The sequence below is a fragment of the Schistocerca cancellata genome, chromosome 3 (assembly GCF_023864275.1).
Source record: "Schistocerca cancellata isolate TAMUIC-IGC-003103 chromosome 3, iqSchCanc2.1, whole genome shotgun sequence".
Lineage (NCBI taxonomy): Eukaryota > Metazoa > Arthropoda > Insecta > Orthoptera > Acrididae > Schistocerca > Schistocerca cancellata.
Genome location: NC_064628.1, coordinates 408,468,687 through 408,612,865, shown reverse-complemented (window position 1 = coordinate 408,612,865; position 144,179 = coordinate 408,468,687). Strand labels below are relative to the sequence as shown.

Sequence of the window (144,179 nt, the reverse complement as noted above, 5' to 3'; positions counted from 1 at the left end):
CCTTCATAGATCGTTCTCCTGGATTTACACTAGGTTTGTACTTAGATAGGTAGATGGGTTTTATTTTGTGTTGTTTTAACGTGTTCTGCCATTGCACTGATTTGTATTGTAGGCCATTATCCGAAATTATTCGTTCCACTCGACCTACTTGTCTGAGAAAATCTTGTCTAAATGCTTTACTTATAGTAAGACCTGTTGCCTGTTTTAATGGTGTCAAGGTAACATATTTAGAAGCAAGTTCCAAAACAACAAATATGAAAATATATCCATCTTTTGTGCGTGGGAGGGGGTCCCATCAAATCTGTTGCAGCTATTTGTTTTAATACTTTAGGGATTATTGGAAACATAGGTGGTTTGGTTTGGAAAGTGACATGTTTAGCCCTCATACATTTTTTGCATTTGACTAATACTGTTCTAATTCGTCTTTCCGTATTAGGAAAATGGCTTGTTTGTTTTATTTTTAAAAAGCATTTCTTTGGTCATTACTTAAATGTGTATACCATATGTACTTATTAATTAGTTCATCTGGGATATAAATTAACCATTCATTCGTTGCAACATTTCGTCTAAAAAATAAAACATTGTAGCCCGCATCTCGTGGTCGTGTGGTAGAATTCTCGCTTCCCACGCCCGGGTTCCCGGGTTCGATTCCCGGCGGGGTCAGAGATTTTCTCTACCTCGTGATGGCTGGGTGTTGTGTGCTGTCCTTAGGTTAGTTAGGTTTAAGTAGTTCTAAGTTCTAGGGGACTGATGACCATAGATGTTAAGTCCCATAGTGCTCAGAGCCATTTGAACCATTTTTTAAAACATTGTTTTTTACGAGATAGTGCTGTCGAATGTCTGGATAATCCTTACTTCTCCACTTGTGTTTGATTCCTAGTATTTTGGGATCCTTGTCCTGTTCTTTGCCTATGTTTTTCAATGTTGTCGTTATGTAGTTTTCGAAAGGCACTTGTTTCATATATTACATTGTAAACTGGTCTTCTGCTGCTTCCAAACCTATGTTATTGGATGCACCCTATGGACATCGTGATAAAGCATCTGCTAATACATTCGCTGGTCCTGGTATGTGTGTAATAGTGAAGTCAAATTCTTGTAATATTAACATCCATCTGGCTAACCTCCTATTAGTTAGTTTGGCGGATAACAGAAATTCTAATGCTTTGTGGTCAGTGTATACTTTTGTTTTTCTTCCAAATAGGAAGTATCGAAAACTTTGGAAGCCCCATACAATGGCCAATGCTTCTAGCCCCGTGACTGAATAGTTTTTCTCGCTTTTTGTGAGTACCCGACTGGCAAATGCAATTGTTCTATATGATCTTAGCCCTGTCTGTTCGTATTCTTGGAATAAAACAACTCCTAAACCTGTTCTCGCGCTATCAGTGGCCATACAAAAATTTTGTGTTAGATCAGGATGTGCTAAAATCGGTGATGTTGTTAGTGCGTTTTTCACTTTTAAGAATTCTTCATTGGCTTGTTGATCCCATACCCATGGCGTGTTTTTTTTCAGTCAATGCACATAGGCGTCGTGTTGCGAGAGAGTCGATCCAAATAAATTTTTTATAGAATCCGGTGAGACCTAGAAATCCTCTGAGAGTTTTCTTATTATATGGAGTACAGAATTCTTTGATTGCCGTTAGTTTTTCTGGGTCGAGCATTACCCCTTTCTCAGAAATTATGTGTCCTAGAAATTTTTATCTCTCGCCTTCCAAATTTGGATTTTATTATATTTACTGTGACCCTATGCTCTTTCATGATCTGTAAGAACTGATTTAATGTGTCGTTGCGATGTTCCCAAGAGCGTTCTGCTATAATCACATAATCAACATAACAAGTAATTTTTTGTAAAATTTCAGGACTGAGTATAGTATTAAATCCCCTAATAAACGCTGCTGATGATATGTTTAAACCAAATGGCAATCGTTTAAATTGGTAACATCTACCAAATACGATAAATGATGTAAGTTTTCTACATTCTGGGGCCAATTCTGTTTGCCAGAAACTACTCCGTAAATCAATTGATGAAAATATCTTAGTACTGTGGAAGTTTTGTATCAATTCCTCTAATTTTTCTGGGCGATCTGTCTCAGTGATTATGATTGTGTTGATCTGTCTGGAATCAAGCACTAACCTGATGCTCCCATATCGTTTTGAGTGGGCTGTTATATGTGGAGGTAGCTGGTTCAATAATATCATCATCTAACATTTTAGATATCTCATGGAATATTTTATTCCTGTAGCTTAATGGGATTGTATAGGGTGGCACTCTAAATGATTTGTGCTGTTTTACTTCAAACTTGTACTGAAAGTGTTTAATACTGCCAGTCTTAGGTAAAAATACCTCTGCTTTATCTCGTAAAATACCCTCTAATTCTCTTTTACTGTGTTCCGAAATACCTTGAACTTCTTGCAATTTTTCGTCGATTTCTTTATGGACTTCTAACATGAGTTGAGGCGATTCCCCCTTTTGTGCATACCATTCTAATTCTTCATCCTCTTTATCTCGCGTCATTCTTAATTGTTTGTTTATAACTGGTATTTCTTCTAATATCAGCTTTTGCTCAAAGAGAAGTGTGACATTCGCGAATGTTACGCTACCTTTCCCCATATCTATTATCGCTCGTCTCTCGTTTAAAAAATCTGCACCTATAATCAAATCTACATTTAGTTTAAGTATAATCACGAAGTTGGCTTCGATCTTTTGACCTTGACACGAAAGAGTTAACTTTGTTTGTCTCGTAACTTCCGCAGCATTGTTTCTAATAGGACCTCTTACTTTAATCTTACGTGTTTTCAGAAGTGGCAATTCCTCATTGGCATTACACTGCATGAATAAATTTTCTGAGATCGCAGTCAGTTCACTTCCGCTATCAGTTACAATATTGACTGGGATAAGCTTTACCATGGCCTTCACAACTGGTTGAATTTGAAAGGGTTGGTTCTGTTCTTCTTCTTCTTGCATCAACGAATCCTCCACTGAATCATACATGAGTCTTTTCAGGAATTTCCCTTGTGAATTCGAACTTTCTGTAGGATAAGCTTCGAGTGCTACTTCTCTCTCTTTTATTTCCTCTTCTCTATTTCTTCCTTGATTTACACTTTCTTCAACATCCTCTACTTTTTCCTCATCCTCGTCTATCTTCTCCTTCTTCATCGCTACTTCCACATAATCGCATCTAAATGCTCTAATTATCGCTTCATAACTTCCTTCATTATATATGTTAGGTTGTGTGCCCACTAGTAACTTATTTTCAACTTCTGTCGACTGTGCATTAACCTCATTGAATTCGCTTTCCCTGGTTTCCATCTCAAATAGCTCTGCAATACTCATTACTTCGTCCTTTCCTCCTACATTCGTTGTGCATGCCTCTGGTAATTCATCTTCCTCGTCAGTATTCTCCCAATTAATTTCTTCCCAACACGATATTGTTATTTTCCTGTCTTCGTTTTCATCTGGTCCCTGCGGATTTGTTTCTTCCTTCTTCTCTTCTCGTGATAAGGTATTTACTTCTCTGTTCAAGGTGCTGCAATTGTACTGGGTCGGTGCGTCATTCCCTTTGGCATGGTCGCTTAGCTGTCAATTCGAACGTTTTTCGGGGTTTGGTGGTCTTACCTCCACCTCTTCTATCTGTATTCTCTTTTCTTGCTCCACTTGTTGATATTGGTTCCTTTGTTGATAATTTGTCGGTCTATTGGCGCTCCAATATCCGTTCCGGTTGTCGTTATTCCCTCTGTAATAGTTGTTGCTGTTCCTGGGTGAATTATAGTTATTGCCATATTCTCTTCTAAATCCATAACCGGTTCTTTGTTGAAATCTATTGTCGTTTCTTGGTGCGAAGTTATCACGTGGTTCGTAATTATTGTTTCTTCGTACTGTCTTGTGGATTCCACTGCTTTTTGCTTTCGTTTTCACGTGCGCTTCGTCTTTTTCTTGCGTCATCTTCCGAAAATATGAACTCTAGTTCCCTTAGAATACCTTTAAACGCTTCGACTTCATTGCCTCCGCGACCTACTAATGATTGCTGGTATTTCAATGGTAACTTCATTGCGCATAATTTAATCAACTCTCCGTCACTGTATGGTACATCTAAGCATTGATTTTTTTTGCCATTAATTCGAAAAATTTCACGGGACTCTTCTCTCCTGAATTTTCAAATTATGGGTTCTGTAATAATTCGTACTTCACTCTGTTCTATGCTTCGCTGGACCAATATCGTGAGACAAACGTCTCTCTGAAATCTTCGTACGATCGGCATGTCGCTGCAACATTTTGCATGGTTTCTGCGACTGTTCCTGACATTTGTGCACATATAAAGTCTAATTTGTGTGCTAGCGTCCAGTGTTCTGGTAATCCTACTCGGAATCGATCAATAAAAGTTCGTGGATGTAATGAGTTTTCTTCTCGAAAGCGCTGAAATTTTCTGACTGTGAGGAAATGATCGTTGTCGTACTTCATCATAGTTCCATATGAAATTCGCGATTCTTCGCCACTTTTGTTTCTGATCATTTCTCCCGTCGTTCTTTCCGGTTGTGGTAGATCCATTGGATATTGTCCACTGTAACTTTCGCGTACCCTTGCGTAGTATCGTTGGAGTGGTACGCAATAATTTTCTTCCATCGGTTGTGAACGTGTAGCTGAATGCATTGCACTGTACTCTTCGCGACCTGGCTTTCCATTGTCAGGTATTGGTTCGGTATCTTGTCTGGCTAACCTTGCCGCTTCATTGCACGATCAAAACTGTCTTGAAACATACATTTGTGGTTCTGCATGTGTTTGTGGTGCCGTTTGTTCATCAAGAATTTCGAAACGTGTTTGTTGCTGTGCAGGCTGTCTGATCTCACGTATGTTACTTTCCGCCTGTGATTGGAATCTAAAACGCATGATATCTTCGTTAATCGCTTGTTTTTCCGGTGCTGTTACAGATACGGATGTGGTTGCAGATTTAGTGCTTGTTCGATCCTGTTCACTACGATCTTCAATGGTTTGCAACAACTCTGTTCGCAGTTTCCGAAATTGATGCTTCGTTTGCGCTTCTATTTTGACTATGCGGTTATCATATCTTTTCAGCGCTGGAGCACACTGTTTTCAACAATTTCACGCGCTGTACCTGCTGCTTGTCTAGTAATTACGTTTATCTGTTTCTCTAGTTTCTTGACTTCTCCCTGGGTGTTGTTACGTAATGTTTTGATCTCGTCCTCTGTGTCATTACGCAATGTTTGTACATCCGCTTGTACCTTGTCAATGTCTGTTCTCAATTGATTGTGACCTGTTACTAAGTTTCCTATCACTTCTCGAGATTCTTTAGCCTCGTCTTCAATATGACTTACGTATAACTGAATTTTTTTGTTTTGTTCTTTAATCTCACGCATTTGTCTCGCGGTTTCTACAATCTGTTTCGTCGTTTCTGCATTCTGAATTTTAATTTGGTTCACAATTTCTGTATTTTGTCTTGTCATGGTTTCCGTCATTAATTGTAATAATTCTGCCAGATTGGTGGGTCCTGTTGCATTTTCTACCGACGTCCTACGCTCTGTGTTTTCGCCCAAGAGTTGGTTCGCAATCGATTGCATTGAACTGTGCGGTGACACGTTTCTGCTCGAATTCCTTGTACTCTGTGGTGAGGGAGCTCTGATTACTTCTACTATGGGTTCTACGTATTCAAGACGCAAGTTAGAATCCTCATCGTCTGCTTCTCTACTTTCCTGCTCCTCTGTCAAATGCTGACTTATGTTTTCTATGCCTTGACGTACATTATCCTCGTTATGGTGCGTTATCTGTCCTATTTCTCGAGATACTGCATCCATTTTCAACAGGATATTTTTCTGACCTAGTTAGGCATGTTGTCGACCTTCAATCATGGTATTTTAACATCCTGGAAGGCTCGCCATTCTCTAACATTCTGCGTGGTGTCTGTTGTTCTATATCGTGTCTCCCAACCACTTTCACACAATGACGCTCTGAGCGTGGTTTTTAGGGAATTGACTAGTTTGAACCTGGGATCTGTTGCTGGTAAGGAGACGCCAGACCACACATGACATGTGGAGTTCAGAAGAGTTCAGTGAGACTAGCGATGATATAACAAAATACTTAATGATTTCCGCGTCAGGTCCACTGTACTCCCTGTAAAAGAATCTTAATACTAACTAAATTCAGTGGAAGGGGTTCAAGGCTTTCCTACTTTTAGTTAGCTGGTGAAATAAGGTCGAAAAAGCAGTTAAGTTTACCATTGGAAATTTTATTCTACTCACAAAACTTTGTTTATAAATTCCAATATTGATAAAAGGAAATGTATTAATACAGGATGATAAAAACCAACTGCGTTCAACAAAAATGTGAACGAATATTTCCTGAATGGGTTTCCAAGTTCTACAATGGATCGAAGGATGACCTATGCCATATCACATCTGTAATCTAGGCTTAAATTAAGTTTCACAACAGAGAAAACTATCAAAATGGTCTACAGTGCCCCTCAATTATCTTTAATTACTTATCTAACTTGTCGTAAATTACAGTGGCTGACGTGGCTTCTCAATAATCAAGTGGCAAATGTGAATACCATGAGATGTAATTGACGATCGACACTAGTATTACATAAAAAGGGGATGTAACAGATGAGACTTCTGCAGTTCTGAGTGAAGCCTTATGCGCTCAAAAATGCGTCATCGCGTGCGTTCGTTACCTTGTTGGTGTTCGTTAGGGGCGGCGGCCAGCGCAGCTCCATACAGCTCGCCGTCTCGGAAGCAACTCTCTCCTAACTTCTCCTTACTACAATTTACCGAAGTTGGTTTAAAAAAAAACTATCTGGCCGTGTTTTCATCTGACCAATCAGGGTCTCAATGTTAACCTTAAGCTCCGCCTGCAAAAATTCTGTCTATCCAATGAGAAACGTTGTACTTTTCGTGGTGGGGCAATGTTTTTAAAGTTTGCAACGTAACAGAGACGCGAAAAAGTCTCACGCTAAAATTTGCAGCTGGTGTGGCCCTTTTAGTGTTATCGTAAGATCTATACTGTTCTTCTGGAGGGCTCTATCTTGTAATATTGGCTGGGGTGGTCCTGGTGGTTAGTTGGCGACTTGGGTGTCTGTCCCTTATCGTAGGGCCTTCTGTCTTAACACGGTTCTGCTCTCGGCTTCTGTTCTCGTTTCTCCCCTCGGAACTGCGTGTGTCTCACGGTGGGAAGGTATGATATGCATTTAGGCATTCTTGTGTTAGTGTGTGGTATTCCATTTGCTCACTCGTTACTCGTATTACTTTGGTTAATTTAATGTCACGATTTATTCGGAGCTATGTGACACACTACTGGATTTGCGTATCATGTCAGGGTTTTCATGGAAGGTGTTGGATTTGCCTGACACCTTATACTGTTCGTAGTAGGTTATCTGCGCTCCTACCTTTTTATTCATTAGTAAGTAAACCTACTGCTGCTTTACCCCTATTTGATTTTGTATTCATAACCCTTTATTCACCCGACCAGAAGTCCTGTTCCTCCTGCTACCGAACTTCACTGCTTACCACTGTATCCAACTTTAATCTAGCCCTCTTTAAATTTTCGAACCTACATATCCGATTAAGGGATCTGACATTTCGCAGAATAGCTTTCTTTGCATGGCCTCGGGATAAATTATGGCTGTAGTTTCCCCTTGCTTTCAGCCATTTACAGTAGCAGCACAACAAGGCCGATTTGGTTAATGTTACAAGCCAGATCAGTCAGTCACCCAGACTCTTGTCCCTGCAACTACTGAAAAGGCTGCTGCCCCTCTTCAGGAACCACATGTTTGTCTAGCCTCCCAACAGATACCACTCTGTTGAGGTTGCACCTATGGTATGGCCAGCTGTATCGTTGAGGCATGCAAGCCTCCCCACTAACAGAAAGGTCCATGGTTCATGGGGGGACTATGTATACAGGGTTATTACAAATGATTGAAGCGATTTCACAGCTCTACAATAACTTTATTATTTGAGATATTTTCACAATGCTTTGCACACACATACAAAAACTCAAAAAGTTTTATTAGGCATTCACAAATGTTCGATATGTGCCCCTTTAGTGATACGGCAGACATCAAGCCGATAATCAAGTTAATCCCACACTCGGCGCAGCATGTCCCCATCAATGAGTTCGAAAGCATTGTTGATGCGAGCTCGCAGTTCTGGCACGTTTCTTGGTAGAGGAGGTTTAAACACTGAATCTTTCACATCTCTATGCGTGAAACTTTCCCGCACGCGTTCAACCGTTTCTTCGCTCACTGCAGGCCGACCCGTTGATTTCCCCTTACAGAGGCATCCAGAAGCTTTAAATTGCGCATACCATCGCCGAATGGAGTTAGCAGTTGGTGGATCTTTGTTGAACCTCGTCCTGAAGTGTCGTTGCACTGTTATGACTGACTGATGTGAGTGCATTTCAAGCACGACATACGCTTTCTCGGCTCCTGTCGCCATTTTGTCTCACTGCGCTCTCGAGCGCTCTGGCGGCAGAAACCTGAAGTGCGGCTTCAGTCGAACAAAACTTTATGAGTTTTTCTACGTATCTGTGGTGTGTCGTGACCATATGTCAATTACTGGAGCTACAGTGAATTTATGAAATCGCTTCAATCATTTGTAATAGCCCTGTATATACGTTGTTGAGGAACATATTGCATAGCTTTCGTTTTACTGTGTATACAAACCATGTAAAAAAATGGATGCACCATGTTCATCAACAAAAAACCGTACTTGTAATATATCTGCACACCATGTACACTGACAAAAGAAACTGAATGTCAGAAATACATACATTCACCTTGCACCTCATGTAAATGGAATATTTTTTTGAAGTTACATCTTGTTCTGTCAGACCAACTCTGATTAGTTTTTACAAATCTCCAGAAATGTTGATGTATAACACAATGTAACTGCTACTATTGGGACTGTGGAATTTAATTATAGTAAAAGAATAAATGTGCTTTACTTTTTAGCATAGACTTAGGTACCTGAAAATTTTATATATTTCCACCAGTGAATTTAGTTGTTGTTGTCTAATGGCAGAGGTATCACTCCATGGAATAGTGCAACCAAACTGAACTTCAAAGAAGAAAATTTTATCTCAAGAATCAAATTTTATCTGTGAGAACTGAGTAAATAAAAAAAAATCATTACCATACATCAGTCTTTGTACTGATGACCACAACAACAAGAACCATACATCTTTGTAGTTATATACAAAACGCCCATCCCAGTTATATACATAAAGGGTGTGAAAGACACAAATGACACTACTCTTAACCATGAAGATGATGTTAACATGGAAGATAACAAGGTATATACACAGAAGCACGAAAGAAACGGGTATGGGCAGGCGTAGACAAATACAGAGATATGTAAACAGGTGAATACAGTGCTGTAGTCGGCAATGCCTGTGTAATACAACAAGTTGCACAATTGTTAGATTGGTTACTGCTGCTACAATGGTAAGTTATCAAGATTCAAGAGAGTCTGAATGTAGTGTTATAGTCAGTGATCGAGCGATGACACAGCCGCTCTGAGGTAGCAATGAAGTGGGGATTTTCCCTTGCTACCATTTCACGAGCATACCGTGAATATCAGGAATCCGGTAAAACATCGAATCTCCGACATCGCTGCGGCTGAGAAAGATCCTGCAAGAATGGGACCAATGATGAGGGAAGAGAATCCTTCAGCATGACAGAAGTGCAACCGTTTAGCCAGTACCTGCAGATTTCGATGCTGGGCCATCAACAAGTGTCAGTGTGCGAACCGTTCAACGAAACACCATCGATATGGGTTTTCAGAGCTGAAGGCCCACTCATGTACCCTTGATGACAGCATGACACAAAGCTTTATGTCTGACCTGGGTCTGTCAACTGTGACATTGGACTGTTGATGACTGGAAACATGTTGCCTGAAAAGTCTCATTTCAAATTGTGTCAAGCAGATGGACGTATACGGGTATGGAGACAACCTCATAAGCCCATGGGCCCTACATGTCAGCAGGGTACTGTTCAAGATAATTTGGGGCATGTGCAGTGGGAGTGATATGGGACAACTGATACATGTAGATGCGACTCTGACAGTGACATGCACATAAGAATCCTGCCTCAACACTTGTATTCATTCATGTCCATTGTGCATTCTGCTGGACTTGGGCAATTCCAACAGGACAATGCGACACCCTACATGTCCAGAATTGCTACATACCGGCTCCAGGAACACTGTTGTGAGTTTATACACTTCTGCTGTAACCAGACATCCCAGACATGAACATTATTGGGCATATGTGGGATGGCTTGCAACGTGCTGTTAAAAAGAGATCTCCACGCCCTTGTACTTCTATGGATTTATGGACAACCCAGTAGAATTCATGGTGTCAGTTCCCTCCAATACTACTTCTGAAATAAGTCGAATCCATGCTGCATCATGTTGTGGCACTTCTGAGTAGATCTGTTTTGTATGTTTTGCTACACTAACACAATTTTAAATTAAATTCTGTATTTTATAAGTAAAACAACTGATTTAAAAAAATCAGTATCTTTAATCAACTAAACCGGGTTATTAACATTAACTAAACATATATTTTTTACAATAAAACAACTAATTATAATAACCAACTGATTTCTAACTTCATTATTTCATTTACAACATGATTGTAACACAATAACATATATTAGTTAACAAAGGTAAGTTTAAAAAAAAATACACTGTGAATGTTAGTAAATTAATTAAAATGTATTACTTAACAGAGTACATTATTCAAAAAATCACTTTGTGAATATAAGTAAAATAATGAAAATGTATTAGTTAACGGAAGTAAATTAATTTAAAAAACATATTGTAAACATAAGTACATTAATTAAAATGTATAGTTTAACAAAGTATATTATTTTTAAAAAAACGCATTGTGAAATAAGTAAATTAATGAAATTGTATTAGTTAACAAAAGTAAATTATTTTTAAAAAATCATCTTGTGAACATAAGTACATTAATTAAAATGTATTAGTTAACAAAGTACATTATTTTAAAAAATCGCCTTTGAAATGAGTTAATTAATTAAATTGTATTAGTAAACATAAGTAAATTATTTTAAATAAATCACACTGTGAACATAAGTAAATAAATTAAATGTAATAGTTAACTGAGGACATTATTTTAAAACACCACATTGTAAATGCAAGTAAATAAATAAAATGTATTAATTAATAAAATTAAATTACATTGAAAACTTTTCATTGTTGATGTAAGTAAATTATTTAAAATGTAGTAGTTAACAACGTACATTATTTTAAAAAATCACATTGTGAATAAAGTGAATTAATTAAAATGTATAAGTTAAGTAAGTACATTATTTTAAAAATTTTACAGCGTGAATGTAAGTAAAGAATTAAAATGTATTACTTTACAAAATTAAAGTATATATTAAAATTTTCAGTTTTTATTTTTTCTATCTGTCTTAAAATGGTTCAGAAATGTATATAAGCATGAAGTTAACACTTTTATAAATTTGTAAATTTAACATTCATTTATACAGAAGCAAATGTTAATAATTAAAAATTTTCAGTAAGTAATCTATGTTGTACATCATATGTAAGATTTTTTTTCCTACATAATTACATAAGCAAGTGTATCATTTGCAATTTTATCATTAAAAGTAGTACAAAGTTTCATAGTTGTTTTTTGTGTGGCTATAACATTCTTTCTACATGTCATATTGATTACATATATTAGATAATTAGTTATAAAACTAAATGGATTAATATCAGTATCTGATTTTTCTAAAGAAATTCTTTTAAAGTGTAGAAATTCATCATATGGTTTTAGAAAAATTTTGGGTGGATTAATATTGCACATTTCTTGAGGAAAAACCTCATTTTTAGAACTTTTTAAATATATTTTCTGTAGTTTAATGTGATCAAGTAACGATGAATCAACTAACCGATTATTTTTACGATTTCTCTGAAACACAACAAAACCAAAATATGGCATATCAAATTCTGTAGAGTTACGGTAAATTGTTGTATCTAGTTCAAATATGCTTTTACCAAATAATCCAGCAACTCCTTCTGTTTCAAGTTCATAAAAAGAAATAGGTATTTCCGGATTTTTTTGAATATTTTCATGTTGTTCAAGTTCATAATTTGTACAACTAGTACATGTATTTCGATTGATTCTATAACTATTTTGCCTTCTTTAGGAAGTGTATCTTTTATTTCAACACCAGCATCATTTTTATGAAACCAACATAGAATTGTAACTCCAGAAGATGAACTGCATGTAAAAACTACAGTTAAGTTGCCTTCAAACATATTTTCTGTATAACCCTTCAGAAGTCCACCAAGTAATGAGAGTGGAAAAAGTATTTCATTTCTTTTACTATTTATTTTCAATTTGTTAAGAATATATCCTTCTAAACTAATTTTGTCAGTAACAGATGAAATTAGATTTAGTAAAAATGTTGACGAAATAAAAGTATCTTCAATTCCAGATAATATATTATTTCCTTTTTTATTGTTATAAAGACAATCAATTTAATTACATAACTATGAATTAACTTTTTGTTTAATTTTCCATCATAAGTTGGAATATCGGTACCATCATTTCCAATAATACTAAAATTCATGTATAATTGTGTATGATTTGTATGAATCCAACCATCACCAATATTTATTTCAATTTCTGTATCTTTGTTAGGAACATTTAAATTATTGTTAGTTTATTCATTAACAGGAAATGATCAATACTGATAACTTTCCATTTTATTCATGATTGTTGTAGCAATAACTTATTTATTAACCCATTACTGGCCAGAGCTCTATCATTTTTTTGCAAACTTTTGTACATAAATACTTTAAATTGAGTGATTAATTGAATAAAAAGTTGTTTTGAAAATTTATTAGAACAAAAACTACAGACTGTCCCAATTTTGGGGCATCGGTCAAATGCGCTATCCAAATTCACGACCTTATTGTCCATTCATAATGTTGTAAGAAACAGCACAAACAATAAATAAAGGATGTTTTAATATTATTTAATATCTATGCAGTATGAAATGAAGCAAAACACTTGTCTTGTCCACCAACATTGCATGTATCACACATTTTTGTTGTTTCTTTCTTGCAGTAAGCACATCTCTTATGTGTTTTACTTGGCGCAATGAAATGATTTCCTGGATCTAGTGGTACATCTGCGATCACCCGTCCTCCCATCAATTTGCTTCCTTGTGGTCCTCTGCGTTTTAGTACTGATCCTGTTTTCTTTGATAGGTAAAACATCACTATTCTCTCCCGGACATCCAAAAGTGAGAGCTTCTCATTAGAGTTAAAATTTTGTATGCACGCCATGTGTTTACTACACAGATATCTATCATCTGTGTGAATAATGGCCACCACCATTTCTTTGACATTATCCTCATCCTATAAAGTGATATCTGCTTGTCCAGTAGATCTATGCCACCCATATGGGCATTGATTCCTGAATGAGATGTGGCATTGTGACAGATATTTCCGTTTTCTTTGCCTATGAGTATCTTTTAGTAGAACTCAGAGGAGTGTTAGTACTGTAATTTGTCACTACACATACTGCTTTGTTGTCACTCCATTTCACAACCAGAACTTCGTTCTCTTTGTCAAACATGTAGTCATAGAAACCTCATTCCTTTTCTTTTGCCATTCTTTTCGAGTCAACCAAACGACATGTTTTAGTTCGGATCTCTCTTACTGTAGCTTTCATTTTACTCTTTCCGAGTGTGATGAGTGTGTCAACACTGGTGAAAAAGTTGTAAAAGAAGAGCTTATAATTCGGATACTCTGATTCTGGAATCATGCTGGTTAGTTCATTTATTACCCTTGCATCTAAAGGGTTGTTGTCAGTCTTCCCACAGTATGGCGAAAAATTATAAGGAAAGCCATTGGAACTTGTAAGACACCAAATTTTATATCCAAATTTGATAGACTTTCCCCTCACAAACAATTTAGCTAAATGTTTGTCATATTAACAGACCATCATTTCATCACTTGAGCGTTCTGAATGAAATACGCCAAATTTACCAAATTCCTGTTTCAGCATTTCAAAGTACAACCTCAGTTTGTACATCTTCTCGTTTCTGTCTTTTTTGGAGTTGTCATTGAGATGAATGAATCTCTTTATTTCCTGAAACCTATTTCTTGACATGGAGTTGAGGACTAAAGGAACACCGACATCAGGAGCCTGATCCCAGTACATATTCTCATGGGGAAGCTTATGATAACCATTCAGAAGTAGTGTACCAATAAATGATTTTACTTCTTCTTTTGTTAGCAGAAAATTTAATTTATTATGTTGGCAAGCATATATTTCGCTTTGTTCAATAATAGTATTCATTAGTTTCTCAGAAAAAAATCCTCAAACACCTGGGGTACTGCCTTATTTGCTAGACATTCTGCAACATAATGTTCGTTGCTCTTCCCTGGTTCACCAGTGTTTGTGTACGTTGGTTGACATTTATATCACTTACATTTATATTTTTTTGTAGATAACATACCACTTTCTACTCCATCTCCTAACGCTTTCCTTCTTTTGCCTTCTGGAGGTACAATTTTAGCATTAGCTTCATCTGGGCTGGTTATGAGCTCTAAAGTACCGGCTACATCTTGAACAACAGACTCATTGGCCAGTACATTTTCGTCAATGTCTTCTTCATCTGTTATTACATCTGCGTCATGTGGAATAATCGCAAATTCTACATCATCATTTTCATTGTCACTCTCTTGATGGGTCTCTAGTTCTGCTTAGGATTTCTTCAAGTGTAAGTCCATGCGGCATATTTTTATCCTGTTGGAATATGAAAAAAGCACATATAAAGAACGTAAAATGCAATTCTTCTCTGTATAATATGTGTATACATGGTAACACGCCATTGTCCCATTATTGGAACGCATAAAAATATCGATATTGCAAAAATCTGAAGTATACTTAATCTTACACGGACATCCATACATTCATAACAAACACGCCCAGACAACTAAACCACAGCTCATTGTCGTCCAGAAACTACCAGCAGACCTACAGTGCTGCCAAGTGCGAGAACAAAAAATCTGCAAGTTTATAATTTTCCTGACATGAAGCACTTAGAAAAAAGTTATTTATTTAACATTTACAGGCAATATAGCAGTTAGTTGAACCTACAGGTGCAACAATAAAGGCTAAATGCTCCATTGCTTATGTAGAAATAAGTAAATTATACATGTGCCAAAAAAGGGAACATGGCCGGTAATGGGTTAAGGAAAAAATTTATTAAGATATTTCTAAAATAATTGTTACAGTAGCACCATTAAAGTCAATTAAATTATCATTTTCATCAGTTATAGTAACTTCTAAATCTTGAATTGTATTACAAATAGAAACATTTACAGCATAATTTGATACATAAATTATTGGTCAACCAAACTCTGCATTATGTTTAAATGAAGCAATAATATTAGTTTCTTTATGAAAATGATCGTTATTTTTTACATATAATCCTTCAGCGAGATTCAAATTTATATTGATTAATTCAAAAGGAATTATTTAAGGAACATCTATTCCTACAGCTCTATCACTAGCTTCAACAACTTGACTACTAAAACCAAGTAAACTTACAATATTATCTGCTATATCCAAATACAATTTTACATCACTTTCAACAGTTATTCTGTTTAAAATTTCATTTACTTTAATGTGTATGTGTAGATTTAGAAAAAAGACATATAGCTGATGAAGTACTTCAGTTAGGTGGAAAAGAAAGGATGTATGGAAATGATGCTTCATTATGATGAAAAAATGCAGCAACAGCAGTTAGAGGAATAATGTATGGAAAACGAATAAAGGTATAAAAATTAATGTTGATATTGATGAAAATGGTTGGGGATTATAGAAATCTTTATAAATTTTTTTAACTATATGAAAATCTTTATAAATTTTTAAACTATACAAAAATCTATATAAAAGTTTATGTATATACATTTTTAAACCAAAATAAAGAACATTATAAATTTTTAACTGTTTAAAAAACTTTATACATTTTTAAACTATATAAAAATCATTTAAATTTTTTAATCTACATAAAAAGTCTTCATAAATTTTTAACTATAAAAATCGTTATAAAATTTTTAACTATATAAATATCTTTATAAAATTTACAAACTATAAAAGAAATCTTCATACATTTTTAAACTAAAAAAAACTTTTTAAATTTTTGATTATTTAAAAAATCTTTATTAAATTTTTAACTATATCAATGAATATGTTTACAATTGATTAAATTTTTCTACGTAGTGGTAGCTAAGCAAATTCAATTGAATTAAAGTTAAATAATTAACATTGAAATGTAATTGAACCATTTTTAACTGACCCACAAAATGTAAGAAAGATAAAAAAATTGGAGAAATTTTCTATTTACATTAGGTACTCCTGTTGCAAAATTTTTCTTTGAATATTTCGCAAAAAGAGAGATTGTATAGAATTAACACAACAGGAAGGTGGATATCTTCCATTATTATTCGCTGCATTACCATTTTTAGCAACAATTGGTTCATTAGCTGGAGGATCTGCAGCAATTGCAAATGCAGTATTAAATAAAAACAAAAATGATGAATTAGAAGAAGAAGAATGACATAACCCAGCAATGGAGAAAAAGTTGATAATGGAATGAAGAAAACAAAAGAAAATTTCATAAAGTAATTGACAAATATCCTAATGCATTAAGTAGTTTTTTTATGTAGAAGAACTTACTAAATAATCAAAAACTAAACATTTTTGTGGTTTATACATTATTGATGTAATACCAAATATACCATTTAAAATTGAAGATGGTATAGTAAATTTAGATACATCTGATAATCCTGTTACTCATGGGATCTGTTCCCGTAAAAATAATTTTAAAAATTATTTTAAAAACTGGTTTTTGATTCATTTGGTGGTAATATAAGAAAACAATTAGTTAACTATTTAGGAAAAAATGAACTATACTACAATACAGAAAGGATACAAAATTTTGATGAAGTAGTATGTGGTCATTTATGTCTATTTGTTTTAAAATTTCTATATGTGAATTATAATTTTGATGATATTTTAGATTTAATAAACGGACATTTATGGAAATAAGATACATCTAACTAAACAAACTGAAGAAGTATATAATACACATACATTCAATTCAGAAAAAAATTAAAATATTATTAAACAACTTCAATCATCAATAGATGTAAAGATAACTGATGCAATTAAACAATTTCAAAAAGAATTAATACTATTTTTAAAGTAACTAAGGATTATATTGCTTTTAAATATATGAAACTTGATAATGTAATTGATCCAATGGATGAAAAAGATGTAGTTACTAAACAATACTTGTTTACCAAAGAAGAAGTAGAAGAAGCTTTTTCAGAATTAGAGCAAAGAAATAAAGAACTGGCATTACTAATGCTATGTTGGAAATTATAATAAAGTGATAAGTGAAATGCAAAGAAATTTCCTTAATGCATTTGTTATAACTGATTCACTAGAAAGTAAACTGAAACCATTAGAAGCACAGATTAAGAAAGGCACACACAACAAAGAAGGTGACGATATAGAACAAATAGAAGAAATAAGGTTATTATATTAATTTGAACTTTATTAAAATATATATATATATATATATATATATATATATATATATATATATATATATATATATATATATATATATATATATGGTTATACATTTGTAGCCTAGTTCTTAACTGTTTGTTTAAATCTATATATGGTACATCTACATCTACATCTACATCATTACTCTGCAATTCACATTTAAGTGTTTCGCAGAGGTTTCATCGAACCACAATCATACTATCTCTTTACCATTCCACTCCCAAACAGTGCATGGGAAAAACAAAAACCTAAACCCTTCTGTTCGAGCTCTGATTTCTCTTATTTTATTTTGATCATCATTCCTACCTATGTAGGTTGGGCTCAAAAAAATATGTTCGCATTTGGTAGAGAAAATTGGTGACTGAAATTTCATAAATAGATCTCACCGCGACGAAAAACGTCTTTGCTTTAATGACTTCCACCCAACTCGAGTATCATATCTTCCACACTCTCTCCCCTATTACAAAACGATCTGCCCTTTTTTGCACCCTTTTGATGTCCTCCATCAATATTACCTGGTAAGGGTCCCACACCGTGCAGCAATGTTCTAACAGAGGATGAACGAGTGTAGTGTAAGCTGTCTCTTTAGTGAACTTGTTGCATTTTCTAAGTGTCCTGCCAATGAAACGCAACTTGTGGCTCACCTTCCCGACAATATTCTCTATTTGGTCTTTCCAACTGAAGTTGTTCGTAATTTTAACACCCAGATACTTAGTTGAATTGACAGCCTTGAGAAATGTACTATTTATCGACTAATCGAATTCCAACGGATTTCTTTTGGAACTTATGTAGATCACCTCACAGTTTTTGTTATTTAGCGTCAACTGCCACCTGCCACACCATACAGCAATGTTTTCTAAATCACTTTGCAACTGATACTTCTTCAACCAATTAATTTGTTTAAATTTTAAAGCTTTATCTATTTTTGTAAGTTGCAATACAAGAGATTCTAAATCTACTCCAAATATATAACCATTTTCACAATTGTTTGGAATTTCACTTATTTTTGTATGATTAAAATTATTTGGTTCATCCCATTGAAATCCACCATATGATAAATATTGGTTCATATCGTAACCATATAAGATTTTTTGCATCTAGATATGTTTTAGAATTTGATATTTCTCTATTAATAAAATCTTTTAAATTTTTATAATTTGCTGTTACATATCTTTTACAACATTGTGGTATACCTCCTCTTATTCCGTTTCAACCATTACAACCATATCATAAGCATATAATAATTCAAGTTGTTGTTCAGTAATTTTTAACATTGCATCAAAAGCTAAACCTGGTTGTTGTAAAATACGAAGAAGGATCTAGATTTTATGACTATAAATGTTATTCTAAAACTTCCTAATACATCACTTAACTATAGTACATTCGTTTTAATATACAAATCATGATATTCACCAAGATTTTTGATATTGAATTTCGCCAAGCTAATTTTTCATGTTTATCATCTTTATCAGTTATGTTACAATCATTTAATTTATAGCAAAATTTTTCTTTTGTTGGTAATTTCTCAAGAATTTATGTAATCATATGGATATAAACAACTTTTGTATTCGTCATCATCATTTAAGACTGATTATGCCTTTCAGTGTTCAGTCTGGAGCATAGTCCCCCTTATAAAATTCCTCCGTGACCCCCTATTCAGTGCTAACATTGGTACCTCTCCTGATGTTAAGCCTGTTACTTCAAAATCATTCTTAACCGAATCCAGGTACCTTCTCCTTGGTCTACCCTGACTCCTCCTACCCTCTACTACTGAACCCATGACTCTCTTGGGTAACCTTGCTTCTCCCATGGGTATAACATGACCCCACCATCTTATCCTGTTCGCCCTGACTGCTACATCTATAGAGTTCATTACCAGTTTTTCTTTGATTTCCTCATTGTGGACACCCTCCTGCCATTGTTTCCATCTACTAGTACCTGCAATCATCCTAGCTACTTTCATATCCGTAACCTCAACCTTATTGATAAGGCAACCTGAATCCACCCAGCTTTCGCTCCCATACAACAAAGTTGGTCGAAAGATTGAATGGCGCACAGATAACTTAGTCTTGATACTGACTTCCTTCTTGCAGAAGAGAGTAGATCATAGCTGAACGCTCACTGCATCAACTTTGCTACACCTCGCTTCCAGTTCTTTCACTATGTTGCCATCCTGTGAGAATATGCATCCTAAGTACTTGAAACCGTCCACCAGTTCTAACTTTGTTCCTCCTATTTGGCACTCAATACGTTTATATCTGTTTCCCACTGACATTACTTTCGTTTTGGAGATGCTAATCTTCATACCATAGTCCTTACATTTCTGATCTAGCTCTGAAATATTACTTTGCAAACTTTCAATCGAATCTGCCATCACAACTAAGTCATCCGCATATACAAGACTGCTTATTTTGTGGTCACATATCTTAATCTCACCCAGCCAATCTACTGTTTTTAACATATCATCCATAAATAATATGAACAACAGTGGAGACAGGTTGCAGCCTTGTCTTACTCCTGAAACTACTCTCAACCATGAACTCAATTTACCGTTAACTCTAACTGCTGCCTGACTATCTATGTAAAGACCTTGCAAAAGTTTTCCTCCTATTCCATAATCTCATAGAACAGAGAATAACTTCCTCCTAGGACTGGCCATATGCTTTTTCTAGATCTATAAAGCATAGATACATTTCCCTGTTCCACTCGTAACACTTCTCCATTATTTGCCGTAAGCTAAAGATCTGGACCTGACAACCTCTAAGTGGCCTAAACCCACACTGATTTTCATCCAATTTGTCCTCAACTAATACTCGCACTTTCCTTTCAACAATACCTGAGAAGATTTTACCCACAACGCTGATTAAAGAGATACCTCTGTAGTTGTTACAATCTATTCTGTTTCCATGTTTAAAGATTGGTGTGATTACTGCTTTTGTCCGGTCTGATGGAACCTGTCTCGACTCCCACGTTATTTCAGTTATCCTGTGTAGCCATTTAAGTTCTGACATTCCATTGTATCTGATGAGTTCCGACCTAATTTCATCCACCCCAGCCACTTTATTGCACTGCAATCTATTCACCATTTTCTCCACTTCCTCAAATGTGATCCTATTTTCATCATCATTCCTATCCCGTTGTACATCGAAATCTGAAACATTACTGATCGTATTGTCACCTACATTGAGCAACTCTCCATCTGCCCAAGGCATCAATTGGATTCACCAGCAGTTTTCCTGACCTGTCCAAAATACTTGTCATTTCCATCTTACCCCCGTTTGAAGACTGCTAATTACACTCCACAATGGTTCACCAGCAGCTTGACCCAAAGTCTCCAACCTGTTTCCTAAGTCTTCTCAAGATTTCTTCTTCGATGCTGCAACTATCTGTTTGGCTTTGTTTCTTTCTTCAACGTAACTTTCTCTGCCTACCTGAGTTCTAGTATGTAGTCATTTTTGATATGCCAATTTTTTCCTTTTACAGGCTGCCTTGACTGTGTCATCCCATCAAGCTGTTTGCTTCATCCTACCTTTACACACTACTGTTCCAAGACATTCTTTAGCCACTTCTAGTACTGTGTCCCTGTACCTTGTCCATTCCTTTTCCATTGACTGTAATTGACTACATTCAACTAACTGGTACCTTTCTGAGATCACTGTTACATACTTGCGCCTGATTTCCTTATTCTGACGTTTCTCCACTCTTATCCTCCTACATATCGACGAGACCTCTTGCACTTTCGGCCTCACAATATCAATTTCACTGCAGATTAAATAGTGATCAGTGTCATCAAAGCATCCCCTGAACACACGTGTGTCCCTCACAGTCTTCCTCAATTCCTGATCAGTTATTTAAGAGTCAATGACAGATCTGGTCCCCTTGCCTTCCCAAGTATACCGGTGAATGTTCTTATGTTTATAAAAGGAGTTTGTGATTACCAAGCCCATACTACCACAGAAATCCATAAGTTGTTTCCAGTTTCTGTGGGCCTCCATATCCTCTTAGATTCTAAGATGATCTACCTAAGATGATTTACCCATAACATTTTCATACCCTTTTGTTCGATTTCCAATCCTGGCATTAAAATCACCCATTAGCAGAACACTGTCCTTGTCCTTCACTCTAGAAACTACATCACTGAGTGTGTCATATAAACTATCCATCTTATCTTGACCTGTCCCTTCATAATCTGAATATACTGACACAATCGTAATTTTCTTGTTAGACACTGTCAAATCTATTCACATCATTCGTTCGTTTACATACCTTATTGCAACTACACTGAGTTCCATTTCTTTCCTGATGTAAAGCCCTACACCCCATTGTGATATTCCTGCTTTGACTACTGACAGGTAGACGTTGTATTCTCCCACTTACTCTACTTTCTCATCCCTTACCCAAATGTCACTAACAGCTAACATGTCCAACCCCATCTTACTTGCAGCCTCTGCCAGCTGTACCTTCTTCCCAGAGTAGCCCCCACTGATGTTAATAGCTCCCCATCTCATTACCATTCATTTGCCAAGTCATATCTTAGGAGGCCCAGGTTTGTCAATTAAAGGTGTGACTCTGTCACCTCCAAAGGTCTGAGGCATTTTGCTCTAATTGTTGCCAGAATCATATTTAAAGTACCAGGGAAGCAGGTTGTTAGCCTTACTTGCCCCAGGTCTCATTGAGTTTTACTCCTAATGGTTGAGGGACCAACAGGTGGATTTGGTAGTCATCGCCATCTGAGCACAAAGGTGACCACGACTCAGAATATGTCCGACATGTCCAACCTTATTCCAAAGTAACTGGTATCCCGACTGTCAGGGCCACTCATATGTTGCCCATGGTTCATGAACTAGGACGTGACAACAGGAGCCTGCACAATGAACCACTCCTTCTCTATTTACTAAATTAAATAATGCTGGTGAAAAATAATTTTTAATACTTCTCAATTCATTTTTGTTTAAATTTATTAAAGTTTATCAAGTGAAGAAGGCATAAATGTAAATGTATCAACAAATCTCATTTTTTAATTTTTAGTACGTTTACCAAAACTAATACATTTATTTTCATTACATGGTATAAATTCTATTTCTTATTTATCATAACAAAGTTCTTTTACAAAAAGAAATTAATCATAACCAGATCAATTATGTAAATAAATAGGTACAAATCAGGTTGTTGTAGTTTTAAATTACAATTATTGCACCATGGTGCAATATATTTTCCAGTTACATGATCATGATGATGAACTTTCTCATTACTTTCAGTGTAATGATATTTACACCATTTGCAAACTTTCGAATTATTATGTATATTGTTTTCTTCAAATGTAAGTGGTTGCATTTCTTCAATTTCAGAATAAAATTTTCCATTTTTAACTTCTTATTTTGTACTTACAACTAATTTTTATGTCAAATTGATTCTCTATAAATAACATGATGTTTATAATTTCCATACGTATATTTTATGTAGTAACAAAATCCACTTGTTTCGTGTTTTTGATATTTGATTGCATATGGTGTCTCTGGATTTGGTTCACAACTGTCCATATTTAAAAGCAAACATACAAAATCAGCATGAATTACAAATGGACCTTTTTGTGTATATTGATAATTTTTGAAATATACACGTTTTCCTTCACTTGGCATTTCACCTTTTAATCGTTTTTTAGTTAAACATTTTGTTGTATGATTGTTTAATGTGTCTTTACTATTGAAATGTAGTAAATTTGAATCACAAATAAATTTTCTTCACTATGTTTGGTCATTTGACTTGATACAAGCCCAGATAAATTTTTTTTGTTACAATAGTGTGAATTATCATTTTCCTCGAAAAAAGTAGATTTATGTGTTTACCTTTTTTACATTTTGTAATATTTAATGGATACACATTCTTCACCATCACATGAATAACCATTAATAGATACATTAATTATATTTTCTATTTTAGGAATATCATCAACTAATACAGGAAACTTAATATTTTCAATTTTATAATCAAGAGTAGGGCTAACATTCTTATATTTTGTTATTCTTTCAGCATCTTTATCTACAGGAAACAAAGCTTTTTTGGTAGGTCATAGAAAATTTTTTCATCATTATTTTTTATATTAATACAAGCTTTCTTGTTTCTTATTTCTTTACGTATATCACTGTAAGATGATGCTTTTAGTGGAACATAATTATTAACTGCTAGTAATAAACCAATAATTTTATTTAATGACCACCCCGATTCTTGTGCCTGAAAGTTAGATATTTTTAGAAAATATCTTTTTACCTTGCTCAAATTTCTTACTACAGTCTTTTTCTGTCGTAATAGTATAGTTTTGTTTTTGTTGTCCAAATTCTTGAACTTTTTCATTTACTTCATTTGTTTGTAAGTTACATTCACAATATAAATTAAAATTGATCTTTAAACCATGCTGTACTTACAAATAGTTTATACAATACAAAAAATTTAGTTTTTACTGTAGTTAAAAATGATTAGGCTCAAGTATATCTAAACTATTTTCAAAATTTATAGTCTCTAATCTGTTTTCAAAGATTTTTCAACAAAGTAATCTTTTAACTGTATTTGTATCTCTTGGTTTCTCAAATAAATCTTTATAAAATATATAATACTTCTTTAATGGTTCTAGTTTTTGGTTTTACAAATATATCTGTAGAAAATGGACATATTCTTTTTAATGTTTTATCTTCTTTAGTTAGGAAAACATCGTCAACATTGTAATATGTTCACTGTTTCCAAAAATTATAATTTACTTCAGATGTATAATTTCTTACATTCGTATGATTTTCACTTCAGATGTATAATTAAAACAATATTTGTATGATTTTTACTTACATGAAGTGTATAATTTCTAACAATATATGCATGATTTTCACTTACATCAGATGTATAATTTCTAACATTATTTGTATGATTTTCACTTACTTCTGTTGGTAATTTCTGACAATATTTGTATATTTTCACATACTTCAAGTGTATAATTTCTAACAATAATTGAACGATTTCTAATAATAAATTTAAGTAAATCAGCTTTTTGTTAATTTGAATAACATTATAAATCATTTATTCTACAATTCTCATGAAGACTTGCAACAGTTAATTGTTGTAGTTAATTAGCAATGTATGTTTTCAGTTTGCTCTTTTATTTATTACAAAAAAATTCATTAGATTTGTAAAAAATATTTTTTAAGAAAATGATTTTTTTAGTAGACTGATAAGGACTTTTATTTAATAGATACTTAATCAAAAAGAGAATTCAATTATTATTTAGTTTAACAATCAATTTATAAACATTGGTCAAACATAGTTAAAAATAAAAAGAATTAGTTTACTATTTAGTTTATCAACAATTAGTTAAACAATCAATTACTTTTTAAAAATTTGTTTTTGTGATTTATTTAATTAATCTAAAAGGAATATTATTTATTAAATAATAAATCAATTAGTTAAAGTTTTCTTATTCTTAATATATTCTAAAGTACAATTCTTACATTTATTATTGTGTTTATCTTTATGTGAAGTGTTTACGTAAAAACAATTTAAATGTTTAATTTCTTAACAACTTTTTGCATATCTTTGTAGATGTAGATGTTTCTTCACTTACAACATTTTCGTTATAGATTGTAGATGTTTCTTGAGTTTCAACTTCTTTGCTACTCATTGTTAATAATATGTTTGTATGTTTTTCACTTGGATTTCCTTGTATATGTTCCTTGAAATAATATTTAGCAACACTTTTCCATATACACAAGGAGTTTCTATGTATATTGTAATTTTTTACAAGACATTTATTTATAAATGGTGTACATATAGTTCTATAATCATCTTTTTTATGTTTCTGTAAAGTAAAATTATCAATTGATTTCTCCATAATACAATATTCACAAAATATAGATTTCTCAGAAGACTCTTATTGAATTTGCTCCATTTATATATGAAAAATTTGTTAAATTTGTGAAATTTTTATAATTTTTATAATTTTACAATTTATATATATAAATAATCACCATAATACGATGCTTCATCTTGATCATCAAAGATAGCACAAATATCAATTATTTTAACTGTTTCTGGTACATTATGTTTTATTTTATAATAATGCTACAAATTGGACAATATTCTTTTCCTTTAACAACTCGTCAATACATTTTTTATGAAATATTTGAGTGCAAATTGTTTTAACAAATTGATTATTATTTTCATTACTGAAACAAACAGGACAATCAAAATCTTTTTCAGATTGCTCAGTTAGTTCATATGTTTCTTTTAGTTTAATTTGCATTTCATTTAGGGTTTCAATTTATAAGAAATAATTTTTATTAGATTTTTAAAAAATAGAACAAAGAATAATTTTCAGTGAATCATTTAGCTATAAATTCAAAATTACAATTTTTTAAAAAAATGTGGTGAATAAAAACTACTAATTTATGTTTGTAAAACTAATATAAAATTTTTCTTCATGAATGGAAACTACTTTCATCAAGAAGTTCAACAATGTAAGTATTTCTAAAGAAATTAAAAAAGTAAGTGAGCTAGATATAAATGTTTTATATAATATTACAAACTGTGAAAATTTAAGTACTAGATATGGAGAACAACTTTCTCTGGAACTCAATAACGGTTTTAAAGTTATTTTACCAAATAGATTTGCTAAATTAATTGATGATTTTGATTTTGAAATATTTAAAAAAGGACAAATGAAAAATCTTAGAAATAGAAATACTGAATTTCATGATATAGAGTTCAGAATGTAAAATGTTTAAATAATTTACTTTTATTGTAATTAATTTATCTTATTTATTTACTTGTATTCACAATGTAAAATTTTTAAAATAAATTAATTTTTTAAGTGATACATTTTATTTATTTACTTACTTACTTCACATTGTGATTCTTAAAATAATGTACTTTGTTAACTAATACATTTTAATTGATTTACTTACGTTGAAAATGTGATTTTTTAAAATAATTACTTTGTTAAGTGATATATTTTAATTAATTTACTTATGATAACAGTGTAAGTTTTTAAAAAACAACCTACTTTTGTTAACTAATACATGTTACTGTGTTACATTCACATTATAAATGAAATAATGAAGTTAAATATCAGTTGTTTATTGTATTTAATTTTGTTATTGTAAAATATAGGTATTAAATTAACATTATGAAATCGATTTATTTAATTCGATATGCTGATTTTTTAAAAAATTATTTGTTTGACACATAAAACAGAATTTCGTTTAAAATTGCGTTAGTGCGCTAAAACTGGTAAAAACAATCTACTTCTCTGCGTGCTTGTGGGGGCCCTACACTATATTAAGCAAGTGTACAAGTCCTATTGGCTCTTCTTTGTAGAATGATTCTGTGGGAGCACAACTAAGGTGCAGATTGCATTGTCTTATGGAGGCAGAAGGTATGTGACTGTGTCCACTTTGAATGACATATAGTGATCATGTCTAAAATCATATTACCAGTACTTTAAAGGAACCACAGACATAGTGTCTGGGCAAAATTGTACACTATAGAATTGGGAACAGGGTCAAGAGGAATCATACAGAGATTGTGAGGTAAAAAATCATTTATTTTTCATCCAACATAAAAGTAATTTTACATTTCCATGAGTAGACACTACTCTTTCTTCGTGCATGTTCTTCTTCTTCTTCTTCTGCTTCTCCTTCTCCTTCAATCAAAGAAGAATTCAAGGTCTTGAGTAGCAGCAAACTTTAAGATTCGATGCATTCACGTAATCGTCTCCTCGCCTTTGTTGTAAATGATGGTATCTGTGTCTTTGAATAATCCAAGTGAAGTCACCATACCTTTATAGAGTAATTGGGGATCTTCCTAGTAAATTCTGATTTAGAAACGTGTTAACCACTTTGTACTCCCCTGTGTTTTAGCATACTTCACATCTGTGAAAGAACTCAGTCATGCAATGTTTGTTAAGAATATCTATATTATTCTGGCATCTTCTGTGTATGCTGTGAATTCAACATCTTCAAATATGAACTGTCTATAGTCATCATCATAGAAACCCTTAGTATCTGCAATAATGTTCACACCTTGAGATACCATTGGGAAATAATTTGGGTATGGTGCAGCACCTGTTCAGTTATATAGTTCGTTGCACAACACTAGTGAGGGAGCATATAGAACTAGAGCATATGCTGCAGTGTGTTCTGAGAACCTTACCAGGGATTTAAAAAAATCATACATTTGTAGATTTAACTATCTCGATCTGTTTCGAGCAGTCTATTACGATGTTTGGCACCAGATTTTTTAATTTCTATGAGCTGAGTAGATATTCTTCCTGTTCATAATATCAAGCATAGAGTGTTGCATACATGTCATATGTATAGACTGTGTACATTTTCATTCCACTGCATGTGTAAAATATCATACAGATAGAATTTAGAGTTCACATTCTAGTGTTAGTTAACCTGTAGTCAAATTTGGTGGAATCATGTGCTACATCCCCTCTTCTTTTGGTCTGAGACACAATATGAAGAACCAGGGAGTCTGCAGTTGAGACAAGGCTTTAATAAGTCGCGTTTATCTTTGCAGTGGGTAGCAGTGGGTGTTCAAAAACCTCCTGTAAACAGAAATATAGCGGTAGAAATACATCGGCGTTCAGAACTTTTAAAAGCTTCAAACACTGCTCATCCGATAGAGTGATGTGTGATATTATCTATATTATTTTATTGATGATGATTTCGTTCTCCTCTTGAGCTTCTTGAATGTTGTTGTGGGCCAGGATAATCTACAGTTGTTACCTGTTGTACTCTGTACTAAGATAAGTTCTGGTTTAGCATTCATGACAATTTGCCACATGTCCTCAAAGTATCCCATAAGCAGTTTTAAAAGTATACATGCAGTAAATCTCTTCCACTCTTCCACTGTTCTACCCACTGGCTGGTCTACGAACCATTCATCATTTTCTAAATCGTTCAAATCTCAGAGAGAAGCAGGGACATACATTTTAAGAGTTGGTGTTATGCCTACATTGCATGTAAGGTCAGACTCGACCCAATTAAGCTCATATCATATCTAATGAAACAAGAACACATAATGTGGGTTGCCACTGTAGCAGTACCATCCCTATTTGTAAATGACCCATCAAGGTATATGAAAATCGTGCGTGGGATGGTGTAGGATACCAATTATAATCTCATCGTTCTTGTTAAATGTGGTTGATACATAAAATTCGTGTGAGAAGCTTTCCTGGTGTACAGTACACTCATCAAATTCCATCATGTAAGTTATATCGAAAGGTTTAAGACCTACTGATTTAAGAAACTCATAGTCTGCACACATCGTCACCTTGCTGTTCTGTTGTGAAGTGCAACAGTGTGCATTGTAAATTGATTTTATATCTTACAACCATCGTTGACAACACGAGGACGCTGAGGGCTGTTGCGATCCCTGACTGGTTAAAGCTCGTCACTGACGCTTCCAGTCTGGCAAGATAAAGGTAGTCACTTCTGCTTTCAAGAGGTCCTGGCTGGTTAAAGATCGCCGCTCTCTCTCCCCCACCCGTCCCCCTTACGGGTCTCTGCAAATTTGAAATCACTGCTGGTTCAACTTTAGATGTAGCTGTACAGTGATTTTCTTTCCACGAAAGTCAACAAATAGATTTTCCTGGCCCGTAACAAGCAGCACCAGATAGTCCATGTTCGAACGGTTACTGGTCAGTAAATAGCGTTCGTAGGGGTCTCAACGATCTTATACGCTCTTCCTGCTGATGGGAAGCATCCATAAATTGCATAAATCGATCTGTTATTAAGATAAGAGTTTGTTGTAATGTTACACTCGAGCCCGATTATACTCACAGGAAATACATCCAGTGACTGGTCGGATCTCAAAATTAATTAGGATCTTTCTTCAAGACTGGTCCTTTTGTGGAGTTGAAAGGCCGTCATATTTAATCTTTCTGGTTGAAGCCAGTCATTGCACTCGTTTTGCTTATTTCAGATTTAAGTGTATTGATGTTTGCACATAGCACAATCTCTTTTCCAGACCATTTTAAAACTTCTTCTAAATCGTCAGGTTCCGTTTCCTCAATTTATACACTCCTGGAAATTGAAATAAGAACACCGTGAATTCATTGTCCCAGGAAGGGGAAACTTTATTGACACATTCCTGGGGTCAGATACATCACATGATCACACTGACAGAACCACAGGCACATAGACACAGGCAACAGAGCAACACAATGTCGGCACTAGTACAGTGCTTTCGCAGCAATGCAGGCTGCTATTCTCCCATGGAGACGATCGTAGAGATGCTGGATGTAGTCCTGTGGAACGGCTTGCCATACCATTTCCACCTGGCGCCTCAGTTGGACCAGCGTTCGTGCTGGACGTGAGACCGCATGAAACGACGCTTCATCCGGTCCCAAACATGCTCAATGGGGGACCGATCCGGAGATCTTGCTGGCCAGGGTAGTTGACTTACACCTTCTAGAGCACGTTGGGTGGCACGGGATACATGCAGACGTGCATTGTCCTGTTGGAACAGCAAGTTCCCTTGCCGGTCTAGGAATGGTAGAACGATGGGTTCGATGACGGTTTGGATGTACCGTGCACTATTCAGTGTCCCCTCGACGATCACCAGTGGTGTACGGCCAGTGTAGGAGATCGCTCCCCACACCATGATGCCGGGTGTTGGCCCTGTGTGCCTCGGTCGTATGCAGTCCTGATTGTGGCGCTCACCTGCACGGCGCCAAACACGCATACGACCATCATTGGCACCAAGGCAGAAGCGACTCTCATCGCTGAAGACGACACGTCTCCATTCGTCCCTCCATTCACGCCTGTCGCGACACCACTGGAGGCGGGCTGCACGATGTTGGGGCGTGAGCGGAAGACGGCCTAACGGTGTGCGGGACCGTAGCCCAGCTTCATGGAGACGGTTGCGAATGGTCCTCGCCGATATCCCAGGAGCAACAGTGTTCCTAATTTGCTGGGAAGTGGCGGTGCGGTCCCCTACGGCACTGCGTAGGATCCTACGGTCTTGGCGTGCATCCGTGCGTCGCTGCGGTCCGGTCCCAGGTCGACGGGCACGTGCACCTTCCGCCGACCACTGGCGACAACATCGATGTACTGTGGAGACCTCACGCCCCACGTGTTGAGCAATTCGGCGGTACGTCCACCCGGCCTCCCGCATGCCCACTATACGCCCTCGCTCAAAGTCCGTCAACTGCACATACGGTTCACGTCCACGCTGTCGCGGCATGCTACCAGTGTTAAAGACTGCGATGGAGCTCCGTATGCCACGGCAAACTGGCTGACACTGACGGCGGCGGTGCACAAATGCTGCGCAGCTAGCGCCATTTGACAGCCAACACCGCGGTTCCTGGTGTGTCCGCTGTGCCGTGCGTGTGATCATTGCTTGTACAGCCCTCTCGCAGTGTCCGGAGCAAGTATGGTGGGTCTGACACACCGGTGTCAATGTGTTCTTTTTTCCATTTCCACTAGTGTACATCCTTCTTCATAAACACTAGGCGGAATATGATGCACAAGTGCCAACATAAGTAAGTATTCAAGTATTGGTAGCGATGAAAATTGTAGAAAGCATGTCTTCTGACGTTGAAGCATCGTTGTAACTCTTCTGGTGGCTGCTGGTCTCCAAATGAGTCGAAATAGTAACCGTTATTTGTATTTTTCTTAACATGTGTCACCCAGTGGGTTCCTGCAACATCTAAATTCACAATTTCACATTCTCCTGATCTCCACATAGTCTTTGGTAACGTATCCTTCATTAACACACCACAGAATGCTGATTTTTTTCCTAACTAGGTCCACAGGAAGTATAACCCAGAATGTGCAATGCCACTGGAATTTTGTCGATAATACCATCACCTATATTGTGTCACCTATCATGCATGTTATGCTACTGTGCTGGTTTTACTCTGTGCACCTCACTGTATAGCAATCTGTCAGCCTCAGTCCAGCTCTTTTGTGCTGCAGGAAAATCAAGCCATTTAACTAGTGCTCTATCCTCCCGACGTTCTATGGCACGCTGCATGAGAAATACATGTTCTTCAGAGCTGTTCTGCATTTCCTCTGTGTGAAAGCATCCTGAAATTTCAGTGCCGCTGCTATTATTTAAGATGTAAGTTCTGAGATTGGTTTTCTGCACTTTGGAACTGTGAACATCTCACTCGACCAGTATGGGACGCATGACTACTCAAATGCTGTCTTGTGTTTCAAGATACATATCAAATCACCCTCATTAAATTTCTGTTTAGGTGAATCCAGCATTTCTTTGTGACAGTGTAGTGTATCCATGACTCCATTATCATGAACATCGACTGGGGTCATTTGTATTGTATTGTTTCAATTATACTGTGCATTTATTTCCGGAAAGATGTCCATCCATTTCTATCAGCTGTGAAGATTAAAATGAATCCACATCTGACATTTCATTGTTCTGTTTAGACGACCCATTATACTCACCTTCAGGTAGTTGAATGCTGAGTAGTGATATATTTCATGCCACTGCACCACAGTCTTGAAATACATATTGTAAAACTTTCCACTATGTTCGGTTTGGAGCTTGTCTAGACATCTATTCGTCCCTTTCTGAAACAAATGCTCAAACACCATCAGTGACATATCTCCCCATTTTGGTTTTACCAGGTAATGCACAGAAAATTTACAGTATGTAGCAATAACGATTATTTACATATCAATATTCCTGCAAACCTACAAGATCAGACTGTCACAAGTCGTCAAAGCCTTTAATCATAATGTGCCTACCAGGGTATGTTTCGTGTGTTCGTTTGTGCGTTTGTCATAGTACTATCTCCATACTTATTGAATTATACCTCTTTCTCCAAGCTTGGAGAGTACTGAAACAACTTCATTCGAATGAGCAGTATTACCAGCAGCATCTGAAGCCACGAGCAGTTGCAGTTCATCTATTAGGTGATGGGGATCGTTGTAGTATATACACTGTGGGGGATTAGGGCCAACTCTTTTATGCTAATGTCAATACCATAATCAATGCTGTATCGAGATTCTTCATTGGTTTTATAATGTTTCTATATTTCGTGCTCCACTTTTTTCCCACTTTCCTATGTGCAATAGTCAAGTTCTGTATTTTGCCATACATCACCATACATTTGGGCAAATAATTTAAAGTTTTTGTGGGATTTAGGAAAATGTGGTTCATTAGACCACTTGTTTTTTGAAATTTTCTATTGGCTACCGGATTTGTTTTTCCTTTTAAACTTATAGGCTGCATGACCAATAAGTACGGTGTTTCTCCACTGGCACTGAATTTTTAGTCTATCCTATTATCGTTGTGACAGTTAATGAAATCAGGAACGCCATCGTCGTGTAATTTCGCTGAGAGTTAATTGAAAGGTCAGTAACAGGTTTGAAGGTTTCTCGCAGTGTGTGCTCTCGATCCAAACGTCCTAATCTTATTAGTCGTAACTTCTCTCAAACCAGCTTCTGTGCAACAATAACGTGCTTTGTCGACATCTTATTGAACTCTAAGCAGACTCTTTTGCAGGGTGCACCTTATTTACATTCCATACAATTCAATCAATCTTTACAATTAAGTCATATACTTTCTTTTCAATTCAATCAACATTTGCACCTAAGTCATCTGTGTCTTTCTCAGTACAATCTGGGTTTATGTCTCTAGTTCCTTAACCCTAGGATGTAAGTCGTTGATTAGAGTCAGAAGGGTTAGGGCATACATTTATAGATCCTTAACTTTATGTTTGAGAGGCTGAAATTTTCCAACTATGTATACACACTGTCTGACTATGCACACTGATTCTGAGTTCCTGACATACATGTGAACTTGTGCATAGTGTCATTAAACCTAATCTACTCATAACTCTTTTCATATCTGTATACAAAGTAATACTTGGAAGTTCCAGCTACGAGTATAACTACCATCACTTCAGTTTTCTTGGTTAATAGATAACGAAAATCTCATACTGTGTGTGATTCTAGCAATCTGCGTACGTCTTTATAAAAACATTCATTGATGTATCAATTCCCATATGCATCTGGAAAATATGGTTTGAACTCAAACTGTTCTGTTTGAAAGCTATAGTGAGATTTGCATTATCCCTCACGAGTTGTTTTGCGATGCTGGAGTAATTTTGACGCAAATAAGATACAACAACATGTAGATGACAACCAAAACAGAAATATCACAGACTTTTATCCTGCTTTTCCACAGCAACATCACCAAATATGAATATGGTGCTTGGCTTTACTTTTTCTTGTGGAGGAATTTGACTGTTTTAGCTGAAAGTTTTGTTTACTACACCATCTAAACCCAGCAGTGTCTTTGCAGTAACTGGTACTTAGACCAAAACACCATTTATGAAAATACATGCTCAAAGTGAACTCCATCTTGGTGTGTTAGCAGTGGTATGAGAACATTAGTCTTCTCACAGTTGGATGGACATACAGTTATTGCTCGTGTATTGTCAGGTAGGGGTATCCCATTCCTTTATTTTTCTCTGGTATACTTCTGCACCATCACAGGGCCTGTCACTTACAATAACCTCTGGTGTTTCACCTGCCCCCATGATATTGACTGTATCAAGTTCTGGAGTGGAATGGGATTTCATAATGAGCACTTGTAGTATTAATAATAATAATAATAGTATCGTTAGGTACTATAGTGCAATCATATTACCAAAGAGCTACAATGGCTACACCTTACATTACATAATGATAAGGTAGTTAAATAAGAAAAGCAAAAAAGAGTTGTAATATTTTTTTTCATATTCACACAGAAGCAATGGCACTGATATCAGTAAGAATTCACTAGTTCAGTCTTCACAGCAGTACAGCAAATAAATCTTTCTTGTATGCACAGAATTCAGCATGTATTTCTCACGAACTGATTGGTGCTCCTTCAGCTTCTTTTTTGACACTGTATTGATGCAGTGTTCTAAATCGTCTGCGTGTACTCTATACAAAGAGGGACCATTCTCAGTATTTTTATATGGAAGCCCATGTTTCAGGCTTTCCAACACAAGGGATAGCACCATCCATAGAGCAAACAAGTTTGGAACAGTGGAGCATTGTATATAAATGGTTGAACCTTCACATCTCACCATGAGTGTCATGCTGTCATACAGCTATGTTATAGATATCATCAGGGGACAGCACAGTAAATTTCTGAGGGTGGACGAGATGGAGACTACTCTGAGATCATCTTTTGATCGATGTAGGTTTCTGAATGACGCAGTTCATCCCATTACAACTCTGTAAATCACACTTTAACACTTATCGATTCAATTTAAATCTCTAATACAACATGACAGTCACTGTAAACTGATGCCTTTATACTAATATTGAAACGTTTTGAAGCGCTAGCAGTTAAATTATAAGTTGAAGTGAAAAGCAGTGGAGCACTGGCAGGAATTGGTAGCTTCCTATCCAGCACATCAGCACTCTGCCCTTGCATTAACACCAGAATATTCTGGAATGGTGTTAGAGAGCAGTACTGCCCTGACCCATGTGGTGTAGGGCCCCCAGCACATTTCTTCATAGAGCTGCAGACTGGATGGGTGTCTTCGTTACACAATTCAAAGAGCATAACTGAAAGTAGCAGCTTGTTGTCCTGCTCCAACATGCTAACCAGATGTGCTACAAGATACAACAGTGCTGCCCACTGGATGGCGGTCACTGCAGGTCCTGACGAGTCAGCAGTAGCTACTGCTTGCTTGGACATGCTTAAGGGTTGGACACACTAGAGGGTGCTGCCATCATGCACAGTCAGAGGTCACTGATCAAAGAGGAAGAAACAACAAGCATCCACAGGCAAAGATATGGAGTTGAATAAAGACATGGAACAAAACCGAGTGTTTATATTTTTATGCCTCTGCGAGATAGTGGCAGGTGAGGATCTTGGCTACTGTTGACATTTCATAGTTCTTCTACAGACTTACTACAACTGAGACCAAATATGCTTTATAACTCCCAACAGCATGGTCACATGACCAGATATAGTGTTCCCACACTCCTATTGGTTTCTGCCAGTTTTCATGTGGGGGAAAGGCCATGCATTCCTATTGGTTACTGAGGGAAGTAATAGGGGAACAAAACCCATATGAAACGTACTCTAGTGGGAATATTGTGAACGAGTATATTCAAGGCCCATACACCAAGGTGAAAACCTCTGGTTCATTCTGTCTGGGATAGTGTAATAGGATCAAGTTGTCTCCTGCTCTGTGAGTTAACCAGTCATTTCAAAAAATATGAACAGCTCCAGATCAGTTGGTAGTCTCTGTGAGGTGTGAAGCCCTTCCCACTGTATCACAGCTATTTGTATTGACTTCACACTCATTGAATATCACCTTCTTCCATTCCTCATGCAGTAGGCTTTGGACAGAGTCCTTAGCTGTATACTTACATGTAATACACTTATTAAACTTCTTCCTGTGCAACACCTACATCTCATCAATTGAACACATTTTGACACTATCTTCTCAGGAGGAAATTACATGCTGAGGAACTGCAGCAATGTAGTTCTGAACTGAGCTAAAATATCTGGCAAAACGCGCACTACACCACAACATCTCTAATTTTTTTCATCATCATCACCTGAGCTCTCCATATTCAGATGCTTCCTGTCTGACAGCTCATCACAGGTGAGGATTTAGGTGTGGGATCCAACTGGAATGCTAAAACCACCTGGCATTGATGTATGGAACTAAGGCTTCAGTAGGGGTCTGACCTCTGCAGCACACAGATACAGTTCCCAGACAAATGATACACGTTTGAGTGACCCAAAATGACGACTAATATATGGCACTTCATTTTTCCTCAGTGTTTACAGTTATTACATCATGAAAAATGTGAGTAGGGGATGCAGACTTGAGCTGTACCTGTTGGGGGAGGCGTGTCTTCCACAAACTGAGAAAATAAAGAATATACCACAAAATATGATCGACAATGTAATATTACTCCATGCCATGACATACTACCTCTCCTACACAGACTGAGTCTTTTTCCCACCAATTTCCAGTTGGGGGAGGGGAGTGAAAGTTGATGATGTAAGGAGAGGGCCAGGGCTTTTCCAGAGGGAGAGGGAGTAATTAATTGATCAGTATAATTAATTAGTCTAATAATTTGATATCAAAAGTATGCTTGTATCAAGGAGAAGGAGGGGGACAGTTGGGGATTTCCCAGAGAGGTGGGAAAGGAGAGTGAAGGGTGGTGGTTCCTCACAAGGATTATCCCCAGGCAGTCTTAAATCAACCCATAGGAGGTGATGAATGACAGTGTATAACAATAGATTAAAGGGAGAGGAGTAATTTGCCCCTGACTGTATACTTGCATGTGAATGTATGCAACCTGCACAAACAAAGTCGTCCAAAAATCTCTTTGCTGCACTATTGCCTTAGAGACAATTACAAAATTGTTTAACTTAATTAATCATCTTGCAGCAACTCAACTGTAGGTATGCCAACGCTGGACACCATCACTGAGCAGCCATACTTCTTCCAGAAGTACTTCCTCGCTATGGGGTACAGAAGCCATGGCCTGATGTGTTCATCTCAGCTGACAGAAGGTAAGAGGATTGAAAAATTAGCAAAGACGCCGAAAACCAACTTTGGATGCTGGCAGCAAGAAGGAATGTCATCTCGACTGATGAGCTGTACCCTCTACACCTCAGTAAAAACTCATATGATATTAATATATTGAAAACTCCTTGGCCACATGGTATTGCTGTGAGTGAGAAGTTAACACAGAATGAAAGTGGGTCCTATTATCACTGCCATTGTCTCTCAGAAATCAATGATAAAGGAACCAACGATCCAGTTGTGCATTTCTTTTTCACAAATTTTAAACCAACACACCATTGCTCCCAATTTGAGTCTGACTTGTCTGTCCTATTTTCAGCCTAACCATTCTGTTGACTATACATTTAGTTGATTGTTCACAGTTCACATTAGTCAACTGCTTCAGGCTCAATGTGGAGAAAAATGACATAAACTTTGAGAAGTATAGCAAGAAATTAAAGCACTGTTTGTCATACAAGCAGAGATTCAAACTTCATTACTACTTAGTGCTAATGTCGAAATTTGTGTACTTAAAACATGTAGTACTGCTTTCTACGAACACGACACTTACTGTGACAAATATTCAGGACTTCAGTTGTACTGAGATACTGACTATATGGAATCGTTTAGCAGACAGCTGTACCTTATTGCTGACTGCAGTTTCAGGGACCATTTCATGTAAATTGTTTTGAATCACACATTTTATTAATAGATTTCGAGAAACTACATGTGCTAAGTATAATTTAAATTACAGACCTAATTTTACAGAGCTGGTAGCGTTTCTCAGTCTGTCGAATCATGTTTCTGATTTATGCATTATGAAACTATGCCAACGAGTGGTAGAAACTGAAAGTAATAAAGTGATGAAAATAAATCCATTACATATTGCAGTGATTGTGACAAATACGAAAACGTCTAAAACGTTTAGTAAAACTATTGCAGTGAAACATCATTGCGACATAAAATTTCAGTATATAGATGTCTTCAGTTTTCTGGCATTCTCTCTAGAAAAATGTTTCTCATTTCAAAAGCTGCTGAGTTGAAAGTAAAATTAACGTATTTCCCCAACAGCAAGCAGTTCAATATGTTTAATAAAAAAGTGGTGTTTCCATATGAGTGTATGATTGGTGAATCCATTTTGTTGGATGAGTTGTTGTGTTGCATTAAGGTGTTCAAAACAATGAAACAACAGTGAACGAATTTCAGTACCAAAAAGCATGCAACCTGTGGCGTTTTTTTTAATTGAATGACTTTAAAAAATCACTCTGCCTTATTTTCGAAACTGTCTTGTTATTAGCCGATATCTTAGAATGTATCTCCGCACTCTGTCTCGAAACATACAGGCTGGATCCTGTCCTTTATATGACATCACCCAGTTAACCATGGGAGATTTTGTTGAAAGTTACTGCTGTAAGACTGCAGCTTATTGCAGACATAGAACAATTACAATTTGTTGAGTGTGGTTGAAGATGTGGTAGAGTTCACTGTTCTCATGGATATGCTGCTGCAGACAATAGCTTCATGGCGGATTACAAGGAAAATAACGACAAATCCCTCTATTTTATATATTTCCATGTTAATGGTCTCCATAGCAGGTCAAGGATGTGATATCTTCCGGTCTCTGATATTTCACGGCTGTCTGTGGATAGTTTTAATGCATTGAGCATGCCAAGTGATTCAGACATAAGTTACATTATCTAACTGAATCTTGAGAATGCAAAAAATGTCCATGAACTTCACTCTACCGTTCTGCCCACATAAAACGGTACCACCTCCAAGCATCAACAAGCATGTGTTCCAAACTGACTGATTTCCATATTAGACGATAAGAAAACTCTGTGATTTACCACCTTCATCTGAGTAAAAGAGGAAGAACAAATTAGATGAGCATCTTGTAGAAAGACTAAGGGGAGCCACAATACACAAGTAAAATACCTGTGGTTGCAGAAGACAGAAAGGCTCATTTTCTAGGTTGCAGTCAGGTTATAGACACATGGGCTGAAAAAAGTTAAAACAGAAGAAGATTATAACATTAATTTATTTCTCTAGAACATTAGGGGCTGGAAACATGGAAGATGGCCTTCTTGTAGCCTACAAGATGTGAAAAAGTTTGAAGTGACAGATGCCCTTGTCTCTCTGAGCACATTACAATCACAACAACAGAGAAATTAAATATAATGGATTATAAAGTAGTATCATTTGCATGTAAAATGACCATTGAAAAAGGAGTCGCAACATATGTAAAAGGTGGGCAGAAAATCAAGAATATTAATAGAATCAGTTTCTTGTAGATCAGAAAGTAGAAGTATGTGTTTGTGAGTTATTGGTGCAGAATACTTCTCTTGCAGTTGTAGCTGTCTGCAGACTCCCTCTACCAAACTTTCATCGATTAATGACAAATCTAGATGCATGACTGAGCTATCTGTCAGACATAAATGAACAGTTAGTAGCTTTTCGATATTTGAATGTAGATTTTTTTTAAATAGATGCATAGTGAAAATTAACTGTAATCATCATTTGTGTGTTTCAGTCTGAGTTCAGTGGTTAATTTTCCAACTTATATGGGGCAAGGTAGTAGGACCTTGATTCATAACATTTTTATAGGCAGTGCTCACACTGAAACAATTAATATGTACCCAGTAGGTAATGGACTACCTGATCATTTGTGCAAGTAATGGAAATAAACAATACACCCTACACTCATGAGGTAGGTTCATACAGAGCAGTGCGGTTTATTAATCAGTACAGGATACTGTGTTTAAAAAATAAATTAAAATAAGTGGTGAGGGATGATATATATGTACAGAAAGAGATGCTAATGTCAATTTAAACTCATTTATTAGTAAATACGTATCAATATAACTCACGAATGTAAGAGGAAGTGAGAAATTTATATAAAGGTCTAAGAAAGTAAAGGGGAAAATTTATATTAAGATCAGAATAAGTCAAGAGCTGACGTTACTTGAATACTTAAAAAGGGGGATATATTGTAAGGGACGTCAGAAGTATGCATATCCTGACAGAAATTAATAATGCAGATAATAATGATAATGTTGCGACCGATAATTCACAAGCTGCAAGTACTTTTCACAATCACTTTCTGTGTGGAGCAGTAAAAGTAGGATTAAATGGTTTAGATGAAGCAGCAAGGGAAAATACTAAAAGGTCATTCCACAAAACTGTAAGTAACTAGAAACAGCACCAGGAGCCTTTACAGAAATTAAAAGAATTATAAAAATTGTAAAATAAGGCTCACATTGTGTTGATGGAAATTCAAACGGAATTTTATTTATTTTTTTTATTTGTGGTAAGGTCTTATGGAACCAAACTGCTTAGTCCTCGGTCCCTAAGTTTACATACTACTTAATCTAACTTAAACTAACTTACGCTCAGGACGACACACACGCCCATGCGCGAGGGAGGACTTGAAATTCCGACGGGGGAGCCACGTGGACTGTGACAAGGCGCTTGATACCACGTGGCTACCTCGCAAGGCTCAAACAAAATTCAGGTATGTTTTTCTAGCTTAGCAAGTAATGTCCTTAGTAACATACATAATGCGCCACTGGTACAGGGAATTTTTCCAGACAGGTTAAAATATGCAATTGTTATGGCTTTTCCTGAAAAAGGTGACAAGAAATACTTAAATAATTCTCGTCCAGTATCTCTATTAATACCTTTCTCTTACATATTGGAAAAAGTGCATAGTCGAAATTAGTCTCACATATTAGTAGAAAAGATTACTTAGCTTATCACAGTTTGGATCCAGAAGAGTTAATCAACTGAGCATGTTGTTTGCACATCCAGTCACCAAATATTAAAAGCCTTAAATAATAAATTATCACCATTTGGTTTTTATGATTTTTCTAAGGAATTTGATTGTGTAGGTTATGTCACACTCTAATAAAAACGTAGATTTTGTGTAATTTATTTCTTTACACACAACTGGTTTGAATCTTGCTTGACAAACAGAATGCAAAACGTTGTATAAGGGACACCAGTGGGGGTTCAGCTTTTGGTCCACTCCTGTCCCTTATGTATGTCAATGACCTACCACTTAACATTCAACAAGCAAAAGTGGTTCCATTTGGAGATGATACTAGTGTTGTAAAACATACCATTAGAGAGAAAGCTACAGAACAGATTGATAGTGATGTTTGACAGAGTGGTTATCTTTAAACTGACTACCCTAAATTTTGAGAAGGTACACTACATTCAGTTCTGTTCAAGAAACAGGGTCATACCAGCAGTTTATGTACCACATGAGCAAGCATCAGTACATAGGGTATAATGCTCCCAGTTTTTAGGTGTACAAATTGATGAATACTGGAAATGGAAGAAGCATATTACAGGGCTTGTCAAAAAATTAATTTCAGATTACTTTGTTCTCTGTATTTTTATTAGTCTTGGAAACAAGCGAATGAATCTCCTAACATACCCTGCATATTTCTAATCAGTCATGTCTTGTGGAATAATTTTCTGGAGTAACTCATCAGTTAGAAAGTAAGTACTGATTGCACAAATGCGAGCAGTAAGAATGATATGGGGTGTTCGATGGTCATCATGTAGATACATCTTCAAGAAGATGAGTTTCTTAATTGTGCCACCACAATATGTATATTCATTAATAAAATTCGTCGTCAATAATAATCGAAATTTCAGAAGAATAGTGATATTCATATCTGCAACATTAGTGGAAGAAATGGCCTAATACCCATTACTATAGCCATCAGTCATTCATAAAGCAGTTCAACATGCAGCAACCAAAATTTTTGATCATTTGTCCAATATAATAAAATGTTTGACATGTAGTAAACCAAGTTTCAATGCTAATCGTTTCTCCTGGACAACTCCTTCCACTCCATTGCATTTAAAAATTGGTAAGAAGGAAAAAAGACTAGTTTTTAGATTTTAAGTATAGTGGCATGAGTAGGACTACAAAAATGTCTTCTTTAGTATTAACAATATAGTCTAAGAAATTACAGCTTGCACTGTAGGAAATACTACAACCAGCCACAAGTTTTTAAAATGATTTTATTGTACCATAACTAGTTTCTGATCTGAGCCCATCATCAGACGGTAGCGTTGACTGCTTTGCAAGTTTAACATATCTAAACAAATGTATACACCATCTTGCATTTAATTCATTTCACTATTCAGCATGAACTGTAAAAGAAAATCAGATCTCTGTGTTGCAATATGCAAAGGAGGACTTTTCTCGAGGGTAAAAATGTAAACATTACAAAGAGGTCAACGCTACCATCTGACTTTGGGCTCAGGCCCGAAACTAGTAACTGTACAACAAAATTATTTCAGAAAAACTTATGGCTTGTTGCAGCATTTAGTGTAGAGTAATTTACGAAAACAGCCGCGATGTTCTCTAACCAAAATATAAGTTACACATTATTTTCTACTATTGATAATTCTTTGTTTATTTCATCTTCACCACTAACCGTCGAGAAAAGTTATTGGGATCTCCTTTGCGGTCACGAGTTTCCTTTTTTTGCTCACCATGGACACCATACCGCAGTCGAGGGAGATATGCATGGCGTAAAGCTAGGGTTAAGTGGAACTGTGGACGTCCTGGTGAAAGGCCACAGTAAGTAGCAATTCTCGAGAGCCACAACTCTTCAAAATCTGGAATTATTGGATATGAAAACAGAGCTAATTTTGGAACAGCTGGAGAGAGGTTCAGGTCTCGTCAGTATGTAGCTGAAATGGTAAACCCTATTGTCATATACTTCATGACAGGGGTATCAAAGGGTGAACACTTCCAGGAGAATCAAGAGCCCCACATTGTAGTTCATACAACCAAAAAGGCTCGAGGTGTGCAGGGAGCCTTGATTAATCTGCTCAGCATCTTATTTTCCACTCACAGAACATGTGTTTGATGCAATGGAAAGACGTGTACTTTCATACGTTCCTCCAGCTATCAGTTTTCATGAAGTGACGCAACATTTGCTGGAATAAAATGTGCGGAGGCTAGTTGCTTCCTCAACACAAGAAGTAAAAGAATGCCCTGGCTGCCGGCCACACTGAATGTTGACGTTGACGATCTATGTGAATTCCAAATGGAATGAAAGATTAATCATATGATACCTGTTAGGAGACCAACATTTCCATATACACTCCTGGAAATGGAAAAAAGAACACATTGACACCGGTGTGTCAGACCCACCATACTTGCTCCGGACACTGCGAGAGGGCTGTACAAGCAATGATCACACGCACGGCACAGCGAACACACCAGGAACCGCGGTGTTGGCTGTCGAATGGCGCTAGCTGCGCAGCATTTGTGCACCGCCGCCGTCAGTGTCAGCCAGTTTGCCGTGGCATACGGAGCTCCATCGCAGTCTTTAACACTGGTAGCATGCCGCGACAGCGTGGACGTGAACCGTATGTGCAGTTGACGGACTTTGAGCGAGGGCGTATAGTGGGCATGCGGGAGGCCGGGTGGACGTACCGCCGAATTGCTCAACACGTGGGGCGTGAGGTCTCCACAGTACATCGATGTTGTCGCCAGTGGTCGGCGGAAGGTGCACGTGCCCGTCGACCTGGGACCGGACCGCAGCGACGCACGGATGCACGCCAAGACCGTAGGATCCCACACAGTGCCGTAGGGGACCGCACCGCCACTTCCCAGCAAATTAGGGACACTGTTGCTCCTGGGGTATCGGCGAGGACCATTCGCAACCGTCTCCATGAACCTGGGCTACGGTCCCGCACACCGTTAGGCCGTTTTCCGCTCACGCCCCAACATCGTGCAGCCCGCCTCCAGTGGTGTCGCGACAGGTGTGAATGGAGGGACGAATGGAGACGTGTCGTCTTCAGCGATGAGAGTCGCTTCTGCCTTGGTGCCAATGATGGTCGTATGCGTGTTTGGCGCCGTGCAGGTGAGCGCCACAATCAGGACTGCATACGACCGAGGCACACAGGGCCAACACCCGGCATCATGGTGTGGGGAGCGATCTCCTACACTGGCCGTACACCACTGGTGATCGTCGAGGGGACACTGAATAGTGCACGGTACATCCAAACCGTCATCGAACACATCGTTCTACCATTCCTAGACCGGCAAGGGAACTTGCTGTTCCAACAGGACAATGCACGTCCGCATGTATCCCGTGCCACCCAACGTGCTCTAGAAGGTGTAAGTCAACTACCCTGGCCAGCAAGATCTCCGGATCTGTCCCCCATTGAGCATGTTTGGGACTGGATGAAGCGTCGTCTCACGCGGTCTGCACGTCCAGCACGAACGCTGGTCCAACTGAGGCGCCAGGTGGCATGGCAAGCCGTTCCACAGAACTACATCCAGCATCTCTACGATCGTCTCCATGGGAGAATAGCAGCCTGCATTGTACTAGTGCCGACATTGTGCATGTTCTGTTGCCTGTGTCTATGTGCCTGTGGTTCTGTCAGTGTGATCATGTGATGTATCTGACCCCAGGAATGTGTCAATAAAGTTTCCCCTTCCTGGGACAATGAATTCACGGTGTTCTTATTTCAATTTCCAGGTAGCTACGACAAATTTCTGACTGGCTCTTGATGGTGTAAAATTTTCTGTTTCCCAAAACGTGAAGTACCGAGAATTTGATAGTGTGAGTCCATTTATCAGTATGACGCTGTGCCTCCTCTGGCCAGGATACATGCACTGATTTCAGTTGGAACGTGTGTGATAAAATCATTTGTATCCTGAAGCTATCCAAGGACGGTTGTAAATGGTCCTTGATACCTCAATACTGCCAGCGGAATGGAGATGAAGTCCGAATACTTGTTTTATTGGGGAGAGATTGGGGGATCTTGTCAGCCACAGGAGGATCTCAACGTCAGGTGTTATGAGTGGACGAGCATCGTCTTGTTGAAAAGTGGCATCACTATACTGTCACATGAGGGGTAACACTAGAGGACGCAGGATATCTATATCGTATCTGCGTACTATCAGAGTTCCATCAATCACAACCAGCTGTAATGCGATGTTATACCCGATGGTTTCCGACGACAGGAGTAACACTGCTGTGCTTCTTCAGAACACTGTAAGAACAGGACCTCACCTCAGGTTGCAGCGAAACTGCGATTCATCACTAAACACAAAGCTACACCAGCAATGAGCAGTTCATGCTTCCCATTCTTGGCACCACTCCAAACGCAGTCTTTTGGTCTATGATGTTAACGGTAGCCTATGCGTGGGATGGTAATTCCCTGAGTAATGGTGCTGGATGACACAAAATGTTGGAGAGAGTCCTATATCTGCTATCTTTGGCCGGTGCAGATGTGAAGGGACCACTTGGTGGATAATACGGCGATCCTCTCATGAGGTTTTCAGGCAACATCGACTGGAACCTCGACTACGAGTTTCCCTGCCCTCACGTTCCCATGTAGCACAAAATCGAGACAATGCCATATCCTGATGTCCCACAAATGTGGACATTGCGTGATTCTACCAGGAGGCACATACAGACACACAATGATGCCCCATCTAAACAACGATTAGTGCTGATAACGTTGTGCCACACGTGTATGAGGCATCTCAGGATTCTTCGCAGTGATCTCTCATCAGCTGTCCTCGAACGCGTCCTTATGTTCCCTACCAGGCCTGGTAATAACACTAAACACGAACAACACTAGAGCACTCTGGCGGTCGTTCTACTTGTCAGAGGAATTGAAAGTCTAACCATTTACATGCCTGTTGATAATGTGTACATGTACGGGTTGCCGTTGACATCCGACCATGCCTTCAAGATGTTTCACTTTTTTTGTCGGGCACTGTACATGTGAGGCTGATTGAGTACAGAAAGAGTCGAAATATCGGCGTAACCAAACTCCGCTATAAAAGCCTTCACTGAAGCGTTTACTGTAGGAACATTCAGCAGTGACACAAAAGGCCTTCACATTGTAGTGAGCATGCTTGGACAGAGGAAATTGCTGTTACAGACAGGAAAGGATGGACAGACTTTACGATTATTTGAAACTGCAGGTTAAGACCGAAGTATATTAAAAGTGATGCATTGTTCGTTTTAAGTACCTTCCTATGGGAATTGGGGAATGATCCCTCAACAAATAAATGTAATGAATAGCCGATAGTTATTTAAATCAAACCCTCCATCACGTATTCAGGATAAAGCAACCAACTTTCACCACATCAAGTGGAATTTTGTTCATGAATCGCAGAGAGCCATGACTTTTCCCTTATTCAGAAGGGAAGAATTTGATTTAGTTATAAGCGGTTCAGTAAGTGCCATGGTCGCAACGGGTCAGCGAGAACAAATTCGATCCCTACAAAGAAAAGCGCGAGATCAGCACTATCTTATGGAGACCGACTAAGAAATGAACTGATTGATTAGTTAATTTGCTGAGCTTAAGGTTTAATGGGAGGTAGCAAGCTGCTCCTATGAGAAAGGAGAGTTTCATTGAATTGATGAATGCAGATAGATATTAGTATGACATCTTTATTACAAAAAGAGCGTAAACGAGAAATTGCATAAATTCAGAGAAAATGAGGTCGTTATTTACGCTCATTCAGAACCTACTGAACATAATTTTGCGGAGGATGGAAAGATTGATACAGCAGTCTGCCCTCCCTACAATGGCGAAGAACAGGAGGAGTGCGGAAGAGGAACAAGGGGTCTGATCGTTGTGCTTAAATGGATACGCTACCACTTTTACATGAGAATGGAATTACCGTCATGCATGCGCCACTACCGTAGACTAAACAGAGTAAGAGATAAATACGAGAATAAGGAAGTGCCAAAGTGGCCTCCCCACCGAAAACCAAGTAAATCACGTGAATATTCGCCACAGCAACACTCGTGCAAGCGAAGAAAATAAAATCACTGCAAAGCTTCGAAGTTACTATGGAATTAGCAGTACGCAAGACCAACTGCTCGCCACGTGGTCTCGTGTTCTAGCACAGAGGACCACGAGTCCACTTCGCGAAGTTACAATCTAGAAACTTAACTCCACACACGTATCACAAGAAAAATACTAAAGAGTGATGCTGAAGGCGATACTGCAGCTCTGAGGACAAGAATCTTCTATCCAGGTATGGCCCATAGCTGACCTGGCTCTCGTAACGGACAGAGGTCAGACATCAAGACCTACATCACTCACGAATTATCAAAATTACGAAACAAAATTTATGAGAAACGAATCCCTAGCGCTCAGAGTGCATTATGACCAAGTTGGCATTCACTGGGTACACACATGCTTACCGATGTCAGCATCGCGACCTCAGGCCTCCACCAGCGAGCGGGAACAGCACAGAACTGACCGAGGTTCCACGTCTCCAAAGCGTAGCTGGGAACATCGTGTCACAAGTATTGGTGCACCCCTAACACGGCCAACCACAGGCCACGGGATTGGCGCGAAAAACGATACCGTTATGGCTAGCCGCTCAAGCACCGGAAAATGGCTGGTGATTCGTCAGAAGAAGTTTCGTCAGGGAGTCTACTTAGCAGCGTTAAAAGGGAGTAAGAAGTTAAGCTTCAGGATTGGTACTACAACATGTAAGACTAGGATGGGCACAACTTTGGCAACTACACAGCATTCAAATTGGTCCCACATGCTCCCTACAGAAACGATCAACGAAGGAAAAGGAAAGCCATCATGGCCACTCCAAGGAGACTGCTACATTGGGTTCCCAAATAAAGAAAAATATCCTGACCCCGTCCTCTCTCACTGACCAGAAAATTGCCATAGAAAATTGTAAAATGCTGAAAGAATGCAAATAAAATAAAATACGTAAAATGTGAAAGGCGTGCGCATTGAATAAGATTGAAATGCACGTCTTTCAGTATCATGATTGGGAAGATTATTGACAAATACTTTCACAGAGATTAAAAGGCTGTTGCGACTCAGACAGCTGATGTTATCAGTTATTGCGACAGTGCTATTTCTTTCTGCGTAGAGTTCATTCAGGCTAAGTGTGTGTTTCCGGTGTGAGAGTGCGCTTGAAGGTCAATGAATGTAAAGTGACTCTCAGTGTACAATAAGCAGTTATTCTCTTCTGAAGGATTTATACTTTGTATACTGATTGTTAAACGGAAGTTTTACTGCTTACGGTCTTACGTGTATGATCGCGGAGTTCAGTGCTAAGCCCATACACTCACACCAAGAAGTATTACAGCAGAAGGTGGTGTACATCTTTTCCTAGCTGTGGGGACATTTCTTCTATCTTACAGTAAGAATTGGTAGAATTCAATCGTATTTTTGTCCTACGCACACTCAGCAACGCATTTTAGTGGTATGCTCTCGTCATCAAATTATAAAACTTAGTCTCATGAAATTAAAACACTAATTAGTCTACCACCGTAATTGCAGCGTTCACAGAGTTAAAAGAAAAAGAAAACATTATACTGTGTTGATTTGATGCCTTCACACTGGGTAATTATGACAAATCAGCTGTTTCGAATCATGTATACGAAACGGGTCATGCCTCGTGGCAATGGAAGAAGACTGGAAACATTGCACACAGAAAAGAAAGGGAGTAAACTTGACTTGCTTGAGGAATATGAGTTCGACCTCCATGAAACGAAACACGACAATATTCTGAATCCTGAAGGTAATGATAAGGATTTCTTAACGCCTTCAAGAATTATTTTAAAGCAGATACATAATTAAAGCTTTAGAAAATGGATTTAAGTATCAGATGTTTTATTTAACCCTTGTATCATCCAACGGTTCGGTCAAAGACAATAGTCATTGGATGTAAGATAAAACAGATCAGTTAAAACCATATCCCATTTTGCTATTAAGTTGATGCAAAAGCAAGATTACCACAATGAAACCACCCAAACAACTATCGTAACCTCTCCTCCAAATACCAACGAACGTATCACACATTTCAAGTCAAATAGCTACTGGCTATTGGTATTAGTTATTTAACTTCAAGCACTGTGAGGTATGTTCGTTAGTATTTCAAGGTCTGGTTACGATAGTTGTTTGGGAGGTTTCGCTGTCAAAACTTTGATGTTTCATCAGCTTAGAAGGAAAATGGGATATGCTTTTAACTGATCTATTTTTACCTTACATCCACTGATGAATGTCTGTGATCGAAAGCGGTAGATGATATGTAGGTTAAATGAAACAACTGGCTGGTAATATGCATTTTCACCTGATGAAAACGTTTAACATAACTTTAAATCTGCAGAGGCTCTTTAACGAAGTAGCTAGAAGCTGCCGACCGTAGACTTCGAAAATGAGGAAAATGTAGGTGACCAATAAAACAGCTCTATGGTTGATCCAGTATCTAAGTTTACGCAAAATGAGCGCGCAGCTGTCATTTCACAACCCCTGGAGCTCTGCATAAGCACCAACTTGACGCTCTTGGAATGCACAGCTGATCTGCAGGTCAGGGACAGGTGCAATGTGAGATGGGACAGCCACTGACAGAAGCCGACGATTTTAATGTAAGACTCGTAGCCCAATGCGTTTTTGTAACATTTTTTGAAAGCTGTAGTTATGGTGGCAGAGGTTTTAATATTTGAACCTCGTTTTAGAACGTGATGTGACTGTTCCTCGAAACGCGTTGCTGAGTTGTGTGTAGGATAAAAATTACTATTGAACACTATCAATTACTGCTGAAAAAACCTAATAGCTGTTACCTCGCATGCGTAATCGGTAATATTAAATCTTCTGTCTTAGTGGCTCATCATCGAGAGATGACTGGTTACTTATCATCCCAATATTCTGTTACGTAGGGTCGGGAAGGGAACTAATACAGAATTCTCTTCGACTACACTCCGACTGCAATGTCTTGGGGCTTGTTCCTGATTAGATTAACAGATAGAAAAACGGATCATAATAGACGTACTGGTAGTTTTCGCTCCATTTTTACCGGGAGAGAGGTAACATTTGTTTCAAATTTCTAAAAATAAACAGTGCATTGCTCTGTTTCCACGTTACGGGTGAACAGCGACTAACGTGGTGGATACATACCATGGCTGGCTGATACAAACAACGCACAGGAGTCGCCAGCTAGCTGGGTACAATACATCGTGTCATAGACTGGGAATATCTATAGAGTGAGCACAGAATGTGGCTAACATCAAACTTAAATAGTCACGTGACTTATGTGTACTGCTGTTTACATGTTGAGCTAAGACTGCACGTATTTGCCCTGCTTTTACACAGCTATTTATGTGTAATCGTGAATGATTATTGCTGCTACAGTTGCAAGTCGAGATACATGAAGGTAGGAGAAAACTACTTTTCTTACGAAGGTACCGCAACGTTCTAATTGCAGTTATCATGTCAGATAGAGGCTCTTTATTAGTCCATTAATACAGAGACAAAGTCTAATAATTAGTTAATACACAAGGGGTAGTTTATACAGGATGATCATAATTAATGGTGTAAACGCATACAATTGAAAGTACACAATATTAGAAGCAAAAAATTCTCAGTAAACACAGGGTCGAAAATGCATACCTTAAGAGCTACGAGCAATTTTTCATCTTCGATAGTGTCAAACAAATCTCTTCTACTGCAAGCTCTCTGCTTTCCATATTTTGGGAAGTGGCAGTATGGACCAAATCAGGAAAAAAATGCCCATTACATCTGCTCTAAAATGCATGTTTACTTTTGAAACATAGCTCTTCTAATGAACATATGATCATAACTTTTAAGGTATGCATTTTAGAGCATATGTTTGCTGGACATTTTTTTCTTGTTTTGGTCCGTATTGACACTTCCCAAAACATGGAAAGCAAAGAGCTTGCAGTAGAAGGAATTTCTTTCACACTATCGAAGATGAAAAATTGCTCGTAGCTCGTAAGGTATCCATTTTCGACCCTATGTTTACTGAGACGTTTTTGCTTCTAGTATCGTGTACTTTCAACTTTATGCATTTACGCCATTAATTATAGGACACCCTGCATATTCGTTAGACAAAGGCTATATAAAAATTCTGTAAGGTGAGAATGTGCTCTCTGTCAGGCCATTGAATGTGCTCATATTTCGAGGTATTTTGGTCTGCAGATGAGATTTATATATGGCAGTATCAGTCATCACCTCTTGATTGTGCAGTTTCAAAACTAATTTGTTTATTTTAAAGTAGTCACAATAAGGTACGTTTGTCGTGCAGAATGATTGTGTGTGAATAATAACTTAGCGATCGCGAAATGAAAAAAAAAAAAAAGATTTTAAAACACGGTCCAAAAAGAAAAAAAACACAGATATTTCGTTCGTAAAAATATTTCGTTGTTTGATGAACCATTGATTTTCGGCAGATTATAGCTTCAAATTTCTCCTTTTTTGGGAAACTTTTACTTTGGCATGCTAGGAAGCCATTTCACAATCCAGCCACAGCAAAGTTCATTAAAACAGAAACTCGGTAATGCGATTAAGTGGTGTACATAAATCTAAAATTGGTAGTGGCTGTCACTCCTTGTGCTATAGCTAAACAATTTGAGACGTCCTAGTTGTGACACTAATCGCAAATAAACGAAATTCCCTTGCTATAATATGTTAGAGGTTTCAAATCATGTTAGTAGGAATACTATGTGGCTGCTGGTTCACGGTTTACAAGTTTAGTGCCGTACCGTTATAGCGTACTTGCTGTTACTTAATCTGTCTCTCTGAGGCAGGTATAACAAGCACTACCGTTATCTCACGGCATCGTGGCACGATCGCCTTCAAATTAAGTGACCCAAACTTATTTACATATCTAAGTTATCTGTCTTATTTTTCGTAATACGGCAAGGTATTGGCAATACTGGTGCAACTTACAGATTAAGGTACATTCGACACTCGAACTGTTGTTCGATCTTTGAACCCACTCGATGCGAGGCACAATGGACCTTCAAATGAAATGTCACTGTGTTATCTCTAGGTAAAAATTTTATGTATTATTTGTCAAAATACGTAAAGATTTGTTCTGCGCCAAACGAGACTGCGACTCGATCTTTAACACTTATTAAAATATTCTGGGCTGTTGCGCCGTGGTCAGGTGAATTTGTTGTTGAAACCCAAAGTTTTGTCGTTTTCTGTAGATGACAACTTCTAAGCAGCTTGCATCTAGAAACTTTCCGGCGGATGAACCTGTGTGCCGGCTCGAGACTTGAAGTCGGATCCTTTGCCTTTCACGGGAAAAAGTGCTCGAGCAATTGAGCTACCCAAACACGAATCATGACCCGTCCTCACAATTTTACTGCTACAATTACCTCACCTCCCACGTACCACACTTCACAGAAGCTCTCCTGTGAAACTTGCAAGGCTAGCACTCCTTAAGAAAGGATACGGCGGGATATGGCTTAGCCACGGCTGGGGAATGTTTCCAGAATGAGGTTTTCAGTCTGTAGTGATGTGTACACTATTATGAAATTTTTTGACAGATTAAAACTGGCAGAAGGAAAGCTGTGAGACGAATCGTGAGTCGTTCTTCGGTAGCTCAGTCGGTAGAGCATTTAACTGCGAAAGGTAAAGGTCCTGAATCTCAGTCCTACACACAACATAAATCTGCCAGGAAGTTTCATATCAGCGCACACTCCACTGCAGATTGAAACTCTTATTCAGGTTGTGGCTTTTTTGAAAGTCCAATGCACTCCCTGGCTTGTTATTAACATAGTAGTTACTCCCATTTTAGTGAACTAGGATGTGCATCGGATCTTCGAATAACCTACAACACCCTCCCCTTACCCCCTCGAAGATTTACTTTGCAAAATGGGATGAAAGACGGCATTTCGACAAGAAATCATCTGACGACTGCTTCATAGCCCTAAATATTTAAATAAATGTGATAATTGCGGTCGTGATAGTTTACATTTACAGTCAGTTTATCAGATCGGAAGATATTTCTGAGAAAGTACGTTTGGAACACAGCACTGTATGGTAGTGAAACTTGGGCTATAGGAAAAGGAGAGAAGAAGAGAATCGAAGCACTTGAGATGTGGTGTTACAGAAGAATGTTGAAAATTGTGTGGACTGATAAAGCAAGGAATGATAGTGTCAAACAAATCTCTTCTACTGCAAGCTCTGGAGAATCGGTGCGGAAAGGAATACATGGAAAACACTGTCAAGAAGAAGGTAGAGGATGGTAGGACGTGTGTTACGGAGTAACTTCCATGGTACTGGAAGGAGCTGCAGAAGGTAAAGGTTTTAGACGAAGACACAGATTGGAATACACCCAGCAAATAGCGGAGGACGTAGGTTGCAAGCGTTGGTCTGAGATAAAGAGGTTAGCACAGGAGAGAAGTTCACGACGTGCAAGACTGATGACTAAGGAGAAAGCCCTTTAGAGGAACTAAAAACTGTTTGCTTAACATGTCACCCTGAAACGTTCCTTCCAAGGCCAATTCGAGGCTGATGCACCAAGCCACACACCTTGGAAAGCACGGGAGACAAGTTGTGTGGCGCTTTGCTGCACAGATTTAGTCTGTAACGTCACTGGCGGAATCGGAATAATAGTCTGCACTGCAAGTGTAGTTATTTACAGAGAGACTCTGCCTGAGTTACTGTTACCTTCCCGGCCCTACCTTATGTATGGGGTACTTAGTTGGAGACTGGAATTCTTTACTCTGAAAATTTTGAATCCATTAATCCGGTAAGAAATACAATTGATACGTAGATAATTGTAATAAAACTAATAATTCAGATTTTAGTTGTAAAGTAAATAATTCTTTCATTTTAGGTACAAAAACTTTTGTTGACAGATGTCGTATGTAACAGAGATGTACAAGCAGCATTTGAGTGCAAAAATGTGCAGCAGGATTTAATTAACGTTAAGATAAACTTGTCTTGATTGACCTCTACTGAAACAAACTTAGAAGCCATGAGTCTGCCACAGATAAGCTTCATGTCATAACTGAGAATTTCCAAAGATTCCTAGTCAGGCCCAGCGGAAAGTGGAAGCATATGCAAAGAACAAACAGGAGAAAATTGGAAATTTGTGGTAAGTTCCTATGGGGCCAAACTGCTGGGGTCATTGGTCTCTAGGCTTACACACTACTTAATCTAACTTGAACTAACATACATTAAGGACAACACAAACACCCATGCCCGAGGGAGGACTCGAACCTCCGACGGGCGGAGCCGCAAGGACCGTAGCAAGGCGCCCTAGGCCGCGCGGCTACCCTGCGCGCCAACAAACTGGAGAACGGCATGAACAGGAATGCAGACTACGGATTCTTTTGTTCAATGAAGAAAGAATTTTGTGGTGAAGGTATTTATGAAAACGTGACCTCACTCTGTTACAAATAAAATCGTTCAAAATTGCGCCTATACGTTCTTGTGACGTTGATTGGTCATTTTGCGCCTAAAAAAATATTTTGAGTGATAAACGCAGCAACTTCAAAGAAAACAGATTAGAAATGTTGTTGGTCGTTAACTGTGCAAAAAAAGAATTAAATAAATCGGGAAAAGGAATGATATTACATGTTACATTTTATCTTTCACCTGATCTTGCTTGTATTGTAGTGTGGCAGTGCATGAATGCAAGCATATTTTGGGATTTTGTAGTGCTTGGAATTCTCGTCTTATAAATTTTCTTATGAAACAAACACACTGAAACAAAGTATACAAGGTATTCGGAAATTCCTATTACAAACTTCTAGGATCTGCAGACGGAAGTGAGTACATAGTATTTTAAACAGGAACTTATGTCCGGAAACACCGTTTCCGTGATACAACCGTTTGAAAACATGTACGCTACGTAGGCACTCAACAGGATAGTTACGGTGAGGGCTGGTTAGGTCGGATCGGCTGGTGACATTTGATGTCTGACGTACGTCTCTGACCTTGTTCGAGCCTCATTCACGTGTCGGTTGAGTACACGCACGTTTGCAGAATACATCGACACGATTCTTTTGAATGCCGAAGCTCGCGGTAGTGGAATTACTGTTCGTCGCCTATATGGAGATTGTTCTCCACAACATCCACTTCGTCGAATAGCGTCTTCTCCACAATTACGGATTCGAGAAAGGGTACCTCCACCGTCAGCAGCCATGACTGTGGTGCTCCAAGGAGACACCTCTCGCCCGAGTTGGAATGGGCTGTACTGCATCACGCTGAAGAGAACCCGTCAAAGAGCACACGAGCAATTTCTTGCGCTATTAATGAGTGGAACTGTAAAACAAGTGATGTACTGGGTCACCTCTAATCAACTGCTTGTAAAATGGTTGCGTTACCAACTCGTTTTCTAATAGTAGAAGCATGGAGACAGTATGTATTAGGAGATACATTCCAGTTCAAAATATTTTCTACTCATTACCCTCTAGAAGTCCTAGAAATATGTAACGGAAATTTCTGAACACCCTGTATATCTTTCATGTTGAAGCTAATGTGTGTGTGTACAGTGTATGTGTAGCGAACTCTTTTTTTTAGCACTCACTTATTAAATAATTTATTTATAACAGCTTGTCTGCCTCTTCTGCACTACATTTAATATATGTACTCATACTGTAGCTGTGTTCAAGCCTAATCACATGGTGTGTAAAACATATTTGTATTGCGTCTGTAACTTTTGATATTGTTGTTATAAGCAATTTTACAGTTAAATGTTAATAACTTGCATAATATTTGTTGTATAAAAATGCTAATAATTTTATTGAACTCGTATCTTTATTGCAATTTAAACGCTGTCTTCGGTTTTTCTGTAGCTTGACCGGAAGTGATTTTAGTGTTTGTGGTGGACATTTGGAGCTTTAATTTTATCACAGTTAGGTTCTCGCCGTACTGCTTGGCGTCCTTATTAGTGCGGTGACACAGTATACTCTCGCCACTGCGGGATTTCCAGGCGGCTTCCACGCAGCAGTCCGCGATTCTTCGTCCGACGTCCCTTCCCGCTTCCTGCAGTACCTGGAAGTCGTCCAAACGCTTTGCGTACCTTCCGGATCTAGCAGCCTGGCGGCGACCACCGAGCTACCTGACCCACAAATCAGCTTCCAGTTCTCTGATTAATTAATGTAAACATTAAAGTGACCACCGCCTGCATTCAACATCAGCGTGCAGGAGCCACTCACAGTCGGCAAGTGGCAGCACTAGCAGTGGACGGTATATAAAGCGTGTCGGCGGAACTCGGGAAACAGTGTGGTGGTTGTCATAATGCGGAAACGGAGCGATTTATCTGACGTCCAAAAGGGCATGATCATTGGATTTCGGGCCAAAGGTGGAAACACTTCAGAAACTGCTAAATTTGGAAAAGCATTCGCTCGCCGCCGCTACTTAAGTACAAACTACAGAGAAACATGACGTTATTCAAAACTGGCGCCGAGGCAACTATAGTGTTTCACGAGTCATAGGTGAGAGGGGTGAATGACGACTGCGGAGATATGTACGTGCGAGTAGACAGGCAACTCTTGAGCAGCTGACCACCCAAATGAAGCAAGTGGCTGCCAACAGTGTCTACTCAACGGCTGTTCGGCGAACGTGGCAGCGCAAAAACCTTCGCAGCAAGCACCTGGTTCATGCGCCTATGCTGCCTGCTGTTCATCGGCTGCGCAGTCTGGAATTGGCACGCCAGGACCTCAAATGGACGTCCACTGAGTGGTGATAGTAGGCCTCTTCATATGAATCGCGTTTCGTGCTCCATCGGACGAGTGGCCGTTGGCGTGAAAGGCGTGAAACGTTTGAGAGCAGACACCCTGCAACAATCGTTGCAAAGGTCTAGGCCGAAGGAGGAAGCGTTATGGTCTGGGTACGTTTTCGCGGCATTCCTTGTGTTATCTCGTCATTCTGGAAGGCGCAATGGCTCAACACAAGTACGTGTCTACCCTCAGGCATCATGTCCAACCCCTACATTCAGTCTGTGTTCCGCATCTACCAGCAGGCAGTGCGACGTGTCACAGAGCTCACACTGTGCGTGCGTGGTTCGAGGAGCAACAGGATGAGTTACCGTACTCCCCTGGCCACCAGACTACCAGGTATTAAACCCAGTCGGTTGTCTGTTCGGCCAAGTGATCCTGAACCGAAAAACCTAGCGTAGTTGACTGCGTAACTGGAATCGGCATGGCTCCACGCCCGTGTCGGTACACTCCAGGGCCTCACCGACTCTCTTCTTGCGGCTCCCGCACTGCGAAAGGTGGTCATTCAGGCTTTTGACAGTTGGTGACAATAGTGTATCTGGACAGTTTAGATAGAGGACACACCGCTCGTAATATCACAAATGAACTGTCCATCAATCCTTCACAACTGATTTGTCTGAATTTGCTGCTCCCACCGAAAGTAAAATTTCCGTGATTGCATTTGGAAGAGGGATGGATATTGGGAGACTGAATTAACAATACTCACCTGTGGCATCCCAAAACGTCATTTTTATGGCTCCTGCACTACTGCTGCACCACAGAGTATGAGTGTTGAATTGTAAAAAATGAGTCCAGCAAAGTCAACACTTCATTTATAGTTACGTAATGAAATGAAACTCCCGCAAACGTCGTTTTGATGTTATTTCATTACCTTGCAGATCCTTGACTCAATACAGCATCATGGTGCATGTAAGCATAAACAGTAATGACAGTCAACATACAAATACAAAGACATTTCTTGTTTTCACACGTTCTTGGACATTTATTTTACGCAATTACGCCCACACACGGTTTTCTCCCGAGCTTTTTATAACTTCGATGTGATATATATGTATACTGTCACTTTGATAGCTTTACTTATATTGACACTTAGGTATTGTTGATGCTGTCCTTTTGCAGGGACTACTTATACATATGTGCGTATTCTGTGGTTTACTTATTTCTGATATTGTTGTAGTTTCTTTCATAACCTATCATTTTGCATAGTTGTATTTTTAGATTGGCATGTTACATCATGATTTGGCAGTTTAGTGTATCACCTAAGTGACCAGTTTTTAAACATGGAAAATTCAATTAATGATTTAATTGTTAAATAGTACATTTGTAGAGTGCATAGAATGGAAATTCGCTATGGTACACTATATATAATTTTATTGTATTTATGTGAAACAGACATGTCTATTGATTTTTATCAAATTATTACTGTAAGTTCAGTTATACAGTTTTATCCTTGATTCGTATTCCGTTTTTAAACTGTCTTTGCATTTGCAAGGTTGGTAAGGTTATGATGCTATAATTGCTCTCAACGCTTGCAGGACTGAAGATGGTATACCGAGTCACCGAAACTGGTTGCAATAACTTAAAATAAAATCAAAACAACAACTGCACATGTTTCATTTTATTATGTAAGTGAACGGCCGTAGTCCGACAGACTATCAGTCGCAAGGATGGACATGCATAGAAAAACTTTATTTTTATTCTGTTGTAAAACGAAAATAAATTATGCTACAAATATATCAGACACAAATTGTCACCAAAAGCTTATTTATTTATTATCTGCAAGTACAGTAAGCATGAGACGCTCATTTTCTAGAGTTGGCGGGCACGTCCCACAGGATGGAGACGTGGCTGTCGAACGCCTCCTGGCATGTGGTGAAGATCTGATCTGGTCAGCAGGAAACAATCGGCACGCAAAAGTTTTACGGATTGCTGGGGACGCCTTGCACCCAGATTTTCCTGAACCCACAAAAATACTTGAACGTCTGACAAGGACTTTTCACACCATTGTTTGATAATAATAGCGCTCTTATTCTGAGATGATGCCAGTGCTACCAAATGATTGAGGTGATGTTTACAAGTTGTCATCTTAAATTTATTTTTTAGTCACTGGGACTCACAGTACATCTCCTTACTTGATTTATTAGCCACTGGTGTCCTCAATTCCTCTCTTCGCTTGTCAAATAACTATCATCATCCCATAATTGCAGTGCAAGACCTGATATGTCAGGCATCTTGACTATATTTATGCTTAACTTTAAATGTTACTCCATGTATACCAATTCTTTTTTGTGTTCTGTCTTACTATATTTCCTTCCTGTTTACAAGCATGCATCTCTGAGGCAACATAGCTTGTAACCCGCGTCTAATCCAAACACTCTACCTTTAAGAAGAGATTAAAGATTATCCATTATCATGACCGTTATTCCAGCTGCCTCCACCTTATCGAATGGCGAAACAGAATATCTGTTGCATTTTACTTCCTACTTTTCCTAATCTATGTTTACTTCCGTGTTTTCTTCCATATCATATGATAATTTCACGCTATTAGTTTTCGCTCTTCCCTAGGCCTGTTGACTTCTTTACCAGATCTGATTCCCTTTGCGCTTCTGCCATGCTAAAAATAATTTGTAGACGTTATATACTGTGCACTCAGCATTCTTACTTGCATTGTTTGGTTTTGAAGCTCTGCCACCACCTATTTTTGTAGACTAAGTTACGGAAAAACAAATGGAAATAATCAGCAACCAGTTGCATAAAGGAACTTTCTTTTCGATTCTTCTATGTGCGGAGGCTTTCTGCTGTGGTAATTGTTTTGTATAGTTGGTAGCTCGATTTTAGTGTTTTTGAATTTGTGTTATTTGTGGTGATGTGGGATGTTAAGTGGTGAGCATATGTACTGCGTGAACTGTAACGGTATAGTGCTCTGGGGGCTTCCGTATGTCTTGTTTCATTTGTCTCTATGGTGTGTACTGAATTTTTTCTGTGTTGTCTTTTCGATATCCTATATGAAGTCCCTGTTTATTAAAAATGTTGCTTATTCTTTATACAATTTTATTATTATTGGTGAGTACGAACCATTTTGGTTTGTGTATGGATCATTTTTACGTTCCGTCCGCGTGTCACCCTCTCTGTCGGTTGGATTCGTCTGTTCTGTTCACTGGAGACTTGTGTACGTGTGGAATATTCATTCCCTTTTTGTTGGTAAATTTCACGGCTTAGTTTCTCTGTCATGTGGGTGTTGTAACTATTCTCCTCTGATATTTGTTATGTTATTTTTAAGACATGGGTGTAGTTCTGCTTGTTTATGGGTGCACGAATCTGAAGCTTTTCTGTTAGTGTGCCAATGTTTGGTTTGATTCCTTGGAAACAGTGCTTATGGTTGTGGGTTTTGTGTATATTGCGAAATCAAGTCAGTCAGTTATCTTTCGTAGCTTGAGATCCTCAGTATTTGCTTCGTTGTCTGTTTATGTTCCTACTGTGTAATGAATTTTAGGATGTGGAATTTGTGTTATTGCAAAACTTTCGTTCCATGTTTGGTGGCAATAAAAATTTTATATGTGGAAAGAATAGTTCGCAGAATAGAATGAACTGTAGATTATCTGCCATAACTAAATATTCGTTTCGTCGTTCGAAAATTTCTCAATTGCGCACCAGAAAAAAAATGTGATGCTTCTGTAGTTGAGAAACTACTGCCATTTTTTTACTTTTAGACAGTGAAAGGCGGATGTTACAGTGTCTGATATTAGAAAGTACTCGAGGATGACCTTGAAACCTAGCCACTGAATAAGGGCTAAATCGGTTACTCACTGAGACGCAATTACTGAATCAAGCTGGTTGCAATTGTCTTCACCAGTGCCAAAAGGTTTAGGGATATTCCAGTGGGTGAATATCTCGAGCCTGGCTTCAAGTCAAGGTGGGGATGAGGGGTTTACGAAAGTCATAATGCACGACCTCCCACACGGCCGCTCAAATGCATACCAATGTAAACGTTTATATTTTTACATACATAAATTTCTTAATTTCTGTGTTATTTTTCGGAGAATAAAGTAAAGCGAGAATTATGAGTATCCAAAGTAGCGATAAATTGTAGAAATTACATGCTATGTTTAACACTGGATACTATTAATCTGGTTTCTTCAGGACGTATCTATGTAACTGAGCAGATTGCCTGACATGACCGGCCACAGAGAACATTCCAGGTAGGAAACGGCGCATATTCACAGGCTAACTGTGCCCGCTTCCATACGTAGGTCGGAGCGGTTCACTAATGCACAGTTGGAAATATCAGAATCACAGGATGGCAGGATACCAAGGGAAAGACTATCCTCCATCTTTAGAACAAAATTTCTATGAAGCTATGGTGAAAACGATCGGAAATTCGACGACGAGTATGCCGGCCCCCATGTTCCCACGAAGTCCAAGATGGGCCCACTGTCACATCCTAATGCCCACAAATGTGGATATTACACAGTTCGACTGGCCGGCCAAAGAGAGACACACACTTAGGAACCTTTCAAACTATGTCATATACTTGATGTGCATTTTCAACTTCTTGTGGCCGCTCGGCTTGTTGTCGTCAGTCTTGTGACTCACTCTGAGGATGACCGGACGATACGTAGCCGAAATACCAGTGTAGGAAATTTTGTTTGCGCTGCTGCATGCCCGAAATTTAACGGACTATATCACATACTGATAACGCAGTCATTCAACATCTGACACTGTACACGCCCCTTATACAGTCCACCAGGCCTGCTAACAGTACTGTACACGAACGAGACTAACACAGTCTGGTGGCCATTTCACCTATCACAAAGAATCCTCCTCTAATTATTTACTTACCTGCCGTTCGTATGTACGTGTACGATGTTGCATTCACACACAACCACGTATACGCGTACTTCACTTTTTTGTCAGACAGTGTGTTTTGCACACCTCTGGTGTATCAGTTCCATCCTCATTCAAGATAAGGGTACTATGGTGAACACCCACATTCCGCCGTGATACCTGTTCCATAATTCGCCATAAAGTTGTAATTGCGTTCTGAGAGCTATTTATTTTCTTCGTGTAACGCATTGATTTAACCTCGTGGTTTCTAATCTTTCTGAAAGCATTAGCCCCGAATGTAATCAGATGTTAACTGGAACCCAACACCGTGTCCCCCCCACTCCGCCCATTGCCCCCATCATCACTGACATTAGCGCGTAACTAAACAGTAGAATGGGAAAGACTTTTCTTTGAACAATTTAATTCGTAAAATACCAAAAGATTAATGGTATTTAGGTTTTGCAGGTGTTTTATTAGACAACGAAGTAATGACTCGATTGGTCGATTGGTACTGCTTACTTCTAGCAACCTTTTTTTTTTTTTTTTTTTTTTTTTTTTTTTTTTTTTTTTTTTTTTTTTTTTTTTTTACAGAAAGGTGCAATTCTGAGATTCTGACTGGATAGCGAGTGCTGCCTACAACACCTTCTGAGGGAAGAAAGCTTTGCATTCAGGGTAGACAACTGTTAAAAAACATGCTTGCTCTGCAGCACTCCTCTCCATAATGAGGCCTGCTTCATCCCGACCCTGAAACCACATTTAAAATTACACAAGTTAAAATGTGCGTCTACACTTTTTGTTTGTAAATCACTTGATTCATGGACTATATACTGCTGAAACGGCGGAAATTGGAAGAGTTTTGGCTGGCCCTAATGTTTCTCTCTCCAGCATTGCCACCAGTAATAATAATAGTAATAATAGTGATAATATTATGTAGGCCCCCAGAGCAACGTAGTAGCTACGCTCTACAATTACTTCGTTTATCTATTGCGAAGTAAATAATGACACAATTTCTGATCCATTTCTGGACCTATGTACAGCTCGGAGAAACCATTTTCATTAGATATTTAAGCATTCACGACGCGTGTGTCTCCATTTTACTGTCATAGAATGATAATGTAGCGTGTAAGTAGGCTGTTTAGGTTTTTATGTTGGTAACACCACGTAGCGCTCTGTATGAAAATCACTGACTGTGCTGTGTGCAGTCTGTGGCTGGTTGGCATTGTTGGAATATTCGCCGGCCGGGTTGGCCGAGCGGTTCTAGGGTTTACAGTCTGGAACCGCGTGACCGCTACGGTCGCAGGTTCGAATCCTGCCTCGGGCATGGATGTGTGTGATGTCCTTAGGTTAGTTAGGTTTAAGTAGTTCTAAGTTCTAGGGGACTGAAGACCTCAGAAGTTAAGTCTCATAGTGCTCAGAGCCATTTTTTTTTTTTTTGAATATTCGCTATTGTAGTGTTGGGCAGATGGATGTGAACAGCGCGTAGAGTTGTGCAGTTGGCGGTGAGTGAATCTGGTGAATCTGGGGAGAGCGATGGTAGAGTTTTGAGAGCGGACGATCTGGATGTGTGTCCGTCAGAAAAAGGAAATTTGTAAGACTGGATGTCATGAGCTGATATATGTATTATGACTTCTGAACTCTATTAAGGTAAATATGTTGTTTGTTCTCCATCAAAATCTTTGATTTGCTAACTACGCCTATGAGTAGTTAGTGCCTTCAGTAGTTAGAATCTTTTATTTTTAGCTGGCAGTATTGGTACACGCTGTATTGCAGTAGTTTGAGCAACGAAGATATCTGTGAGGTAAGTGATTCATGAAAGGTATAGGTTATTGTTAGTCAGGGCCATTCTTTTGTAGGGATTATTGAAAGTCAGATTGCGTTGCGCTAAAATATATATATATATATATATATATATACAGGGTGAGTCACCTAACGTTACCGCTGGATATATTTCGTAAACCACATCAAATACTGACGAATCGATTCCACAGACCGAACGTGAGGAGTGGGGCTAGTGTAATTGTTTAATACAAACCATACAAAAATGCACGGAAGTATGATTTTTAACACAAACCTACATTTTTTTTAAAAATGGAACCACGTTAGTTTTGTTAGCACATCTGAACATATAAACAAATACGTAATCAGTGCCGTTTGTTGCACTGTAAAATTTTAATTACATCCGGAGATATTGTAACCTAAAGTTGACTCTTGAAACCTCCGACGTTCAGTTGCGTGTTGTAACAAACACGGGCCACGGTCGGCGAGCAGCATCTGCAGGGACATGTTTACGATGACGACCGTGTTTACGAGTGTGGCTGTAGCGCACTGTTGTGGTTTGGTCACAGTGTCCGCAAGTAGCGCTTGCTTCTATTGTTATTCTGCATTCGTTTCCTCACGCAGACCAACTGTAGTACACCGTGTTACCAGACGTCTGTGATAGTGTAGTGTTGTAGGAACTGTAACCATGGTGTATTCGAACTCTGAAAAGGCGGAGATGATACTCATCTATGGCGAGTGTCGACGAAATGCAGCAGAAGCCTGCAGGGTGTATGCAGAACGGTACCCGGACAGAGAGCATCCAACGTGCCGCACATTGCAAAACATCTACCGCCAACTGTATGCAACAGGTATGGTCGTAGCACTCAATCGGATCCGTAACAGGCCCGTCACAGGAGAAGCGGGTGCAGTTGGTGTGTTAGCTGCTGTTGCCATGAACCCACACATGAGTACACGGGACATTGCGAGAGCCGGTGGACTGAGTCAAAGTAGTGTCATGCGCATACTGCATCGTCACCGCTTTCACCCGTTTCATGTGTCGCTACATCAGCAATTACACGGTGATAACTTTAATCATCGAGTGCAATTCTGTCAATGGGCATTAACAGAGAATGAGTTGCAGTTCTACCTGTTTACCGATGAAGCGGGTTTCACAAACCACGGGGCAGTGAATCTACGGAACATGCATTACTGGTCCGTGGACAGTCCTCGCTGGCTCAGACAGGTAGAGCGACAGCGACCGTGGACTGTTGGACTGTAAATGTATGGTGCGGAATCATTGGCGACCACCTCATTGGTCCTCACTTCATTGCAGGGGCCCAAACAGCTGCAACATACATCGCGTTTCTACAGAATGATCTGCCAACGTTGCTCGAAAATGTCCCACTGGAAACGCGTCGACGTATGTGGTATCAGCATGATGGTGCACCTGCACATTCCGCAATTAACAATAGGCTGACCCTTGACAGGATGTTCGACGGGCGTTTCATAGGACGTGGAGGCCGCATAAATTGGCCAGCCCGTTCTCCTGATCTTACACCTCTGGACTTCTTTCAGTGGGGTACGTTAAAGGAGAATGTGTACCGTGATGTGCCTACAACTCCAGAGGATATGAAACAACGTATTGTGGCAGCCTACGGCGACATTACACCAAATGTACTGCGGCGTGTACGACATTCATTACGCCAGAGATTGTAATTGTGTGCAGCAAATGATGGCCACCACATTGGACATCTATTGGCCTGACATGTCGGGACACACTCTATTCGACTCTGTAATTGAAAACGGAAACCACGTGTGTACGTGTACCTCACCCCTCATGGTAATGTACATGTGCGTCAGTGAAAAAGAGCAATAAAAAGGTGTTAGCATGTGGACGTAATATGCTGTTCCAGTCTCTTCTGTACCTAAGGTCCATCACCGTTCCCTTTGGATCCCTACGTAATTCGGTGCTCTCCGATACACACGATGGAACAGCGGAGGAGTGGTGTCCAAGTGTCAGCTTTAGGTTACAATATCTCCGGATGTAATTAACATTTTACAATGCAACAAACTACACTGATTACGTATTTGTTTATATGTTCAGATGTGCTAACAAAACTAACGGGGTTACATTTAAAAAAACGTAGGTTTGTGTTAACAAACATGCTTCCGTGCATTTTTTTATGGTTTGTATTAACCAATTACACTAGCCCCTCTCCTCACGTTCGGTCTGTGGAATCGATTCGTCAGTATTTGATGTGGTTTACGAAATATATCCAGCGGTAATGTTAGGTGACTCACCCTATATATATATATATATTGTGTGTCAGTTTAGTGTTGATCAGAGTAAGTAAAGAGATAAATGTCTGAGTACGTTCAGTTTTGCTCAGCTGTTTGAAAATCTGAAAATCAAATAACGTAGAGGTTTACCAGCACAGTCTTTCATAATTTTTTTAAAGGGACGTTTCATACGTAGAGGTAAGCGTACGGGGAATGTATGTAGTGGGGGCACTATGTGAAGAAGATATTATTTGTACATTCATTTCGCAAGATGTAACAGCCACTGTACTGTGTCACTTGTTAATGGTCGTATTTGAAAAAAAAATTAGTTATTGGGACCTTATGTAATCACTGCTATGGTCTTATGAAAGGTGATGATAGTAATAATCTTTTAAAAATTATTAAGTTTCGTGACCGAAGCACAACTGAACCCATTTTTACCCTCCCCCCCCCCAGAAAATTTCATTTTACCCCTCAGGTGGTAACTATCCACAGCTTGGAAACCACTACTTTAACCGGATATTCATCAGAACTTTGCAGTATTGTCTGAAGTGAAATTCTGATGCCGGAGTGTGACTGCCCTTCATGTTATGAGGCGACTCCCCCATTCTCGGCGGCGGCCAGCGTGGCCGTGCGGTTCTAGACGCTTGAGTCTGGAACCGCGTGACCGCTACGGTCGCAGGTTCGAATCCTGCCTAGGGCATGGATGTGTGTGATGTCCTTAGGGTAGTTAGGTTTAAGTAGTTCTAAGTTCTAGGGGACTGATGACCACAGATGTTAAGTCCCATAGTGCTCAGAGCCATTTGAACCATTTTTTTGAACCCACATTCTCGAAGATGATATTGTAGACCCTAATGCCATTAGTAACCCAAATCGGTTGCTTATTGCTAGTAATGGGATATGAAAGAAGGCGACAAAAGGTATAAAAAATATTTTACAGTCATTGTTCAAGCTGTCTGTATTGTAGACTTCTTGGCAAGTTTACCCTTCCAGATTGGCTTCAAATTTTTATTTCAAGTGGATTCCTATCTCTTTGTCTTTTTTTCACTGCTTTGGGATATGATTCTGCTTCAGATCCTCCCAGTATTACTACATGTGTATCGTGTTATTACAGGCGGTTACTAACTTCTCATACTGCTCTCTTCAACTAGAAAACCATCTATGACTATACTGTCTACGATCGTTCCGAACGCTGCATCTGCTTCCTGCGTCTTTGATGGTACCGCTGCCTCCCTTGTTTCCCTAATTGCTAATTGGCATTTGCTTTTTCGGAGGCATCCCATAGTCGAACCTAAGACTCCTCTACGGAGTTATTATCGTTTCAACATTTGTTCTATCGAACGTTGTACGTGGTGTACAAATGTGACGTAATCGAGCACTGGTCAGGGAGAATCGTATCTGGCGATTGTTGCACAGACTAGTGTCTGTCCATTGCTGCTCTACTGAAAAAAGGAAGTATTACCATTGTAAACAGGACTAACCGGTACGTTAATGAGTTACTGGTAGTATGTTGACTTCTGGATACCCTGCTCTCGTAATCTGAAATTCACTATTCTTTACTTCACGTTATCCTTCCAAGGACAATGTGATCTGCTGCAATTTCGTATTGCAGGTGGTATCCATTCAAATATATGCGTAAGCTTCGTACATAATTTATCTATATGTGAAATACTGAATATCGTTTTTTTCAAAAACTTGCTCCTCGTGTAACATAAGCTTTAGCTATCTAATTCAACTGCTGAACAAAACTGACTCTTGTCTGGTCCTGTGCAGCGCGTGTGAGCGGAGTCGTGAAACAAAACTTAAATCTTAATGAAGATCTGAATGTGAAATAATGAAAATGAATCTAATTAAATCCCAAAAGAAACTAATTGCGTACTCAGTGAAAAATATTTAACTGAAGCTGAATATTGAAGTACGTTATGAAAGTTACGTGAAATGAAGTGCAATATCTGACTTGAAATATCCACAAAATAAAATACTATTCAACACGAAAAAAATAACTATTTAATATTCCGTTCACTGTTCACTGTAAATTAATCCGCTTAGTTAGTACAACAATTGAAAATTCTGACGACGTACTGTTTGCCCACAAGACAGCAAAGTGATATCCCCCTCGAAAGAAAAGTAACCTACTTCTTGCTCAGTATACTCTTTCGGGTCTGATGGACTGATGTTCTAGAAAGCGAATTGAAGTCAGCAAACGCAGCACCTAAACAAAAACAATCTACTCCGATTTTTTCCTTGCTTGTCAGAAATAATAAGCGAGTGTAGTAAGGTACGATACACACACGACAAATTACTATATTTAAAACTTCACAAGGGATGGTGGAGAAGAGCTTTGCTTCAAAGAAAAGTGTTCTCGAAAAGTTAAACGCTGGTTATCGTCAAAAAAGACGGTACAACATAAGAAGAGTCTAAAAATTACGAAATTCTCTCATTACCAAAATTACAAACATTTCAACCAATTATGTAATTGGTGACGTAACGGAAACAAAGAGATAGAATTAAAACAAATCTTGAGTATTATTACTTATCTAAGGGACAAAGATTTCCTTGTGTTGATAGTTCTGACAAACACTTCATTCTTGCTCGTACATGAGTGGCCTTGAAATAGTACTCCAACATACTTTTCCGTCAATGCAATCAATAAAATAGCTTTATAAACTAGTTTTCATCTCCGTAATAAAGTATTTCAGATAATTTCTCCCAGATCTACAAACATTAGAGTTCCTTCTCTAATACTCAACTGCAGGCTACTATGACTCAAATAAGAATGTCTCAGCCCTGTAAAATTGACGGACAACAAGCGCACCTCAGTTTACATTAAAAACAGAGTCAAGGATCTTATCCCCTACTCGTGCAGCGCGGTCTTGTATCTTTGTCCCAGTGCAGTAAAGCTGAATAATTATTTACAATGGCAGGAAACAAATGAAAACCACAGATATGGAACACCGACTTAACGACCATCTTTCAGTTCTGTCCATCACCGTTTAGCCCTTCCTCATTCTAGCAGTTTCTTTTTAATTAGGCTATTCTAGATTCTAGGCATTGTCTCACTCAAAAAGTAATCCATTGCCACACAATTCTTGAAACAGGTTTGGCGTTTTAAAAACTAATAATCGTGTCATCCATACAATAAGACCAGTCGCTTTGTATCTAGCACGTATATTTTGTGAACTGATTTCACAATGAATGGACAAGTGATTCTCAGGTATTGATTAGCTAGCACTTGAAGATATCAGGAGAACGTGCTCGAATGACCCTGTGGCCTAATGGCTGCTCAGGTGACGATAAGACGTCCGGTCCACTATAAAAATACCACGGAGCCGAGATTTCGCAAGCACACGGACCTGCTGCTACAGTAAGTATGAACTTCCTTCACCGTATCTTTATATGTCTGCAAAATGGATTAGATTTACGAGAACTGAGTTTCTACTTTTGCATTGAAATACCTAATTTACTGATGTTAGTGACCGTATTCGGCAGAATAATAGTATCTCTTCTCAAAAAATGAATTTTTCTTAAAATTTCTAATAGAATTGTCAGAAGATGTAAGTTTTCGTAGGTCTGATAATCCCCAGTGCGGGCACTATTTGTAGCGAGATTCTCTGCGAACAATGTTTTGTTTCTATTGGTGACATTGAGTCGTGTAGGATACAACTGTAGCAACAGCTTAGAAAGAAACTTGATTCATTGTATCCACTTTTGTGATAAAGAGCAATTAGAGCATGAGTATTTATCTACCACTCTAAGCAATTTTCTTCTATAAACAGAGACCCATAACTCTTGTGTCACTTTACCAGCGCCACACTTCCATTCTGGGGACAACACAGACGAACTCAGTCACCTCGCATTTCTCTCTGAAATCAACTTTAAGACACATTTCAGATTTTCAGAGCCGTTGTCATGGAAAATAAATTTATCAGTGAAAATCACGCCTCTTAATAACGTTTCCCGTAGCAAGTCTACTACAGGTTCGGGCAAATAAAAGTGGCCTGGAGAACAGGGTTTCCGAATACAAAGAAACACAGCAGAGGACAGAAACTACAGGAGACGTTGAAAATGACCACGATTCATCTCTTTGCACTTCTGGGCCCTAGTCAGCAAGCTGTTGGAGGCGGATCGAAGTTGGGCTGCTGGAATTGCTGCAGTCTCATCCGAAATGATCAGCTGCAGTTCTTGAAGACTCCGAGGGTTGTTGCGGTACACCTTACACTGGTGAGCCCTCCACTCTAAGTAATCGCATACGGACAAATCAGGTGACCTGGGTGGCCAAGGTTCGGTCGGCTAGCTGTATGGGTAGTTGCTCCAGTCTGTTGGAAGTAACTGTTTTTCCTCCTCCGCTAATGCCACCACAAATGGTTTCAAAATGTAGGCAATGTAACGCGCCGAAGTCAGCGTATGATGAAAGAAATTGGGACCAATAATGCGACATGGACACTGCACACCAACCACCAACCTTTCGACCATGCAGTGGTGTTTCGTGGAAGTTATACGGATTCTCCGCTGCCCAAAACTTGTGATTCTGTGACTTGACATAACCAATCAGGTGAAACCAGATAGAAAGAACAGGTTCATATCCAAGCCACTCATTGTTATCTCACTGAACAGCCGCTCGCGAAACTGGAGGCGCTGAGCAGCATCTGCTGGTTCTAATGCATGAACAACAGACACTCGCTAGGAATGCATATGCAGGTCCAGGTGGAGTTTTTGTCCGTATGATCGCCATGATATGCCGGTCTCTTCCGGCAGGCTTCGGGATGATTTGATAGGACTCTGAAGCATCTTCTGGTGAACTACAAGCAGATTTCGGAATGTTTTTTGACTTGCTGAAAACAGATCCCGTCCGACGCCATTTTCGAATCAAGCGTTGCATGGCACTCTTCGCTGGCACTTTGACACCATTAAACTTATCAGCAAACAACTGACCACACCGTTTCCACGACTTTTTTGTCATGTAATTTCCCACAGCGAACATCTGCTGCTTCACTGTGAGTACCATCGTCCCTTTTGTACTGATCCACTCACACTGACACAGTCCACACTACCGAGCGTGGTGGCGTACTGGTTAGCACACTGGACTCGCATTCGGCAGGACGATGGTTCAATCCCGCGTCCGGCCATCCTGATTTAGGTTTCCCACGATTTCCCTCATTCGCTCCAGGCAAATGCCGGGATGGTTCCTTTGAAAGGGCACTCCTTCCTTCACCGTCATTCCCTAATCCGATGAGACCGATGACTTCGCTGTTTGGTCTCTACTCCCAAACAACCCAGCCCAACCCCAACAGTCCACACTACGCTCTGAACCGGAATGGCTCTTGACCTCCTAGCAACAAGTAGTCCGGAGATAATAACGAACGTAAAAATGGGTATAGGGATTAGTGAACACAGGGTTGTCGTAGCAGACTGAATACAATCCTCGTAAACAAAAGAAAAATATATCTATTCAAGGAAGCAGATAAAAATTCGCTTGAAGCCTTCCTGAGAGACAATCTCTACTCCTCCAAATTAATAATTTATGTGCAGAGCAGATGTAGCTTGAATTTAAAGAAATAGTATCTACAGCAACTGAGAGACTTATACCAAATAAAGTAACAATCGGCGAAGCTAATCCCCCATGGTACATAAAACAGGTCAGAACACTGTTGCAGAAACAACGAAAAAAGTATGCCAAATTTATACGAACGTGAAATCCCCAAGATTGGCGACCTTTTGCAGAAGCTCGGAATGTAGCACGGACTGCAACGCGAGACCCTTATAATACATTTCGCAACGAAACTTTATTTCGAAACCTGGCTCAAAACCGGAAGAGACTCTGGTCGTATATAAAGTATGCTAGCGGCCAGCTAAAATCAGTGTCGTCTCTGCATGATAGCAAAAGAAATGCAATCGTGTCAGTGCTGTCAAGGCAGAGTTACTAAACATAGCTCTCCGAAATTCCTTCACCAATGAGAAGGAAGTACATATTCCAGGAATCGAATCAAGAACAGATGCCAGCATGAGTAACTTAGAAGTAGATGTTCTCAGAGTAGTGAAGCAACTTAAATCATTTAACAAAAACAAGTCTTTCGGTTCAGAATGTGCACCAATTAGGTTCCTTTCAGAGTGTGCTGGTGCAATAGCTCCATAATTAACGATCATATATAACCGTTCGCTCCACGAAAGATCCGTACCCAGCGACTGGAAACTTGTACAGCTCGCACCAATATTCAAGAAAGGCAATAGCAGTAATTTACTAAATTACATGCTCATATTATTAACGTCAATATGCAGCAAAAGTTTGAACATATGTTGTGTTTGAACACTGACAATTATGTCGAAGAGAGCGCTCTACTGACACTCAAAATGGTTCAAATGGCTATAAGCACTGTGGGACTTAACATCTACATCTACATCTTCGTGATTACTCTTCTATTCACAATAAAGTGCCTGGCAGAAGGTTCAATGAACCACCTTCAAGCTGTCTCTCTACCGTTCCACTCACGAACGGCACGCGGGAAAAACGAGCACTTAAATTTTTCTGTGCGAGCCCTGATTTGTCTTATTTTATCGTGATGATCATTTCTCCCTATGTAGGTGGGTGCCAACAGAATGTTTTCGCAATCGCAGTTAAAAACTGGTGATTGAAATTTCCTGAGAAGACCCCGCTGCAACGAAAAACGCCTTTGTTTTAATGATTGCCACTCCAATTGACGTGTCGTGTCTGTGGCACTATCTCCCCTATTTTGCAATGATACAAAACGAGCTGCCCTTCTTTGTACTTGTTCGATGTCATCCGTCAGTCCCAAGTGATGTGGATCCCACACCCCACAGCAATACTCCAGAACAGGTCGGACAAGCGTGGTGTAAGCAGTCTCTATAGTAGACCTGCTGCACCTTCTAAGTGTTCTGCCAATGGATCGAAGTCTTTGGTTTTCTCTACCCACAATATTATCTATGTAATCGTTCCAATTTAGGTTATTTGTAACTGTAATCCCTAAGTATTTAGTTGAATTTAGCCTTCAGATTTGTGTGACTTATCGCGTAATCGAATTTTAGCTGATTTCCTCTAGTACTCATGTGAATAACTTCACACTTTACCTTATTCAAGGTCAACTGCCACTTTTTGCACCATACAGATATCTTATCTAAATCATTTTGCAAGTCGTTTTGATCATCTGATGACTTTACAAGACGGTAAATGACAGCATCATCTGCAAACAATCTAAGACAGCTACTCAAATTGTCTCCTAAGTCGTTAATATAGATCAGGAACAATAGAGGGCCTAAAACACTTCCTTGGGGAACGTCGGATATTACTTCAGTTTTACTCGGTGACTTTCCGTCTATTACTACGAACTGTGACCCTTCTGACAGGAAATCACGAATCCAGTCATTCAACTGAGCCGTTACTCCGTAGGCACGCAGTTTGCTTAGAAGACGCTTGTGAGGAACGGTGTCGACAGCCTTCTGGAAATCTAAAAATATGGAATCAATTTGACATCCCCTGTCGATAGCACTTACTACTTCATGAGTATAAAGACCCATTTATGTTTCACTAGAACGTTATTTTCTGAAACCGTGCTGACTACGTGTCAATAAATCTTTTTCTTCGAGTTACTTCATAATGTTCGAATACAGTATATGTCCCAAAACCCTGCAGCAAATTGAGTTAGTGATATAGACCTGTAATGCAGCGGATTACTCCTACTTCCCTTTTTGGGTATTGACTTGAGCAATTTTCCAGTCTTTAGGTACGGATCTTTGTGTGAGCGAGTGGTTGTATATAATTGCTAAATATGGAGCTATTTTATCAGCATACTCTGAAAGGAACCTGACTGATATACTATCTGGACCGGAGGCCTTGCCTTTATTAAGTGATGTAAGCTGCTTCGTTACACCGAGGATATCTACTTCTATGTTTCTCATCAGCACAGGTTTTCACTCGTCGCTGCTGGTACCGCATCAAGTCCCGGTGCAGTTGATATCATCAGTTTCTCCCCTTTCCTTTCCTTTCTTCCCATTCCACCTTCAATTTACATAATAGAGATCTGACACATCGGTCATTCTCTTCATTAGTGCAACTTTTTCAGGCAATTCATTTTGGGGTTTACTGGGCTCTTTAACATATAGTTCCTTTCATTTACCGTGTTGTACGTTAAGGCTTCTCTGACAGGTGTTCGTCTGCTGAACTGAAACAGCAGACTAAATTTCGGAAAGCACAAAACACACTGTGCTTTTTCTGCCAATATAGTGTTTAGCAACTTCCTACTGAAATGCTAAACATAAAAACAGCACAGCCAGTGTACTCCGATGAGCGGAAACCTTATGGCCACGGTCCTGGGGGAGGCAGACTGTCGCTCGTGGCGTTATCGACTCATAATCAGGTAAGGGAAGCACACGGGGTGTCCCAGGAGGAAAGGCCAGTAGTCAGGGCTGTGACAAGAACGATAATTTGAAACAAAAAAAAATTCTTATGGACGTATGCTCTATTCCAAATTGTTTCCAAGACAGAATGAAACTCGTGTATATAGTTATTTAGTTTCTGTAGTATTGAATACGTCGAAGGGTTTACACATGTACACACCGGCAACAGTTAATAAACATTACATCAAGCGTTTCTCAGAGTATTAATTGAAAAATACATATTTTAAACATATTCACTTCTAAGCATTATTGTACACGTTACAATACATGATATAAAGTTCACAATAGACGTTCAAATCTCCCATAGTTAACTTCAGAGTGTTACCGCTCTCTTCGAAGAACATGTTGCCTTGCTTGTGCGAGTGCCTCTGCATGTTCCCTGTTGAGGGTAGCAACGTCCATGATGCGACCAGTCAGCTCACCTTGAGAACTCAGTTTTTGTTTCTACATTTCAGACCATCGAACACCATAAGCAAAAATCTAATGGCTTAATATCTGGCGGTCTTGCTGACCAGTTACTTGTACTATCACGACAAATCCAGTGATTAAGGTGAAGTTCCCCCCCCCCCCCCCCCTCCGGGAATCATGGACCTTGCCGTTGGTGGGGAGGCTTGCGTGCCTCAGCGATACAGATGGCCGTACCGTAGGTGCAACCACATCGGAGGGGTATCTGTTGAGAGGCAAGACAAACATGTGGTTCCTGAAGAGGGGCAGCAGCCTTTTCAGTAGTTGCAGGGGCAACAGTCTGGATGATTGACTGATCTGGCCTTGTAACCCTAACCAAAACAGCCTTGCTGTGCTGGTACTTCGAACGGCTGAAAGCAAGGGGAAACTACGGCCGTAATTTTTCCCGAGGGCATGCAGCTTTACTGTATGGTTAAATGATGATGGCGTCCTCTTGGGTAAAATATTCCGGAGGTACAATAGTCCCCTATTCGGATCTCCGGGCGGGGACTACTCAAGAGGACGTCGTTATCAGGAGAAAGAAAACTGGCGTTCTACATATCGGAGCGTGGAATGTCAGATCCCTTAATCGGGCAGGTAGGTTAGAAAATTTAAAAAGGGAAACGGGTAGATTAAAGTTAGATATAGTGGGAATTAGTGAAGCTCGGTGGCAGGAGGAACAAGACATTTAATCAGGTGAATACAGGGTTATAAATACAGCATCAAATATGGGTAATGAAGGAGTAGGTTTAAGAATGAATAAAAAATAGGAGTGCGGGTAAGCTACTACAAACAGCTTAGTGAACGCATTATTGTGGCCAAGATAGATACGACGCCCACTCCTACTACAGTAGTACAAGTTTATATGCCAACTAGCTCTGCAGATGATGAAAAAACAGATGAAATGTATGATGAGACAAAAGAAATTATTCAGGTAGTGAAGGGAGACGAAAATTTAATAGTCATGGGTGACTGGAATTCGAGAGTAGGAAAAGGGAGAGAAGGAAACATAGTAGGAGAATATGGATTGGGGGTAAGAAATGAAAGAGGGAGCCGTCTGGTAGAATTTTGCACAGAGCATAACCAAATCATAGCTAATACTTGGTTCAAGAATCATAAAAGAAGGTTGTATACATGGAAGAAGCCTGGAGACACTAAAAGGTATCCGATAGATTATATAATGGTAAGACAGAGATTTAGGAACCAGGTTTTAAATTGTAAGACATTTCCAGGGGCAGATGTGGACTCTGACCACAATCTATTGGTTATGAACTGTACATTAAAACTGAAGAAACTGCAAAAAGGTGGGAATTTAAGGAGATGGGACCTGGATAAACTGACTAAACCAGAGGTTGTACAGAGTTTCAGGGAGAGCATAAGGGAACAATTGTCACGAATGGGGGAAAGAAATACAGTAGAAGAAGAATGGGCTGCTCTGAGGGATGAAGTAGTGGAGGCAGCAGAGGATCAAGTAGATGAAAAGACGAGGGCTAGTAGAAATCCTTGGGTAACAGAAGAAATATTGAATTTAACTGATGAAAGGAGGAAATATAAAAATGCAGTAAATGAAGCAGGCAAAAAGGAATACAAACGTCTCAAAAATGAGATCGACAGAAAGTGCAAAATGGCTAAGCAGGGACGGCTAGAGGACAAATGTAAGGCTGCAGAGGCTTATCTCAATAGGGGTAAGATAGATACTGCCTACAGGAAAATTAAAGAAACCTTTGGAGGAAAGAGAACCACTTATATGACTATCAAGAGCACAGATGGAAACCCAGTTCTAAGCAAAGAAGGGAAAGCAGAAAGGTGGAAGGAGTATGTAGAGGCTTTATACGTACAAGGGCGATGTACTTGAGGACAATATTATGGAAGTGGAAGAGGATGTAGATGAAGATGAAATGGTGGATGCGATACTGCGTGAAGAGTTTGACAGAGCACTGAAAGACCTAAGTTGAAACAAGGCCCCGGGAGTGGACAACATTCCATTAGAACTACTGATGGCCTTGGGACAGCCACTCCTGACAAGACTCTAGCATCTGGTGAGCAAGATGTATGAGACAGGTGAAATACCCTCAGACTTCAAGAAGAATATATTATAATTCCAATACCAAAGAAAGCAGGTGTTGACAGATGTTAAAATTACCAAACTATCAGCTTAATAAGTCACAGATGCAAAATACTAACGCGAATTCTTTACAGACGAATGGGAAAACTGGTAGAAGCCGACCTCGGTGAAGATCAGTTTAGATTCCGTAGAAATATTGGTACACGTGAGGCAATACTAACCTTACGACGTATCTTAGAAGAAAGATTAAGGAAAGGCAAACCTACGTTTCTAGCATTAGTAAACTTAGAGAAAGCTTTTGACAATTTTGACTGGAATACTCTCAAATTCTAAAGGACGCAGGTGTAGAATACAGGGAGCGAAAGGCTATTAACAATTTGTACAAAAACCAGATTGCAGTTATAAGAGTCGAGAGGCATGAAAGGGAAGCAGTGGTTGGGAAGGGAGTGAGACAGGGTTGTAGTCTCTACCCGATGTTATTCAATCTGTATATTGAGCAAGCAGTAAAGGAAACAAAAGAAAAATTCGGAGAAGGTATTAAAATCCATGGAGAAGAAATATAAACTTTGGGGTTCGCCGATGACATTGTAATTCTGTCAGAGACAGCAAAGGACTTGGAAGAGTAGTTGGACGGACTGGACAGTGTCTTGAAAGGAGGATATAAGATGAACATCAACAAAAGCAAAACGAGGGTAATGGAATGTAGTCGAATTAAGTCGGGTGATTCTGAGAGAATTAGATGAGGAAATGAGACACTTAAAGTAGTAAAGGAGTTTTGCAATTTGGGAATCAAAATAACTGATGATGGTCGAAGTAGAGAGGATATAAAATGTAGACTGGCAATGGCAAGGAAAGCGTTTCTCAAGAAGAGGAATTTGTTAACATCGAGTATAGATTTAAGTGTCAGGAAGTCGTTTCTGAAAGTATTTGTATGGAGTGTAGCCATGTATGGAATTGAAAAATGGACAATAAATGGTTTGGACAAGAAGAGAATAGAAGCTTTAGATATATGGTGCTACAGAAGAATGCTGAAGATTAGATGGGTAGATCACATAACTAATGAGGAGGTATTGAATAGAATTGGGGAGAAGAGGAGTTTGTGGCACAACTTCACTAGAAGAAGGGACCGGCTGGTAGGACACGTTCTGAGGCATGAAGGGATCACAAGGTTAGCATTGGAGGGCAGCGTGGAGGGTAAAAATCGTAGAGGAAGACCAAGAGATGAATACACTAAGCAGATTCAAAAGGATGTAGGTTGTAGTAAGTAATGGGAGGTGAAGAAGCTTGCACAGGATAGAGTAGCATGGAGAACTGCGTCAAACCAGTCTCAGTACTGATGACCACAACAACAACAAGGTGAGGTACATAAGTGCACCCCGTTAGTTCACAAATTAATGGATATTAAATGAAACTATTTCGAATAGGGCATATGACCAAATGGAGTATATTTTGCTTCAAATGAGCGTTTCTGTCACATCCCTGAATATTGAGCATTCCTCTTGGAACATCTTACGTAAGAGGAAAAGAGACAGGTGGGGATTTGTGAGAGCAACTATTAAATTGGCAACTGAGGAAATTCATTGACGGAAGTGGGTGACAAAGGACAGTTTGTCGTGGCCCTACGAATGGTAAAAAGTAATAGGAGAACAACGAAGCTTGTGGGCTGCTAGCGTGCTACTGCTGTGAGAATCCATGGAAAGTGACTGAACGATGTTCAAATCACAAGTGGCAGACAAAGTTTTGGACGCCCACGCCTCATCACAGAACATGTTAGCAACATCTGCGCTGTGCAAAGCAGGGTCGGCGGCGATCTGTGGCAGATCTGACGCCAGAGTACATTCGTGGTGCAGGAACTGTTCAGCGCTCACTGTTGAACCTGTGGCTCCGCTTCAGAGCACTCCTGTGTTTTCGCATGTTGACTCAAAGACAACTTCAGTTGCGGTTCCAGTTGGCATGGCATCACTGAGATTGAAGGCAGATCAAAGGACACATGTCGCCTAGTCAGAGGAATGAAATTTATTTTTATACTAGGCCGCCATTCGCATGAAAGGCTGCTGGAAACATGCACTGCGCCGACGAGGCAGTCCCTGTCGACGTCGGTATCATGCTATGGGGGGCATTCGCCTGGGTTTCCATGGTACCACAGGTGATACGCATTATTCATTTCTTTGGCTCAAATGTTGTACAGCAATGTTTGTGATCTGACGGAATCTGTAGTCGAGGTTTGGATTCGAAGACTACTTTACTGGGCTGCAGGAAATATTACTCGAGGATCCAGAAAACTGTATTTCATAGCTTTCAGTAACCGCTATATTCAGTGTGATGCAGGCTGCTGCCTGATAACAGTTACGAGATGTACCCAATATACGGTCGTCATTTCAGATATTTTACTAAATTGCGAACCTACGTTTCACTATTGCTGATGGAGTTCATGAATTTTGATCAACAATATAAAAAATACTTTAACATCACAAGTAGACACCTTCATAAAAGCTACCTGCAGAGGTAGTAAAAACAATCGTTAGCAGTGTGCATCGTAACACGAATAGAAATTTATAAGGATTTCATAGTATTGTCTTTCTTCTTATTAGGGCTACCTTTGCAGTTTATATTAAAAAAAGGAGAGAGAAACATGTTCTTCATACAAATAGCCTTATTGGTTCGCCAAAATATTCTCCATTAAAAGTTATACTTTTTGCATTCGTTCAAATCTATCAATTCCTTGTTTTCCTCTGTTAAATAATAAACTGTTCGACCTGGTGCGTAGCAGCTATCATTCTTGTGATGAAGACTGATGGGACGTTTTCTGTTGTTTCCCAGTTTCCGTCCGTGGCGTGTGGCGAACAAATTGTTGTATACGATTTAGCGTGATCTGTTCGTTGAAAGCCTAAAGCAGTGCTCGCGATTTGTTCAGTTTAACGCAACAAGCAAGTCATATTTTTCTTAGAAGTGCTTCACAAACGAACCACGTTTGTTGGTTTCGGTTCTTCTTGAAACACCCATACAACTGATCGCTACTTAGTTTCCCACTCGAACGAATAAATTTTGCATTTCCTCGGCAGAATTTTCTGTGTATTTCTTTACACTGATTGGCACGAACCGGATTCTGAGCTACACTGAAGTTTTACAGACCCAACTGGGAACTGGAGTGAATTGAGTTATAATTTCTTTGTCAGTTATTGAAGCAAAGTTGGGCGAGACACCAAGCAACAGAATATTTCGAATGCTGAAATCAATTAAATTCGTCACCTCATTTTTCGCTACGAGGAATTGATAACACTACAGATACAATAACAACTACAGATCTACAGATCTACAGGTTTCGTAGGTGACCTGCTCATTTGGCTAAACTCAAAATTTATCACGTATTTGTAAGGGTTATGGCGATGCAATATTATAATTCATTGAATCGACTGTTTCCTAAAATAACATTGGTTAAACAAATTCTGGAGGACAAAGATCATGTTTTACATACACAACTGTAACTGAAATGTATCAGTGAAATTAATATTACTAAAACTTCAATCATAAAATTATATTCTCCGTAATTGCGCAAATATTAAACATCTAAGACCAGTTTTGGAGTCAGCACAAGAATTCCTTCAAGACGAGACATTTTAGACATCAATTCGCAGTTGTTTTAAATCTCGAAAAAATTCTTGTTTTGCTTAAATGGCAGACCGAAGTGTCAAAAAAAAATAGTCACTCAGATATGGTTGCTACCACAGTAAAATAGATTCCGACCATTCTAATATCCGAAGGGAAAACTCTTTTAAGCTAATACTAATGTATTTTAAAGCATCACTAGACGTCTTGCAGCTTAATTCTACTATAAATTATGTATTTATATTTCGTATTGGTGACCTCACTTCATTTAAACCGCTGGGGAGATGGATGTTTGCAAATAAATTTTAAAGAGACTCCAGAATGTAGTTCAGCTTGAATATTTGTAGATGTGTGGTAGGTTGTATAGACCAACAATAGTTTTATTTCTGAATAGCTTCTAAGAGTAGGTTGACAACAGTGGCAAAATATGGCCGATGGTTGTTGTTACTGTGAACTTGTATTGTGAACTGTGTTTATGAAGTGAATACTATGGTATGGTTACATGATTCTGAATAATTAACTTTCCATAGCTTGTAGCACATAGTATAAATGAACTCTAGAAATATACTCCTGGAATAGACTAAAGCTAGTTTAATTCATCATACATTATTGATAAAATCCGTAAGCTAGATTTGGGCAGCATTGAATAGGGGCTGTGACTTCATTTTTTGTCAACCCCGAGTATAGAAAAGTCACGAAATGATTAAGAAAAGTCGAATAAACCTCAGTCTTGAACCTGAATAAGGATTTATCTCTATGAAAGTACCTCTGCACCAAATTTCTCCAAAGAATTGTAAACAACCTTTTCTGAAGGTGATTGATTACCATAATCTGAATGATGCTATTCAAACCGTTGCTGCTTAGTTACACCGGTACGAAACTCATTAAAAATTATTCAACAAAAGCATTCGAGTGAAATTTTCACTTTTCCAGAATAGTGTTTATTGAAATACTGCATATGATCATATTATATGGCTAATTTCCTGGCAGCCATCATTTAAAAAAGTAACAAATGGCGAATTTTAAAACAATAGTATTTTAAGATAATAGTAATGTCAAATCTCAATAACGCTGTCTAGTGTTTGTTTTAAAAGCTTAAATAAGACCCCTGGGTGTTTCTTTGATTCCTACGGGTTCATTACTGTTAGTCACTAGTCCAACATCACAATGATTGCTGCAGCGTAGCGAAGGACACTGGTTCCAGTTTCAGGATGCTGTGGAGAGTTGCGTTGTTAGTGTTGGCGGCGCTGTCGCTGGCAGCTGGGGAGCCCCGGCGATTCGACGGCCACCGCGTGTACCGCGTGGTGCCCACCAACAAGCACCACGTCCAGTTTCTCAACGAGCTCGCCAGCAAGTACTACAATGACGTAAGTAAACTCTGCTGACGGTAGTTTAAAATACACTGACTGTTCTCGCATAATTTTTAATCTATCCGTGCTACTGCTTCTTTTCGGTCTCATTTACAAGCTCGTGATGTAGACTTTTCGATTGATTGACTTCCTTCTACGAATCACTCGTGAAATATGTTCGCTAAAAAGGATCTAATACTAGCTTTAGTATATAACCAATGCACAGAGCCATTTCTTAGAAAGAATGGTATTCGACTGTTTTGTTGTGCTGCACTGCGCAGAAGGTTTCCTTCTGGTTGTTATCTTTGGCTCTACGAAAGCAATAGTAAGGTACTAATATCTTACAAGTAATGTGAATAATATAGCAATGATATTAAAATACGCAACTGCCAGTTTTTTTGCATCCCATTAATCTGAACTCCAGTGTACAGCACTAATTCAGTTGTAGGGGGAATAGAGAAAACATGGCCTTGTTCATGAAACTATTTTTACTTGTAATTGCCAGCATTGTTTTAATGGAAACAGAGGACAAGTCTAATAGAATGTGAATATCACATGAAATACCATTGACCAGTTCGTTACATTAAAGAAATTGTCGGTCAAGCTGATGCGTGAGGTGAATTGCTCAAATATTTATGATGTTTGACAAAGTTTCAGATAGGAATCGTATTTTGCGACTGTTGTGAACAAATAAAACCAGGTATTTACTCAAGTTAGAACTATAACGGAATCGCAGCATTTTGGTATATATCTGTCGCTATAAATAGCTGTTCATAAAATTATTGAAACATTAACTACAGAATTTAAGAATAGGGGAATAAATCTTACAGAGAAGGAAAAAGGCGACTGACTACCATATGATTCACTATAGAGTCCCTGTGACCCGATTCTGAGGTAAGCAGAAACATTTATTACGAAAGAAATAGAACGACTGAAATAATTTACATAAATGTCCCCAATAGAGCTGACATGTTGGTTTGTACCAACTGAAGAGCTGAACAACTGCGCTCATAGATGCAGAAAAACTATAATACTACACAGACCAGAACGTGAAAACACATTCAAAACTATAGGCCAAGGTAACTTAAAAGTGATATGACGTGTAGTTGTTTCAACTTCGAGAATGTACGACGCGGGAGATCACAAAAAAAAAAAAAACAAAAAAAAACAAAGGAGTTTTAGAGATAAAAATGCATCACTTAGCGTACGTACTGTTACGTATTTATGTTTTACTCGTTGTCAGGTAGCACTTTGTACAGAACTCGAATGAATGGAAGTAAAACAGTGCGCATAAGGCTCTTCATTCGGGGCGGCCACATTGTCCGTAGTTGCTCTACAGTCACTGAGGGCATTTTAATTCCGCCTCTGTAGCTACAGGAAAATGCGTGTTTTGTAGGGCTTCTCTTGTTGTCACAAAAGACGTCAGTTGAACAACAACTCGTTCTGACAATTAAGAATTACGAAAAATGTGAAACTGCTGAAAACAACGAGAACGCAAACAACACTGTAATATCATTGAACGCACACTTTGAGAGCTATGACCACCTGCCCATCTTCGCTAGTGTGAAACACATCTCTTCTACTGAACAAGTGCTGCTAGCTCTTAAGGTATGCAGTTTAGAGCCCTTGTTTACTAAACATAATTTTCTTGCTTTGAGGAAAGGAACCTGTCTCTAAAGTTTGTTGGTGTTTCTTGGGACACCCTGTTTACAAGATGATTCAAAATTCCTTTAACCGGATTCTAAAGGTTGCAGAAGACACTTAGCAGACGAAGGTTTGGTAAGGAAAACCGTCTTACGATACGCATATAGCGGGGACTATGAGCTCTTACCTGTGTGTTACACACGGCATGGGCAATGTTTCGAATACTTGTCCTCGGCTTTGTTGTACGTCACGAAGGACGTGCAGCGCGCCCATGGAGCGCCACAGCCAACCCTCCTAATTTCGAACGTCCCAGAATTCTCACAGCCGTTGTAGTCGGACGAAGGCGTTGAGTGGCGTCATAATTACAGCAGGGATTGACGACGGCGCCCTCTTCTCAGACTGTGAAGTGGGACATTTGAAACTGATCCAGTCTTCGAACGGCTGATTTCCGGACACGGTTCTCTTATCAAAACTTAATCTGCTAAGTACCCTCTACAGTTCCAAGAAGCCTGTAACAGGAATTTTGTATCAGCCTTCATAATTTCTAACGACTGTATTTAACAGAAAATTCCGAAGGAAGAGTCACGTAACTGTACCAGATATAGGCGAAGCCTTCGCAAGGTTGCGGCTTATGAGCAAACATAGCTAGTGTGCTACGTGCTCAGTAGTCTTTGACTTTTGAACTGAGCCGCACCAGTGCATACATTGATCTGCCACTGGTGCTGGTTTTTCTATAATGAAAGCACGTCCAACTGTCGTTAACGAACTATGGACTTACAGCGTGCATATCGAATTCAGTGTTCACCGAAATTTCATAATAAAACTGCTTTGCTACAGTGATAACGAACCTGTCTCTGGATAACCTCTACCACATACGTACTTCAGAATGTGTACATCAAACACGCCGCAAGGGACACACGCAGTTGGCACGAAAGCGCGGAACAAAACACGTTCTTCTTCCGAAAGCTAACTGTTCCGGCTTTTTCTGTGTTATGTCGATGAAACCAGTATTTATGCTTCCTCGTTAAATATTTTCGTTTTTACGTATTACTTTTATCATTACTACCATTGCGTAAAATTTAAATAAGGAAGAACAAACACATAAACTTACTAAGAAACTTATCAAAATGCGACATCATAAAGGGAACTGCTTAGTGCTGAATTAAGTATTTGTCAGAGAGAAAACCTTCACAAAACAAAACATTTACAAAACAAAACATCTGTAACTGGGTACTGAAAATAAATTCACAACTTATAGAACACAATGATGCTAGAGGGAAAACAAAGCTTTTTTGTGATGACAGCGTCAACTTGTACAAGCATTCTCTTAAATTTTTCAATATGATTCGTCTTCCTTTAGTTTGTAAAGAATTCTTAATAGCATTGTATGTGTGTCCCAAAGCATAATGATAAAGTAATAATTTTTAAAAGTGCGTTATTAGCCTACCTCTAACAGTGTGAGCCTGTTGCTGATCCGCCGCTTTTTTTTCCACTTCCAAAAACGTTCGCCACTTTCCCAGTCTAGAAGTGAGGCAGCTGCCAGCAGTGTATCTCCCACAATATAAACAACACTAAATTTCATGGTGAAAGCTACTGTGATGCATATAGTTTCTAAAATGAATTACAAGAGCGGCGATTTTTGTTTCCAAAACAGATCCTGTTCTGGAAGGACGCCAGTGTCGCCAACAGAACGGCAGACGTGATGGTATCGCCGGAATTGCAAAACAGCTTTCTGGAGGCACTCGAAAAGAAGGGTATGAAGTCTTCTGTCTACGTAGAAGACGTGCAAAAGTAAGTCTATTTAACAGTATTAGTTTTCTCACTTTGTGTTAGGGGTGGCAGCACGTATACAGTACAAAACATCAACGCGAACCGTGAGCGCACCAGTGGCGCTCCTCTTAATATATCCGATCACTGTCACTCCTAAAACGACGTCAATGTTATCGCAACGGTCGTGCAAATGGAAGCTTTGCGACGGATGGGGAGAAGTGATTAGATGACTTAACTCAAGAACCTCTTAGTGCTACAGCAAGTGTTCCGGTTCGAGTACCATTCGTAAAGATTAGCCTCTGACGAACGGTGAAAAACAGACATTTTGTTTCCGGAGAAATTATTAATTTGTGAGTTGTGATCGATATCAGTCGCTTTAAATATTTAATTCCGGACTTGTAGCATTTCTAGCGTAACTAAGCATTTAGAAATTGCTGCTAATCAAATTTTCACTGACGTTAATAAATGGTTTACGGCTAATTCACGGTCATTAAACTTTTAAAAGACCCACTATATGCAGTCGGAACCTGTAAGAGATTTCCTTCCAGAATTTGTATAACATATGAAGACATGCAAATCGAAGAGGTTGACAGTGTTAAATTTCTGGGCTACAACTCGATAATATATTCAGTTGGGGAGGGAATACCAAGAAATTGCTGAAGCGCCTAAACAGGTCCGTATCTGCAGGAGGCAGCTGTAGGATATATATATATATATATATATATATATATATATATATATACTCCTGGAAATGGAAAAAAGAACACATTGACACCGGTGTGTCAGACCCACCATACTTGCTCCGGACACTGCGAGAGGGCTGTACAAGCAATGATCACACGCACGGCACAGCGGACACACCAGGAACCGCGGTGTTGGCCGTCGAATGGCGCTAGCTGCGCAGCATTTGTGCACCGGCGCCGTCAGTGTCAGCCAGTTTGCCGTGGCATACGGAGCTCCATCGCAGTCTTTAACACTGGCAGCATGCCGCGACAGCGTGGACGTGAACCGTATGTGCAGCTGACGGACTTTGAGCGAGGGAGTATAGTGGGCATGCGGGAGGCCGGGTGGACGTACCGCCGAATTGCTCAACACGTGGGGCGTGAGGTCTCCACAGTACATCGATGTTGTCGCCAGTGGTCGGCGGAAGGTGCACGTGCCCGTCGACCTGGGACCGGACCGCAGCGACGCACGGATGCACGCCAAGACCGTAGGATCCTACGCAGTGCCGTAGGGGACCGCACCGCCACTTCCCAGCAAATTAGAGACACTGTTGCTCCTGGGGTATCGGCGAGGACCATTCGCAACCGTCTCCATGAAGCTGGGCTACGGTCCCGCACACCGTTAGGCCGTCTTCCGCTCACGCCCCAACATCGTGCAGCCCGCCTCCAGTGGTGTCGCGACAGGCGTGAATGGAGGGACGAATGGAGACGTGTCGTCTTCAGCGATGAGAGTCGCTTCTGCCTTGGTGCCAATGATGGTCGTATGCGTGTTTGGCGCCGTGCAGGTGAGCGCCACAATCAGGACTGCATACGACCGAGGCACACAGGGCCAACACCCGGCATCATGGTGTGGGGAGCGATCTCCTACATTGGCCGTACACCACTGGTGATCGTCGAGGGGACACTGAATAGTGCACGGTACATCCAAACCGTCATCGAACCCATCGTTCTACCATTCCTAGACCGGCAAGGGAACTTGCTGTTCCAACAGGACAATGCACGTCCGCATGTATCCCGTGCCACCCAACGTGCTCTAGAAGGTGTAAGTCAACTACCCTGGCCAGCAACATCTCCGGATCTGTCCCCATTGAGCATGTTTGGGACTGGATGAAGCGTCGTCTCACGCAGTCTGCACGTCCAGCACGAACGCTGGTCCAACTGAGGCGCCAGGTGGAAATGGCATAGCAAGCCGTTCCACAGGACTACATCCAGCATCTCTACGATCGTCTCCATGGGAGAATAGCAGCCTGCATTGCTGCGAAAGGTGGATATACACTGTACTAGTGCCGACATTGTGCATGGTCTGTTGCCTGTGTCTATGTGCCTGTGGTTCTGTCAGTGTGATCATGTGATGTATCTGACCCCAGGAATGTGTCAATAAAGTTTCCCCTTCCTGGGACAATGAATTCACGGTGTTCTTATTTCAATTTCCAGGAGTGTATATATAAACTTGTATAATTTGCTTACTTTCGTTTTATTATTCCATAACGAACCTGTGTTTCCAACCATAGCTCAATAAATAATGTCGATATTGGGGATACGAACAATTTACATAAAGACCTAAAACCACTTACGTTGGTTCGAGAAGGGTCCAATATTCAGGAACACGTATTTTCAATAAATTCCCAACAGCCATTAAAAACTTGGTTTCAGATAAAGTGCAGTTCAAGCGCAGTTTTAAAGTCTTTTTGACAGGCAATTCCTTCTACTCTGTAGATGAATATCTTGAGAGGGAATGTTAGACAAGCTCAAGTAAAAAAGTCTGTTAGATTTCGGTTTTGACAGCACTTAGCCACAACAGTCAAGATAAAATGTTTTGCGTATGATAAATTTATTTAATGCGCATGACTATGTTTCATTTTAACAGTGTATTAATTCTGTAAATATTAGCAATTCCAGTTTACTATAATGTATTCACCTATTTTGACAATCTCCTGACAAAGGATGTGGGTAGTGAGGATTATATTCAAATGTTTTATGTTTTTCATGTTACGCTTTCTGACTTGGTCCAGACCCACGAGAATCATCTCATTTTTGGGTTAGTATGACGTAAAAAGACAAGAATTATCACTGTAACAGTGCTCTTAGAATGAACAGGAGAGACAGAAGACCGGTATCGTCTGAACTCGTTCAAGAGCATACATACGATATGGGAAAGAGTATCTTGTATTACGAGGGATCTTCGAAAAGTAAGTTACACATTGTTATGGAAGAGCAAGTAAGGTTCATTAAACGCTGCACTACTCTTGAAATTGAAATAGGTGATTGACAATATTTTTCATCATACTGACCAAACTTTTGTAAACAAAGGGCGGAACGTTCTATCAATCGTTCAATTTCTCGACGATAAAATACCTCTTCTTGGTCACAGAGCCATTCGAGAACCACTGTGTGAACGTCCTCATCGCCGGAAAATCTGAAATTTCTGCGAATCTGTTCCGCAGATATACCTGAACATTTTTGTCTACGGTCGATGTCGGTGATCTTTCTTCTCCATCAGCAACACTTACGTCAGCGCTGCCCTGGTGAAATTACGGGCACCATTTTACTACGGCTGGAAAAAACAGGCAATTTGGTCCATATACTACCGAATTGCAAAATGTATCTGTGTGTAATTTAGATAATTTGCTCACAGGAATCGCACTGCGTCGCGTTTTTCTAGTTTGGAGAACGTTAGCAGTTACTGCCTAATTTCACTCTCACAGGTGTGATGCACCTGTTATCCATTGTTATGCTGTTGTGGTCTTCAGTCCACAGATTGGTTTGATGCAGCTCTCCACGCTGGTCCATGCTGTGGAAGCCTCTCCATTTTCCAGTAACTATTGCTTGCTACATCCTTCTGAATCTTCTTAGTGTATTCATATCTTGGTCCTCCTCTCCGATTTCTATCGTCCACGCTTCCCTCCAGTACTAAATTGGTGATCCCTTGAGGCCTCAGAACGTGTCCCACCATCCAATCCCTTTTTCTAGTCAAGTTGTGCCACAAATTCTTATTCTCCCCAGTGCTGTTCATTACCTGATCATTAGTTTTGTGATCTACCCATCTAATCTTCAGCATTCTTCTGTAGCACCACATTAAAAAGGTTTCTATTCTCTTCTTCTCTAAACTATTTATTGTCCATGTTTCAGATCCATAAATATCTGCACTCCATACAGATACTTTCAGAAAAGACTTCCTGACACTAAAATCTATACTCAGTGTTAACATCTATCTCTTCTTCAGCAACGCTTTGCTTGCCATCGTCCATCTACATTTTATAACCTCTCTACTTTGACCATTCTCAGTTATTTTACTACCGAAATAGCAAAACTGCTCTATTGCTTTAAGGGTCTCATTTCCTAATCAAATTCCCTCAGAATCACCTGATTTAATTCACTACATTCCATTATCCTCCTTTAGCTTCTATTGATGTTCATCTCATATCCTCCATTCAAGACAATGTTATTCTATTCAACTATTCTTCCAAGTCCTTTGCTGTATCTGACAGTATTGCAATGCTATCGGCAAACATCAGGGTTTTATTTTTTCTCCCTGGATTTTAATACATACTCTAAATTTTTCTTTGGTTTACTTTACTGTTTGTTGAATGTACAGATCGAATAACATCAGATATAGGTTACAACCCTGTCTCACTCCCTTCTCAACCATTGGTTGCCTTTCATGCCCCTCGACTCTCTGGTTTCTGTACAAAATGTAAACAGCCTTTCGCTCCCTGTATTTTACCCCTTCAGAATTTGAAAGAGAGTATTCCAGTCATCATTGTCAAAAGCTTTCTCTATGCATAGAAAAGCCAGAAACGTAAGTTTGCCTTTCCTTAATCTGCCCTTGGGACGGCCATTCCCTAGCCTGGCTGCTGTTAGTCTGTTCAATGGGGCTAGATGTCACAGAATGCTGCAAGGAGTCCATTGACTGTTGACGGATGTCTTCTAAGGTAAGTCGTAGGGTCAGTACTGCCTCGCATGTTCCTACATTTCTACCTAATCCAAACTGATCGTCCCCGACGTCGGCTTTCACCAGTTTGTCCGTTCGTCTGTAAAGAATTCGTGTTAGTATTTTGCAGCCTTGACTTATGAAAGTGGTAGTTTGCTAATTTTCGCACCTGTCAACACCTGCTTTCTTTGGAATTGGAATTATTGTATTCCTCTTGAAGTCTGAGGGTATTTCGCCTGTCTCGAACGTCTTGCTCACCAGATGGTAGAGTTTCGTCATGGCCGGCTCTCCCAAGACTATCAGTAGCTCTAACGGAATGTTACCTACTCCCGGGGCCTTTTTTCGACTTAGGTCTTTCTGTGCTCTGTCAATTTCTTCCCGCAGTATCATGTCTCCCATTTCATCTTTATCTACGACCTCTTCCATTTCCATGATATTGCCCTCAAGTATATCGCTCTTTTCTACACCCTCTGTATACTCCTTCCACCTTTCGGTTTTGCTTTCTTTCCTGGGGACTGGTTTTCCATCTGAGCTCTTGATATTCACACAGGTGGTTCTCTTTTCTCCAAAGGTCTCTTTATCTTTGTCTTCTAGCCATTCCCGCTTGGCCGTTTTGCACTTCGATCTAATTTTTGAGACGTTTGTATTCCTTTTCGACTGCATCATTTACTGCATTTTTATATTTCCTCCTTTCATCAAATGAATTCAGTATCTCTTCTGATACCCACCGATTTCTACTAGCCCTCGACCTTTTACTACTTCATCCTCTGCTGCCTTCACTATTTCTTTCCTCAAAGCTACCCACTCTTCTTCTACTGTATTCCTTTTCCCTGTTCTTGTCAATCGTTCTCTAATGCTCCATCTGCACATCTCTACAACCACTAGTTATTTCAGTTTATCCAGGTCCCATCTCCTTAAAATTCTACCTTTCTGCAGTTTCTTCAGTTTTTATCTACAGTTCATAACCAATATATTGTGGTCAGAGTCCACATCTGTCCCCGGAAATGTCTTACAATTTAAAACTTGGTTCCTAAATCTCAGTTTTCGATTACAGAGTCAATATGAAACCTTCCGGTGTCCCTAGTTCTCTTCCAGGTGCATAACCTTCTTTCCTGATTGTTAAACCATGTGTTAGCGATGATTAAGTTATGCTCTGTGCAAAATTCTACCAGGCGGATTCTTCTTTCATTCCTTATCCCCAGTCCGTATTCACGTAATATTTTTCCTTCCCTTCAATTTCCTTCTATCGAATTCCAGTCCCCCATGACTACTAAATTGTCATCTCCCTTAACTATTTTAATTATTTCTTTTATCTCATCATACATTTCTTCAGTCACTTCGTTATCTGCGGAGCTTGTTGGCATATAAACTTGTTCAACTGTGGTAGGCGTGGGGTTCGTGTCAATCGTGGCTACAATAATGCGTTCACTGTATCATTCGTAGTAGCTTATCTGCGTTCCTATTTTTTTCATTATTAAACCTACTCCTGCAATACCCCTATTTGATTTTGTATTTATCACCCTGTATAGACCTGACCGGAAGTCCTGTTCCTCCTGGCACCGAACTTCACTAATTCCACTATATCTAATTTTAACCCATCAGTTTTCGTTTTTAAATTTTCTAAACTACCTGATCGATTAAGGGGTCTGACTTTCCACACTCCGATCCGTAGAACGCCAGTTTTGTTTCTCCTCATAACTACTTCTTCCTGAGTATTCTCCGCCTGGAATATTTTACCCAATAGGAAGACATCATCATTTAATCATACAATAAAGCTGCATGCCCTCGGGAAAAATTACGGTTGTAGTTTCCCCTTACTTTCAGCCGTTGCTAGTACCAGCTAAGCAATGCTGTTTTGGTTGATGTTACAAGGCTACTTCAGTCAATCATCCCGACTATTGCCCCTGCAACTACTGAAAAGACTGTTGCCCCTCTTCGGGAACCACATGTTAGTCTGGCCGCCTCAACAGATACGCCTCCGTTGCGGCTGTACCTACGGCGTGGTTACTTGCGTCGCTGACGCACGCAAGCTTCTCCACCAACGGCAAGGTCCATGGTTCACAGGGCGGCTGTTATCTGTACCGCAGCAGAACTTTTGGTGTGTGTGTGAAGAAAAACGGCAACATGGCACTGCACAACTCTTGTTGTGCAAAGGTCGTAGAATGGATCGACATGTGTAATTTACATTTCAACGTCCTCTCGTAGTTTCGCATGTGGTAGAGGGGTGGAGGAACGAAGAACAGTTTCTGATAATATACAATAAAGTCTATTTTCATTAATCATAAAATGCACTAACACTTCCTTTTATAATACATCGTTAGTACTGACAGCGTTCTTAACCGAGAGACAGTGGTTTTGCACGTTCTAATCTGAAGTCAGGCCGGTAGGTTTGAGATACGAGTGTCATTCGCAAAGTAGATAACGGTTTGACCACACAGTTTAAGCTTTCACGGCTGGTACTGACATCACTTAAAACTGCCACTGTACCTCTGAATATGTGCACTACAGCCGGAGGGGAAACGGTAGGAGAATGTTTTATAAATCGACCACGGCCTGTTAGCCCGGAAGTTTTAAGTGTTTAAAATAACGTTTTGTTCTGCAGAAATTTTTGTTTTATATAATTAAACGTAACTTTATTTTACAAACAATTGTATACCCAAGCCACTTTTCTACGCAGTCACCGTTCAAATTTAAGCACCAGTCGTACCGTTTTATCAACTTTGCTACACCTTCTTCATACCCGGTTGTCGCCAAGTTGTTGAACCACTGATAACAGCTTGTTTACGTTCGTCATCATTTCCGTAGCATTGTCTACACCAAAAGCCTTTTAGTTTGGGCAATAAGTGATAATCACATGGGGTTAAGTCCGGACTCTATGGCGGTTGTTGAAATATTTTCCACTGAAATCACTGAAGCAAGTCTTTCGTCTCTCCCGCTGCGTGCAGACGTGCATTATCGTGAAGGAAGTGACTCCGCTGGTTATCATTCGGTGTCTGTTGTTTCTAATAGTGCGGCGAAGTCGTTGAAGAGTCTGACAGTAAGACACTGCACTTACAAAACGCCTATCTTCGAGTTTTGTTTCAGTCCTTGCTCTATCAGTCACCACTGAGGGCCAGCTCGAGCGATCTTCGTCTTGAACCATATTTCGGTCCGCCGTTAAAGATGATACGCCACTTTTAAGCTTGCGCTTCGTTCATCACATTGCCTAGAACTCATTTATAAATTTCGATATGTCGGACTTGTGGGTTTAAAAAGCGGATAACACTACGCACTTCACACTTTACCGGATCGTCAATATTTTCACACGTGTTAAAGTGGCACAGCTAAGCAGTAAGCGACCGCATAGCATCGTAGCTGCCGTCAAAGTGAAGCGAATGAGTACCAAGATCAGTGCTTGGGCGGCGGTGGTGGGGTAGGGACGCGGCGACGTGTCAAAGCAAAACATTCTTAACTTCCCGGATGACCCTCGTATATGCGAATAATTTCTAAACTCACCTTTTTGGTAGTTTTGACAGTGGCTGGTAGCACAAGCAAAACCGTCGCAAACTGAAGGTACAGAGCTACTGGAAAATTTTGAGATAGAGAAGCATCTTATATTTTCAGCTATATGAAAATAGGGGAGAGCGGCAGTGTAATTATATGATTGAATGACAAATAGCTATGAGCACACTTACTCTACCGCAAAATATGCAGCAGAAGCCTAAATTGGAATGAACACTTAAAATAAACATTAGGAAAAGAAGATGAACTCATCCGTGAAAGGAGTGGGCTATAAAACACTTGTTCCGCCGAGTGTAGGGTATTGCCCATCAGTCTGCGACCCTAAACAGATTGGCTTGATACTAGAGATGGACAAGATCCAAAGAAAATCGTGTCGCTTCGTCACGGGATCGTTTAGTTGGCGCGGTAGCTTTACAGATATGCTCAATAAACTCCAGTGGCGGAAGCTGCACGATAGTTATTGTGCGCCACGGGTACGATTGTTACGAAAATTCTGAGAGAGTGCTTTCTAGGTAGAGACAGACAACATGTTACTTCCTCCAATATACGTCTCGCAAAATGACCATAACGACAAAATTGATCATCAGAGCTAATAGATAGATTTACCGACGGTCATTGCCCCCACGCGCCATTCACTAATGGAACTGGATAGGGGGAATCAGTTAGTGGTAGCAAAAGTGCCTTCCACCACACGTCGTCGGGTGGCCTTGTTGATGTAAATGTAGATGTAGGTGTAGATATTAGCCGGTATTCATATTCGGGTTTTCTTCAAACTGACACTGATTCATACGTCTGTCTTTGAGGCGGAGCAGGACGCGACTTGGGTTTGCAAAGACCGTATGAGTCTTAAATACTACACAGAATGATCTGTGGAGATGCCATCTGTGACCGTTCTGTTCAGTTTGTATTCAGATGATTTAATCAATAAATAGATGATCTAAGAGCACGAAGGTGCTGAGCTACACTGACATATATCGGTTAATACTATTCGTTTTGTTGAGAGAAAGATTATATTAATCTTGTCTAAAAATTTCCCAGAAATCTTTAGTCACGTAGTCGCTAATCTCACCTTAAGCTGTAGTTGTGGGACATCAAAAATGAAAGCTGGAGTTATGGTACCATAAGGCAAAGTTACTACAAGATCTAAAATATGATTGGAAAATGTTCCATTAGAACAAATAATGCGTTTTATATACCTCTGATGCTACGGTATACGCGACTGCAACAGAAAAACTTAAAAAAAGCTGTATAGATATTCAAGAGCGTGTGTAGGAATAAGATGAACTCTAGGTCTCCACTGTAAAAATGATATACAAATAAAATTCTGTAAGATCGTACCGTTTCATCACACCTTATGAGTGGGAGTCCATCATTTGTCGAAGTTAGATTTCGCGTGTAAATCACAGCGGGCAAGAGCAGTAAAGTGACCAACGAAAATATGGATCAGTCAACTGGAAAAAGCAGCAGTGTCTAATTGTAGCGGGGATGATGGAAAATAAATGTTGCATTAATGTTCGCAGTGTTCATCCAGCACTCATCTACTTTCAGAATTCGATGGAGATAAACGTGTACTTCACGCAGAGTCGCGCAGAAATGGTCGATCAAGAAGTTGGACTATAGTTGACATAATGTTTCTAGAAGTAATTAATTTGGGAAAATGGATCACATTTCAATTACAGCTAGTTTTAGCGATCATACACCTCTTTAGTCATTACAAGTTGATCTCGATTAACGTTTTCTCAATTATTACAGGCTTATCGACAATGAACGTCCAGCAAAGAAATCGAGGGCATCCTTTGGTTGGGACGACTACCACACACTGGACGAGGTGAGTCGATACTTTCGATATACTGGTTGCAAAGTGAACGACAGAGAGGAAATTTAATATTTAAAAATTTATCGATAAATGCTTAGTTTAATTCTTTGTAGACTTTTCAGCAGACTTGTACTTTAGTAATCTCCATAAAGTTACTTGTAACTATGAAATTACTTTAAATCACTTCTTCATTTTGTTTCCAAATTTTGTTGGCCTGCACATAACTGCTTCAGTGACTTGGTTCATGCTTGGGAAGGCGCCAATGGCGTGGAATCGGCGTTTAAACACGACTACTATATTTTACTATTGCTTCATTTGCGTTAAGGTATGAACAATAAAAATATGATACATCAGACGTTAATTGCTGTTTCTTATTGAGCTGAATACGTAAAGCAAATACAACAGGAAGTATTAATTACTGGATAATACACCCAGAACACAAAGACATCCTGGACAGGACAGACACTGTGAAATTGGAATGGGCAGGGCATGTTACCAGAAGATATGACGACCAACGGGCAAAGGGAGTGCTGGATTAGAGTCTAAGAGACGGAGACCGACCACGAGGAAAACCACCTGACCGATGTACGAAGACCTGCGGAAGATCATTGAGATCAACTGGCTGCATATTGCCAAAGATCGTTGCTCACGAACGAAGAAGTTACCGACATATCTGAGCTCAATACATGGAGAGATCACGTCATTTAATGATAGAAATTACTGATAATGATGACGCTCAGTCCATTTGTATTATAGATAATTAGGAAATTACTTCCAAAACCTTCTCCGTAACGTCGATCAGCTGATACGGTTCCCATACATTCATAAAGAAGAAGGGAGATAACAAAACTCGATATATTAGTATTAAACACATTATAAATTTATTTCGTTACTTATGAAGCTTCAGGAATTCTGGACCATGTGAACACTAGGAGAGAAAAGAGGCTTACCAAGTTATGTGTTCGCATAACAGTTACGTAATCCTGTCAGTTTAAACGATTGTCATCATTGTATGGAGTTCAGTACTACGCCGTTCTCCAATTCATTTGCTGCTGTCTTCACCTTGTTATTGGCTACCTGGCACCCTAGCATCTATGACCACAGTGTAAATTCCCCACTATGTGTTTCTGTATGAAATTTAGCCCAAATTAACCTTCCACTCTACAAAAAGTATATGTATTACCAATACTATGTACCCACAAACTGTTATCGAAGTTAAACATATATGCTAACCTTTGACTAAAGGAACCTAATTTGTATCGAACTGGAACTGGTCTGAATACAGCTCTTCTTTATATGAAATGCACAACTGAAGTAAAACAATTATCTGGCCTTAACCAAAATTTTTACTAACCCCGCGTCTTGGCAAAATCGTTGCAGATTTCCCGAAAGCAAACAGCAACCAGGCAGTGGCTAATCTAGATTTCAATTTAAAATAAAATTTCCAAACAATATTCAAAATCTTCTATTTGTGTAGACTGAAGCGTTGAATGAAAATTTGTACCAAGGCCGAGAGCCGAAGCCGGCTCTCCCGCCTCAATTCTCGGCCTTGGTACAAATTTTCATTCAACGTTTCAGTCTATATACATAAAATCATATCTGTATGAGACCAGTAAAGACGCTGAAACTGTGTCATATCATTTATATAAACATTCAGAGTGTTGCATACTACAGTGTATAGTGCAAGGTGGTAATGACAAGCCTTCATTCCGACAAACTAGCTGCGCGGTGCTGCAGCCTTACCTCAGACTTCTCTTCAAAAAAATAACATTATTCAACATTTATATTCTTTTCGCCTTCCGATATGTACGTCGTATTCATCCTGTCCTTTACAATAAATCTGTCTTCATCTAACAGATTCATTCACAAGTCGACACAGCACTACTAAATACGTCCATCACCTACCACACTTCAGCTAAGAAAGTAGCAGACTGTGCAGAGGCGAAGGCTGTGGCACGACAAGACCAAATATCGTTTAACAGTAACGTAACTTGCTCTCTCTCAGACGTGCACATCGATAATGTACAAAAATGAGACATGTCCTCCTTACAACAGGTCCTGCACACTCCCGCCTCTGACTCTGCGCACACCTGCCTTTGCACATATTTTATCGTTTGAAGTTTTCTTCTGTAAATGATATTACGTATACTTCTTACTTTGCCTCTTCTGTCTAACACATTCTAATTGTGTCCTTTTAACTGTATGTTTAATGTCACACATCCTCACTGGCTTCCAGTTTCTCGTTCTCCAGCTTCCCCCCATCGCATGCCTCTCATCAGCACAAGCACATGTGTTGCTATGAACGTGCATCCTCTTCTGCGCAGATAAACGAGTGGCTTGACTCGCTGGCCGACTCCTACTCCGGCGTAGTGACTACAGTTGTGGGCGGCAGCACCTATGAGGGCCGCGAAATCCGCGGAATCAAAATTTCCTACGGCACCGGCAACCCCGCAGTCGTCATCGAGGGAGGTGAGTAAACAAGGGCGCCATCACCGATCTTGCATTAAGTATTTGTCAGTCGATCATCAGTGCTTAATCAAATTTCCAATCATTTGCGTTAAACAAGATCCCGTTACCGTTTTTCTATTATTACGCTTTGCTGAGTACTCTCCATGAAATCTAGATGGACTAATTGAGCAGAAGCAGATGGACCTCCTACATAATACGGAACTGTTCACTAGATGTCACTACATGCGGAGCCTTTCGGATAAAATGAGGCGGGAAGTATTGTGTTGTCAGTAGAGCAGCAGTCACAGCAGGTGGGTGGGTCAGGAGAGCTACCTGACGTCGATGGTGGACTAGTCTTTGCATGTCATCTGAGTCAGAAATCCATCAGGACATTTCTAACCCTCTAAAGCTGCCGGTATCGACTGTTCGTGATGTGATTATGAAGAGGAAACGCGTAGGCACGAACAGAGCTAGACCAAGAATTGACAGACCTCATGTACTGACGGACGGGAACCATCGAACACGATGGAGGACGGTTAAAAAAAATCGCATTAAGTCAGCACAAGGATTAACTATTGAGTTGCAAAGTGCTACCAACAGTCCAGTGAGCACATTGACTAAATGGTGAAGAAAATCCTCATAAGTGGCACATTTCTGTAGCCAGTGGCAGGCGACGCTTGAGGTGCTGCAAAGAGCGACGCCACTGGCCATTGGACGACTGGAGACGAGTGATCTGGAGTGAAGCATTACACTGTACTCTGTGGCAATCGGGTGAAACGCTTTGGTTTGGCGAATGCGTGAAGAACGTTATCTGCCGTCGTGTGTAGTGCCAGCAGTGCAGTATGGTGGAGGTAGTGTTAGGGCACGCTGTGTTTTTCATGGTTAGGCTGTGGTGCCTTTATGCACTTAAGAAAAACGCTCAGAACCCAATAAATGAAGCAGGCAAAAGGGAATGCAAATGTCTCAAAAATGAGATCGACAGGAAGTGCAAAATGGCTAAGCAGGGATGACTAGAGGACAAATATAAGGATGTAGAGGCTTATCTCACTAGGGGTAAGATAGATACTGCCTACAGGAAAATTAAAGAGACCTTTGGAGAAAAGGGAGCCACTTATATGAATATCAAGAGCTCAGATGGAAATCCAGTTCTAAGCAAAGAAGGGAAAACAGAAAGGTGGAAGGAGTATAGAGAGGGTCTATACAAGGGCGATGTACTTGAGGACAATATTATGGAAATGGTAGGGGATGAAGATGATGATGAAATGGGAGATACAATACTGTATGAAGAGTTTGACAGAGCACTGAAAGACCTGAGTCGAAACAAGGCCCCGGGGGTAGACAACATTCCATTGGAACTACTGACGGCCTTGGGAGAGCCAGTCCTGACAAAACTCTACCATCTGGTGAGCAAGATGTATGTGACAGGCGAAATACCCTCAGACTTCAAGAAGAATATAATAATTCCAATCCCAAAGAAAGCTGGTGTTGAGAGACGAGAAAATTACCAAACTATCAGCTTAATAAGTCACAGCTGCAAAATACTAACGCGAATTATTTACAGACGAATGGAAAAACTGGTAGAAGCCGACCTCGGCGAAGATCAGTTTGGGTTCCGTAGAAATATTGGTACACGTGAGGCAATACTGACCCTACGACTTATCTTAGAAGCTAGATTAAGGAAAGGCAAACGTACGTTTCTAGCATTTGTAGATTTAGAGAAAGCTTTTGACAATGTTGACTGGAATACTCTCTTTCAAATTGTGAAGGTGGCAGTGGTAAAATACAGGGAGCGAAAGGCTATTTACAATTTGTACAGAAACCAGATGGCAGTTAGTCGAGGGGCATGAAAGGGAAGCAGCGTTTGGGAAGGGAGTGAGACAGGGTTGTAGCCTCTTCCCGATGTTATTCAATATGTATATTGAGCAAGCAGTAAAGGAAACAAAAGAAAAATTCGGAGTAGGTATTAAAGTCCATGGAGAAGAAATAAAAACGTTGAGGTTCGCCGATGACATTGTGGTACTGTCAGAGACAACAAAGGACTTGGAAGAGCAGTTGAACGGAATGGACAGTGTCTTGAAAGGAGGATATAAGATGAACATCAACGAAAGCAAAACGAGGATAATGGAATGTAGTGGAATTAAGTCAGGTGACGCTGAGGGAATTAGATTAGGAAATGAGACACTTAAAGTAGTAAAGGAGTTTTGCTATTTGGGGAGCAAAATAACTGATGATGGTCGAAGTAGAGAGGATATAAAATGTAGACTGGCAATGGCAAGGAAAGCGTTTCTGAATAAGAAAAATTTGTTAACGTCGGGTATAGATTTAAGTGTGAGGAAGTCGTTTCTGAAAGTATTTGTATGGACTGTAGCCATGTATGGATGTGAAACATGGACGATAAATAGTTTGGACAAGAAGAGAATAGAAGCTTTCGAAATGTGGTGCTACAGAAGAATGTTGAAGATTAGATGGGTAGATCACATAACTAATGAGGAGGTACTGAATAGAATTGGGAAGAGGAGTTTGTGGCAAAACTTGACAAGAAGAAGGGACAGGTTGGTAGGACATGTTCTGAGGCATCAAGGGATCACAAATTTAGCATTGGAGGGCAGCGTGGAGGGTAAAAATCGTAGAGGAAGACCAAGAGATGAATACACTAAACAGATTCAGAAGGATGTTGGTTGCAGTAAGTACTGGGAGATGAAGAAGCTTGCACAGGATAGAGTAGCATGGAGAGCTGCATCAAACCAGTCTCAGGACTGAAGACAACAACAACAACAACAACAACAACAAGGCTGGTTAAAAAAATTGTTCAAATGGCTCTGAGCACTATGTGACTCAACTTCTGAGGTCATCAGTCCCCAAGAACGTAGAACTACTGGAACCTAACTAACCTAAGGACATCACACACATCCATACCCGAAGCAGGATTAGAACCTGCGACGGTAGCGGTGGCGCGGTTCCAAACTGAAGCGCCTAGAACTGCTCGGCCACAAGGCCGGCAGTACGGAAGGATATGAAAACGTTTTACAGCACTGTGCACTGCGTACAGTGAAAGAGCAGTTCGGAAACGATGACTGTTTGTGTTAAGATGGCAGTACACCCTGTCATTAAGCAGCATCTGTGAGGCATTTCCTGAAATGAAGTGGCCTGCCCAGTGATCCTGCTGAAACTCTGTGATACCTCTGAGAGGAACTGGGAAGTCCACTTCGGGCTTCAATGCCCAACAACCTGACCTTTGCTGGTTTCTCCTCATGAGGAAGAACGGGCTGCCATTCCTCCGCGGACATTCAGACACCTGATTAAATGTGTTCGTGGCATTTAAACCGTCGTAAGTGCAAAAGATGGACACACCACATATTAATGTCCAGTAGAAGCGCTGCGGATGTAGTGCTCTTCATCAGTTGAATGTTACCTTTGGATGAGTTGGCTGAAGTGTACTAGAACCTTTATAAATATCAACTTTTATGTATGACTTTAGGCCACAACCCGGCGGCACATGTTTCCACCGAAAGTGTCGTACATTTTCATTCGAACCACCGAACAATACTACGAAAGCACAATATAATTTTATTTCATAATTGGTTTTCGGCTCTACAGAAGCGTCATATGATTGAAATCATCTCATACATCTCGTCGAAAAAATACCACAGTTATATTAAACTAAAAGTCTGATTATCAAGGACGATGTGAAGACGCATTAGTCATTACTTATGAGTCTCTAGTCTCTGTCTAAATAAAAAGAGTTCAAAGATGTCGTTTAGGACTCAAATTTGAGGTACAAAAGTTGAGCGATTCATTGTCTTTACAACGTGTCACTAAAACACCGACAAAGCTTAGTATGTAGCGAGGGACCGCATGTTGTTTATTTTTCAGGAAAGAACTATTGTCCGGAAATGCATAGTTAAGATACTGTCGTACGCTGGAGAAGGGACATGACCATACAACTTCGGGTTGCGTTTGGTATCGTGATTTATTACGCAACGCCTTAATCATCAGCGTAAAGAGAATTGCCCCTAACAAATAATATTCCTCCTCACTTCCGGGGCAAAGTTCCATAATTAAAATGATCAGTTCATCCTCCAGCTCAACACACTAAATTTTCCGCAGGCACTGTTATTGCTCAATTTTACACATAAGCCAAATTATTTGTTAGCCAAACAGTTTACCAAAACAATTGAAGAATCTTTGACGCCATCGATCTCAAACTTCGACGCCCCACGGCATCACAACACCGCATTGCGCCTCGTGCAATATACTAAGTGTTGTCGATGTTATCTTTTATACATCATGCATAAAAGAGCTAAAGAGCTGCTCTTTCTATAATAATTTCCTTACAATGTTGTTGACAGTCTGAGGGCGCGCTGTTTGCAGGCATCCACGCGAGGGAGTGGATCAGCGCTGCCAGCGTGACGTGGTTCATCAACGAGATCCTCACCTCGACCGACGCCAGCGTGAGGAGCATCGTCGAGAGCTTCGACTTCTACATCTTCCCCAGCACCAACCCAGACGGTTATGTGTACACCTGGACGGACGTAAGTGGCTGCCTGATAAATGTGGCCAAAGCTGTTTTCCCACAAAATTCTTGAGATTCCTAGGCCGCACCGTTGTGTACGACTTCGTATACAATGGTAAGGAGATGTGGGTTACAGAGCGCTGCGCAGAGTCGTCGTAGGAAGGCTGGACAGAAGTACAAGTGATTAGCGAACAAGTAAAAACAGTAAACAGAAGATTTACTTAACTTTAATTTATCCGAGCGTACGAAGGCTCGCTACAAATAATGCAACAAGAAATACAGTCCTGCTCTGTGTTAACAAGAATGAGGCTCTCTGAACTAAGGCAAGAATGATGGTGTGGTAGTCACGACGGCGGCGTCTGCGTAGCGTCACGTAGCGAAGGGGCTCCAGGTATGAGTGGGCTGTCTGGCTGCCACCGGCTGTCTCATACTGCGGCGGCAGAGGGCGCTAGTCAAACGCAGCCGCTGTAGGTGAGACCCAGTAGGTGGGCACGACTGATGTGGGGGTATGACAGAAACGTGCGATTCTCCTGTCAACTTCGTTGCTCTCAGGTGATATCGGATACATGACAGCATATGCATCGTATTGCTGTTGTGGTCTTCATTCCGAAGAGTGGTTTGATGCAGCTTTGCGCGCTAGTCTAGTCTGTCCAGGCTTCATCTTCACAACTATTGTAACCTACATCCAGTTGAAATTCCTATTGTAGTCGAGCTGTGGTGTCACACTGCTGTCTTTAACCCTTACAGTATACTCTACATGCAAATTAGTTATTTCTTGATTCCTCAGGATATGCTCTCTCAGCCCCAGGGTTTGACAGATCTCCTTGCAAGCTGGTTATTTCTCGATGTCTCAGAATCTGTTCCGTCAATGTTACCATTTCACGGGTGCGTACGCTTCAGCTAACCGAGCTCCGCAACATTAGAACTGGGCAACGCAAGGCAACTTTTAGCATACTCTACGGTGACAAAAGTCATGGGATAGCGATAGGTACACATGCAGATGGCGGTAGTATGATGGATAAAAGGTATTAAAAGGCAAAGCGTTGGGGGTGCTGTCATTTGCACTCAGATGTCAAAAGAAATCCGATGTGATTATAGTCGCACGACGGGAATTAATGGAGTCTGGAGGCGAAATAGTGGCATAGAATATTTCACTTCGATAATCGTTAGAGACTTCAGTATTCAGAGATCCACAGAGTCAAAAGTGTGACGAGAATACCAAACCTGAGGCATTATCTCTCACTACGGACAATGCAGTGGCCGACGATCTACACTTAGCGACAGAGAGCGGCGACACTTGCGTAGAGTTATCAGTGCTATCAAACAACCAACACTGCGTGAAATAACTTCTGAAGCCAGTGTTGGACGTACAACGAACGTACCTGTTAGGGCAGTGTGGCGTAATCTGGCGTTAGTGGGCTATGACAGCAGGCGACTGACCCGAGTGCCTTTTCTAACAGCACGACATTGCCTGCAATGCCTCCTTTGGGCTCGCGACCGAATCGAGTTGACCCTGGACAACTGGGAAACCGTGGCCTGCTCAGATGAGTCCCGATTTCAGATGGTACGTTCTGAGTACGATTAGAGTGTAGTGCTGACGCCACGAAGCCACGCAGCCAGATTGTTGAAAAGGCACTGCGCAAGCTGACGGTGGCTCCATAACGATGTGGGCTGTGTTTACACAGTATGGACTGGGTCCTACAGTCCAACTGAACCGATCATTTAGTGGAAATGGTTATGTTCGGCTTCTTGCAGACTATTTGTAGCCATTCATGGACTTCATGATCTCAAAAAACAATGGAATTTTTGAGGATGACAAAGCTCCATGTCACTGGGGCACAACTGTTGGCGATTAGTTTGAAGAACATTCTGGACAATTCGAGCGAATGATTTGGTCACCCAGATCGCCAGATTATGGTACATAATCGAGAGGTTAGATCGTGGACAAAATCATGCATCGGCAACACTGCCGCAGTTATGCACAGCTATAGAAGCAGCGTGGCTCAATATTTCTGCAGAGTACTTCCAACGCTTGTTCAGTCCATGCCACGTGAAGTTACAGAACTACGCCGCGCAAAAGGAAGTCCGACACGATATTAGAAGGTATTGCACGACTTTTGTTATCTCGGTGTACGATACCTAACTATACTGTTGTGTTCACCAGCTGAAGGAGATGCTGAAATAGCTAGACTTACATTGTTCGCCTGTCTGTTTCGCCTCTGTGGTATTCTTAGCTTAAGTGACTGACGTTCTGCACAGACACCACCCAAAACTTTGGCATCAGTCTTTTTCTCGAATGAAATACGAAAATGCATTGATATATTATTACTATATAAGATTCCTCGTAAGCACTGTCGAGAGATAAAGTCATGTATACTCGTTGTTGTTCATCAAGTACAGGTGCAATTCGATGAGTAGATGGAAAAAGATTTTTCCGATCCTGCGCGAATTCTGAATCAATTCCCGACCGTGTCCTAATTTCGAATCACTGGAGTCGTAGATACTGAAGCACGTCCAACATATATTGCTTAATAGCACAGCTGAACAAAACTCATATAGCTCAATTTTGCTACGTTTCACAGCAAAATTCGTCTCTGTAGTATCCACTCTCGACTTTCTACCCTTAAACCGACTGTTTGCACACTCGGAAAGATCGTTCGATTCATATCGTATCGCTCAATGCACAGAATTCACCTGTGACGTAATCTACACTAAGCCGGAGCCAACGAGGTATACTGATCCCATGGTGTACGTCACAGCGTGTGCACTACAGATATTAACTAGTCTGGGCAATTAAATACACTCCCACTCTCGGTCACTAATGACAACGTTAAGACATTATTGGGTATTTTATCATCGGCATACAGATCTCTCGCCTGGCCCTCGACGTAGCCGAGTGTTCGCGAAGTACGTCGGGCAAGGCGACTAGTTTGATGTCACAGGTCCGTCTCACGGCCCGGATTCCCCGTGGATCCAACACTAGCCGTACGCACCGAATGCTTTGTCCCATGAACAACACCAGCCGCTAGTCGCACTGCACGGCGCTGCCTAACGCACACCTGTACGGCGCGGCCTAATGCACGCATTCCCATGGTAAACTCTGCAATGAACAGTGGGCAACGGGAACACGACGTTACAGGGTAGAACATGATGGAGTCTGACAGTGATGTTGGTCACAACCTGCTGGGTTCTTGAATGGCTAATGTATGTATGTAATTTATGCCCGGTGTATGTATGTATTACAATGGTATTCATTTCTTCTCGTTGTTTATTTCTTTTTCAGAACCGAATGTGGCGCAAGACGCGTAAGCCGTACAATCTTTGCGTCGGTGCCGACCCTAACCGCAACTGGGACTTCCACTGGGCAGGTAAGCGGCCGGAGGGGCAGCTAATGCGTCGCTGTAAAATTTTTACAGCGTTATCGGCAGTGTATAACGTCCTTAAGTAATTATTAATAACTTACTATGGTTTTTGCAGTCTTATCAGCCGCCATAGAAAATACCTGAGCGGAGCCAGTTCGAGCCCTAGTCCGACAGTTTCCTGAATGCGTTACATCAGTGTTATAGTCGCTGAACGATAAATACTATAAAGCAATATCGTTTTGATAAAGGAAACCAAAAAATTAAAAGTGAGGTGTGTAGGTTGTAGAACGCAGCTTACGATATTCCGGAACTGGAAGTATTTACAGTATTCTGTGGTGTCACCGCCAGACACCACACTTGCTAGGTGGTAGCTTAAATCGGCCGCGGTCCATTAGTACATGTCGGACCCGCGTGTCGCCGCCATCAGTACTTGCAGACCTAGCGCCACCACATGGCAGGTCTAGAAAGACGGACTAGCACTCGCCCCAGTTGTTCGGACGACATTGCTAGCGACTAGACGTACGAGGCCTTCCTCTCATTTGCCGAGAGACAGTTAGAATAGCCTTCAGCTAAGCACATGACTACGACCTAGCAAGGCGCCATTAGCCTTACCTACTTTGAGAGTTATAGTATAAATGTCTCAAGAAGAACGCTGTATTCATCAGAGAATAAAAGTTAAGTATAAAGCAACTACGTACTTTTCTTGCTACCATTCAATAGTTATCCTGTTTCAGACTTCACGCCCGTCTGCATTAGTTAGCGTGCCTTTCGGCTACCTCCGAGTGGTGTGGCTGTCTTGCTACGCCACAACATATTCATTGTACGTTATTTTACACTTAGCGTTGTAGAAATTTTTATTCTGTTACTACAGTTTCTACATTATGCCTTTGTTAAACGTAATTAATGCCGTGTAAGTTATAAGTAATATGAGTGGTCACACCTGCTGCCTCCATTGCTGCAAAGTGGAGCACGACCCTACACGGTATCGCTACAAATAACTTGACAACTTATGTCTGTGGCGTCAGATGGCGTCTTATTACTTATGTCTGACAATAGGGTAACGCCGAAACTGTAACAGTAGAATAAAAAGTTCTACTGCTATAAGCTGAATATGCATCTTTTCAACAGTTCACACGGGCTCCAGACATGTGTTGCAAGAAGTTAATACGCCGATGAGCCAAGTCATTATGACCACTGCCTACCGTGAGGTTGTATGCTGCCTGGTGCCACTGAAGGCACGTGACGCGGTAAGAGAAGTACACTACGTGATCTAAAGTATCCGTGGCGCCCTCCATCGGTAATGCTGGAATTCAATATGGTGTTGGTCCACCCTTAGCCTTGATGACAGCACTCTCGCAGGCATACATTCAATAAGTTCCTGAAAGGTTTCTTGGGGAATGGCATCCCATTCTTCACGTAGTGCTGCACTGAAGAGACGTATCGATGTCGATCGGTGAGGCTGCCACGAAGATGTCGTTCCAAAACATCCAGAAGGTGTTCAGTCACAGACTCTGTGCAGGCCTAGTCCACTACAGGGACGTTATTGTCGTGTAACTCTTCAGCCACAGGCCGTGCACTATGAACAGGTGCTTGATTGTATTGAAAGATGCAATCGCCATCCCGGAATTGCTCTTCGATAGTGGGAAGCGGGAATATGCTTAAAACATTAATGTAGGCCTGTGCTGTGACAGTGGCACGCAAAACAACAAGGGGTGCAAGCCTCCTCCATGAAAAACACGTCCACACCGTAACACAACTGCCTCCGAATTTGACTGTTGACACTACAAACGCTGGCAGCCGATGTTCACCGGACAGTCCCCATACCCACATCCTGCCATCGGATCGCCACATTGTGTAACGTGATTCGTCAGTCCACACAACGTTTTTCCACTGTTTACGCTCCTTACACCAAGCGAGGCGTCGTTTGGCATTTACCGGCGTGATGTATGGCTTATGAGCAGCTGCTCGACCATCAAATCCAAGTTTTCTCAACTCCCACCTTACTGTCATAGTACTTGCAGTCGATCCTGATGCAGTTTGGAATTCCTGTGTGATGGTCTGGATAGATGTATGACTATTACACATTACGACACTCTTCAACTGTCGGCGGTCTCTGTCAGTCAACAGACGAGGTCGGCCTGTAGGCGTTTGTGCTGTACGTGTCTGATCACGTTTCCACTTCACTATCGCATCGGAAACAATGGACCTAGGGATGTTTAGGAGAGCGGAAATCTCGCGTACAGACTTATGAGACGAGTGACACCCAATCACCTGACCACTTCCGAAGTCAGTGAGTTCCTCGGGGCGCTCCATTCTGCTCTCTCTCGATAAATATGGACTACTGAGGTTGCTGAAATGGAGTACCTGGCCGTATGGCATCTCCCGCTTTGCCTATGAGTGGACATGTGGCCGCTCCTTCAGCAAGGTCCGAGCAGACACACGGGGGTAGGGGTTTATTAGTGATTGGGAGCCCCAACGTTAGGCGGGTGATGGAGCCCCTTAAGGAAATAGCGGAAAGATCGGGGAAGAAGGCCAGTGTTCACTCTGTCTGCTTGCCGGGAGGTCTCATCCGAGATATGGAGGAGGCCCTGCCGGCGTCGATAGAGATCACTGGGTGCACCCGACTGCAAATTATTGCTCTGTCGGCACCGATGACTCCTGCCGTCTGGGTTCAGAGGTAATCCTCAGTTCATACAATCGGTTGGCGGAGTTGGTGAAGGCGGAAAGCCTCGCTCGCAGGGTGGAAACTGAGCTAACTATTTGTAGTATCGTTCTCAGAACCGATCGTGGTCCTCTGGTTTGGAGCCGAGTGGAAGGCCTAAACCAGAGGTTCAGACGATTCTACGGATATCTGGGGTGCAAATTTCTTGACCGCCGCTATCGGGTGGAGAAATGTAGGGTTCATCTGAATAGGTCAGTCGTGCACTACGCGGAGGAAGCGGGTACAAGGGTAGCGGAGTACGTGCGGACTGCACATGTGGACTTTTTAGGTCAGAGAATTCCCTCCCTAGGCCCGACAAGACGCCTTCTGAGACAAGGTAGCAGCAGGCAAAACGCAACAGGGAATAACAATATTAATGTGGTAATATTATGGAAATGGAAGAGGATGTAGATGAAGATGAAATGGGAGATACGATACTGTGTGAAGAGTTTGACAGAGCACTGAAACACCTGAGTCGAAACAAGGCCCCCGGAGTAGACAACATTCCATTGGAACTACTGACGGCCTTGGGAGAGCTAGTCCTGACAAAACTCTACCATCTGGTGAGCAAGATGTATGAAACTGGCGAAATACCCTCAGACTTAAAGAAGAATATAATAATTCCAATCCCAAAGAAAGCAGATGTTGACAGATGTGGAAATTACCGAACAATCAGTTCAAAATACTAACACGAATTCTTTACAGACGAATGGAAAAACTAGTACAAGCCAACCTCGGGTAAGATGAGTTTGGGTTCCGTAGAAATATTGGAACACATGAGGCAATACTGACCTTACGACTTATCTTAGAAGAAAGATTAAGTAAAGAAAAACGTACGTTTCTAGCATTTGTAGACTTAGAGAAAGCTTTTGACAATGTTGACTGGAATACTCTCTTTCAAATTCTTAAGATGGCAGGGGTAAAATACAGGGAGCGAAAGGCTATTTACAATTTGTACAGAAACCAGATGGCGGTTATAAAAGTCGAGGGACATGAAAGGGAAGCAGTGGTTGGGAAGGGAGTAAGACAGGGTTTTAGGCTCTCCCCGATGTTATTCAATCTGTATATTGAGCAAGCAGTAAAGGAAACAAAAGAAAAATTCGGAGTAGGTATTAAAATCCATGGAGAAGAAATAAAAACTTTGAGGTTCGCCGATGGCATTGTAATTCTGTCAGAGACAGCAAAGGACTTGGAATAGCAGTTGAACGGAATGGATGGAGTCTTGAAGGGAGGATATAAGATGAACATCAACGAAAGCAAAACGAGGATAATGGAATGTAGTGGAATTAAGTGAGGTGACGCTGAGGGAATTAGATTAGGAAATGAGACACTTAAAGTAGTAAAGGAGTTTTGCTATTTGGGCAGCAAAATAACTGATGATGGTCGAAGTAGAGAGGATATAAAATGTAGACTGGCAATGGCAAGGAAAGCGTTTCTGAAGAAGAGAAATTTGTTAACATCGAGTATAGATTTAAGTGTCAGGAAGTCATTTCTGAAAGTATTTGTATCGAGTGTAGCCATGTATGGAAGTGAAACATGGACGGTAAATAGTTTGGACAAGAAGAGAATAGAAGCTTTCGAAATGTGGTGCTACAGAAGAATGCTGAAGATTAGATGGGTAGATCACATAACTAATGGGGAAGTATTGAATAGGATTGGGGAGAAGAGAAGTTTGTGGCACAACTTGACCAGAAGAAGGGATCGGTTGGTAGGACATGTTCTGAGGCATCAAGGGATCACCAATTTAGTATTGGAGGGCAGCGTGGAGGGAAAAAATCGTAGGGGGAGACCAAGAAATGAATACACTAAGCAGATTCAGAAGGATGTAGGTTGCAGTAAGTACTGGGAGATGAAGAAGCTTGCACAGGATAGAGTGGCATGGAGAGCTGCATCAAACCAGTCTCATGACTGAAGACCACAACAACAACAATAGTAAACTGCAGGAGTGTCTATAGAAAGGCCCCACAACTGCTCTCATTAATAAACCGTCACAATGCCCACATAGTACTAGGGATGGAAAGGTGGCTGAAACCAGATGTAAACAGTAATGAAATTCTAAACTCAGATTGGATTGCATACTGCAGAGACAGGCTGGTAGTGAAGGGGGAGGCGTGTTTATAGCGATAAGAAGTGCAATAGTGTCGAAGGAAATGGACGGAGATCCGAAATGTGAAATAATTTGGCTGAAGGTCACGGTTAAAGCAGGCTCAGACATTGTAATAGGATATATCTATAGCCCCCCTGGCTCAGGAGCTGTTGTGGCAGAACACCTGAAGGAAAATTTGGAAAATATTACGAGTTGATTTCCCGACCATGTTATGGTTCTGGGTGGGGATTTTAATTTACCAGATATAGACTGGGAGACTGAAACGTTTATAACGGGTAGCAGGGACAAAGAATCCACTGAATTTTTTAAAACTGCGTTATCTGAAAACCACCTTGAGCCGTTCAACAGAGAACCTACTCGTGGCGATAAGATATTAGACCTTCTGATGACAAACAGACCCGAACTATTTGAAACAGTTAACGCAGAACACGAAATCAGGGATCATAAAGCGGTTACTGAATCGATGATTTCATCCGTAAATAGAAATATTAAAAAAGGTAGGGAGACTTTTCTGTTTAGCAAAAGTGACAAAAAGCAGATTTCAGAGTACTTGACGGCTAAACACAAAAGTTTTATCTCAAGTACAGATATTATTGAGGATCAGTGGACAAAGTTCGAAACTATCGTACAATATGCGTTAGCTGAGTATGTGCCAAGCAAGATCGTAAGAGATGGAAAAGAGCCACCGTGGTACAACAACCGAGTTAGAAAACTGCTACAGAAGCAAAGGGAACTTCACAGCAAACATAAACATAGCCAAAACCTTGCAGACAAACAAAAATTACACGTAGCGAAATGTAGTGTGAGGAGGGCTATGCGAGAGGAGTTCAACGAATTCGGAAGTAAAGTTCTATGTACTGACTTCGCAGAAAATCCTAAGAAATTTTGGCCTTATGTCAAAGCGGTAGGTGGATCAAACCAAAATGTCCAGACACTCTGTGACCAAAATGGTACTGAAACAGAGGATGACAGACTAAAGGCCGAAATGCTAAATGTCTTTTTCCAAAGCTGTTTCACAGAGGAAGAGTGCCCTGTAGTTCCTTGTGTAGATGGTCGCTCAGATGACAAAATGGTAGATATCGAATTATATGACAGAGAGATAGAAAAACAATTAAAATTGCTCAAAAGAGGAAAGGCCGCTGGACCTGATGGGATACCAGCTCGATTTTACACAGAGTACGCGAAGGAACTTGTCCCCCTTCTTGCGGCGGTGCACCGTAGGTCTCTAGAAGAGCAATTGGAAAAGGGCACAGGTCATCCCCGTTTTCAAGAAGGGACGTCGAACAGATGTGGAGAACTATAGACCTATATCTTTAACGTCGATCAGTTGTAGAATTTTGGAACACGTATTTTGTTCGAGTATAATGACTTTTCTGGAGACTAGAAATCTACTCTGTAGGAATCAGCATGGGTTTCGAAAAAGAGGATCGTGTGAAACCCAGCTCGCGCTATTCGTCCACAAGAGTCAGAGGGCCATAGACACGGGTTCCCAGGTAGATGCCGTGTTTCTTGACTTCCGCAAGGCGTTTGATACAGTTCCCCACAGTCGCGTAATGTACAAAGTAAGAGCATGTGGACTATCAGACCAATTGTGTGATTGGATTGAAGAGTTCCTAGATAACAGAACGCAGCATGTGATTCTCAATGGAGAGAAGTCTTCCGAAGTAAGAGTGATTTCAGGTGTGCCGCAGGGGAGTGTCGTAGGACCGTTGCTATTCACAATATATATAAATGACGTTGTGAATAACATCGGAGGTTCACTGAGGCTTTTTGCGGCTGATGATGTAGTATATCGAGAGGTTGTGACAATGGAAAATTGTACTGAAATGCAGGATGATCTGCAAAGAATTGACGCATGGTACAGGGAATGGCAGTTGAATCCCAATGTAGACAAGTGTAATGTGCTGCGAATACGTAGAAAGATCCTTTATCATTTGGCTACAATATAGCAGGTCAGAAAATGGAAGCAGTTAATTCCATAAATGGTCTGGGAGTAGGCATTAGGAGTGATTTAAAATGGAATGACCATATAAAATTAATCGTCGGTAAAGCAGATGCCAGATTGAGATTAACTGGAAGAATCCTGAGGAAATGCAGTCCGAAAACAAAGGAAGTAGGTGACAGTACACTTGTTCGCTCACTGCTTGAATACTGCTCACAGGTGTGGGATCCGCATCAGATAGGGTTGATAGAAGATTTAGAGAAGATCCAACGGAGAGCAGCGCGCTTCGTTGCAGGATCATTTAGTAATCGCGAAAGCGTTACGGAGATGATAGATAAACTCCAGAAGAAGACTCTGCAAGGGAGACACTCGTAGCTCGGTACGGGCTTCTGTTGAAGTTTCGAGAACATACCTTCACCGAGGAGTCAAGCAGTATATTGCTCCCTCCTACGTATATCTCGCGAAGAGACCATGAGGATAAAATCAGAGAGATTAGAGCCCACACAGAGGCATACCGACAATCCTTCTTTCCACGAACAATACGAGACTGGAATAGAAGGGAGAACCTATAGAGGTACTGAAGGTACCCTCCACCACACATCGTCAGGCGGCTTGTTGAGTATGGATGTAGATGTAGATGTAGAAGAGGCAGCACACTGCACCTAATATGAAAAGGTATGTTTTTCGGAGCGTCCGGATACTTTTGATCACGTAGTGCATATGAGCGGAGCGGACACAAATGGGGCGTCGTTCTTGCGACGATAGGTGGCGCAGTTGCGGAAATCCGCCGACTTAAGCGACTCTGACAAAAGCCAGAGTGCTGTTGCCCTGCGTCCAGGAGCGAGCATCTCGGGAACCACGAAGAAGATCGGCTTTTCGCGTGCTACTGTCGGGGGCATTTATGGAACTGTTGAAGAACGCAGAAATTAGGCGTAGCCGACAAGAAGTTGGATATCCGTGCCTCATCACAGAACATAGTGACCAGAAGCTCGCCCGCTCCCTAAAAGATCTGACGACGGGACACAGTGCTGATGCAGGAACAAGTGTTTGGGAACATACCGTTCAGCGTACGGTGTTGAACATGATGATCCGCAGTGGAGGATCCCTACGTGTTCCCATATTGGCCCAACAATATCGTCAGTTATGATTATAGGGGGAAAGGAATCATCAAGATTGGACCGCGGATAAACGGAATCGTACCACCTGTTTAGATGAATCTAGTTTATTTTTACAGCAGGCCGATGGTGGTGTCCAGTTACGCCGTCATCTAGGCGAATGGCTGGTCTAAACATGTGGCGCGCCAGGGACACAGGCCGGTGGGAGCACTATTATGTTATGGGGGACATTCACCTGGGCCTCCATGGGACCTATGGCGGTATTAGAAGCCATCGTGACAGTTGCGGACTATGTGAACATTTAGGGACCACTTGTAACCGCTTATGCTTGATGTCTTCCTCAGCAGCGACGGCATCTTCCAGGACGATAACTGTCAATGTCACAAGGCCAGAATCGTGCTACAATGGTTTGAGGAGCATGGTAGTGAACTCACGTTAAGGTCTTGGCCAGCAGATTCGGCTTATCTGAATTAGATGAAACCCAACTGTGACGCTATTGGACGCTAGCTCCACGCCCACAGACCAACCGCCAGTAAATTACGGGAAGTATTTAGTTTCAGACTTTTCCCAAAAAGCGTAACTCAGTGAGAGACTCAGCAATTGTTTATCTGACCTACATATCAAGTGAGGACGTGACGTTCGATGGTTGACTTCCTATTGGATGCTCTGTGCCATTAAATTCCTCTGAATGCACGCCATCCTTAACAACACAAAAATAGCACTACCGTGCACAAGCACTTTTCATAGTTTCCAGAGTTCGAGTCTCGGTCAGGCACACAGTTTTAATCTGCCAGGAAGTTTCACTTGTGTTTCAGATGTTACAGTCGTACTTCTTACGCTGTCAATGAGCAGTCTAAACCGTCTCCTTTAACCAATGAACAAATTTCCCTCCAAAAGCTCATCAGTTGGTTTTAAAATTTCGTTTTAGTTTATACTTCGGCATTTTATTGATTTCCCATGTCATGGGATAAATAGCGAAGTGTTTCTCATCTGATCGCCAAACTATCAAGTTTGGATGCGGCATCACAACCGGCTACAGTTAAACTAAGGTTTCGCAGGAATGTCAGAGTAGTTTCGGTGTGACCATTGGTGACGGCGGATCCCAGGCTTGCGGTTTGGCCGATGGCAGGAATGATTGCGTGAGAATGTGTCTGCGGCCCCGAAACCAGTCACGAAGAATGAAAGATAAGAATAGCTATGGCGAGTCTATTTCCATAAGAAATGCTTTGCTCAATGAATAGAACTTGCTTAATTAGCAACGCTCTGTAGTGCTGAAGACTGAGGAATAGCTGGATGTCCACAGAGGAGGGCGCCAGCTCCATCTCGTGCTCCGAGTCGTTCGCCGGGTCGGAGGCTTTCTCCGAGGTGGAGACCAAGACCCTGTCTGAGTTCATCACCGGGCTGGGCAGCGACCTGCAGGTCTACCTGAGCTTCCACAGCTACTCGCAGCTGCTCATGTACCCCTACGGCCTGTCCAGCGTCGTCGCCGACAACGCCGCCGAACTGGTGAGTGGTGCTGCAACTTCTGCTAACTTAAAAAGCTGTCTCAATCGGCACTAGACCCACACTCACACCAGTTACAGTATGACACTCAAGGCGATGGACATTTTAATATGTTCGGCCGAAGTGCAGAAACACCTAATTCAATGAAGGGATAGTATGTTGATACGTTCGTTTGCATGGCCATCCACAGCAGCAGCTGGTATGATAATTTTTTTCCATTTTTAATTTATTACAATTAAAGAGTATTTTTCGATAGACAAATTTCTCTTTTATTTATAAAGACTGTTCTGTTATCATTCTGGAAGTATGGATACTTAACGTACGTCTACATTTGTGTATTTATTAGATCAAAAACCATATTTCTTTAACAAAATGGCGCACAATATACTTACGTTGCTTTTCCCTCTTGTCTACTTACTCTGCAAACCACTGCAATTTCGGTCGTTTTTAGTTTGGTTGCACGTTTACTTTTGGCAAAGAGAAGGCGAAAACTCTAAACAAGAGGCACAAACATCGTAAGTATATTGGTTGATCATTTTATAAGCATACTATAAAAATACCAAAATATACAGACATATTTAATGTGTATCTCTCATTTCATAATGACAACAGAAGATACTTTATAATGAAAAGCGAAACGCATGTGTTCAATAATACTCTTTAATTGTAGTAACCTACAGGTGAAAAACGAATAACACAGCTGGAGATTTCTGTTGTAATATCTCAAAAATCGTATGTCAACACCAAGCAGACATTATTCTCTGTTACAGCAACAAATTGTTGAGAAAGCAGCCCAGGTTCTGGCAACCAGATACGGTACCCAGTACACTGTCGGCAGCATCGTCGACGCCATATGTAAGTATCGCATAGTGAGGCAACTACTATGTCTAATGAAACCAACCATGTATAAAGTACTTCATGAATTTAACAATACTGTCTCTAGATGGAGGTGATTTTCTCCGCCACGTTGATGGAAGACAAAAATGATTCATACCAACAGAATGTGTTCTCTCTCTAAGTCTCTCTATCTATCTGTCTATATTTTATACTTTTCGTAGACAGACAACTTTAGTCAGAACAAATATTTCTATTTCTTGAATCTGGACGTAAGAACTTTATTTCTCGAATGAGATCCAGTGGCGCCTGGCATCATAGGATTAGAAACGGTTTTCCCTTAACGGACGCTCCGTTCGAGAAAGAGCAAACTGTGGTGTCACCGCCAGACACCACACTTGCTAGGTGGTAGCTTAAATCGGCCGCGGTCCATTAGTACATGTCGGACCCGCGTGTCGCCACTGTCAGTACTAGCAGACCTAGCGCCACCACATGGCAGGTCTAGAAAGACGGACTAGCACTCGCCCCAGTTGTACGGACGACATTGCTAGCGACTAGACGTACGAGGCCTTCCTCTCATTTGCCGAGAGACAGTTAGAATAGCCTTCAGCTAATCACATGACTACGACCTAGCAAGGCGCCATTAGCCTTACCTACTTTGAGAGTTATAGTATAAATGTCTCAAGAAGAACGCTGTATTCATCAGAGAATAAAAGTTAAGTATAAAGCAACTACGTACTTTTCTTGCTACCATTCAATAGTTATCCTGTTCCAGAATTCACGCCCGTCTGCATTACATCGCGTGCCTTTCGGCTACCTCCGAGTGGCGTGGCTCTTGCTACGCCACAACAGTTTGGCGACGAGTCAACGTGTTCTTCCTACTTGTTTTGCTCTGAATTATTTGTGTCATGGCTTCGCCACAATCTCCAGATGTACTGTCCGAATTTTATCGCTTGCAGAATCAGCAGACGCAGGCGTTATTGGATGCCCTTGGCCAGCTCGTCCAGGGTCAACGTGCGCTGCAAAATGATGCGGCCGCCGCCGCGTCACAGCTGCCGCAGCCACCACATGCAGTTGCACCGCCATTCCGACCCTTCGATTCCACTAAAGAGACTTGGGCGGAGTATTCCCGCCAGCTGGCTTTTCATCTCGCCGCCTACAGAATTCAAGGTAACGAGCGGCAGCCTCACTTATTGTCTTGTGTCGGTGTGCAAACGTACCGTGTGATAGTGAAATTGTTTCCCCGACGCGACGTAGCTACACTGTCCTACGAAGAAATTGTGTCGGCTTTAGATGCCTATTTCAAAGAAACAGTTAATGTGGTTGCAAAACGGTATACGTTCTTTCGTACGAAACGTACGGCCGGTCAAACTAATAGGGAGTGGGTTGCAACTTTGCAAGGCCTTACTAGGGATTGTGAATTTCAGTGTGACTGTGGCCTTCCTTATTCAGATACAATGGTGCGTGATGCAATAGCACAGAACGTTTCTGATGTTCGCATAAGGGAACAGATTTTGAAACTAGTTAATCCCTCCCTTCAACAAGTGATAGACATATTGGATAGGCAAGACACACTTGACTGTGCTCAGGAATCTTTTGAAGCTTCGCCAGCAGTGTGTAACATTAACCGGCCCGCTGGACGCGCTGCGCGGCCCGGTAACCGGCCCTCGCGCACTTCGACGCAGCTGACGCCGCGCTCTAAACCAGGTGTGCCTCGCCAGCCCGCAAATGCAGTGAAATCATGCCCGCGGTGTGCTACTAGACATTCGCGTGAAAATTGCCCGTCACGCCAAGCTATTTGCTTTTACTGTCACAGGAAAGGACATGTTCAAAGTGTTTGCCAGAAAAAGCTTCGATCGGACACTGCCACCCGTTCCAGGCCCTTTGCTTCGCGCCGGAATCGAACCACGGACACTCAGGCTCGGGAACCTTCGCCCATGGACATTCATGTAGTTCATGCCACTCCGTCCAATGCTACTCTTTCTAACAGTGACTGTGTTCGTCCCACAAAACGTGTGCGTCGACGTCGACGGAAATCACGTCACGTCGCACGTGATTCTGTACCAGTGTCTGTTCAAGTTGCACATAACAGTCGCTCTTGTCGTCAGCAGGACAATAAACTCTTTGTAGATTTGGACTTTGCCGGACAAGTGATACCGTTCCAGCTCGATACCGGAGCTGCAGTTTCATTGCTCAATCACGCCACGTACAAACAACTGGGCGCACCGCCGTTGCGTGCCGCAAAAGTTCAGCTCACTAGTTATTCAGGACAGCATATCCCTGTGTTAGGACAGTGCAGCCTTCTTGCAACATACAAGGGACAAACAAAACTTGTGTCGTTTTACGTTCTTCGTTCTTCTGCTGCAGTGAACTTGTTTGGTTTAGATTTATTTCAATTGTTTAACTTGTCAAAGTCGCGGATCGAGGATCCGTTGGTTCGCAGATTTTTTGCTCACAAGGAGAGCCTTTTTGTACGACGTGGTGTTTTGTTGTTGCGTTCCGATAATGATCAGTCTAGGGTCGTGGTCCCACGTTCGTTACAGTCATTTGTCTTAAAGCTTCTCCACCAAGGACATTGGGGTATAGTGCGTACGAAACAACTTGCTCGTCAGCACTGTACTTGGTTCGGAATCGATGCTGCGATTACGAATATGTGCTCTTCTTGCATGGCGTGTGCCGAACAACAATCCGCACCGCCGCGGAAATTCTTTGCTTGGCCAAAAGCCACTTCCCCATGGCAACGCTTACATATAGATTTTGCTGGTCCATTCTGGAATGCTCGATGGTTGGTTGTTGTCGATTCCTTCAGTAATTTTCCTTTTGTTGTCCGGATGTCTTCCACGACGTCATCTGCCACCATCCAAGCGTTGTCTGCTATCTTTTGCATTGAAGGTCTTCCGCAGACTATTGTTTCTGACAATGGTCCACAATTCATGTCCGCAGAATTTCAGTCATTCTGCCAGGCCAATGGTATTCAACATCTGACATCCGCGCCGTTTTCGCCTCAGTCAAACGGTGCCGCTGAACGTTTGGTCCGGACTTTCAAGTCACAGATGTTGAAGTTGAAAGAGTCGCATTCTCGGGAGGACGCGTTGTTGCTCTTTTTGTCTTCGTATCGCTCTCAGCCCCGCGATGGTCGCTCGCCGGCTGAGTTGCTTCACGGTCGTCCTCATCGAACCTTGATGTCTTTGCTGCATCCGCCGCATCAGGTTCCTGTGCAGCGGCAGACTCCTGCTTTTGCTCCAGGCGACGTGGTATTGTATCGTAACTATCGCGGTTCACGGCGTTGGCTCGCAGGGCGCATTCTTCGCTGCCTCGGCCGCGCGATGTATTTGGTTATGGGGGCCTCTGGTGAGGTGCGTCGGCATCTCAATCAGCTGCGCCTCTGTCGTCGCCTGGGTTCTGCCGCTCCCCGTCTGCTTTCAGCGACGGAGCCGTCCAGTCAGCGCCCTGGGGACCCATCTACTGGCTCGCCTCATCCCCAGGTGTTACCGACGATGCCTTTCATTTTGCCTCATGGCGTCGCGCAGCCGCCGTCGCCGCAGCAGCCGCCGCCGGCGCCGCCCGCAGAGGACGCTTCGCTGCAGCCGCCGGGCGCCTCGCTGGGTCACGAGCCGCCGATCGCTTCCCGTGACCAGCTGTCCTCCGCCATGGAACTCTTGCCCGCTCCGGACCACATGGCGTCATCGCGCGTCGGCTACCCCGACGCAATGGAGGTCGACCCTGTCTCATTACGGGCGCATACGCCGCATGTTGACGTGCACCCTGGAGTAGGTTTCCAGGCGTTTCCTAGCTCCCCTCGGACCGAATGGCCGGGTGCGGGTGGCACAGCCTCGCCTGTTGTTAGGCTCCCCACCTCATCGCATACGTCAACATGGGGCCCTCCCCACGGCGGGCGGAAGCCTTATAACACGACCGTTCGCCGATTTGCGGGGGAGGAATGTGGTGTCACCGCCAGACACCACACTTGCTAGGTGGTAGCTTAAATCGGCCGCGGTCCATTAGTACATGTCGGACCCGCGTGTCGCCACTGTCAGTACTAGCAGACCTAGCGCCACCACATGGCAGGTCTAGAAAGACGGACTAGCACTCGCCCCAGTTGTACGGACGACATTGCTAGCGACTAGACGTACGAGGCCTTCCTCTCATTTGCCGAGAGACAGTTAGAATAGCCTTCAGCTAATCACATGACTACGACCTAGCAAGGCGCCATTAGCCTTACCTACTTTGAGAGTTATAGTATAAATGTCTCAAGAAGAACGCTGTATTCATCAGAGAATAAAAGTTAAGTATAAAGCAACTACGTACTTTTCTTGCTACCATTCAATAGTTATCCTGTTCCAGAATTCACGCCCGTCTGCATTACATCGCGTGCCTTTCGGCTACCTCCGAGTGGCGTGGCTCTTGCTACGCCACAACACAAACCACACCAGGCATACTCAAACTAATGAGAAGTAACTGACATGTTTAGTCAGCGGCCAGTACATGTGTTTCGTTTGCATGTTTCTCCAATGTAGGTGATACTATTTTAATCAGGCAGTACTTATTAACGTGGTGGCATCTACAGTAATTTCAACAAATTAGTGCAAAATCAGATGTCGGTACCAAAGGTGGATTCGTAGGTTTCATAGTACAGTCAAAGATCTAGTTACGTACGGAGTGTTCCATTTATCTGAGACCACACGCACAGTGGAGTAGATGGCGGATAACAAGCGCTCCGTCGCCTGGCGAATTAGATGCCGTGTCACGCGCCTACAAACGCAGTACTAAATTTAAAATATACTTAAATAAATTCTGTACTTGTCTATGTAATTCAAGGAAATGCTGGGCCGGACTGTCATTATTTTCCACGAATTTCTAACATCTACTTAAGAAATTATCAGTTTCTAAAAGAGAATTACATCTTGTGATGGATAATTTCTTAAGTAGATGTTGGAAATTCGTGGAAAATAATGACAGACCGGCCCAGCATTTCCTTGAATTACATATTAAAGTACAGAATTTATTTAAGTATGTTTTAAATTTAGTACTGTTTGGGCGTTTGCCCAAGTAACGTTTCAGCTCTTTGTACAAAGATGCAAGAAATTTGCGTTTGCTGTGCAAGACGTGTAAGAGGTTCTTAGATGAATCTTACAGATGATATGCTATGTCATCCAGATGGGCAGTGAACACTGTACTTAGTCGTTTGTGCTTCTTGTCATGAAAGCTTCCTGTTCCACGAAATTTATTCACTAATTTGTGAACTGCATCACGACTCGGAATTCGAGGACCTGGAGGCTTCTGTTCAAACAATCTCCCAACAATACTAGCGGGCTCTGCACACGCATACAAGTCGTCGTTGATGTGGAATGGAATAATTTGGCCTTGCCATTGTTGTGTTCACAGACTTCATTGTTACAATCGTGAAGTTCGTTTCACCGTTCGAATGACGCTGGCGGACAACGCGCGTAGTGCGACATTACAAAGGAGGCGCAGGACCCAGTCGACCGGCTTGCGCGGCTCCAGTGGCTGGCAAACACAACCACTGAGCGTGCGGTCATCAGATAAATGGAGGCCCCGTGTTCTCTAGGCTTCCTTTACTAAGCGGTACCAAAAAATGAAATCCTCGGGTAAGGATTTTTCAGTACGGTCTGTGTCCGTTTGTATTTACATATGGCTTGAAGTAGCCCATATACGTAATCTACAGCACCTGTTTAATATTAGTATTTCCTTTAATCTTATAGCAGTTACAGAAAGCAATTTAATTGTGAAAGTTAAATTTCTACCGTCCTTGGATGTTGGGTACGGACGAATGTAAATGCTGGGATATCATGGATTTAAGGAGCATCAGCCAACTGTTGGCCTTCAGCCGTTTTACAAGCTGTTTAAAATATTTAGAGTCAAAATTATGGAGATGGTCCTAAACTGACTGTTCTGACATGAGGAGCCAACTGTCGAGGTCTTTAATGAGACTAATAAATCATCTGTGATGTGCTCACAGCGATGGTGGCTGATTGGTTGTCTAAGGTGAAGCACTATAGGTCACCACTATAGTTGTCGAAGAAACATGCAAACATGCATTCAACACTTTCACGATCTATTTATTTGGTGTCAAGGATATTAATGTATGCTTACTTTTGTTAATGTCTTAGTCAGAAATACAATACGAAATAAAAGAAAAAAATGTTTCCCGTCGTTTCGTTTTCAAACACAGCAAAGGATGGGCCAACAGAGCAAAAAATTTAGAGTGTATTACTAATAAATTGGAAAACGTTAAAAGGGTGGTTTTAAAGCTTTGGATGTACTACATAGTCTCCTTACACTTGAATACAGCGTACAGAACGTTCAAACAAACACGTTTCAGAAAAGTGCTTCTTTGGGATGTTGCTCAGCTCACGTGTCACACTGGCTTGAATGTCAAATATTTCATCAAAGCGTTAAATCTTCATCTGAATTTCTGCGCTTTGACGTTTAGTGGTAGGTTCATAATTGATCACACTAAGTCTCATCATCCGCGATGCTTTTCTCCAGAAAAAAATTGTCCGCGATTTGTGTTTCGCTCAAGATTCGACAGGCGTCCGTGTCGCTGTTTCCGTTCGGGAGTCAAGGTGTGCTGGACAAACTCTGAACACACATGTCTGTTCTTCAAAACATAATCGAGAATGTATGAGCAGTTGAGTTAAAAATGTTGCTCCATTTCGATTTATGACACAACACCGCTGAGATACTACAGTCACATGCCCACCACTTAACATTGCTCGCAGCTGACTGGTCGAATGCACTTCGGTTTTTCACGGTTGTTACTTCAAGCTATCACCGTAGTTGCTGTGCTGACACCAGGAATAAAGCCAATCTCGGAACATTTTGGACGGACAGTACAAAGTGAAAGCTCTCCACAGAAACTACGCGACATACAGAAAAGAGACACACATCAGTGGGTAGAGCATCTCTTCAAGTTTGTAATTAACGTTACAGTTGGTTAGTATGCGTACCGTTTGTGACGTGACGAAGTCAATACGTGTGTGCCGTTCATTGACACGAATTGTCTGGGAAGACGCAACAGCAGACCACATTCTGAATCTGTTCACTGGGTTGCCTGTCTGCAGGCGCGAACTACTTCCGTCCTACAGTAAGGAGCCGGGGCTTAACTATACAGCTTGAAGAAAGCACAGCATACAAATTACAACATACAGGTGTAGTCTGTAGTTACAGGAATTCCGTAGACCTGTAGCAGGCTTCCCTTTATCAGTGGGACGTTGATACATAGCAATAACCTGCAGCAGATGAGGTGGTGAAAGGTGCAACAGGATGTAGTGCTAGAAAATCTGAATAAATGGAAAAAAAGTTTTTCCAGTGGTATCGTCGTCAGTGGAAGGAATTATCACTTAGGATAGAAATCTAGTAGAAACTTAGTCGTTCTTACTGACAGCTGGTTAAGTTTTCCGGCAAAGAATTCGCCTAGTAAAAATAGAGGAGATGGTGCTGCAAAGATGTGCACTTCCAAAGAATTTAGTGTAAACCTCTGACTCTTGTACTCATGAGTAAGATACGCAAATTCGGAGGGCCTCCGTCGTGATGGAATCAGATACACATATGGAGGGAGTTTTCTCTTTCATACGTACAGTGTACACTGGTATGGTCAAATGGGATTGAAACAGAAACCGATCAACTGACTGACTCCGTTACTACGTTCACTGTGAATCTATATTGACGCCTCTTCATTACCATAGTGCGGCCGTTGTCAATGACTGACTGATTATTGCGACTTTTGATCATTCTGTCCCTGGTGAAACAGATTTCATGTGAGAAAAATACCTAGGCAGGAATAAATATACCCTAACATGAAGCTCTGCATCATACGTTATCCCAAATCAGCGCATGGTCTGAAGTCATCATAATTTAAATATGGCACTTTGTGTGAATAGTAGGGATGAAGCGACAGGAAATATGGAAGTGGAAAGTGAAGATGCCGGTGCTTTTACTGAACATATTTAACTTCATGAGTTTCTTAGAAGTAGATACCTCTGGGGTTGCGAAGCAACTCAAACCGCTTGATACGGACAAGTCTTCAGGTCCAGATTGTATACCGATTAGGTTCCTTTCAGATTACGCTGATACAATAGCTCCCTACTTAGCAATCATATACAACCCCTCGCTCACCGATAGATCTATACCTACAGATTGGAAAATTGCGCAGGTCGCACCAGTGTTTAAGAAGGGTAGTAGAAGTAATCCATCAAACTACAGACCTATATCATTGACGTCGGTCTGCAGTAGGGTTTTGGAGCATATACTGTATTCAAACATTATGAATCACCTCGAAGGGAACGATCTATTGATACGTAATCAGCATGGTTTCAGAAAACATCGTTCTTGTGCAACACAGCTAGCTCTTTATCCGCACGAAGTAATGGCCGCTATCGTCAGGGGATCTCAAGTTCATTTCGTATTTCTAGAAATCCGGAAAGCTTTTGACACCGTTCCTCACAAGCGACTTCTAATCAAGCTGCTGGCCTATGGGGTATCGTCTCAGTTGTGCGACTGTATTCGTGATTTTCTGTCAAGAAGGTCGCAATTCGTAGTAATAGACGGCAAATCATCGAATAAAACTGAAGTGATATCAGGTGTTCCCCAGGGAAGCGTCCTGGGACTTTTGCTGTTCCTGATCTATATAAATGACCTGGGTGACAATCTGAGCAGTTCTCTTAAGTTGTTCGCAGATAATGCTGTAATTTACCGTCTAGTAAGGTCATCCGAAGACCAGTATCAGTTGCAAAGCGATTTAGAAAAGACTGCTGTATGGTGTGGCAGGTGGCAGTTGACGCTAAGTAACGAAAAGTGTGAGGTGATCGACATGAGTTCCAAAAGAAATCCGTTGGAATTCGATTACTCGATAAATAGTACAATTCTCAAGGCTGTCAATTCAACTAAGTACCTGGGTGTTAAAATTACGAACAACTTCAGTTGGAAAGACCACATAGATAATATCGTGGGGAAGGCGAGCCATAGGTTGCGTTTCATTGGCAGGACACTTAGAAGATGCAACAAGTCCACTAAAGAGACAGCTTACACTACACTCGTTCGTCCTCTGTTAGAATATTGCTGCGCGGTGTGGGATCCTTACCAGGTGGGATTGACGGAGGACATCGAAGGGTGCAAAAAAGGGCAGCTCGTTCTGTATTATCACGTAATAGGGGAGAGAGTGTGGCAGATATGATACGCGAGTTGGGATGGAAGTCATTAAAGCAAAGACGTTTTTCGTCGCGGCTAGATCAACTTGCGAAATTTCGGTCACCACTTTTCTCTTCCGAATGCGAAAATATTTTGCTGAGCCCAACCTACATAGGTAGGAATGATCACCAAAATAAAATAAGAGAAATCAGAGCTCGAACAGAAAGGTTTAGGTGTTCGTTTTTCCCGAGCGCTGTTCGGGAAAATATTTTGCTGAGCCCAACCTACATAGGTAGGAATGATCACCAAAATAAAATAAGAGAAATCAGAGCTCGAACAGAAAGATTTAGGTGTTCGTTTTTCCCGAGCGCTGTTCGGGAGTGGAATGGTAGATTGTATGATTGTGGTTCGATGAACCCTCTGCCAAGCACTTAAATGTGAATTGCAGAGGAATCATGTAGATGTAGATGTAGATCATTTATTAATAGATACCAAAAGTGAACTTCACACATCATTGCAATAGCGAACTCACGCTGGTTGATAAAAGCGTCTAGGTGTCGAAATATATTTATTACATGTAGCTGCAAGACAACGAACCTTTAGTCTTATAACTGACTTCAAAACGTATGTCTGTAATCTCTCATGCACATTATATTAAAACAACAAATAACAAAAACAGACACAGACATGTTATCTTATCAAAGCATAATCATACAGGAAAGAAGATAACTGAGTGCTAATGGCCAATATTAAAACTCAAAATTATTGAGACCAATGTTTTAGCAAACACTTTGAAGTGAATATTCACACAAGAGCATAAATGGCATGTACATCAATTCACTTGGGACACACTAGAGTGCCTTCATACTTAAATGCCACTGGTGCACTATGCTTAACATGTTCACATACGGGCGTGCCTTTGCGGCCGAGAGGTTCTAGACGCTTCAGTCTGGGACCGCGCGACCACTACGGTCGCAGTTTCGAATCCTGCCTCGGACATGGATGTGTGTAATGTCCTTAGGTTAGTTAGGTTTAAGTAGTTCTAGGTTTTAGGGGACTGATGACCTCAGATGTTAAGTCCCATAGTGCTCAGAGCCATTTGAACCATTTATTTTTGGACACATACAACTCTAGAAAAGAACGTACTGGTATGTTCAACCTTAACCTCAGGCACTTGGAAATCTCATTAAAGCTTGGAAGTTCTTCACAACACTTAAACACATGATTACAGACGCAATTACTTGACAGCTGAGTCTTAATATTAATTTTAACAAACAGGTTGGAAGGAGAACGAGACTTGACACGTCATAAGAGGGCCCCAGACTTCTGGGAGAGACCAGCGAACTGACACACGTAGTTTAACAAGACAATAGCTCACGAGCCGTAGGCAACGCCAAAAAATTCCACGTACAACATTAACATGATGTGGAAGACAGCCTCCTGTAGCGTCCTTAGTTGAGCATCATTTTAATGTCCGCGGAGCGTCGTACTCCAGGTACACACCAGCGAGAAAATGGCAAGCTGAAAGGTTCCTACGTTTGCTGGTGAATCCACAGCTTCCATGTGGGCGCTCTATAGCCTGTCCCGGACGCCCGTTGCCCCATAACGTCCGTGCGGTCCCCGTTCGCTGTGCGTAACACCGAGGTGGCAGACAAACGAACAGCCTGCAATCGGTGCGCGCATCTCAGGACTGCCCTCAGTGCTCAGGGGTTCCAGCCACAACTCCGCCACACAGGCCGGCCGCCACCTGAGTCAGTACAACGGACCACGTGTACGTGTCAGGCCGTCTACTGTGTGAGTTTGCTGCCCTCACCACTGATGATACACGCCGAAATTTGTGCAGGTTTTCCTAAAAGGTAACGTTAGCAACTGTGCACATATTAAATTTTCTTATCCGTCTTCATTGATTCAGCTGTGGCTTTTTGGTGAAATATTAGACGGTGATAAGCCAAAGCATTATGACCATTGTCCTCCTCGACGCTGGATGCCGCTTTGAGCATAACGGGCACACGACGCGGTAAAAAAGTATGTAAGAGGAGGAGACACTGATGGGGCATTGCGCTAGTGACGATATGTTCTACAAATGACAAAATCCATTGAGATAAGCGACTTTAACATATGGCACATTATTATCACGCGGAGCCTGTTATCGAGAATCTCTAAAACAGCGAAGCTAGTCAAATACTCACGAGGTACTGTCGTGAGCATCTGGGAAAAGAGGCAGAAGGACAATGAAACTACCACTAGGCTATAAATGGTTGAACGTCAACGTGGGTTAGGAGGCTTGCCTGATCTGTAAAGTGGGATAGATGGTGATTTGCCCTATCTCTGCCCAATAGCACACTGTTAATGGTACACCACTGAAGATGGAGCTCCGCAGTAGACCATCCCTACGTGTTCACACGTTGACTCTATGACATCGTCAATTACAATTGCAGTGGGCCTGGGACAATCACGTTTCGACCGTCGATCAATGGAAACGCGACGGCTCTTCGCGTGAATCACATTTTTGCTACACTAGGTCACTGGTCGTCTCCACAAAGCCCGCCATCGTGGTGACCGGTGGCTCGAAACGTACACCACGGCATTAACGCAGGCTAGTGGGAGCAGTATTATCCTGTGGGGCTGTGGGAGACGTTCTTCTGTGCCTGCTTGGGACGTATGGTAGTAATTGAAGACAAGCTGACAGTTGCGAACCATATGCGTTCATTCATGGTTGATTCTCCCCCGACGGCGATGTCAACTTTCTGCGGTATAATTGTCCGTGTCTCGGAGCCAGAACCGTGCAACAGTGGTTTGAGGAGCATCGTAGTGAACGCGAGTTGATGTGTTGGCGACCAAATTCGCCTGATGTAAATCCTATCGAAATCACCTGGGTCGCTACCGGATGCTATCAGCTCGTAAGCAAATGAGCGGCCCGTTATTTACGCAAATTACGTAACTTGTGCTTAGACATCTAATACTACGTACCTCCACACAGCTACCAACAAACTGTCGGATCCCTGATACGCAGAATCAATGATGTATTTCGTTCCAAAGACGGACAAACAAGCTATTAAGCAGGTGGTCATAACGTTTTCCCTCATCAGTGCATTAGCTAAACGTAATAAATTTTTAGCCTTGTTTCACAAATTTTATTATTACTATACGATCTAGTTTTAGGGTTATAAGGTTCTTTTCTAGCACGTAACTGATCCCGAGTATGAGAACCAAGATAAGATATACACGTCGTCTTTTTAAATCTCTCGATTCATAACTTGAAGTGCAAAAGTTACGTCTGTTGACAATTTTGACAAATTACATGTGGATTTAAAAAAAAATCCTTAAAACAGCATTTACATAATTCATTCGGATAGCATTTACAAAAATTATGACTAAAAATCCATTAGAGTAGAGCTATGTACATAAAAGCAAATTTTTGATTTGTGAATGAAGGCACCAAGCTTCTTCTTCTATGTAGGAGTTGCAATGTTGTCTACGAATGGTGAAAAACAATTGAGTTTATTCATTCAGTTTACGTATTTCGTAACGCTAGAATATGTAATTGCGTGAGCTTCACACTATTTCTTTCTATATGTAGGACTTCTAAATGTATTGTGTGTGTGTGTGTGTGTGTGGATTTCATTCACGCAATGTTTGTCAAAGGCTGAATCTGTATTCTTTAATCTCCAAATTCTGTGGCGTTTTCTGAGCCAAGAGCAGACTGACCTTCCACTCTGTCCAATACAGCGACACTGATACTCTCTGCTGATGATCTTACAAGCACTGCCTTCCACGATGTCTGGTTCTTTATGATTTCAATTGAATAGGCATCTTTCCTACTGTCTGTGGGACGTAGGAAAGTACTGAGAAACCCTATTATTTTAAAATACTGCTTAGGTTGTTTATTTATTTATTTACATTTATTTATTTAGCCATCCGTGGACATTTTAAAATGTATGGATGTTTTCAGTTGCGTACATTTACATATTTATACAGTTTGTTGTTACCTGTAGCTAAACATTGTGATGTATAAGTTATTTACAATCATTTTTGCTCCTTATCAAAATATTGTGAAACAAAAGCTATTTACAATCATTTTGTACTAAGGAAGTCACTTATAGTGTAAAAGCAGTGTTCCTGCAAAGACAATTTAAGATTCTTCAGAAGCGGTACATGTTATCTGTTTATTTTCTGCAGTAGTTTATTATACAGTTTTACACCTTCATACAAGAAGCTATTTTGAGTCTTCTGCTTATTCTTCCTGTCTAGGTGAAGACAGTGACTTGTTCTTGTACTATAGTTATGAAAACTGCTATTCGTGCTATAATTTTCTATATTTATCTTGATGTACACTACGGCTTGGAATATAAATTCACAAGGAACAGTTAGAATTTCTAACATTTTGAAAACTTCCCTGCAGTGGGCCCGTTACTGCTTTTTGTTATAAATCTTACTGCTCTCTTTTGTATTTTAAATACTGTTTGTAAATTCTGAGCACTGTTTCCCCAGAAAATAATACCATAACTGATTACTGAATGAACATAACTAAAGGATACACTTCTCAAACATTCACTACTGCATGCAGATACAAGGACAAGTGCATAACATGTTATGGATATCTTTTTCGAGAGTTTCATAGCACGTTCAGTCCACTTCATTTGGCTGTCAATGTGCAACCCTAAGAATTTTGTTGTGGGTAAATCATCTATGCAAATGTTATCTATTTTAAATTTAAGGAACTCTGTTTTCTGTTCATTCTAAAGCATATTGTATTTGTTTTCTTTACGTTGAGAATTACTTTGTTTTCCTGAGACCATTTGTGAACATCCCTCAGCACTTCAGTAGAATTTCCCAACTTTTGTGCTGATGTCTTACTGGTGATTACTATGTTGCTGTCACCCGCAAACAATATCTTCTCTCCATGCCTGATATGTTGCGGGAAGTCATTTATAAACACCAGAAATAATACAGGGCCTAGTACACTTCCTTGAGGGACCACAATATTGATATATTGTGGATCAGATATATGTTTCTCAATGTACTTTGATCCACTGGACACATGTGATATCTCTACTGACTGTACTCTGTTTTCTGGATATGAACGAAACCATTTGGGAACCACCCCCCTTACTCCTAGTGCCTCTAATTTATGCAACAGCTTCTGGTCAACTGTATCAAATGCCTTAGACAGGTCTAGTAAAAGGCCAGTTACATAGCTATTCTCATCTAGTGCTTCCAAAACTCCTTTTGTAAATTGTACTATTGCAGATTCTGTATCTCTACCAGGCCTGAAACCATGCTGGTCACTGCAGAGGAGGTTGAATTTACTTAGATAGCTCAAAAGCCTATTTTTCATTGTTGTTTCTATCACTTTGGAAAAGCATGACAATAGGGCTATTGGTCTGTAGTTCTCAACGTTTTCTACATCACCTTTCTTGTGAACTGGTAAAATTTTGGCATGCTTCAGACAGGGAAGCAACCAGTTTTGACGTATTCATTTATGATTTCTGTTAGTAGAGCTTTTATACAGTTTATGCATTTTTTCAGCACACACATTGGGATTTCATCTAAACCTGCCGAGTTTTTGTTCTTTAATTGTCCTACAACATTGCGTACTTCCTCCTCAGTAGTTGGAAGCAATACCACTGAGTTTGCTATATGCTTCTGTATTGGTTGATTAGCGTCTTTTGGAAAATTTTCTGTAAGTTCGTTGCAATGCTGCTAAAGTAGGTATTCACATAATTTGCTAATTCTTTCGGATTACTTTCTAAGTTTTTGATTTATGTGTTTGTGCGTCTCCTCTTTGACATTTTTCCCACAAAAGGTAAACTGCACTGTTTCCTTTTCGGTCTGTCCATGTCGTTCACTGGGTGCAATAGGGTTCTGACTTGCTTCTTCATGTTTTTACTTAGAACTTCATCAATGACTTTGGAATAAAATTTATTGCTTGTGGTATTGTTTTTACTTGAATTGAGTTTCTGTTCATAGTCTTTATGGGATACCATATGAATGCCTTGTGATTATCTACAAGACGCTCAGTGCAGAAACGATGGACTGCCGACCACTGAGTAGAAGGGCAGAAGGGCAGATGTCTGATTGTCTCTCTCTGGTTGTCAGACCCGGCGGCTGGCACTAGCATCGACTGGTCGATGGGTGCGCTGGGCCTGCGCTACTCGTTCGTGTGGGAGCTGAGGGACACTGGCCTTTACGGCTTCATTCTGCCCGCTGACCAGATCATCCCAACCAGTGAGGAGACCTTCGACAGCGTCCTGTCCGTCCTCGAGGATGTGCTGGCCGCTTCCCGCAGCAAGAAACAGCTCCACTAGAGACCCTTCTCCCCTGACTGTAACCAACGAAAAATAAACTAGGTTCCCCCTAAAAATTTGTGTTTCATTCACCTCTACTATTACCTTTCCATCTCCTAACGATCTCGACGAGATCTGATGACGTCTCTGCTGTGACGTAATACAGTAGACACCAATACTCGACGGCGATGCATCACTTTTTTGCTTATATCCTTATGGCGAAATAAGAGTCCTGGCAGTCAAAGCAGTTTTGGGGTAGGTGTTTCACGAATTACAGTTAACAACATAATATTATTTTGTGTACGCCTCTATGAAAACACCTCAGTCTTGCTACAGCCCTATAGAAGATTAACGTTTCATAATCAGTATCTGGTAACAACGTCTTCTTTCGCCGTACAAAGTATAGTACGTGTTCCCATTTAAAGAACGAAACATCGAAGGTCCTCGGTCTGCTCAGGAGGTGGGTAGAATGTGCATTAGGAATATGGCCTTCATATTGTACTGCAACAAACATTTTATTTCGTACGAATTAGTAGTTCCACTTCTCGTTTCTCTGTAGCTGAAGTTGACCGTGACTTTCCACTAAGTAGAAGTTCCCTCTGTGCGACAGAATTCTTTAAACACTAAGGTAGTGTGCTTCGAAATTTTTTTAACACGGATTCTGGATAGAAGCTACTTGTCCCCTGTTAGGGTTTGCAGAAGAATTGGAACGACAGAATAAATACAAAAACAAGCTAGAAATTTGCCAGAGAAAGAAACTAAAGAAAATCAATGAAGTAAGCACGAAAGTTACCGGCTGGAAAGTATGGTAGGCTAAGACTCATTGACAATGAAAAAGGTTTGGAGTCATTATATAGAAGAAATATATAAGACCCGAACGTACATGGACGGGTGTAATAAATTAGAAGAATTACAAAGTTAAAAGTTAAGAATGCCGCAGCAGATGTTAGGAAAATAATGGCACTGGGGACTGATATACTGAATGTTTTAGAACATTGTACACCACAAACACTAAAATTACTCACCAACGAAATTTGATCTCCAGGAATGTGACTTAGGAGCCATTCTGCCTATACCAAAGAAGCCAAATGCAAAAGAGTGCAAGATATCATACGAGATTTGCTGATATGAGGCATAACACTGGGGCGAATGGAAAACAAAACCTTGTCAGAGGATCATTTTGGGTTCAGAAAGGGAAGGCAGAAAGAGAGGCCATTTGATTGCTCTGGACGTTCATGGTAACAACGATGAAAATCAGTTCCAAGATGATTGTGTTTTGCTTTTAGTCTGTGAGAAAGCTTTATCTGAAGTAAAATAGACACACTACTCAAAATTTTGAAAGAAGTAGAACAAGACTTGAAAGCTGGAAGACGCTAATGGAACTTCACCTAGGCCAAAGAGCAACGGCGAGAGTGCAGGAGGAAGAAGTGGGTATAATAAATATTACAAAAGATCTGAGACAATGTTGTCGTATTCTCCAGCCATATTCGTAGTGACAGACTTGTAGATGAAGCCTTCAATAACATAGAATGAATAAGAGCTGGAGAAGAGGTAGTTAAAGTAGTTTATGTGCTCAATTAATACAATGAAGAAGGTTTTCAGGAAATGGTTGGTGCAATAAGAAAAAACATCGGTAAGATACTACTTCCTTATCAACAGTCCCAAAACGAATCTGATGAAAGTAGCAAAACCACCAATTATAGCAAATAATGCACTAAATATTAGAAATATGAACGAATCAAGTACTTCATTTACTGAGAGGTATGATTATTACAGCAGAAAGTTGTACAAAACAAATAAGAAAGAGCGCATTTCAAAGTACATATTTATAAAACTTTAAAGATTATTGACAATAAGGGCAACATGAACTGATGTAAGAAAGAGATCTGTAGACTGAGATATTTTTAGTGTAGTTGCATTCAGCATAGCAATGTTAATGAAGGACAGTAATTGCTTTGGAAGCTTTGAAATCTGGATTGTGGGAAGAACAGAATGAACTAAATTTCAAAACAGGTAAACGAATATGAGGTTTTCAAAAGAATAAAAGAAGTAAGGCATCTTCTGAACTTTTTCATAAAGAGGAAACTGATCTGGAGATCTAACTTCACAAAAGACTTGCAGTGAAAGTAAAACAGAAAAGGAAAGAGTTAGAAAAAGACATGGGATTGTGATAGATTTGAGGGATACCCTGCAAAGCACTAAAGGAAACCAGAAGAAACTGACTTTTTGGATGTTAAAATTGAGCTAAAACTGTCTTTTGACAGTTTCATAAACAGTGATGATTATGTACAGTACACACATCAGGGTTGGACAGCAAGCGATATTGCCAGCACAGTAACGAAATCGTTAAGTGTGTCACATGACACGTATGTGATCAGACGATTCGTTAACTTTGCAGACATCAAAGTAATAGTGTGTGATGATCATTGTAATTTGACCAGATAGGGAAAAGCTAGATTTAGTGCAAACCCACACGATTACCAGAGTTTCCATTCTGGAGTGGAACAGTTTCGTTCATATTTCGACAACATCCTGCCGACAAGAAGAATTGCTTTACGGAGGATAGCACCGAGTTCTTCAAATTCTTGAAACAGTTCTGTACCAATACCAGTCTAGGAACTGTCCATGGAAATGCTGCAAAAAAGTCATTTAATGACAAAATAACATATATTGAAAGGAATAAAGGCAAAGCAATCTGGGGTGTTATAAAAAAGGAAACAGGGAGAGGCAAAAAATCGCAGAATAACATACTGCTAAGAGAGGGGGATAAGGTAATAAATGGTCCACAACAATTAGCAAAACGATGTAAAAGAGCACTTTTCAAGTATTGCAGAGAAGTTACAGCAAAAATTCCCCAAAACAAATATAACATCTGTAAATAATGTTGCACTAACTACAATGATGTTACTTCCAACCACAAAGAATGAAGTCAATAAAACTGTTCAAAAACTAAAAAATAAAAAGTCAGTAGGCTTAGATGAAGTACCAATGTGTGTACTGAAACACTGCATAGGGATTATACAAGGCCCCTTAGCAAATATAATAAATGAATCCTTCACATTAGGAACATTTCAAGAGCAGTTAAAACAGGCAATACCTGTACCTTTGCTTTAGAAAGGTAATGCAGAAGACATAGAAAATTACCAGCCAATTTCCCTGCTGTCAATATTCTAAAAAAAAATAGAAGCAATTATGAAAGACAGATTAATGAATTACTTGAATAAATACTATCTTTTATGCAAACCACACCTTCGTCTCCAAAGTGGCAAAAATACGGAGTCAGCCACGGTAGAATTGACAAGAGGTGTACTTGATGCTCTTGATAAAGATGAGTGTGTCACAGGCATATTTTTGGATCTTTCTAAGGCGTTTGATACAGTCTACCATAAGATTCTATTAAATAAATTAGAAGTATTAGGATTAAGAGGGGTAGCTATTGGCTGGTTTCGATCATACCTAGCAGATGGGTTACAAAGAGTAGAGATAACTCATACTTCAAATAGATCGAAACATTTAGTAAAACACTTATCAGAGCCAAAATACATCAATATATGGGTTCCGAAAGGTAGCATATTAGGACCAATACTATTCCTGATATACATCAATGACTTTCCCATTAGTATTACTCATGGTGAAAAAATTCTCTTCGCTGATGACAGCAATATTATAGTCACTGAGAAAACAAGAGAACTCCTTGCCGAGGAAGCAAATGAAACTTTCAAGGAAATTTATGATTGGTCAATAAGCAATAAAGTGACATCGAACATAAAGACAACTAATGCCATGAATTTCAGTTTGAAGAGAAAAAATGACAATGTTAAATTAAATGGTGATGGCACTTCTATAGACTGTGTAACGAATGGAAAATATCTAGAAATGAATATTGATTCTCAGTTGAAGTGGCGTGAACACACAAAGTTACTTGCAAACAGAATGTCCTCAGCATGCTATGTCCTTAGAATCTTATCATCAGTGTGTAGCACGCAGTGTCTTTTGGTTACATATTATTCGTATGTACACTCAATTCGTAGCTATGGCATTCTTTTTTGGGAAACAAACGCACAAAATATGAATACAATTTTTAAAAACTCCAGAAAAGAGCCATAAGAATAATGACCAAAAGTATTAGTTGAGCGCATTGTAAAGATCTGTTCAAAATACTAGGGATTTTAACTGCTCTGTGTGAATGCATTTACGAGTCAGTAAGAGATCAAAAATAACGTTGGTAATTACTACACAAACAGCTCTGTCCATGATTATGCAACAAGGGATAGACTCAACTTACATTTACCAAGAAAAAAATAAACATAAAACTCAAAACAGCATTTTCTACCAAGGAATAAAACTGTACAATAAATTACCAAAAGAGATTAAGGAAATTGCAAAAATGCACTTATTTAAAAAGGCATAGAAAAATTATCTGTTATGCAATACTTTTTATAGACTGAAGGATTACTTAGATAAAACAGAGTAAGGGTTTGATAAACAATGTTGTATAAATAAGTAACAATAATAATGATTATAAAACATCCAACATTCCACATAACACCTTCACTTTATGTTTTTTCCTGCTTTTTTCTTTCTAGAAATACTTACCCCCAAGCTATGTATAGCACAATACTAACACCTCTTCCTCTTTCTGAGCTCAACATCTCACTCATTATTGAGGGATGCTGACTCAGTTTGTCAGGAAAGCAAATGGGAAGTTGTGGTGCAGATAATGGCCCAGGGAAGACCAGTGTGTGAGTGTGTGTGTGTGTGTGTGTGAGTGTGTGTAGTGAGTGAAGTGTTCTGAAACTAATGAGTGTTTAGTGTTAGCAGTGACTGATAGTGAGATATGAGTGAACGGTGTGGCATTACACTATTTTATAAGTTATTTGTAAAAAAAGTATTGTATTCCAGGAATAAATCTAATGATTATGTCTAACTAGAAGTCTGTAAATATATGTGTATACGAATTAGCTTATTTTAAATTTCTCTAAACTTGTGAATACTTTGGCATGTCCTATATCCTGGTAAAAATGTATCTACAGATGAATAAAGCTACTTCTACTTCTACTACTACTACTACTACTAAATAAAAAAAATACTCAGATAAAACAGGATGGGATAGGAATGGAGCAGAAAGTAAAGAATTCTCTACATTTTGAAATTCACTTGGCACTTATTCATTCCAGTATGATGACACGTTTTTATTAGTTGATTCATACAATCTAGAGTTGACATTACCTGTGTTCCTAAATGTCTTATAAAATTTTCAGATTCCAGGTAAAGTGTATGACTTGTCATATTTATGTTGTGAGTAAAGTTTTCGATCGCCCTAATTTTATGTGGGCCAGGCTAAATTCCTTTTACAGAGATGGCATATCCTGAGAACGTAATAATGTGCTTGTCAAACACACCTTTTTAGCTCAGCAATGACACAACAGTTAGTAAAGACTTGTATAAGACATCTACAACACGGTTAAGCTCTTTCCAAGAATGGATATTATCGACTTATGAAACTACTCTGTTCTTGAGTTCAAACTATGAATGAAAGCGACAGAAGGTAATTTAGAATTCAATTATAGATAGCCGCTGTAAAGGAGATAAAGCGCTTGTCTCACCATGGTGAATGGAATAGTTCGGTGCCTGATTAGATTTTATTATACTAGTTTACAAGATTAGGTGCATGAAGTCACCATACTTAATCGCCACTAGATTGTGAGTGTACTGGGGAACCTATTTCAGAAGCTGTGCAGGAAACAGGTCTTTCACATGTCACAGTTTGAGGAGTGTGCCATAAGTACCTGAATGAAGTGAAACATGCTGAAACTAAAGTTAACTGCTCTAGGCAACAATGTGTTGACTACTTTTAGCCATCACAGGTTGTCACAGGGGATATCTAAGCGACAATGAAACTTGACTATCTGTCCCAGTCAATGCTGCATTGACAACATCAGTGAGCAGCCAAACTATCTCCACTAACCCTTCCATTCCTTGTTACGGGATAGAAAAAAAGCTACCACTCTGTACTGTCATCTCTACTGACTTCAAGCAACAGGGTTCAGAATGTAGCGGGGGTCAACAAACCACCTTTGGAACTCGTTGTTTGGAGAAACAACAACTCAATTGAAGAGTTGTACTACACATTGGTGCAAACCTATAGGGTATTAATACGTCATATACTCCTTGCAAACAGCACAGTGTACAGACAGGTTGTGACAGTATTGTGGTAAGTGGAATGTTAACTGCGTCCTTTTACCACTGCCATCGCCTCTTACCGACGAATGATTCAGAAACCTACTATCCAATCATGTGTATTTCTTTGACACAGACTTCAGAAAGAGCCATCACACGATCTCTCCTGGTCTGAGTGTGAATGATCTGAGGAGTACTGAGTAAGTCATGTGTTCTGATTACAAGTGAACTACTCTCGTGAGCAGTAAGAGGAAAAGGCCGGAACTTTTACGCTATGCATTAAGTATGAATCCTTAAGCCCCAGAATGGAGTTGGAAACGCAATGTTTAACACAACAGTCGCTAACACATAATTGTACGAGTTAAGTGCAATTGCAACTAAGTTTTGCATTCCTAACTTTGGACACAGAAGAGTAAGCAATGATTCAGCAAAAGAAACTTAGCATTCTGTTTATTGTGTCCAACAGTGCACACTGGAGATACGGGAGCTATGAATTGCTGGCATCGTGCGGGAAGTGCCTCAGTTTATTCTCCGTGAAAGGTCCAGTCACCCTATGGACCCTAGCATGTCTGCTGTGTTGCTCCTCGGAGTTATGATAGCTTTCACGGACTTTATTTTTAATGATGACAGATACGTTGTGTTCTGTGATCGAGAGAGAATGTCACTTACGTCTTTTTAACGAAATTTGTTCTGTGATCGAGAGAGAATGTCACTTACGTCTTTTTAACGAAATTGTGTTGAATGTATCATATCTGGCCTCCAGAATCCTACTTCAGTTATTGAAGGTTCGCTCATTCTATTAGACGGTGTACAGCACTTGTGTAAAGTGCTGGCGAAGTGACCATCTCGGCAGTGGGTTCTCGCCACTTTCTAGTAGCGACCGAAAGAAGGGTTTTGTCGTAATACTTAGAGGAAGTCCTTGGAACACTGTCAGAGAAGGGCAAATAAAGGAAGAGAAGAAAAAGACAATGAAAAGAGGGTAAAACGGCAAGCAGTCGAAGAGAAGAAAGTCAGTAAAAAGAAAATTGCGAGGAGTAGGTAACCGAACCCAGTCCTACAAGAATTTTTTTGACGGCAATGATGAAAGCAGAGATTGCATATGTGCTCCTTCTGGGCTCACGAAATCTGTACGGGAGTGGAGGAACACTGCTTGACTTTTATTTGTGAAAAGTTAATTCGAATCATTTTTCACGATAAAATATATTTAGTTCTTTGTTAAAACAGTGTTTACCCAGTCCTCTCTTTTTTTGTTTTGTTTAAAGCTGAGTGGTCATACTGCCACTTGTGGAAATTGATCCTAAGGTGATTAATCTAGTCTAAATTATAATTCAGTAGATACAGATTATAGTCACTAATTTCTATGAATTTGCATCTATTACTACTCAGCTCAAAAAACAGGAATACCCTAACCGGCCACTTTAACCAGCTATCTCCTTTTGTTGCTGTGCATTTCTTTATTCGCATTCGATAGGAACGTTATGTTATGAAGAATGTGTTTAATACATTTTTAATACACTGAAGCCCCAAGAAAATGGTATAGGCATGTGTATTCCAGTACAGAGTTACGTAAACAGTAAGTATACGGCGCTGCGGTCGGCAACGCCTATATAAGACAAGCGTTTGGCATAGTTGTTAGATCGGTTACTGCTGCTACAATGGGAGAGTATCAAGATTTAAGTGGGTTTGAACGTGGTGTTATAGACGGCGCACGAGCGATGGGGCACAGCATCTCCGAGGTAGAGATGAAGTGAGGATTTTCCCATACGACCTTTTATCGAGTATACCGTGAATGTTAGGAATCTGGTAAAAATGCAGATCTCCGACATCGCTACGGCCGGAAAAACATCGTGCAAGAACCGGACCAACGAAGACAGAAAAGAACCATTCAACGTGGCAGAAGTGTTACCCTTCAGCAAATTGCTGCAGATTTTAATGCTGGGTCATTAACAAGTGTCAGCGAGACAAACATTCGATGGAACATCATCAATATAGGCTTTCTGAACCAAAGATCCATTCGTGTACTCTTGATGACTTCAAGACACAAAGCCTGGGCCAGTCAACACCGACATTGGATTGTTGATCCCTGGAAACATGTTGCCTGGTCGGACGAGTCTCATTTCAAGCTGTATCGATCGGATGGACGTATACGAGTATGGAGACAACCTCATGAATCCATGGGACCTACATGTCAGCAGGGGACAGTTCAAGCTGGTGAAAGTTCTGTAATGGTGTGGGGCGTGTGCGGGTGGAATGACATGGGACCCCTGATACGTCTAGACGGGGCTTTAACAGATGACACTTACGTAAGCATCTTCTCTCGCACCAACATCCATTCATGTCCATTGTGGATTCCAACGGACTTGGGCAATTCCAGCAGGACAATGCGACGCCCGACACGTCCAGAATTACTATAAAGTCGCTCTAGTAACACTCTTCTGTGTTTAAACACTTCCTCTGGCCACCAAAATTCTTAGAAATGAACATTATTGAGCATATTTGGGATGCCTTGCAACGTGCTGTTCAGAAGAGATCACCACCCCCTCGTACTCTTACAGATTTATGGACAGGGCTGCAGAATAGCTGATGTCAGTTCCTTCCAGCACTGCTTCAGACATTAGCCGAGTCCATATCACGTCGTGTTGCAGCACTCCTGAGTGCTCGGAGGGCCCTTACACTATATTAGGCAGGTGTACCAGTTGCTCTGGCTCTTCGGTGTAAATCTAACACCACTGTTAATTACTTTATTAATGGTATTATAATTACACAATATTATTACTATTTTTATGGCACATATATTGTACATCCAACACTATTAAATATTATTTTGGCTTTGAAGCTCTGTTTGCAGACTAAATTATGAGAATTCGGTGATGCCTTCTTCTATTTCCAGTAGTATGTGTAGATTTGTATTGCGCTATATTATGACTCTGTTGGTTTGTTGATGCATTATTTTAATAGATAGTTTTGAATCCAAGTTCCATAAGTACAGTAAGGAGGAACCATCCTCATTGCCTTGTATTTGGCTGCAAGCTCAATGTATTCAGACGACATAATTTTAGTGCTGTTTATTGAGTGATTACCTAATATTTGATGTTCTTTTATATAAGATATGTTTATTCTTCTTTTCTTTTGCGCAGATTTACGTAAGCGTGTGTAATATGATAAATTTATTTCATCAATTGTGGTCAGATTGTGTTTACAAATTGAAAAGTGGGTCATGAACATTCATAAAATAGAGCACAGCTCCATAGACCAGGGCTTTGCCTACCTACTCATGATAATTCTTAACAGAGACACAGACTACAAGATTGAAACAGGGGATTAAGTACTTATTAAAACTCATGAGAAATGACAATGAGATTTCAAAGATTAAGTAGATTTATAATGGACCATTCAAATTTGAGATCTTCCTACTTCCTAATCTATGCTTGTCTTGTGCTCCCACGTCAGGTACACAGTTGGGTGGATGTGACATTATCGATCAAAAACCGTATCAGAATAGAGATAACTGCTTTTAATATGAGGTAACAATATGAATCTGAGACTAATACGGGGGGCCTTCAGTATGTAATGCAACATAATTTTCTCAGAGAACAAATTGGTTTTATTCAGGACTACAATACACCATATTGTTCTGTACTCTTTTGGCTACAAAACTATTTTTCACTATCATCTGTGTTCAAAGCGATTGTCATATGCCACATTCCTAGGAGCTCCTGTATGCCAGCGTGGTATCATTCTACTGGTTGATGTCAGAGTCAACATTTTGCTGCATCACTAGCCTCTCCACCATCTATGTGCTGCTTCCTGCGGAGTGCATCCTTAATTGGACCATACACATGGAAGTAGCAATGTGCTAGATCAGAGCTGTGGTGTGGCTGAGGAAGAACAGTCCAATGACGCTACGTGGGCTCTGCACGGAATTGTGTAAGGCCTTGCATTATCATGGAGAAAGAGTTCGTTTGCATATTTGTGGCGACGAAATGTTGAACTCATTCCTTCAATTTCCAGCGGGTAGCACAATAACTTCAAAGTTGATCGTTGCACCATGAGGGAGAACACCGACTGGAATAACCTTGTAAGTGGGCTGTTTAGGTTTTTATGTTGGTAACGCCACTTAACGCTCTGTATGAAAATCACTGACTGTGCTGCGTGCAGTCTGTGGCTGGCTGGACTCATTGTTGGCATATTCGGTTGTGAAGTGTTGGGCAATTGGATGTGGACAACACGTAGCGTTCTACAGTTGGAGGTGAGCCGCCAGCGGTGGTGTGGATGTGGAGAGAGAGATGCTAGAGTTTTGAGCTGACAATCTGGACGTGTGTCTGCCAGAAAAGGAAATTTGTAAAGATCGATGTCATGAACTGATATATATATATATATATATATATATATATATATATATATATCTGTGTCTGTGTGTGTGTATAACTTTTGAACATTATTAAGGTAAATAAATTGTTTATCCTTTATCAAAGGATCTGAACGTGTGTCCGTCAGAAAAAGGAAATTTGTTTAATTGGATGTAACAAAATCATGACTTTTGAACGCTATTAAGGTAAATACATTGTTTGTTCTCTATCAAAATCTTTCATATGCTAACTACACCTATCAGCAGTTAGTGCCTTTAGTAGTTAGAATCTTTTATTTAGCTGGCAGTATTGGCGCTCGCTGTATTTCAGTAGTTCGAGTGACGAAGATTTTTGTGAGGTAAGTGATTCATGAAAGGTATAGGTTATTGTTAGTCAGGGCCATTCTTTTGTAGGGATTATTGAAAGTCAGATTGAGTTGCGCTAAAAATATTGTGTATTAGTGTAGTGATGATCAGAATAAGTAAAGAGAGAAATGTCTGAGTACGTTCAGTTTTGCTCAGCTGTTAGAAAATCAAATAATGTAGAAGTTTACCTGCACAGTAATTCACAATTTTTCTAAGTAGACTTTTCATATGACGACCCTTAGCCGAGGATACCTCACTGGAATCATCTGATTTTTTTCTTGTAGTTTGTGTAATTAGTGTAGGTATTGTTTATTGCTAGCGCGTAATTGTGGAGAGAATCTCCTTTGTAGTCGTAGTTTTTCATTGTTGTACTGTAAAACAGTTGTGGCATGCATGTAGATTTGTACCATTATTTCGCAGCCGCGCTTCCAATTAATTAGATATTATTTTCAGTGCTATGTTAATGTGTTTTCTTATTTTACTCTTCAAATTGCGCTTTTCTGTGTTATTGTGTGAAAGATTTTGACAATTTTGGCGTGTGAAAAACGTAATATTAGGCTCCATAGTAAACTGAGATATGACAGTGAAGACGAGAGGAGTGTGTTAGTGACACCGTATGAAGAATCAAGAAATATTCAGAATATTAATTTGGTAATTGTGCATATGGAAATGGACCAGGCAATAAATAATCGTGTAGACAGTGAAACAGCTAGTGATCAGGGTAGTATTCTCGATCGATCGGTCGGCAACAGCTCGCCCCAGGAACCCGAAATGACAGGACACAATATTGCCAATACCGTAGATTCAGGTTCTGCGTCCTCACCTTTTTCTCAATTAAGTCAAGACACATTTTCTGCTTTTCAGTGTACGAAAGCTGCCGGTGCAAATGCACTGCCTATAGGCACAAAGGAACATGTTACAGACACTAATACATTATTATTGCAATTAATGTAACAAATGAAACAAAATCAAAAACAAATGGAGCTAAATCACAAAGAATCACAGCAACAAATGGAAGAAAATTCAACAAACACGTGAAGGTTTAACTGGTGAGTTACTTAAAATCGAATCGAAATGTCAGAAAGTTTGAAATGACGTAAAAACACAAATGCTGTGAGCATTTTCAACCTATTTTTCGAGGCATGAAAATGCATTACAGAATCACGAAGCAGCCAAAAAGAACTGCAAACTATGGTTCATAAAAACCACAACACCTTGGAAGCTAAAGTTGACTCTGTTGCATCTACCGATTCGATTACGCAACTTGCAAAAACTCAGGAAAATTTAAAAGACACAGTAAATACTCTGAAACTTGGTTCAAAAAGAGCACAAGGAGGAAATCAGTTCATTATCAGAGAAAGTAGTCGAACTTTCGGATCAGCTAATTTATTTGTCTACGAAGGTAGATGATAATCTGAATGACATAGAAGAGTACGAACCAATTAGGAAATTCAAACAAAATCAGAATCAAATTAATACGCAACACAAATGAGAAATCCGGGAAGTACAAGATCAGTTGGCACAAGTAACAGAAGAATTACATATTTCAGAGGACACTCGCGCTCCAATACGGGAAGAGGGACTTAGAAATACGAGAAAGCCGCAAAATAATAACACAGGGCACTTCGCAAATTATGAAAGAAATTGACAAGGTGCACCGAATTTTGAGATGGAACCGCCGACACGACGTAACAATGACCGATATGCGACTCGACGACATGATAATTTTGACTATAATCTGTTTATTACTACACGTAAATTCAAAACATTTAAGAATTCTGGCAACGACATTCATCCACAAGCGTGGCTTCATCAGTTCTTTCATTGTTTTCCTCACAACTGGTCATTAGAGCACAGATTAGAATTTATGTGTGATTACTTAGAGAATGATCCTGCTGTAAGAATGCGTTCTGCCATTCAAGATTGTCACAGTGAAGGAGAATTTTACCATGCCTTCCTCTCAGCATACTTGTCTCAAGTTACTCAAGATTGCGTAATACATATCATTGTAGTGATGAAACACTTTGAATAATCTGAATTCTCCAGTTTTGTCAAATATTTTGATGACATGTTGCACAAGAATCAGTACCTGTCAAACAGATACAGCCCCTCAGAACTCATCCGCATTTGCTTAATCAAATTGCCTGAACATTTACGACTTATTATTTTGGCAGGACGTTGCAAAGACGACATTGAAGCTTTTCAGGGACTCTTACAAGAATTGGAAGTTGACACTGACAATCACAGGACGCAAAACCAGGAGAACAACAACTACAGGTCACATCCATCACTATTCCGTGACGACAGAAATAATAGCTGGACACGACAATGCTATTCTTACAACGCAAATCGTGATCAAAACAGACACCACCCGTATGACAACCGTTGGCAGAGTAATAATAATTGCAGAGAAAGATCGCATTTCCATAGTAATGACTATGACAGAGACAATCAGAGAAACAGACAATATGGAAACCAAAATAACTATTATCAAGGGAAACCGAATAACTTC

At 40.4% G+C, this 144,179-nt stretch overlaps 1 protein-coding gene across 1 annotated transcript; it reads left to right on the top strand.

Moving 5' to 3' along the window:
* The first annotated feature begins 68,906 nt into the window (after window positions 1-68,906).
* Window positions 68,907-130,841, top strand: LOC126175156 (zinc carboxypeptidase-like). The gene is made up of 10 exons (XM_049921733.1): window positions 68,907-68,918; window positions 81,283-81,445; window positions 84,726-84,862; window positions 94,748-94,823; window positions 97,136-97,280; window positions 101,631-101,791; window positions 105,056-105,140; window positions 114,303-114,505; window positions 115,273-115,357; window positions 130,586-130,841. Exons 2-10 carry the CDS (start codon window positions 81,290-81,292, stop codon window positions 130,792-130,794), a joined length of 1,257 nt encoding a protein of 418 aa, XP_049777690.1. The 5' UTR covers window positions 68,907-68,918; window positions 81,283-81,289; the 3' UTR covers window positions 130,795-130,841.
* Window positions 130,842-144,179: the final 13,338 nt, after the last annotated feature.

Bases quoted from the DNA above. Each gene is read 5' to 3' on its own strand.
- LOC126175156 (XM_049921733.1), top strand. From the start codon at position 81,290: ATGCTGTGGAGAGTTGCGTTGTTAGTGTTGGCGGCGCTGTCGCTGGCA. The intron at 97,281-101,630 runs GTGAGTAAACAA...CGCTGTTTGCAG, and splicing joins CGCAGTCGTCATCGAGGGAG to GCATCCACGCGAGGGAGTGG. The intron at 101,792-105,055 runs GTAAGTGGCTGC...TTTCTTTTTCAG, and splicing joins ATGTGTACACCTGGACGGAC to AACCGAATGTGGCGCAAGAC.